This window comes from Lissotriton helveticus, chromosome 5_1 (genome assembly GCF_964261635.1).
Source record: "Lissotriton helveticus chromosome 5_1, aLisHel1.1, whole genome shotgun sequence".
NCBI classification, from domain to species: Eukaryota; Metazoa; Chordata; class Amphibia; order Caudata; family Salamandridae; genus Lissotriton; species Lissotriton helveticus.
In genome coordinates, this window is record NC_136065.1 from 2,081,691,974 (window position 1) to 2,081,836,152 (window position 144,179).

Consider the following 144,179-nt stretch of genomic DNA (forward strand, 5'->3'; position numbering starts at 1 on the left):
AGCCCCCCGCATACTGTGTGCACAGCTCAGACACTGTGTGAGACCCCCGCATACTGTGTGCACTGCCCAGACACTGTGTGAGACCCCCGCACACCATGTGCACAGCTCAGACACTGTGTGAGACGCCCACACACTGTGCGCACAGCTCAGACACTGTGTGAGACCCCCGCACACTGTGTGCACTGCCCAGACACTGTGTGAGTCCCCCCACTCCATGTGCACTGCTCAGAAACTGTGTGAGGCCTCTGGACTCCATGTGCACAGCTTAGACACTGTGTGAGACCCATGCACACCATGTGCACAGCTCAGACACTGTGTGAGACCCATGCACACCATGTGCACAGCTCAGACACTGTGTGAGACCCCCGCATACTGTGTGCACAGCTCAGACACTGTGTGAGACGCCCACACACTGTGTGCACTGCTCAGACACTGTGTGAAACCCCGCACACCATGTGCACTGCTCATACACTGTGTTAGACCCCGGACATCATGTACACAGCTCGGACACTGTGTGAGACCCCCGCACACTGTATGCACTGCTCAGACACTCTGAGGTTCTAGCTCACCATGTGCACTGCTCAGCTAATGCGTGAGCCCCCGAGCTCCATGTGCTCCGCTTAGACACTGTGTGAGACCTCTGGACTCCATGTGCTCTGCTCAGACACTGTGTGATACCCCTGGACTCCATATACAATGCTCAGACACTGTGTGAGACCCCCACACTCCATGTGCTCTGCTTAGAAGCTGTGTGAGACCCCTGGACTCCATTTGCTGTGCTCAGACACTGTGTGAGACCCCCACACTTCATGTGCACTGTGTATCAGTGCAATTGAGGGATCTAGCTGCTCACTCACACCTACAAATCTTTCCACAACACTGGTCCCCAATACCTCAACGAGAGAATCTCCTTCCACGTACCCAAGAGAAACATCCGATCCGCCGACCTCCCCGAAACCCCGCACATCCACAAAGTCAGAACAGGTGGAAGATCCTTCTCCTACATCGAGGTCAAGACCTGGAACAGGTTTGGTGATATCACTTTTAATCACCCGACAGCATTCTGAGCCATAGAAAAGTGTGGCCAGAACGCAGCTCTGGTAAAGTCTCAGCTTGGTGTTGGTGCTGGACCGAGAAGATCTGCATATATTGCTCAGCATCCTGAAGGCATTCCTGGCCTTGTTTAGTCAGCTCTGGGCGGGATATGTCAGATATTCAGATTCTCTTTGGCACCTCAGAGTGCTCTTCTCTGGAGGAATAGTTGGGGGTGTGATCAGGAGCCCTTCATTGACACAGCTGAGCAGAGCGCACTGTTCTCTTTGGGGCTCTGGGAGGGTTTTCATGTTTTATGGTCTTTTATGATAAATCTGAACAGAGGGGGCTATTTTCTGCATTCCTGAGCAGAAGGGGGTCTTCAGATCTTCCACAAAGCCTTTGATAACAGGGTGCAGTTGCTAGAACTAATGCAGGGTATTTGGGGGTATTCAGATAGTCTTTGTAAGGAAATGACTCTCTGCACTCACACAAGAGGGACTTCTCTTTTGCTCAAGTCAACAGGTTGTCATCAGGGTTATCAGGAAAAGAGAGAGACCAGTTGGCAAACCCTTTTTCCTGTGGGCTTGTAGCCCTCAGGTAGCAACACCTCTAGGGGAGCTACCAAGCTCCACGCACCAAGAGAAAGGTTCATCCATCTTGGGAGTGGGCAGAATAATGCACTCTGGGTTAGCTAGTTGCCATGTATTACAGGAAGTCATCATCAGACGGGTAGGGATCTGGTAGCCCATTGACTAGTAACCACTTCATCCCCTGAGGGCACTTTCCAGGCATAAATATTGCACCCAAAACTCAGGTCACATCTGGACTGGAGAGAGGATTGGAGAAGGACTGACCTGCTGTTACCTGTACCTGACAAGAGAGGCTGCACCAGCTGCTGGACTGCATCTCCTGATCCTTTGACTAGCAAAGTCATAACTGTGCCTGATTGCCTGGCTCATGGAAAAGTCACTCCAGAGTCACAAACAGAAGAGGTGGATCTAAGAGTAAGTTGGCTGACTTCATTTTACAACACCAGGGCCACAAAAGCTTAGGAAGCCCGCCCTGGCTACTCAGTAGACGCAATTGCCGGATAGCCACTCACCGCCGACGTGCTGCCAGGGAGACAAAGTCCCAATGCTGAAAAGTTGCAGCAGAGTCTGCTGGACCTGGGAGAGTTGTCGGAGTGCAGTTTGGTCACCCAAGACGGACACTAATCTTCACCAAAGGGAACCTCTGGTTTCACTTTGACCGCAGACCTATAGTCCAGTGGCAACTGGATTTTTGCTGGACCAAAGAGGATTTTGAAGGACATCTACCCCTGTGGCCAAAGACGCCACACCAAGACAGTGTCATAAGGCATAGCCCCAGGAATCCCCCTTTCAACCAGACACCATCCCCAGACTCTCACTGCATCTTCAGCATCCTGTATCCCCTTCATCAGGACCACTCCATTGAAGCATATGTTGGTTCGACCATTGAGCCTGTAACTGGGCAGGAGACATTTTTGGTGGCAACGTAAATGTCCTACAACTCCTTAGTGGGCCCCTCGACTTCCTCCCTGCTAGAGGTGGTTGCCCAATGCAGGCCAGAGTAGCCAAACACAACTTTATAAAAGTTATACGAAGTTTCCCACACTTTCCGCTTACCAATGTTTGTTATAATTTTGGGTACAAAGCAGTGATTTACGATTTACTTAAAAATCGATATCTCCGGGAACCCTCTTGTGGAGTTTGTTTGTTTTGGTGTCTAAAAATTCATAAAAATAAGATCTAATGTTATAAATGGGTGTTGGGTTTCTTTCATGGTGTGTGACATTCCTGTTCTGTTGTTTTGGTACTTCTAAATGCTGTACAAGTGTTCCTTTGTTTAAGATTTGCTCCTCAAAGCCACAGCTGCCCAGGGTTGAACTAGAGGTTTGACAAACAAGCCTAACTGGACCCAAAGGAGTATTATGAGTGTATTTTATGGTGAGATCTCCCAACCACACCATGTAATACACCATAATTCTCATCTATGATACCTCTAATTAGAGAATTAGCGCTAGGTGGGAGGTAAGGTCTGTCTTCTTTGACATGCCTGAGCAGAGGGTGCTGGTCTGTGCAGCTCTGTGAGGGTGTCTGTAGATCTTCTATGATAGCTCTGAATACACTGTGCAATTACATAGAGCTCTGGCGTGGACGGTGGTCATCAGGTCTTCTGGATAAATCTGAGTACAAAGTGCTGTCATCTAGAGCTGTGGGGCATGTTCCAGTCCTTCTTGATACCTCTGAAGGTGCTGTTTTGTGGAGCTGGGGATGTGTGGGGGTCTACTCTAGGCTTCCTCCAAAGCCTCAGAGTAGGACGAGCTACTTTATAAGTAGGGCTCCCGGTTGTATGGTATTTATTTTTTTGACATTTCCGTCTGTATTTATCCATATTTATTTTTTGCTAATTTTATCTGTATTTATCCATATTTATTTTGGGTTTTGTGGAAAAATTAGGCTGAGATTAGTATATTTCCACATTTATTTAACCAGTAAATATGCACTCATGCTTGAATGCCTTCTAGGTTTCAATGCTGTAAACACCTGCAGAAGATAAATTAATGCACTTTTAAGAAACAAATGCACCTTTCAGTATCAACATTGTCCATATCTACTGCTGTTAAAGCATCTTTACTAAAATTACTTTCTTTTTTTGCCTCTTTACCTATCAATCCACACAGCTATTGGCCTGGCAGTCATTGCAGACAGTATTTAGAATTACTCAAAAAGTAACCCAATTTCCGTTTTTATCCACATTTAAAAATAAATACAGACAAGAAAATAAATGTTTCTGTCTGTATTTATCTGTAAAAATCCGTAAAAACGGAAAACAGGGAACCTTATCTATAAGCTATTAGTGTAGAATGTGGGGGCTCTACAGGCGTTCTTTGACACCTCTGATCAGAGGGTGCTGTTCTCTTGGGATACTGGCAGGGTGTGGGGGTGTCTTGTGGGCTTTGTGATGCCTCTGAGTAGAGGGGACTATTCTCTGCTCTCTGGAAGGAAGTCTTCAGGTCTCTCAGGATACCTCTGAATAGACAGAGAGGTCTGTGGAGGTCTAGGGGGTATATGTGGGTATTCAGATATTCTTTGATACCTCTGAGTAGAGAGTGTTTTGCACTGAAACGTAGTAAAATTCACCAATATCCAGATCTCATCCACCCTTTCCCTTTCTGGCTTCCTCATCTATCGCCCTCCAGGAAGTCTTAGGTCTTTTTCTGACTCCCTACTAGAAGCCACCTTAACAGCTGCAGCCCGGGCCTCCAACTTTATGGTATTAGGAGACCTAAACCTGCATTTTGAGGATCTCAAGGACAGATCCGCCGTAGATTTAATTTCAAACTTTCAAACCTTTGAACTCGAGCTCTTAAACAAGGAAGCCACCCACAATAAAGGCCACCTGCTGGACCCGATCTTTTCTAACAACTCCCAGCTTGTACTGAAATCCCCGCTGCCCTTACCTTGGTCGGACCACTTCGCCGTGCCTTTTTTCTGGGAAATTTTTCCCGAAAAGGCCAAGGCTCCTCATCCTCGTATACTTCAAAGAGCCTGGCCGAGGCTTTCGGTGGAAAGCCTGAAAACTGCCCTTGAACAGTCCATTCCCGAAGTTGGATCCGATGTCCTACAAGCAGACACAAACTTCCATAACTGGCTCACGAACTCTCTGGACACGGTTCTGCCCCTCAAATCAATTATAAAAAAGAGTAGCACTTTTAAATCCCCCTGGTTCACGGCCGAACTAAGAGAGCTCAGAAAGGCCTGTAAAAAATCCGAACGCACATGGAGGAAAGATTGGGCACCTAGCAGCAAGACCTCCTATCAGGCAGCTCTGAGGCTCTATAAAGCCGCACGACAGAAATCAAAGGCAGATTTCTTTGAGGAGAAAATCAGACTGTCAGCCAACTCCTCCAGGGAAACGTATAAAATCGTTAACCAGCTTCTTAAAATTCCAGCCCCAATCACCACGCATAATGAGCCCGAAGCCAGGTGCGATCAACTAGCAGACTTCTTCGATGGAAAGATACAGAAAATTCTTGACAGCCTCCCTCAATCTCCCGCAACACCTTCTATCGAAGCCGTTTCCATCGCGTCTACTAGTCCTCAATTTAAAGCGTTTAGCGCTATAACCAGGGAAGACTTTTGCACCACTCTCTCGAACATAAAAAGTGGTTCCCCTTCCGACCCTGCCCCGATGCACATCCTCAAACAGATCCTGAGTACCATAGCCCCTATGGCCACAGAACTGCTAAACATTTCATTTACCACAGGCATTGTCCCCCCGAGCTGGAAACAGGCCAAAATCAAAGCGCTCTTAAAGAAACCGGGTTTAGACACCTCGGATTTGGCCAACTTTCGCCCTATCTCCCTGCTCCCGGGATTGGGCAAAGTGGCTGAAAAACTGGCGAATAGGCAGCTCTCTGGTTTTCTAGAGACTAATAGTCTATTGAGCAGCTCTCAAACAGGCTTTCGCCCAGGCCAGGGTACCGACACGGCCCTCGTAGCGGTGACAGAGGAGGCCAGATGCATCTTAGACTCAGGGGGATCAGCGGCTCTGATCCTCCTGGATCTAAGCGCTGCATTCGACACCGTGGACCATATAACCCTGATCAAACGTCTCACCAATTTGGGCATCACAGGATCTGCCCTCAAATGGCTGGAATCATTTCTGGAAAAACGATCTTTCAGGATATGGGAAAATGGTTCCATGTCTAAATCCACTCCTCTTCAGTGTGGGGTTCCTCAGGGCTCCTCCCTGAGCCCCACACTGTTTAATGTTTACATGGCCCCGTTAGAGGAGATAATTGCCCCCTTTGGGATCAAATCCATCAGCTACGCAGACGACACACAACTTGTCGTCTCGCTGGCACGCCAAGGGGGATGCCCAGATGATCTCTTTAAATGTCTAACTGCAGTCTCCGTGTGGATGACTGATTCTAAGCTCAAATTAAATGGAGCTAAGACAGAGATCATGCTTCTGGGTAGTCAAGCAACATCTTTGCCCGCTGAGCTTTGGCCCCCCTGCATGGGTGAACTCCCTCCACCCAAGGAAAAAATTAAAAGTCTTGGGGTTTGGTTTGAACCTCAATTAACGTTTAAGACCCATGCAGAGAAAGTTGCCGGAGGTTGCTTTGGCCTTCTCCGAGCAGTGCGGAAGGTACTCCCTCTTTTGCCTTTCCAATCAAGAAAGTTACTTATCCAGGGTCTAATCCTATCTAGATTGGATTATGGTAACGCCCTCTTCTTGGCTGCACCTCAGGCCTCCATTAATACTCTTCAGCGAGTACAGAACGCCGCAGCCCGGCTGCTCATGGGGGCATCAAGGCGGGCCTCAGCCAAACCTCTGTTAAGAGCCCTCCACTGGCTCCCAATTCAGGAGCGAATCTCCTTTAAATCACTCTGCATCGCTCACAAAACATTGCAAGGTAAAGGCCCTCCGGCCTTGAGAGACATGATTTGCCCCTATAAACCAGCCCGATCCCTGCGGTCCGAGGGAGAAAACCTGGCCACCACTCCTAGAGTGAGGAAAACACGTTCAGGAGGCCGCCGGTTCTCGTTGAATGCGGCAAAAAAATGGAATGCACTTCCTAGGGAGCTCCGGATGGAAGCCTCCTATCCGAAATTTAGAAAGGCACTTAAAACCTTCCTTTTCCCTAACACATCCTAGATCTTTCCCTTCCTGAGTTCTCTGCTATTATCATTATTGTTTATTATTTTATCAGCGCTGGGACGCTCGAGGGCAGCCATGCGCTTTATAAACCCAATTTCATTTCATTTCATATGAATTTGAACTGTAGAAGAAGGCGTATTTATAATTCAACAAAGCATATGGGACCAACCCAACCGAGAAAGTAACTAACTCCTTGAGCCTAAAGATGCCACATTCTAAATTGTACAAACGCATGACACAAAACAATCATCTGGCTTCATGGAGACACAGCTGAGAAAATATATAAATATACAGCTCAGATATAACATATGTTCCTTTATCTACTAAAGAAAAGTTAATACAAAAAAACAAAACTCAGATAGTATATCCAGGTACAAATTATAGCGGAATTATAAGAAAAGAATAGCTACAAATGAGAAACACACATGCACCAGAATATACTATGTAAGATAAAATACATTTCTACCACAGTCACAACATGTAGTCCTTGAACCACTTACGGATGAGTATAACGTGTTCGCACCTTCAAGCATGAAATACATGATTTTTCCTAGCACTGCTCTCATCATGGCACTTGACATGTATATTCTCACTGCATCTTCTTTTCACTTCCCTTATCTCCAGATGATTGCACCTTGTCACCTTTCCTAAATTCCATTTTTAAGCCACACCATGTTATTCATCAAGACTATTACTAATTTAGGCGTCGAACAGACAGGCATACATTTTTTTTTTATTTCAGTAATTTTTTATTGAAAATTAAGAGCATATTTACATGGTACTGGTAACGCCCAATACCACCTTCGCATTAACAAACTCACCCACACTTACCCGCTGCCTGCCATTCCTGCTTCAGGCCTTGCACCCCTGAATATACCGGGATTCTTAATTTCTTATTCTTTCCTTCATGTGAGCCTTACTCCCCGTGCTCACTCCTGCCTTACACAATCAACTGGGAGCCAGTTAACAACAAGGATATATTCCTTTCAGTAAAAGAAAAGGTGGTACGGGGTGAACATGCACTTTACAAATAGACGTTCTGTTATTATACTGTGTTAAAGTCTGTGGATGAAGGTTTTGTTACATAGAACCTTCAAATGACTAGTGCGCAGGGTTGTGGTGTTGTCATACCCTCTGTTAAACCCTTGGGCAGAAGATTTGCAGTTGACAACGCTTATCACGGGTCCCATGTTGTTTTGCCAACTCTAATTTAGTTAATATTTGTAATTTTGAGTCGGTGTGCCAGATGGGTTTCTCATGGGAAAACTGAAGCTCAATACAGTAGGCCTGAGTTGGTTATGGTGACGAGCCAATGATGAAGGCTAGAGGCTGGATTGGTTGAGTGGGAAGAGTCAACACTTTCATTGCACCCAGAGCAGCAGGAAGAATTATTTATTTCAGACCAATACTTGTGCCAGAAAGTGGCGACCGGAGCTCGTAGTAAGTAGACTTCAAATTAAATCCTAAGAGATGTGTGTTGTTGAAAGGAAGCACTAGCAGCATGTAGACTGTATATTAATTCCTAAAGGATGTGCGTTGTGTAAAGGAAGCCCTAGCATCATGTAGACTTTACACTGAATCCTAATGAACGTGTGTTTTGTAAAGGAATACCTAGCAGCACATGCACTGTACATAAAGAGCCAGCTGTACGACCATATTTAGAAGTCGCAAAACAGAAAATCAGGCCATTACGACCGCTAAAGTGGCTTCTGGCAAATGCTAACCCTATATTGCGAGTTGGTAACCTATTAAGACTCGCAAATCAGGCTTTGTGAGTCGCTATTGGGAAGCGGCGTGCCAAATACGTCTCTTCCTATTAGCAAATCGCAGGAGCATGTATGAAGTTTTGTGTCCGGAATGGTGTCGCAAGACATTCATACTACGCTGACTCAATGAAGGAGGTGGTAACCCATTTGCAAATGGCAAGGGATTCCCAAGGGACCCCTTACCCGTTGTCAATGTGGGTGCCAATGTTTTATAAGAGGAGGCAGTAATCCCACGGACCACTGCCTACATTTAAAAATGAAAAGGAAACTTTTAATTTTTCTTTTTTAAATGCATCCTATTTCCTTTAAGAAATGTGGGCTGCATTTAAAAAAACTGCTTTATTTAAAAAGCAATCACAGACATGGTGGTCTGCTGAACGCAGGAGGCCGCCATCCCTGGGAGTGCAGTTCATTCTGTATGGGTCACAAATTGAGGCCTTTCTCATGAAAATTGATGAGGCAGGTCATTTGCGCCCCCATTGGGAATCGCTAAATGTGTCTGAGACACATTAGTACATTTAATTTTGTGAGTCTCTAATTGTGAGCCACAAAACATTGCAATTAGTGACTCGCAAAATGAAATGGTTATACATCTCGCCCCTAATCGTAAGGGACGTACATTGTGTAAAGCAAGCCCTAGCAGCTTGTGCACTATACATTAAATACTAAGAGAATGAGGCTTTTTGGTGACTGATTGGGGGGGGTGGAACCCTACTCAAGCAGCAACCACAATCCTTGTCAGAGTGAGGCAATAGTAAAGCCCAAATTAACTTGTGCTCAAACCTCTAGTTGCTTGGTACAGAGCAGTCAGACTTAACTTAGAGGCAATGTATAAGGTATTTATGCAGCACTTCAAACAGTAATTAAGTGAAAACACAACAAAAGGAACAATGCACAGCAATTTTTGAAAAATAGTGTTGAATTTAATAAATAATTAAAGACTAAAACGACAAAAATCCAATCAGTCCATCACAAAGAGTCACTTTTGCAGTGGAGGGTGGCACGAGGAAGCATCGCAAATGGTCATCAATGTAGCATGAAGAGCAGGCCTGTTGTCATCGCGGGGAGTCGGACCAGAGCTTTGCAATGGAGTTCCCCCATGAACGGTCAATGATGTAGGACAAAGGGTCAGCTTGATGGAACTTTGTGTTGCTGGCGGTGCGAGCGACAATGTTTTGGCAGCAATGGGCCCATTCCTGTTCACAAAAGGCAAACAACATCAATTCAGATCTGCTGCGGTCCCACCAAGGGTAGAGAACCTGAGGCACAGCACTTGGGGTCCGTGGCTTGCTTCAGTTAGATCTGGGTGTTGGTTTAGATTGTTGGGTACCTGTCTTGTCCCTGTGGCTCTGAATAGGAGGCTAGCAGACTAGCCCTTGGAGTCACCCAGTGAGTCCTGGGCTCAGGTGCAGCTCCATTCCCTCTGCTTCAGGCAGGAGGGCAGCAAGGCAGCAGTCCAGCAAGGCAGTAGTCCAGTAGGATAGCAGTCCAGCAGAGTGGCAGTCCTTTCAGCATCACACTACGCAGTCCTTCATCCTGGCAGAGTCTCCACAGGAGAACTGTGCTGAAGAGTTGGTGTCTGAGGTTCGATATTAATACTAGGTACTTTCTTTGAAGTGAGGGAAGCTTCTAGAGGTTTCTCTTTGTAGAGCACATGCTTCCTGCCTCCTCTACCCTGGCTTCGGACTAACTAAAGGCGGTATGCAGCTCTTTGTTTGAAGGCAGGACACAGCCTATTCAAGTGTATTAGGGCTCCGTACAACTCCACCCTCCCATCCTGTCACTGATGGCCCACCCAGGCACAACTAAGCCCTCTATTAGGTGTAGTTGACTAGGAGGAATAAACCAAGCCCAACTGTCAGCTAAACCCAGTCATGTGACCCTAAGATAGACTGCAGGCACTAAATGGCTAAGGCAGGGAAATGGCAAGTTTCTAAATGTGGCATTTTCATAATTGTAATTTAAAATCCACATTTCCATAAGAGAGGATTTTTCATTACAATTCCAAAGACACAAACTGTGAACTGTTAACATGTTCCTATTTGGAAGTTAATGCTTATTAAATGTAATAAGGTAACTTCAATGTTCCTAAGGGAGATGTAGCCTTTCAGTTGTGAAAAACTAATTTAAGAGAGTTTCACTACCAGGATATGTAAACTTAAAAGTACACGTCCAACCTTTTTAAATACACTGTACCCTGCCCTTTGGTCTCTTCAGGACCTGTAATATGGGTGACATACATGTCTTAAAAAGTAGGGTTTGGACTTGGCAAAAGTTTATTTTTCCAGATCAAAACGGCAGTTTAAAACTACACACACAGGCTACAATGGCAGGCCTGAGAAATATTTAAAGGGCTACATAAGTGAGTGGCAGAATCAGTGCTACAGGCCCACTAGTAGCAGTAATTTACAGGCCCTGGCACAGGTAGTGCCTCTTTACTAGGGGATTACAAGTAAATTAAATATGCGATTTGGATATAACCCAATTCTACCATGCTATAGGGAGAGAGAACAAGCACGTTTGCATTGGTTAGCAGTGGCAAAGTGTGTAAAATCCTAAAACCAGCAAAAGCAAAGCCAGCAAAACAGAAGGATTGAAGGCAAAACGTTAAGAGGCAAACCCCTTCAAGGATGCCAGGTCTACCGGGCTCCCAAAGTAGACCCTTTAAATTGTTTAACTGAACTGAAGAACTTTTTTAAATTGCATGCAGCTTGTTAAAAATAAGCCTTAACTATGAAATTATGATTTTCTTAAATGTTTATAATGAAGAAATACAAATACAATTCTATTTGCATCTCTCAGCCTGGCTCTGATTCTCTCTGTACCCTCCTCCACCTATTCAACCATGCCATCAGACCCTTACCTCTACTCCCTCTCATGACTTCTGAACCATCAAACAATCCAACCACTGCTCTATTCCTCTCTCCACTCTTGTGTTATGTTACATGCAATCTCTCTAGGGAATTGTGAGTTTGAGTTTCTTGAAAACATGGGGGCTAGCCTCTAAATTTGGGTTGCCATGCTTTCCAGAGCATTGCCCTCTTCACCTTTGATTACTGAATCTTGCCAGGCAATTGTTGGCCATTGTAGAAAGCACTTCACATGGTGCGCCATATGTTCAGATTGTTGAGAAACAGTGCTTAGTTTGAGACTGTGGTGATGGAGCAAGGTGGAGAAACAACATTTTGTGTACCCCTTGCAAAGTCACACTTCAATAATTATAACATGAACTAATGGAATGTTGTGTGAAATTAATCAACCTAGAATAAAATTGCACCTACACAAGTACACGTGGGAATTAATTCTGCTTATGTTACAATTATAATTAACTAATTATGTGATTTTGTTGTGTCCTAAAACTAATAAGCAGCTTTGAGATAATGGAATGAGGCATAAATGTGCTTTTGTTTACATATTTTGTGGCAGAAACCAAAGGATAGGTGAGTATATTACGCCTAAATGTTGCTTATTTCGCTAGGTAACTACTAATAGGGAAAACCTTAGTAAGGGGGAGGTAAACATAATGGCTAGATTTCTAAAATTAACGTTCGTTTGTGTTTGTTTCTATGATAGTTCCCATTTTGACTCGTGAGGTCTACCAGAAAAATGGAGTCACTCGATTATTGTGGCCATAAGAGAAATACGTATGCGCAAATAAAGCCAAAAATGAATGCGAGCTGACTGTGACTGGACAGTGAGGTTCAAGGCCACCATGCCCTGAGAATACAGATGACTGCCAGCAATTGTGGATGACACTATTGTATAACGTGGGAAAATGTTAGAATCTATCAATTTGAGAACGCGACTAGGCCGGACGCTGCCTAAAACAATGACCCTTTTTAAAATTTAGCTGACGGAAGAAAAACAAATAATGTAATGATGAGGTGATGCTCATCTACCCCAAATTGTCCAATCAGAACTTGAATTTATGCTGAAAGTTACTCTTTTAAATAGATAGAGCGAGTGAAAAAGGTATAAAAAGTGCTGGTTTTAGTGAGAGAAAAACTTCTTTTCGTATTCCTCGAGAGATGCTGTCGGAATGCTGATTTATCCTGCGATGTAAGACTTTGAATAATTTTCTATTTCTTCTGAATGAGATCTGAACTTTAGGTGAGGTCATTAGTCAGGGAAGTTAGGGAGATAGGAGAAAATGAATTTGGGAACTATCTGTTTTTGCTAATACTTGTATTTCTGAAATCTAAATAAAATGTCTATTTCTGAATTTTCCTAAATAAATTAAATTAACTGTTTGAAATAAAATTCTTATTTTTCTCTTAAAATGTCGTTTTGAATAAAGAAATAAGTAAAGTGAATAAACCTTTAGACATATTAAATTTGCTTTTAATAAAAATGAGATAAATGGAGAATTAAGCTGGACTTGAGTTTTCCTACGCCTAATTTTTTACTAGCAGATTCGTCGACCACAGTGGCGGCGTGTCTAAATAAATGTTTTGTTAATGAAAACCATGGTAAAACTCGTTTAAACTGCGGGTGTAAATAGTATAAATATTCAGTTTTAGTTTAGACACTCCGCTATGACACAGCAGCTCTCCTTTGAATCTCACCGATCCATGAAGTAGGATGGAAGTGTTTTGTGAGTGACTCGCAGTGTTATGGGCCCCACTGACGAGTAGATGTATGATTTTGTACTTCAGGGAAAGGTGACATGGTATTAGAAATTATTTCCGGATTAGCGCTGCATCAGTGGTTTCTGGTGCTCGGCACCGGAACTTAATTTGTCAACACCAGCACTTATGACAGTCTGCCACATTGTAGCAATGTTTGTCTAATTTAGATATATTAGCACAACAACAGTTGTTTATTAATTAACTATACATAAAAAATGAGTAATACTTGCCACCCAAGCCATTCATATAGTGTGGGGGCCTGGAATAGTCTGAATTGTCACACTTTTAGGAGTGTGATGGTTAGTAGTTGTGTTGGTACTGTCATTTGCAATGCTGGCAAGGACAATGGGTGGTGCAAACTTCTGACGAGGGTCCTGGCACTTTTTCTTTTTCACCAATTAAGCACTGTTGAGAAGGCAGGGCCTAGCTGCAAATATAAGCTCACTAAGTGGGGAAGAGTTCTTGACTCCTGTTAGCCCACCTCTGACAGCCAATGCAGCTGTTCTAGGCCAGGGTATATGAAACATTGGGTAGAATTCCTCGTATTGGCGCTGCCTCCTGATGGTCTCATAGAGAGGCCAAGTACAAGTGGGGTCATTCAGGGGCACATACATCAACCTATTTACCGGTCACAAATGGGCCGATTCTCAGAATCGACCCCTTTGCGACCAGTAAATAGCCTTTTTGGGATTGCATCAACCCCAAAGTCATTTGTAAAGTAGGTAATTGCAAATTTTGCGATTACCTATTTTGCAAATCAAATTAGGTAATCGCAATTTGCAATTCCCTAAATGCAATGCAAGAAACATTCTTAGAATGCGACTTTGCATTAAGGAATCGCAAATTAGCATCAACTTTAAGTCAATGCTAATTTACAATTCCTTCGAAAAATGCACAAAAATGCAGTTTTCTAAGTGCCATGTGGCACACACACATGACCTTGGGTCATGTGTGTGCACCACATGTGCACACATGCCAATTTTGGGGGTGCATCAGGGTGGCCGTTTGGCCCCCTAGCACCCTGAAATTGTATTCACAATTTGCGATTACCTAAATGGTAATCACAATTTGCGAATGTTGTCTCATTCATTCCTGTGGCTGTCTGGGCCCATAGGAATGAATGGGAAGGCATTCCCTAACAGTGAATCACAATTTGCGATTCGCTATTAGGGCATGTGTAGGAATCGCAATTTATTTTGCGATTCCTACCTGCATAAGGATTTGCGAGTCCTTAATAATCGCTAATAAGCAATCGCAATCCTTTTGGTTGATGCATGTGCCCCTCAGTCTCTAGTGCTAATGGTAATCTGGGCCCTTATGGTATCTAAGCCTGTTTTAGTATTTGCCGCTATCAAGCTGAGCAGAAACTACACTTGCTTGCATTTTGCAACCTTGGTGGTAAGTGCCATTAAACAAATGTAAAACAACATACACTGACACATGCAAAACAGGTGGTTGTGTGTTTGAAACGTGTTAATCTGGCGCAGATGCACATATAATGAGAAGGGGGGTTACTGGACCCAGTTTGGGGTTTAAATTGACCCCGGGGAGTTACACTAATAATAAACAGTGATCTATGATTGGGTTACTTATTAGCACTGGAGACAGAGCCCTCTGTATTCATAATCCAGAGGCTGCTGCTTTTCAACCTGATTTTGCTCGTGGCTCAATTTTGCTTTCCAATCACATGCCACTGGATGCCTTCACATGATCTGAAATGTCCTATTGTGGCCTCCGTTGTTATCTACTGGGTCAAAGTAGAACATGAAACAAGCCTTACTCTGCCCTCTAGTGGAAAAGTGTGAAGTGCAGCAGACGTTCAAGAATTTAAGAAAACTCACAAATTCAATCAGGGAATTGTCAAGCGTGCTACTCACCCGTGAGGGTCTCAAGGCTCTGGGGGGTGGGTTGGGGTGTAAGCAGCTCTGGTAAGTCAAAGAGCCAGGTCTTGAGGGTCTTCCTGAAAATGTGCAGAGAGGGGACGCGTCTGATGTCGATCGGGAGCTCGTTCCGCATCTTGCCCCGATGTAGGAGAAGGCCCTGCCACGTGTTCTGGCTCTGTGGATGTGCGGGGTTACGGGCAGGGCGAGGTTGGCGGATCAGAGGTTCCTCCTGCGTACGTGGAAGGAGATTCTGTCATTGAGGTATTGGGGTCTGATGTTGTGGAGGCATTTGTAGGTGTGGGTGAGTGTCTGGAAGGTTACTCTCTTCTCTACGGGGAGCCAGTGGAGGTCTTGCAGGTGTTGGGTTATGTGTTCTTGTCGAGGGATGCTGAGGACAAGTCTGGCTGTGGTGTTCAGTATGGTCTGGAGTTTGCGGAGCAGAGACTTGTTGATTCCAGCATACAGGGAGTTTCCGTAGTCCAGTGTGCTGGTTATGAGTGTGTGGGTGACGGTCTTTCTTGATTGGGGGGGGGGAGGGGGACAGCATTTACAACGCTGCCATTACATTGCGTTCCTTTACAACGCGGTCGCTACAACGACCGCGTTGTTAGAACTGAGTGCCTGTACATCGCAAGTCATTAGATCGACTTGCTGTAGGGGAGGCTCTAACCTAAGGAATAGTATCATTTACTATTCCAACACCTTTCCTACTGTTGTACAGGCTGGAGTTATAATAGTAAATTATACTATTCCTAACTCCAGCGTGCCCCCTACAGCAAGTCGATCTAATGACTTGCGTTGTAAAGGTATCGCGTTCTAACAACATGGTTGTTGTAAAGAACCGCGTTGTAATGGAATGCAATGTAATAGCATGTGATGTAACATGCTATATTCATTTGGGGGGATCCATATGAAGGTCTTGGGAAGGATGCAGAGGGTGTTGAAGCAGGTGGAGGCAACGGCGTTGACCTGTCCGTTCATGGAGAGGGAGAGGAGTTGAGTACAATGCCGAAGTATCAGGTGTGGTCTGTGGGGATGGGCCGGCTGCCGAGGGTGGTTGGCCACCAAGTGTTGTCCCATGCAGTGGGGGAGGGTCTGAGGACGAAGACCTGTGACTTCTCCGAGTTGAGCTTCAGGCAGCTGCTGCTCATCCAGGAGGCAACGTCCTTCATTCCTTCCTGGAAGCTGCGTCTGGTGGTGACGGAATCTTTGGTGAGGGAGAGGATGAGCTGGGTGTCGTCTGCATAGGAGACTATGTTGAGCCCGTGCTGTCTGACGATGGAGGCAAGGGAGGCCATGTAGATGTTGAAGAGCGTAGCGCCGAGTGATGATCCTTGAGGTACTCCGCAGTTGATCCCTATGGATTCAGAAAGGAAGGGTGGCAGTCTGATTTTTTGGGTTCTTCCGATGAGGACGGACCAGAGCCAATCGAGGGCGGTTCCCAGTATGCCGGCATCGTGGAGTATGGAGGTGAGTCTGAGGTCGGAGACAGTGTCGAAGGCAGCGGGAGGTTGAGTAGGATCCGGGCCGCAGTGTGGCCATGGTCGAGGAGGGTGCGATGTCGTCTGTGGCGGCGAGTAGAGCGTTCTCGGTGCTGTGGATGCTGCGGAATCTGGATTGGGAGGGGTCGAGGATGGAGTTTTCTTCGATGAATTCTGTTAGTTGGGCTTTCTGGAGAGAACTTTTCCATTGAAATCATATTTAATTATGGCAGGCATAAGTCATGAATTAAAAAACAAGTTACAATACAGTAATGGAGCAATGATGATAGACACCTACATGCCAGCACCCCTGATCCAGGCCCACTATTTGGGACAATATTTGCCGCCCCCATGAAACACCACACCGATGGGTCACAGTTCATGTGATGCACTGTAGATTAGTTACCACAGCACTGGAATAATGCAGGCCTTTTGTAGGATTGCAACCTTTCCCAGAGAAAAATATCAACTATTTGTTCACGTTTTAAGATTCTTCAAAGGCCCGGACATGATTCTTAAATAAAACTGTACAGAAATCACCTGTGCTCATTTCTGACATGGCCTTTTGGTCTGTGTACCATTTGTGTGCTGCACATACCTGTGTAATTTAAACACATTCTAAATTGCTTTTGTCTTATATATACTGTTTAATGTATGCAGAGATGTTTTAAAGCATGGGCAGTGTTGGCAGTTGCCCAGGGCCACCACCTTCCAAGGGGCCCCTGCTAAAGTCAGCGGGCAGAAGAAATTACTGCCATAATAACGATGTGCGTAAAAAAAAGCTTCTTTTTAATATTTGAAATCACACCATGTTTAACAGAAAGTTAGGGCCGCATTTACTAAGGATTTGCGCCGGGAAAAACTCATGCAAAGTGATGCAAAGAAGCAGAAACTTGCAAAGGTGTTTACATTGCAGTACAAAGGCTATTTTGCATAGGAGAGGTGTACTTTTCTAGGCACGAATAGGGCTTTGTGCCATGTAAGCACCCATAGTTTTTTTTTACACAAACCCTGATCTACTAAAGCCAGACCAAGTTTTGCATCAAGAAATAACGCCTCGTTGTAGCAGATGCTAGCTTGGAAAAGGTTTTCATAGCAAACATGCAACACATTGCATTTGTGCTGGACTGTACAGCGCATACACATTGAGGCCGATTACGATATGGCCCGTAAAGTCTGCGACCAACCCTTTAGTGCCGCATTATAATGGGCCAGTCGGTTTCCTTTCCGAGCGCCTCATTATGATAGAGGCTGTCGGAAAGGAAACCTGCCGGTCATTTCGGATGGCTTCCGACAGGCTTGGGGAGTCCGTCCGCCAGTCGGAGACCAAGCCTGTAATCTCAAGGGAGGCTCTTTCCGCCCTTGAGATTATGATCACAGTTTTTGACATAGTTTTCATGCCGCTCTGTTCGATATGGAAACTGTTAGACCTGGCATCTTTGGCGTGGTTTCCCCTGTCTTTTTGGCCTCTACCTCCTGTATTTTTGATGCTGTGCTGGATTTCGTTTTTGCTGGTTTAGATGCTTTGGATACTCTGCCACTGCTGATCAGTGCCAGAGTGTAAGTGCTCCCTGTGTAAATTGTTATTATGATTGGATATACATGATTGGCATATTTGTATCACCAAGAAGTCTCTAGTAAAGTGCACTGGTTGTGCCAGGGCTGGTGATGACAAATGCTACTAGTGGGCCTGCAGCACTGATTGTGCCACCCGCACGAGTAGCCCTAAAATGGTGTCCCAGGCCTGCCACCGTAGTGCCTGTGTGCAGTCTGTGAACTGCCATGTCCTCCTAGTCAGTGTCCCCACTGACCAGGCCTAACCCTTCCCTTTTTGTGCACATTAGTCACCCCTATGGAAGGCCCAAGGTACCCCCCTGAGCAGGGTGCAGTGTATGTGAAAGGTAGAGCATGTACTGGTGCAAGTGACATGCTCTGGTAGTGAATTACAGCCATTTTCATTTTTCACTATTGTAAGGCTATCTTGCTCCATAGGCTAACATAGGGGATGCTGGCTACAGTGGCTACCAGCATTTCATCCCATAGGAACAAGATAGGACATAAGAGTCTAGTATCCCTGAACTCAGAATTCAATAACACATCTTTTAGGAAAGGTTGTTTTTGAATCCTGTGTTTGAGAACAGCACTTTTAGAAACTTGCTGTTCTCTTGTCTGACCTTCCTGTGTGCCTTGGCCTGTTTGTGTATTGACTGTCTGGTTTGAGAGTGACAGGGGCTGGGGATTCCCCAGGAGGCTGGCTAAGTCAGCCCTAGGCTGAATGACTGCATTTGCAACTTGAGTAGTGGGAGGAGATAGCACCTGGGCCTGAATAGGGCTGTGCCTGCCTTCCATAATGCTGGATCCACATCCTGCTGGGCGGTTGATGACCCTGCCCCTCACTCTGAAAGGAAAGGAGAAGCCATGAAAACAAAGTGCTCAAGAAACACTCAGAACTGGTTCAGACCGGGCTCAGGGCCCACTTGCACAAAGAGAACAAAGACCTTTAGGGGTATAAGTACAGGACCTCTGACAACAGAAAATTAGATCATCTGGAATCAAGAAGGAACCTCTGCCAAGGAGAAAGCTGAAACTGAAGAAGGAAGATTGTCCAGCTGTTGCTCTGCTGGATTGCCCTTGCTGTTGCTTTGCTGCCAAGGAGAGGGGAAGGACTTTGCTTTGTGCTGTGTCCCCTTGCTTGAAGGAATCTCCAAGGGCCCGAGAAGAGCTGGCTCCCTGTTCTGTAGTCCCAGGAACAAAAGGACTTCACCCCCAGCTTCCCCTGAGCTCTACTGAGAGAGTTCTGTCCTTCCTGGAGTGCTTGGCCCATGTGTGGTGCCTCTGGAAGTTGTACCTGTGCTGGGAAGCTGGAAACTAAGCTTCAGAGACTTTGCTACAGAAAAGTTATCGAATCGCTCGCTGCAATATTTACGAATTTGTCTAAGGATTGGATTTTGTATTTGAAGGGTACGCTTCCAGTACAAATCCTGTGCTAGAAAACACAAACATACCACTTTACAATGGTGCAAAGGTTGTGCACTAGCATTGGGGTAGTGAGCAGCAGCAGGTTATTTTTAATAATGTGACTCTGCACTGCTTTCTCCCCTATGCACAGCAACTTTCCATGTCATATCTCTCTCTCATTACTTCACCTCACCTCATCTCTCTTAACTTTGTATCAGCCTGCCTCTCGATTTCCACTTTCTATGTACCTTTATCCTTTCTGGCTCAGCTGTACATCACTGTTATCTACCTTGCATCTTTATCAATATACCCAAAATATCCCCCTGAACTTCATCTCTGCCTCCCTCTCATAACTTTGCTCCTCTATCACTCTCAATTCCCTCTCTCTCTTCCCCGTCCCTTTCTCTATACCTCGCTGCACATTTTCCATCTGACCTCCCTGTATTTCTTTACTTCACTTCTCAGATAAACTAATTTCTATCTTTACCTGACCTATCTCTCTCAATGTCTGTTACCTTCTCTTTCTACTTCTCTCACATCTCTCACTACCTTACCTCTCAGTACCCCCTTGCTCTCTCTTACTACCAAACCTCTCAATTTTTCTCACCATTAGTACCCTACCTGTTATGGTATGTTAAGTTATTGTGACTTATAGAGTGCTACAGCTGCCCCAGCAAAGGGGCGTCCCGGCGCTGGTACCAAATAAGACTGACATAAGCAGATAGAGCAGACACAGACTAAGGTGCAATTAAAAGATAGGTCTTAATGGCCTTCCTGAATTCTAAATAGTTGCTGATGCCACAAATCTGCACAGGGAGTGTGTTCCAGAGAGTGGCGGCTCTGTAACGGAAAGAGCGGCCATCAGCACAAACTCTTCGTGTCCGGGGAACCACCACCAAGTGCTGGCCCTGTGAATGAAGAAATCGTGAGGGAACATATGGCGAGAGGAGATTGACCAAAATACCTCCCCTCAACACCTCCTCTTTCTCTCATTCTGCCTCTGTTTCCTTTCATTCACCTCTCAGAATATCATGCAGGTTTCTGCCTGCTTCTGTTTCTCTACCTCTATTTCTCTATCTACTCCTTTGCTTCTCCCACTCTGTCTCTCTTTCATACACACAAACACATCTCTTCCTCTGGACCGCTTTCTCTATTTCAACAATTCCCCTTCACCTCAACTATCCCTCTCAACCTCTTTCTATCCAAATCTCTCTACCTCACCATCACTTCCTCTTTTTCTATCTGACAACTCTGTACCTCTGCATAATCCTCAGCTCTTTTTCTCTGTTTCATGTATGTCTCTCAACTTCTTCTTTGCACTATAAATTGTTGCCTACCTTCCACCTCTCTAGCTCTCTTCCCCACTGCTCTCTTTAACTGACACATTTTTCTATTCTTCTCATTTTTCTGTCTCTCTACCTTCATCTCTTTTTTTTCTCAAGTCTCTGTCTACGCTTACCTCTTGCTCCTTTTTCTTAACTCTAAATGTTCTTTTTCTACATGTAACATATGAATATGTCTTACTTTAATATTATGCACAAGTCAAATAAGCATTAAACAAATCCCCCTTAGTGTATTTTCCTGCAATGGGAGTAATTAGCTGGTTAGACACCGAATTCCACATAAAATGTTGTTGCAAGTAAAAAAAATCTAGATCCAAACGCAAAAAGAAATGGCTTTATGAATACTTGTTCAAGCTTTCTTTTGGTACTATTGGGCTGGTGGAGACCAGGCAGCTTGAGCTTTTGGCTGTTTCCTGTTCATCTCCTCATTGCACAGACCACTTTCCACATAGGAGGATCACAGTGATCCACTAAGGAAGGTAAGAGAAAGGAGGAAACACCCAGATTCAGCACAATCCTTCAAAGACTTTTAATGTGCCTCACCGTTTTTAGCTTCCGTTGTTTGGTCATGCCCACCCCGGAAGATGCTGCTCTCTATGAGGGGTTTGACAACAGCCCACTGGCAGTGCAGCGCTTATTTAATCTTGCTGCAGTGTTTTAGCAATGACTGCAAGGCACTACCCAGAAGGGCTCCTTTGTGGGTCGGGAGACCTAGGCCCTGCTGTTAGCCCGGAGCCTGTGTCAATGCACAGGGCCAAGAGGAGCATTTGGTGATTGCATTGTGACCAAAGTCAGTACAGTCCCTTCAACTGGAAAGTGTGTAACTACCTCCTGGCTTCACAATGTGGCACGCACTGCTCTGCAAATTTGTCATGCACCCATGTGCAAGCCATCAGACGCTGCAAGACTTCTCCCTCAGGGGTACTCAACCCAGTACATATCTCTTTTTTCTTTTCCTTTTTTATTTTAATGAAATTGGATTTGGCCACAAACAATTGATAAATACAATCTTCACTTATGCATGTAATCAATACAATGTAGATAGACAGAGGATCTAATAAACATACTAGGCACAGTTCAGTGATACGTACATAGATGGTTGCAAATATAATACAGAATGAATGCGGGAATGATAGACTCCATATCTGATTGAGATGCTTCTCCCTCTTATTGCCCTTAAACCTAAGGATGGAAGTCTCAGTTTCTTGTATCTGACAGAATCTAACAATAACGCAGATACGGCGATGCTACTGGACCATCTGGCAGCACAAGATCTAACCCAAATTATCTCTGAAGCAACACACATGGCCGGCCATACCTTGGTTGGCATCTTTACCAACAATCCTGATATCACTCTGGACAAAACTCTCCCTCTACCCTGGACAGATCATAAAGCCATACATTTTAAAGTACTAATGATGCAGTGTTACCGGCCCCACTTAAATAAACTGCTTCTTGTTAAAACCCGCCCATGGCACAGAATACAGAAGGAAGAATTAGAAGAGGCCCTGGACAGACACCCGCCTATGTAGGTTTCTGATAACAACCTGGCAGCTTATAAATTTGATGAATGGATTAAATCAGCAGTAAATCACTTGATCCCAGAAAAAATCATGGAAATGAGAAGCCAAGCGTCTGCCCAATGGTACAGTCCAGACCTTAAAAACATTAAGTCTAAATGTAAAAGAGATGGAGAATATAAAATGGCCTACAATCTATACCTAGAGGAATGTAAGGAAGCAATCAAAAAAGCTAAGACAGACAATAGGCAATAGGTGCCGCTAAGAACTCCTATAGGGAGTTTTTTAAGACAGTCTAGGCTCTATCTAAACGGCAGCGGGTCAATCAATTTACACCTGATCACAATTTCTGTAGTAATAAGATTGCTAACTTCTTTCAAGTCAAAGTAAAATCAATATATGAGGATCTCCTCAAAACAACGCCTGACGCAACTAAAAATAATAATCTAACCATCGACGTTAATCTAACCCATAATAAACTGACTAGTTTTCTGATTCTAACCATTGAGGAAGTGAATAACCTGCAACTTCTGACCAAGTCTGGATCTCCTAACGACCCGTGTCCCCCTGCCACTCTACATCTGGTATCTGGAAAGATCAGTGCTCATCTAGCCCCACTTCTAAATGAGGTAATCAACTCAGGGATCTTTCCATTGCCCTGGACGAGGGCATGCATCAGGCCCATTCTGAAAAAGTCTGCTCTGGACCCCACTGGGGTAAAGAACTACCGACCAATATCATGTTTGCCAGTACCGGCCAAAATTCAGTGAGTTAATCCTGTATCTTGACTCTAACAATATCTTAGATCCTACCCAACATGGCGTTAGACGACCATTCCACTGAGTCTGCCTTGATTATGGCTACAGAAGAAATTCGTAAGCAACTGGATGGGGAAAGGGGAGGGAGAATCATCTTTATCCTACTGGACCTATCAACAGCATTTGACACCGTGAATCATGCGGTGTTAGTGCGGCGGCTGGAGGCAATAGGAATTAAAGAGATGGCTCTATCCGTACTCCCCTTCTTCCTAATATCCAGAGAGCAGAGGGTACATTGGGACAGCCTCAAATCCGAGAAATCTTACAGATCCACAAGGTTCGGCTCTATCACCGACCATATTCAATATTTATCTCACCCCTCTAGCCAGTTTAATTCGAGAGCATGGTTTCACTTTGGTTTCATACACTGATGATACGCAGTTAGTTATATCTATTTCACAAAGTTGCTGAAGTCACAGCTGTCAGCTTTCACAACTGCCTGAAGAGTATCATGAGCTGGATGAATCAAAACTTCCTCAGGCTCAATACGGATAAAACTGAGGTCATGGAGTTTGGGAAGAGTCCACCCATATGGAACCAAGCATGGTGTCCAAGAGAGGCAGGAAACTGCCCTCCACTGGCTACCAATCTTCCTAGTAGCCCACTTATCAATCTTCTCCGGATGTGTGCTGGTTTTAGCCCTCTTATCAATCTTCTCTGGTGTGAGCTGGGATTAGCCCACTCATCAATCTCCTCCAGTATGTGTTGGTATTAGCCCACTTATCAATCTTCACATGATGTGTGCTGGTTTCAGCCCACTTATCAATCTTCTCCAGTGTGTGTTGGTACTAGCCCACTTAACAATCTTCCTAGTAGCCCACTTATCAATCTTCTCCGGATGTGTGCTGGTTTTAGCCCTCTTATCAATCTTCTCCGGTGTGTGCTGGTAGTAGTCCACTTATCAATCTTCTCTGGTGTGAGCTGGGATTAGCCCACTCATCAGTCTCCTCCAGTATGTGTTGGTATTAGCCCACTTATCAATCTTCACATGGTGTGTGCTGGTTTCAGCCCACTTATCAATCTTCTCCAGTGTGTGTTGGTACTAGCCCACTTAACAATCTGCCTAGGAGCCCACTTATCAATCTTCTCTGGATGTGTGCTGGGTTTAGCACACTTATCAATCTTCTCCGGTGTGTGCTGGTATTAGCCCACTTATCAATCTTCTCCGGTGTGTGCTGGTATTAGCCCACTTATCAATCTTCTCCGGTGTGTGCTGGTATTAGCCCACTTATCAATCTCCTGCAGTGTGTGTGTTGGTATTAACTCACTTATCAATCTTCCTAATATCCCACTTATCAATAAGCCACTTATTAATCTTCTCCGGCTGCAAAGAATGATGAGCTGTTGTGTTACAATTTACTGATGTGTGATCTGCTCATGACATGAGTAAATACAATCGATTCACTGTTTTATTTTAGTTTTTAATTGTATGACTATATTTTAAAGGTGAAACAAATTAGTTTTGATTCGACATCCAACATCGGTGAACCTGGATCTCGTGCTAGCTATCTAATTTCTGCCACATCCTAAGCACCAACCTATAATCTTTATCTGCCTTTTGTGCCCAGTGCAATGCTCTTTAGAGCCAACATATTCATTTTCTGCCTTCTTCCTTGTTGTTCTGAAGTTTTCTCTTGTCAACAATGTTTTCATTATTCCCTTTACTCGTTGGAGGATCTTCTTTTTAGGGCTGCCGGAATGTGGTTATGGGGGGCAGAGAGGTGGAGTGATTATTCATCGAGAGGGTTGCATTCACAAGTGGGTTTGAGAACTTCCATCATTATACTGACATTTTTTTCTTTTTCTGGAAGAGACAAGAGCAGAAAGTCATAGAGTGATTTGCAGGTTGTAGACTGTTTTGATCACAGCAAAAGTCTTATTTTCGCCTTCATTCTTTCTATTTTACCACTGCGTGTTCATCTTTCAGCACGTCTATTGTTTAACTTATATATGCTCTTTTTTTACTCCTTCTTTCTTCTTTTATGCTTGATCCCTGTATACCCCTACAGTGACTTTCTGTCTTACCTTGTTATCACTGTGTTTATTTATGTTATTGTATCACATGTAAGTTCCTCCATCATAGGGCTAGTAGGCCTTGGAGGTGTGTCTCGTTCATTTAGTGTGCTGTAAAAGGAACTTCCCCAGTTTTCCTTCTAGAAGACATTATAACTTGTGAGTTCTTAGCACTGATAGTTTTACTGGAAAGATATATTTGTATAGGTTATCCGATCATTTATCAACACATTATTAATTTTTACATAGTAATTTATTGATAGAGAAATTGCACCTTTCAGTTTTCCCATTGTAAATGCCTAACCCCATAGGATACCATTGCAATAGTTTATGAACACATAAATATTGCTAGGAATTTAATACAATATCATTCAAAGACTAGGAGAATGGTATTAATAAATCTAACAATATGCTGTTGTTGAATGTATCCTAAATCATACCAAAAATTAGTTATAAGACTTGCTTGTCTTTAAGTCAAAATGCTGCCTTTCTGGGGCCGTACAATGCATTGCCATTGTTTGCGGCCGGCGCACCATTTAAAAGGTGCGCTAAGCGCAAACAATGACAATGCGCCCTATTATGGTAAATATGCTGCCCCCAGGGCAGCCGTGAACTCCCGCTGCCCTGGGGCCAGCGCATTCATGTGAAAACACGGAGAGGTTGCTGGCAGCCGCTCCGTATTTTCACAGTGAAGGTGGCAACCGTCTCGCAAATTTAAAGAGGATTAGAGATCCCCTTGCAGGCGGGTGCAGTCAGTGACTGCACTCGAATGCAAGGGGATATCTGGGGGGTCCATAGGACCTCCTTTCTCCCCTCCAGAGGGCTACCCCAGAGGGCGCACTCACAGTGTCTAGAAGGTGGAGCACTGTGAGCGCATCTCCTGAGAGCTTCTTCGCTTCTGTGCCCGCGTCTGTAATATGGTGCGGGTGCAGAGGCAAAGGAATTCCCTCTTTTGCATAGGGCACACCCCTATGCAAATGAGGGAACGCCCCTGATGATAGCGCTGGCGCTTTAAGTGCCCCAGCGCTATCGGTATTACTGAAGAGGAAGCACAAGCATCTGCGCCCCCTTCTGTAATACCAAAGTGCTCCTGATTGGTCAGAGTTAACAGGATTAGCCAGGCTGCTTTGAAAAAGTGATAAGTGGCTCACCCAGGGAGAGGCTATCTGTTAGAGAGAGATCTGCCACAATGGAATGTCAGACCAGGGGGGAGGGTTGTAAAGAATGAGATTTCATAAGAGGAATAGGACAGAGAGGGATAGGACAGTCAGGGAATGCCAGGCACATCTACCCACCAGCCCTCTGACCCAGCCAGATGGGAGAGTTAAGGAAGGAATCTGCAGATGTTAGGGAGTGGGGGCTATGGAAATGAGCCATACTTAGAGTTGATTTAGTTAGCTCTTCATACTCTGCTGAGATTTCAGCCATGTTGTACTATCTGGAACTACAGCCCTGTGGAAGTAACTTGCTTCTAAAGGATTAAAGAGTGGACTCTCTGCAAGCTACTGGTTAACAGAGCTCACCTGCATCCGCACCACCAAGAGTCCACTGCCTGGAGTGTATCAAGTGGACATTTAAGGAATTTGCCCAGGTGCATTGTGGGAATTGTGGTGCCAAACTTTCAAGGATGATCTTGGATCTTCTAGAACCTTGGATTGTGTTTTGGACCCCTTGGACCCTCAAGAGGACCACAGTAAGAAGTTACTGAAGTTTGGAGCAACTTTGGAAAAAAGCTTAATAAGGTGACTGATTCAACCGTGAGGACCAAGCCGCCCACCTTCAACCATGACCTGGCCAGGATTCCAAGTTCATCCAGCTGAAAAGATTTGACCAGGATCTCCCTGAAAAGCAAGCCGGCGAATCCTCACCAATTCCGGCCTGGTGAACAGCAGGGAGGGCCTTCGGAAGTAAAAGCTTCAGAAAAATTTCTAAATCCGAAGGTAAATTTTGACCGGGGCCTCCCACCCAGTGTATCCACGCAGGGCTCCATCGTGGTCAGCCTGAAAGTTTGACTTTGTCCCGATCAAGCGTGATGCTATAGGTTTCTAGGTGCTAGAAAGTGTTTAATCTTTAAAAAATCATATCTCCGGTTCCCTACATTGGAGTTTTTGCATTTTGGTGTCATTTTAAAGATATAAACATGTTCTGTTTTTATAAATTGGCTTGCAGCCAAGCTACCATGGGTTGAGCATGGAAATAAATTATTGAGACCTAGACTGGGCCCTAGATCATGTTAGTGGCCTTAATGTCAGTGGTAGATGCATATTTACCACTACTAACAACCCACTTTCCAACAACGTGCGGCACACAGAGCATAGAAGACCCCTAGAAAATGTCCAGGGATCCCCAGGTGGGGTGTCTCAGATTGAGCCATTGACTCCCTCACTCTGAGTCTGACTGGTCCTAGGCACTTCCCTCAAACTGAGTCCAGGAGAGACAAAGAGTGCTTTGCACTGAGCATGAGGATGGTCTGTAAAGTGAGAACAGCAATCCCCCGGTCTCTACCTCACTCAGACATGACCTATCCACAGCTGTGGTGCAACCATTATTCTTTGCGTGTGCAAGGGCGGTCTGCCCGGTTAAAGTCCCCTGACTGACAGTGTAGAACTAAAGGTTGAGCAGACACAACATGTGACCTTAGCCCAAAGGTTGAGATGTCTGTCTCATGAGCCATCGGAGGGCCAAAGGTCGAGTTTTAACCCTTTCGCTGCGGCGGCAATTCCGCCGCAGCGCTAGGGGGGCGGGGGGGCCGAGCGGCGCTCGCATGCTCGTGACGGAGCCGCTCCATCACGAGCCGCGGTTGAGCTGTGCTCGTGACGGAGCGGTTCCGTCATGGCCCCGCCCGCTCAATGGAACCCGCCCCGCAGGTGCGAAATCAGCACCGCGCAGGCGCGGAGGCAGGGCCATGACGGAACCGCTCCGTCATGAGCACAGCTCAGCCGATGCTCATGACGGAGCGGTTCCGTCATGAGCATGGGAGGGGTTAAAACTTATTTGGTGGAAACTGCATCTGTACCTTGGGCTTCCAGGCACTTTGCCCTCTTGAAAGAACCACTGAACCTACAGATCTCGCAGAGTGAAGTGAGTCAGTACTGCTCGGTCACGCGAGAAGGTACCACTTCCAAATGAAAGAGACAGAAGACCTCACGTCTTTGAAATGAACAGCTTTTTTTGCAGAGGGGCAGGAGGGGATAACGCAGAGACAAGTTGGGAACCTTTAAAAGCAGAGACCAAATAAAGATGGGGGTGCTCTTGTTTATGCTGTCCCTAAAGATGCATGCTGACGTTTCCTCCATGGCCAGTAGTTCTTCATCTTAAGAGTCACTCGGGCAACACAGCAGGTTTGAACGAGACGTCCACGTCCAAAGGCTGCCCCGGGGCTCGTCACAGCACGTGGGAGGGCCTGTGTTCTCCTGACAGGTGTCACCTAACAGAGTTTTTCACAAATCGTTCTAGGCAGCTTGGAAGAAGAGCCCTGAGTGTGTTCATTCTAATCCCAGTGGAAATAATTCCTTTCAGAGGCCCATGGACATCACTTCGCCACACACTGAAGCTGGTCTAGTCTCTGTAGGTCTGGCGTTAACCGACATCTTTTGATTTTAGTAAACTTACATATATTATTTACTTACTTATCAGGGCATTTAACCATCCCTCATTTTGTTGCAGCTTGTTATTGTGTCATTCACATGTTGCTTCTTTCCACCACAACATAAGTACAGAGCTAAGGGTCCGCTGACTTCATCCATTGGCTACCTTCCCTATGAGTGAAGACATCCCTTTCTTTCACAAGGTGCACATCCGCACACAAAGTAGTTCTCTTCAGTGCCAGGGACTACTATCGCAATGCCCCTTTCATAAGACAAAAAATATTTTGCTACTCGCCAATGTATGAAATTGTTTAATTTTGGTGATGAACGGTATTCCCCAACAAAAATAGTTTTTACACTAGGCTTGACAAACAAAACCAAAAGGCTAGAAGATAGTGCCCGGTGTATTGTCTTTGCCAATGCTTATTTTTGTTCTGCACTTGGGAATGTAAGTGACAGGACACACAAACACATTCTTTCTCTCCCTTTATCTACCTGTCTCTCCCTTTCTCTCTCTCTCTTTCTCTCTCCTTTTTGTTTAGTTCATACTTCACACCTGTGGATGGCACTCATTTTGGGAACCAGAGACAGAATAGCAGAAAAGGGGGGAAAAAGGAGGAAGAGAAAAGGTAGAAAAATGGAGACAAAAGAACAAAGCATGGATGAAAAAGAACCTGCAGGAGTAAGATAAAGGGATGGGGTATGTAGGGTTGTGGAAGAAAACAGCAGGAAGTGTAATCGAGGTCAGACAGCCTTGTTATAATTTTTTTTCTTCTAGGTATTCCTAGAAAAATATTAGGCCCGGCTCTTTTTTTTCTTCTTCGTAATAAACACTGGCTGCACTCACATCCTACTCCATACACAGACCCTAGCTCAGCAGGAATGCTTTAGTAGGAGCCATGCCTGCAGTAGTGTAACAGAGATCATCATCTCTCACTGGGTATGAGGGATTTCAGCAACTGCATCTGAGGTGCCCCTTCAACTACCTCCCGCAGCGGCGCAGAGTGGTGCACACTCTATACCCCCATCCATCTTTCCATACCTTTCTGGAGCTCGCAGATTCTGTCTCTGACGACAACAGTAGACTCCAGTCACCAGCAGGATGAGGAGCAGCACCTCCAGGCCCTTGGCGATACCCCACACCATGAACCCACTGATGGGTGTGGCTGCGGCACCTGTGATGAAAAGTCGCAGGGAGTCAGATATCACCATAGCAACCAGGAGGCTGATCCACTGTGTATAAAGTTTAAGTACAGCACACAGTGGGGTAAAGTTGGAGGTTTAATAATCAACAAAGACATTCTAGGTTCTATGGAACATAGAACCGTCATTGATGAATACGATGAAGGAGAATACCACACATCTCCCTTCTAACATTGAAGAGAGTGTGAAACATACATTTACAGAATACAGAGGAAAAACAACTAGTTAATATAATCTTTCAAATAAGATGGTATGGTTGTTTTCCGTCCACTTCGTCTAGGATCTGGACAAAACAAACTATGAGAGTCTTCAAGTTGATCTTTCTTCTCCAAATCCATTTCCAGATTAGATTTAAGAATTGCAACATGACTCAGATTCCAAATTCTTCCATCTTCCAATTTGACAGCATTTTAAAAACAGTTTATTACACGAAAGGGTTTTGTGAATTTTGATCATGACAAAGTACCCACAGGAGCTTTGACTCTAACAATGTCACCTACTCTTGCAGCAATATGCTTAACCCTTTTTCTTTCATCATATCTTTTCTTGTTTTTTTAAGTTGTAATCTTTCTTCTCTCTCTCTCCAAACTCCCACCCTGTTATCCTTGATACCTTTACTCCAAGACATCCAACCTGGGCACAACTTGGTGTTGGGAGTCCTACCTTTACACAACTCAAAAGGACACTTCTGAGTAGAGGTGTGAGGGGGAGCATTGGCTTCTGGATGATAAATCGAGCATTTTGTATGAAAGATCCCACATGTCTTTTTTTTAAAAACTTTTTTTATTGTTTTGCATCAACGGGGTAGATTAAACACATTATACAACAAGATATAGACAATAAACAAAAAGCAAAAACAGTTACAGGAGAAAAAAAAAGATAAAAAGGAGAAACAATTTTATGACATAATTAGACCCCATATTTTGTCCACTTTTTGCTTAGCCTGTGTACCCCTAGTATTTGCCAGAGCATATTCCATATTATATATTTCTTTAACAAGGCTCCACCACTCAAAAACCTTTGGTGGATTTTGTTGAATCCATGCTCTGGCAATAGTCAATCGTGCGCAAGCAACTAAGATATTTAATAAATCACAAAATACAGTATTTACCCCTGAGATACCTACAAATACATCTCTTAGTGAAAACGTGATAGGAATACCAAGTTTCGTAGAAATAATTTTAGTTACTCCATTCCAAAATTCGCCAAGATTTGGGCACCCAAAAAACATATGAATAATATCAGCTCCCTGCAAGTCACATTTAGGACAGTTTGTACGATCGCTGAAATTATTATTATTCGATGCCCATTTAAGAATCCGATCTGGTGTATGATATAAATGACATATTGTTTTAAATAACTGTAACTTAAGATTTGAGGATTGAACCGCAAGATTAAGACTGTTAAAAGAAGAAGTAATAAAGTCTGGTGTTATTTCCGTTGTAAGCTTATTAGTCCATTTTTCAGCCAGTTTATGTATATCATTGATATTATATCCTGAGAATAATTTATACCCTCTACTAATCATTGCTTTATCCTCTTCCTTATATATACAGTTCCATACTTCAGATTCAGTCAGACTAGTAAGTTCTATCTTCTTCAGAAGATAATCCCTGATTTGATAGTATTTAAATCTTGCCCCTTCTTGTAATTTATAGCAGATTTTCAATCTTTCAAACGAAAGTAATCCCCTATGATCATACAAATCTCCAAGTAAATTAATGCCAGAATTAGAAAATACACCACCTATCATATCTTGAAATATTTCCGGGAGACCAGGATTAGACCATAGTGGAGTTTTATCATGAAACATAGATATCTTACTCTTAGTAAGAATGGAACGCCAGATATAAGTGGTATCCCGCACCGTCTTGAACTTAACACGTTTGAAGTAATTGGGGTCGTTCAGTCTATAAAAAACATAGTTGCATTTGTTCCCAACAGAAATTTATGAAAATACAAACATTTGTCAGGGATCAACAGGCTGCGAAAACGAGTTATAAAGGAGGACCAATAATAATATTTAATATCTGGAAGACCCAATCCACCTTGATCATAAGGAGCTTTAAGAAGAGAAATAGCTCGTCGTGCTTTTTTATAGCCCCAAATAAAACTGCTAATAATACCCTCTAATCTACTAAAATAAGAATTGTTTACCCTTAAAGGAATAGAACGAAAAAGATAAAGATACTTAGGTAATATTTTCATTTTAACTAAGTTAATCCGGCCAATAATACTAAGTGGGAGTTTATGCCATTTCTTAAATACTACAGCAGTTTCCTTCAATAGTGGTTCATAATTTATTGCCACAATTTCATCTATATTTGACGAGATTTTTACCCCTAAGTAAGTTGCTACCACACATATACCTGTCATCGGTGATGGTAATTGATGGTTCAGAATAACTTGAGTCTTACTAGTATTCAAGCGATACCCGGATACTAAACCATATTTCCCCGCTTCCACCAAGATACCTGCCATAGTTTCAGGTATATTCGTAGAAAAGACAGCAATGTCATCCGCATATACTGTTATATCCAAAGAGTTCAAACCATTTACAAAGGGCTTAATCAGAGCTTGTTTTTGAAGAGCAATTAAAAAAGGTTCCATACCTAAAGCAAATAATAAGGGTGAAAGAGGGCACCCCTGTCGTGTCCCTCTTCCAATCATAAAAGTAGCAGAGTATTTGCCCATATAAGAAACTTTACCCAACGGCAAATCAAGAAATCTTCCATTTGTCTTGAACAAAATTGAGGACCATTATCTGACAAGTGAGTTTTAGGAAAACCTTCTCTTCTGAAGACATTACGTAAAAAAGAAATTACACATGTTGAAGTCACTTCAGGTGACCTCCACCCATCTGGAGTACAGATCAATCAAAAGTATCATATAAGGTATAGAATGTTTACCAGAAAGTAGCCCAATGATATCTATTGCAATATCTTTCCAGGGACTATTGGGTCATTTTTGACAGACCATAGGTAAAGTCCGAGGAGTAAGACTTTTATCACTGACTTTACATTGTAAGCACTCTCTGACCTCACGCTCAATTTCCAAATCCATCCCAGGCCACCAGAAATTAGCTCTCAACCTTTCTTTGGTTTTCACAATCCCTAAATGACTCTGATGAGCTTCCTCAATTAATTCTTTCCTTAGAGACAAAGGAGGAGTAACATTGTACCTCTTAACAAGATCCCATTGTCCAGACAGCTCATCTGAAATCATTCACCAAGTTTTTGATAATGATCTATCACACATGTTATTTGATTGTAGCATGCTCATTACCTTCATTAACTCACAATCACTTTGTACTTCTTCTTTCCATTCTTTTTCATTTATAATACCAGAAGTTATCACACAAACACATACTTCATCTTCTAAATTATCTTTCCAAATCTGTTCCACTTCTACATCACATACCAAACGGGACAGACAATCTGCTGTTACATTTTCTACCCCTGGAAGGTGCTCAACAACAAAGTTAAAATCCTGTCGGCCAGTCACCCAACGCCTTATCCTTAAAGAAATAAATTCAAGACCCTTTTTCGAAAAAAATTCTTTAAGAGGTTTATGTTTTGAACATAGTTTAAAATGAGTTTCCCAAATAAAATTGCAAAACTTATTAAGTGCCCAGTAGATGGCTTCTTTTTCAATTACAGAGTAATTTAACTCTGCACCTCTTAAAATTCTTGATGCACAAGCAATAAGTTTCTCCTTACCATCTCTTCTTTGTTTCAAAATCGCTCCTAAACCTTTCGAGCTAGCATCTGTAACTACCATAGTTTCAATATCTGGAATAAAGTCCTGTAATTTAGGAGCATCTTTTAAATGTTCCTTTAATTCTACAAACTCTTTTTGACATTCTTGAGACCAAACAAACTCTTTATTTTTACCAAGCAATTGTCTCATACTGTTAGATTTACTTGGCAAATCGTTTCTGAACTTTCCATAAAACTCAACCATTCCAAGGAATGAGACAACTTCCTCTATTGTCTTAGGAGGTGCCAATTTAAGAATGGTATCTACCAATTCCTTCTTAGGAACAACACCCATCGGTGTGATGCAATGACCGAAATAGTTGACCTCTTGTACTGAAAATTTGCATTTCTCAAATTTCAAAGTGAGACCAGCACTTTCAAGTTTCTTTAAGACCACCCTCACTCTGATATCATGTTCCTCCTGAGTCAAACCAAATATTAATAGGTCATCTTGATAACATTCGACCCCTTTGATAACTTTTAAGATAGAGGACATCACTCTCTGAAAAACTGAGGCAGCACTCACCAATCCAAATGGCATTCTTTTATACGTGAACGCTCCCATAGGAGTGATGAATGCCATCAAATCCTGTGAGTTCTGAGTCAGCTCAATCTGGTGGTACCTGAATGAGATCCAGTGTTGTGAAAAATCTAGCACTACTTAATGTAGACGTGATTTCATCAATATTGGGAAGTGAAATGAAATTAAATGAAAAGGAGATTTGTTAAGCGCTACAGCTGCCCTGAGGCGTCCAGGCGCTAAGACTAAAAAAGTGCCTTTAAAAGCAAACAGGGGGGTTCTGATTACTGGAACAGAAAGGTTTTAAGCTGTTAACGAAAACTAGACAGATTGGGATTTGTTCTAAGGTGTAGAGGAAGAGTGTTCCACAGCTTTGATACATTATAAGAGAAGGAAGGGCCTCCAGCTCTGGCTCTCTAAATTCTAGGGATCTTGGCCAGAGATGCAGACGATGAGCGGAGCACTTTATTGGGCAGATAAAGGGAGATCAAAGAGTGATTGATTTCTGGGCCCAATTTCCAGAAGGCTTGGTGAGCAATACACAGAGAATTGAACTCCACCCTTTCCCTGATGGGCAACCAATGCAGCGCTCTAACCAGGCCTTTATTGAGGTTCTACGTGGGACTCCAAGTAGTACTCGAGCTGTGCAGTTTTGGGTGCGTTGAAGTTTTTGCAGGCTATACTCTGGCACCCCAAGTTACAGGGCATTGTTGAAGTCCAGGCGAGATTGAACGAGGCCCTGTATGACTATCTGCTTGGCCTCAGACGGAAGAAGGGGAAGGATTTTTTTTATCACCCTAAGGAGGCCAAAGCAGGTGGCCGCCACCTTGGTAGCCTGTGTGTTGAAGGTCAATGACTTATCTAGCCATACCCCCAGACTTTTGATGTTATCTCTGGAGGCAGGGGCTGCACCCATGCTCATAGGCCACAGCAGCTCCAAGGTGGAGGGGGCTGCCGAGCCCAAGAGCATGAGCTCGGTCTTATCGTCATTGAGCTTCAAACAGGACCTCACCATCCAGCTCTTAACCTCTTCCAAGCACACTGCTAAATTGGGCAGTGATTGGAGACCACTCTTCTGCACAAGGGAAACCACTAGCTGGGTGTCATCCGCATAGGAAATGATGTTAATACCATGCGGACGAACAATCCCAGCCAGCAGTCTCATATATGCATTGAAGAGCGTAGGGCTCAGTGAAGAACCCTGAGGGACCCCACACCCCAGAGGCCTGCTTGACGAGACGGATGTGCCATCAAAGACCTGAAAGGTTCTATCAGTTAGAAAAGACTTGAACCAAACCAGGGCTTCTCCGGACACACCCAGGTCGGCGAGACGGTTCACAAGAATTTTGTGATTTACCGTATCAAAAGCGGCACTCAGATCGAGGAGGATCACTGCCACTGATCCTCCCCGATCCAAGATCCGCCTCGCCTCCTCTGTCACAGCTAGCAGGGCGGTCTCCGTCCCATGTTTAGGGCGGAAGCCCATCTGGTAAACATCGAGAAGATGGTTATCCTCGAGAAACTGCGTTAAGATGGTATTAATGTGTTTCTCGAGGATCTTGGTTGCCCATGGAAGCAAGGAGATCGGGCGATAGTTGCTGGGATTAGCCAGGTCAAGGGCAGGTTTTTTCAACAGGGCCCGTACCATGTCATGCTTCCAAGCCAAGGGTACCATCCCACTCAAGATGGAGGAGTTCAGCAACTCCATGAGTGTTGGGAGGATGGCTTTGCTGGCCGAGACCAGCGGGCCTGGGGGAGCAGGATCGCACGGAGAGCCAGATCTTATTTGGTGTGCTAAAAACTCTAGTGTTTCCAGATTCAACAGAGGGAAATGGTCTAGTTTATTTTGAGAAGGAGTTTCTGTGTCCAAGACCAGGTCGGGGCTTTGGGTAGGTAGTTCAATAACTGGGTCCGGAAGGGAGAGATATATTGTGCTGACTTTGTGAAAGAAAAAATCAACCAACTCATTGCATCTAAAAAGTGAATTGCGATTGTCTGCCACATACGAGGGGGGCTTTATCAGAGATTTTACTATTCGATATATTTCTTTGGGCTTAGATTTGGCCAATGTTATCTTCTCATTATAATGGGCTGCTTGTGTAGTTTTTATGGCGGATTTATAGGTCCTAATGGCTTCCATATAGATAGCTTTGTCGGTGGAGTCATAGGTCATACGCCATTTCCTCTCCAATCTTTTACAGATACGTTTTTTGTCCCTAAGTTCTTCTGTATACCACGGTGCAGATTTATTCTGTCTCTTCGACCCAGATAGGTGAAGAGGAAGAATCAAGTCTAAAGAGGTGGTGATCCAGTTGTTATATTCGTTATTATTCACAGATGGATCATGAGAGAATGATGATCTGGTGGTACTAAGGGCATTCGTCCAATTATCTACATGAAGTTTGGACCAATTACGGATTTTACGGGATGTGAAAGTGGAAGGTAAAGATTTGTATGTGGTCCAAGTAAAGGGAATCAAAAAGTGATCCGTCCACGGTAGGCAGCTTAGAGTGCCCACTCTAAGATGTTCGCAATTGCTGAAGATCGGATCTAGAAGATGACCTTTAGCATGCGTTGGAGAAGGAACAAGTTGCTCTAATTGAATAGTAGCTAAGCTCGCCATAATCTCTGTAGCCATGGTGTCTGACATATTATCGAAATGGACATTAAAGTCTCCAAGTAGTGTAAAGTTTGAGGGAGAGGTGGCCAGTTCCGCAGCCACCGACGGAAGGGATATTTGAAATTGTCTGTTGGGTCCGGGGGGAAGATAGATAAGGATACCTGTAAAACTGATATTAGGGGAGAATTCAATCATGAAGGGCAGACTTTCACAATCAGCAACCGCCTCCGTCAAACAACGACAGACATAACTATCTTTATAAATGATAGTAGGCCCTCCACCTTTACCCTGAGGTCGATCTAGCCGGACTATTTGGTAGCCGGGTGTAAGGGCTTGCACCAGGTCCGGCTGAGAGTCTTGGGTCAACCAGGTTTCGGTCAAGAAGACTGCATCCGGTGTATGTTCATCTAGTATCAAGGATATTTCTACACTGTGTTTAGGGAGAGACCTGCAGTTAAGGAGAAGCATGGAGTAAACCTTTGCTTCTGACTTGGCAGTTGTACGGATCAGCTCCGTCTTACAATGCAGGCAGAGCCAGGGCATCTCCAAGGGATGTGTAAGATGACAACAGCTAGGTGACATAGGTGGACGAAGCTGATGTAGGACGTCCGAGCTATATAACCTCCTATCTCCCACCAAATGGCCAGGGGGGGTGGCCCCTGGTCCCGTTCGGGCTCGGACGGGCTTGCCTTTGGCGCTCCTTTGGCGCGCCCACTGCGCCCGCTGCGCCGCCCGCTGCGTGGACGGGAAGACATGTGATTATTAAACAGTGTTGAGGAGGGTGGGAGGCGTCCTGCAGCCAGACTGCAACCCCTCGTCCTCTCAAGATGGCGGCTGTGAGCCCCTGTCCCGGTCCCTCCAAGTCAGCACCTAATCGGCTGCACAGGGGATCCGGGTACAGGGTGTGAGAGCTCCACGACTGTTTTAAAAGTACACCACAAGTAAGTAGTCTACTTGTAGCAAGCGGCGCAAAATAATAAGCAAATACACTCGATAATTTTTAAAAACAGGGAAAGCAGATAGAGCCCCCGGCTTCCGCCTCAGGGGTTGAGCAGACACAATATTAGTCAGCGCGCTGCGGGTTTCAGCTGGTTTAAATAACCCGGGAGGGCGGGAGACGTCCTGCAGCTAGACTGCAACCCCTCGTCCTCTCAAGATGGCGGCTGTGAGCCCCTGTCCCGGTCCCTCCAAGTCAGCGCCTAATCGGCTGCACAGGGGATCCGGGTACAGGGTGTGAGAGCTCCACGACTGTTTTAAAAGTACACCACAAGAAAGTAGTCTACTTGTAGCAAGCGGCGCAAAATAATAAGCAAATACACTCGATAATTTTTCAAAACAGGGAAAGCAGATAGAGCCTCCGGCTTCCGGCTCAGGGGTTGAGCAGACACAATATTAGTCAACGAGCTGCGGGTTTCAGCTGGTTTAAATTACCCGGGAGGGCGGGAGGCGTCCTGGAGCTAGACTGCAACCCCTCGTCCTCTCAAGATGGCGGCTGTGAGCCCCTGTCCCGGTCCCTCCAAGTCAGCGCCTAATCGGCTGCACAGGGGATCCGGGTACAGGGTGTGAGAGCTCCACAACTGTTTTAAAAGTACACCACAAGTAAGTAGTCTACTTCTAGCAAGCGGCGCAAAATAATAAGCAAACACACTCGATAATTTTTAAAAACAGGGAAAGCAGATAGAGCCCCCGGCTTCCGCCTCAGGGGTTGAGCAGACACAATATTAGTATATAAAGTGAATAAACTATATCACCATTAGGTTTGTTGGCAACAACTACTGGTGCCAACCACTCAGAGGCTTCCACAGGAGTGATAGTTCCTTGTTTAAGAAGCTTATCTAATTCTTGTATTACCTTTTCCTGTAATGCAATGGGAATTCTCCTTACTTTGGCTATTGATGGTACAGCTCCATTTTTCAACTTGATACAATTTTTGTACCCTATTAAACATCCCAACTCATCCTTAAACAATTGTGGAAAATTCTTTACAAAATCATTAGTGCTGGTTTCAACTCCTTGAATTTGAACTTGAGGTTCTGCATTAGGATTAAGCGTAACCCCCAACAAAGTTGATGCGGCCACCCAAGTAAACCATCACCCTTTTTTGACACATGAACTTTTCCCAAAATCAACTTGTTTTCCATTTCAATGGTTGCATTAAAATAGCCCAACATGTTTATAAGGGTTGATCACCATAACCCCCTGGATTTACATCCATTTTATGTAAGCGATTTTTTCTTGAAACCACTTGCATAAAAATTCCTTATCAATAATGGTAAGATGAGAGCATGAATCAAATTTCATTTCAAGATCAATTCCATCCACTCCGACTTTACCGGTGGGATGATTGTTATACTTAGCCTCATTAACTCAAATTATTACTTCTTTTACACTTTTGTTCTGAAATCTTTTTTGCTTGGACCTGCAAAATCATAAAAAATGACCTTTTTTTACCACAACCATGACAAATCACATTCAAAGCAGGACAATTTTTATAACTGGCTTTGTGGCCAAATCTCCCATAACAAATACATTCAAATGAATTACTTGAGACATCTTCCTTTAGTATTTCTTTTGTGGGTGTCTTTTCATTTTTTACAAGAAAAACCTCTTTTTGTACTTCTTCTACAGATGGTTGTATTTTATTTTTCTCACTCTTCAATTCAGTAACACATTTCAACATGTGTTCAACTCTTTTCGCTATGGAAATAACCTCTTCTGATGGGGGTTCATCTTTGAGCCACAATTCCTCTAGAATTTTATCCTCCCTACACTTCAAAACAAATTGATCTCTTATTCATTCTTCAGTCAACGCCCCAAACTTACATCTTGAAGCCAATTTTCTAAAACTAGTTACATAATCTTCAACTGTCTCCTCTTTTCTTTGCTCCCTTAGCCCAAAATGATATCTTTTTATTATAGTGCTCGTTCTTGGTAAATAATGCCTGTCTAATTGTAAAATACAGATGTCATATTCTTTGTTCCTCTGCCGATAATTCTGGTAAATGTTCTAACACCTCCTGTCCTTCACCACCTAGACAGTGTAAAAGTAGTGAATGCTTCCTTTCGGCACTCAAGTTAGTCCCACAAACTCTTGCATAGTGCGCAAATATTTTCTTCCACCTGTTCCATTTAACAACTGGTTCGCATGGACTGGTTAAAAAAAATAAAGGAGCTGGTACATTCTGCATGACCTTTCTTAAAAGAAATCAATTAAGACACAGAAAATAAAAATAATTGAAAACGGAAAACCAATTAAAATTAAAATAAATTTACATTTATCAGAGATGTGATGAATGTATATATTTGAGATTTGAGATTTTTAAACCACTTGCATTCATTTATTCTTTACCTAAACCTTTAATGATTTTGCTAACTCATTAGTCACAATTAGCATAAGCAATTCAACTTTTATACAATGTTTCATTCTTCTCCATATGCATTAAATCATGCATATTAGAACACAGAAAAATGTTGATGTGCACATCACTGAGTCAATTTTAGAAGGGAGATGTGTGGTGTTCAAATTTGGCTGCGCAACTTCTTTACAGATATCTACACATTACACTTCATGTAATAATTCCTAACTCTGTTCGCGTGCCGAATCTTGCTCGTGCCGATCGCGCGTGGAACTACGTAGTTTCACTGCCTTTAAACATGCGCTCGAGCCTTTAATAAGCCGCTCTATTTCCTTGCGCTGACCGCGTGCCAAACTTCCAACATATGAATAATTTTAAATTCTGCGCAGAAACTTCAAACCTTTGATTAATGAATCCGCTTGATAACAGTTACAGGCCGATTGCGTGCCGAGGCTTAACTCAGCGCTGCCTTTAAATCATGCGCCTGTGAGTTCAACTTGCTGCTCCAGTAATCACTGTACATGTAACTGTGCATAAAAATAAACTTTCAATACCTTTACGGGTCCGATCCACCCGCACACCTTATGCTGGAAGAGCTAAAACATAAGCTCCTTTCCGAAAATACTTCCTTGCACCAACCACCATTCACCGCAGCTTCCTTTCAAATTGTGTAGTTTAAATTTGATGTGGAGGTGTTGAAATATCAAATTTCCCAAACACCCCATCCTCGTCGTCAGTATTAAGTTTAAGTACACCACACAGAACACACGTAGTGGGTTAAAGTTGGAGGTTTAGTAATCAACAAAGACATTCTAGGTTCTATGGAACATAGAACCCTCATCGATGAATACCATGAAGGAGAACACCACACTGTGTGTATCATATAGCATCTGCAGCTGACCCTTTGGACACCTCACAGTTAACATATGGATTTGGAAACCTTATTGGGGTCAACCAAGATATGGATTGAAGGGGAACTCCCAACCCAGCTCTGCTTCTGAAATTCTGAGGCACACAAAATTGCAAATTTTCAAAACTCTTAATGATCCACATATTGAACACTTCCAGTATTTGCTCTCCCTTTGCCTTGCACATCTTCATGGGCTTAAAAAATTGCCAAAGCTGAAGGGTCAGGAGTCAGTAGCAATTAGTCTTGGAAATCAGGTGACCCGTCCTCAACCTGGACACGTCATCGGTGGCTGGCACTGGATTCGTCACGCCTAGAGATAGTTCAGTGCACACTACAAGGTCTAGACCAAACAATATCCTGAAGGGGCGAAGACGACTGAACAAGTAGTTGAATATTTGTGGTGATTCTGAATCTTTTAGTTCCTGTAACCTGTGTATTGGCGGGGAGTAAGACTTGGAAAAACATGTTGTTTGCTTGCCCAAATGCGACTGTCGTTGAAGCAAGAAAAAAGTTTATACAACCAATCCGCACAAAATGTAAAATTAATTCAGCTCAGAACTTGATCTCGCTTTGTAAGGTTCTGCCAAATGAATTTGTATGTTACAATTTATTTACATTTTTAAAATCTTTTTTAACTTTGTACTAGAATGAAAACTTTTATTATCTTATTGCCAAATGTTATGCATTATGTATTAAATATTTGTTGTTTTCAGTTGAGAACTAAATCAAATAAACTTAAACTTGTACTTGAAACTTGAATCTTTTAGTGTGATTATTTCAAAGTGTGTACCTGGTGTTACTTTAATAACAAAGGTTGTAAAGTCACTGATCTAAAGATGGATGTAATGAAATATCAGAGTCTACATCTGAGTCACAGAAAAGGGCAGGAGCTGAGATAGTTTAAGGCAGTTCCTGTAAGGAATGTTTCTGCTCCTTGTGGACCCCTAAACCTTTCCTGTGCCCTGATGTGTGGACTCTGCTGAGGTCTTGAGGTCCCACCCCTGCTTCAGCCCTCATGTGCTCCTGTGCAGGTGGGTAAAACCTTTCCTTATGTGCACTGATCACTGTGGCCGACTCCAGGTCTGACCGAATGCTCTGTGCACGACAAATGTGTTTTTATACTAAGGACACAGTTGTGATCTCTGTGCAGAATAGCCTCATGAATGTCCACAGCAGTTGGATGCCTACAGGCATGTGCGTGAAACAGGATCTCTTCCAGTGACATGGCTCAATCCTTTTAAACTTTAAAGTGATTGACACTGAAACGCATTGATATGGGAAACAGCCTTTACAACACAGGCTAAGCCACATGTGCCGTTCCCCCGCAAGCGCAACCAGGCTTGCCTTAACCATGCACATGCCTTGGCATACATGTGTCTAGATGCTGGAATGGGAGGCCCCATGAACAGAAAGGATTGGGAGGGGCTGGGTTTTGGTGAGGGTAGTTTTTAAGGGTTGGGGGTATTTTTCAGGGCTCAGGGTCGTGGTAGTTTTTAGGGCTGGGGGGGACAGGATAGTTTTAAGGGCTCGGGCGGGTCGGGTAGTTTTTAGGTCTTGGACGTGAACTTTACCACACATATCCCTTTACCAGTCTTGCTTTTACCACGAAATTGCGTGTTAAAGGCATGCATGGTAAATGGAAGCATGGTAAAGGCATGCGTGGTAAAGGAATACGTGGTTTAGGAATGCGTTGTCAGACGCATTCGTGGCGAGGGCAGCATTGTAGAGGCACGTGTGGTTTGGTCTTGCGTGCCTCAATCCTACAACCAATTGATATTATTTTTGCAAGATTGTGATTCTAGATCATTTTATTATTGTTTCAAAATATTACTTAAAATCCAAACAGAGTATATGTATATGTGCTGCACTGGCGTCTGATGAAACAATAAACACATTATAAAACGTGCTGGCTTGTCATCTTGGGGTAATTCACACCCTAAGAGTTGACCCGGGAAGGACACTACGTGCGAATTAAGCTGCTAATGACCCTTTACTTACTACTGAAAGTAAGTCACAGCCAGCAGGAGCGCCCGCCCCCATCTTGTCCTCAACACATGGAATCTTTGTGACGAGCAGGAAAGATTGGAACAAAAATACTGAGTGACAATTAGAAATGTTTGACATTCAAATTTTAGTGATGATACACACAAAAGAGGCCTGAGGAGGTTTAAAGACCGACAGGGGGCGACTCCCCTCGTAACAAATATGGCAACACACACAAGCACTCCTGGATCTGAATGGAAACGGCAAAGTGGCAGCTCATCCTCGGCGCACGCACTCGAGGTGGCTTCCAAACCCTTTGGAAGCCACCTCGAGTGCGTGCACTGAGGATGAGCCATTAGTTCCCCCGACAATATGGGGACGACGCTGATCAACAGATCCTTATAACTGGTTCAGTAACCAACTGGCTGGCTGTATCCTTTTATTCCACCTACCAAATTTGGTATTGTGGCGCAATTCACTTTTACACATCACTTAGTCCTGAAGAAAGCCACGTTACCTCAGCGAAGGGCATTTAGGCTGAAACATGTCGACCGTCGAGAGACCATGACAAGTTGAATCTTACTGCCATAGCCCACACCTTATTAATCCTGACCCCTAGACGCCCCATTAAAGTTTGTCTTTAGCATTCCAGGGAGTTAGTTTTAACTTCCTCACTATCCTCACATACTCCCTCCACGCCCGGCTCCTCTGAAGGTTTTAGAATACCTCACAATTACCTTGAAAAACATCCCTGAGCTCCTCCCTCTCAGTGAGGGGGTTGTAGCCCGCACTGCGACTAGGTTCACAGTGCGAGGAGGTTCCCGATGATGAAGCATGCCATCCACGGGTGGGTGAGGGAAACCGCAAAGGGACTCCCCCGCATTCGCCGTTTCCATACAGACCCAGGGGTGCTTGTTTGTGTTGCCACATTAAAATTATAGTGCCAGTGCCAACTTTTCACTGTTACACATGAAAGCACCATTTCCTGCAAAGTATGTTTAGTTAGAGATTTTTTCAGGGAGAATTATTTTGTGAGAGAGGTCGTACTCGAAGCAGGTTTTGTGAACTCTTTGACTACTTGTTAAGCCTCTATTAACTTTATGAAGTTCTTCAAGGTGGGCAAATTTTTTTCAGTTCTCGGTAGCTGGCAGAAGCAAGCTAGGAATGGATGCAGCCACTCTCTTAGCTCGTTCTTCTTGAAATGAGATTTGAAGGACATAAATGTAAATATCTCTAGAATTTTGCTGAGGGCACTCTACTATAAAAGGATATTTATTTTGTTTACAGGTATCTTCTGCTCTTTAGGCTTATAACATATAGCAGCAGGAGCCCAGTATTTATCTTTGTAGTGCCTTGCTAAGGTACACTGGGGCAGATTTAGAAGCCCCCTGCACCACCAGTAAGTCCCTTTTCGTGACGTACCGGTGGCGCAGGGGGCCCCTCCATATTTACAAGGAGAGGAAAAGCCACCCTGCGTGGCTTTAACTGTCCTTGTAAATACGGCTGTTTCACACGCAGCACTTTGCGTTGAAGGGGCGTTCCATGGGTGTTGCTGTGGGTGTTCCCACGCAACACGCACGAAATAAGACACATCTCCAGATTTCCGAGAAATCGTAAATCTGGAGATGCGTCAGAATGCTATGCCACCCTGGAGGCGGCGTAGTGAGGCACAACGAGGAGAAATGTTTTCATTTCTCCTCATTTTTTCCTCTTTCAATGCGTGCTGCATTCTACAGCACGCATTGAAAGACGAAAATGTCTGTAGTGATTGTTTTTGTGCCAGAAGGTGCCCCTTCCTGCACAAAAACAATCTCCCAACGACGCAGGCATCCTTGCACCATGGTGCAAGGGTGTCTGCGCCGGCGCATGGCTGCAGTTTGTGCGCCAGTCAGGGGGAAGCACAGAGATGTAACATATTCTTGTAAATATGTCGCATCCCTGTGCTTCGGAAGTGCTGCAGCGTGGTTCAGCCAAAGGGCTTGCGGTGCCACGCTGCGGCACTTCATCGTAGATCTGCCCCACTGAGCTTTGTAGCACTTCTAGAACATGGACGCACTTTCTGATACTTGAGTGAGGGCCTGTTTCCTATGCCAGAGGCAGTCAGGGGCTGAACTGAGCCCCCTATCACTGGAGCCTGCCCTGGTGGGTGCTTTGTGGCTGTGCTGCAACTGGATTCCCCAAGGACACATTACCATCAACAGAAGATGCTGGCTGCCTGCATCAAGGTGAGGCCTTGGATGCTCTGTAGGGCTCTTCTGTCAACGCCAAACCCTAAAACAAACCCAGACTCCCACAAAACCCATGTCTGGAGCTGGGTGCGGCCTGCGTCATGTACTCACTGATGGATTCCCCCAGCACCAACTCTCTTCAGTGGCTACAATTAACTAGTCATGAAATTCCCAGCTCTCCAACCCATTCCAGGCCTCTGTCTCTCCTTTCAAGACACTCTCATACCCAGCTGTCTCTCAAGGCGGGCCTCTGTCTCTCCTTTCAAGACACTCTCATATCCAGCTGTCTCTCAAGGCGGGCCTCTGTCTCTCCTTTAAAGACACTCTCATACCCAGCTGTCTCTCAAGGCGGGCCTCTGTCTCTCCTTTCAAGACACTCTCATACCCAGCTGTCTCTCAAGGCGGGCCTCTGTCTCTCCTCTCAAGACACTCTCATACCCAGCTGTCTCTCAAGGCGGGCCTCTGTCTCTCCTCTCAAGACACTCTCATACCCAGCTGTCTCTCAAGGCGGGCCTCTGTCTCTCCTTTCAAGACACTCTCATACCCAGCTGTCTCTCAAGGCGGGCCTCTGTCTCTCCTCTCAAGACACTCTCATACCCAGCTGTCTCTCAAGGCGGGCCTCTGTCTCTCCTCTCAAGACACTCTCATACCCGGCTGTCTCTCAAGGCGGGCCTCTGTCTCTCCTTTCAAGACACTCTCATACCCAGCTGTCACTCAAGGCGGGCCTCTGTCTTTCCTTTCAAGACACTCTCATACCCAGCTGTCTCTCAAGGCGGGCCTCTGTCTTTCCTTTCAAGACACTCTCATAACCAGCTGTCTCTCAAGGCAGGCTTCTATCTTTCCTTTCAAGACACTCACATACCCAGCTGTCTCTCAAGGCGGCCTCTGTCTCTCCTTCCAAGACACTCTCATACCCAGCTGTCTCTCAAGGCGGGCCTCTGTCTTTCCTTTCAAGACACTCTCATACCCACCTGTCTCTCAAGGCGGGCCTCTGTCTTTCCTTTCAAGACACTCTCATACCCAGCTGTCTCTCAAGGCGGGCCTCTGTCTCTCCTTTCAAGACACTCTCATACCCAGCTGTCTCTCAAGGCGGGCCTCTGTCTTTCCTTTCAAGACACTCACATACCCAGCTGTCTCTCAAGGCGGGCCTCTGTCTCTCCTTCCAAGACACTCTCATACCCAGCTGTCTCTCAAGGCGGGCCTCTGTCTCTCCTTTCAAGACACTCTCATACCCAGCTGTCTCTCAAGGCGGGCCTCTGTCTTTCCTTTCAAGACACTCTCATACCCAGCTGTCTCTCAAGGCGGGCCTCTGTCTTTCCTTTCAAGACACTCTCATACCCAGCTGTCTCTCAAGGCGGGCCTCTGTCTTTCCTTTCAAGACACTCTCATAACCAGCTGTCTCTCAAGGCGGGCCTCTGTCTCTCCTTTCAAGACACTCTCATACCCAGCTGTCTCTCAAGGCGGGCCTCTGTCTTTCCTTTCAAGACACTCTCATAACCAGCTGTCTCTCAAGGCGGGCCTCTGTCTCTCCTTTCAAGACACTCTCATAACCAGCTGTCTCTCAAGGCGGGCCTCTGTCTCTCCTTTCAAGACACTCTCATACCCAGCTGTCTCTCAAGGCGGGCCTCTGTCTCTCCTTTCAAGACACTCTCATACCCAGCTGTCTCTCAAGGCGGGCCTCTGTCTCTCCTTTCAAGACACTCTCATACCCAGCTGTCTCTCAAGGCGGGCCTCTGTCTCTCCTTTCAAGACACTCTCATACCCAGCTGTCTCTCAAGGCGGGCCTCTGTCTCTCCTCTCAAGACACTCTCATACCCAGCTGTCTCTCAAGGCGGGCCTCTGTCTCTCCTTTCATGACACTCTCATACCCAGCTGTCTCTCAAGGCGGGCCTCTCTTTCCTTTCAAGACACTCTCATACCCAGCTGTCTCTCAAGACGGGCCTCTGTCTCTCCTTTCAAGACACTCTCATACCCAGCTGTCTCTCAAGGCGGGCCTCTGTCTTTCCTTTCAAGACACTCTCATAACCAGCTGTCTCTCAAGGCGGGCCTCTGTCTTTCCTTTCAAGACACTCTCATTCCCAGCTGTCTCTCAAGGCGGGCCTCTGTCTCTCCTTTCAAGACACTCTCATACCCAGCTGTCTCTCAAGGCGGGCCTCTGTCTTTCCTTTCAAGACACTCTCATACCCAGCTGTCTCTCAAGGCGGGCCTCTGTCTCTCCTTTCAAGACACTCTCATACCCAGCTGTCTCTCAAGGCGGGCCTCTGTCTCTCCTTTCAAGACACTCTCATACCCAGCTGTCTCTCAAGGCGGGCCTCTGTCTCTCCTTTCAAGACACTCTCATACCCAGCTGTCTCTCAAGGCGGGCCTCTGTCTCTCCTTTCAAGACACTCTCATACCCAGCTGTCTCTCAAGGCGGCCTCTGTCTCTCCTTTCAAGACACTCTCATACCCAGCTGTCTCTCAAGGCGGCCTCTATCTCTCCTTTCAAGACACTCTCATACCCAGCTGTCTCTCAAGGTGGGCCTCTGTCCCTCCTTTCAAGACATTCTCATTCCCAGCTGTCTCTCAAGGTGGGCCTCTGTCTCTCCTTTCAAGACACTCTCATACCCAGCTGTCTCTCAAGGCGGCCTCTGTCTTTCCATTCAAGACACTCTCATACCCAGCTGTCTCTCAAGGCAGGCCTCTGTCTTTCCGTTCAAGACACTCTCATACCCAGCTGTCTCTCAAGACGGGCCTCTGTCTCTCCTTTCAAGACACTCTCATACCCGGCTGTCTCTCAAGGCGGGCCTCTGTCTCTCCTTTCAAGACACTCTCATATCCAGCTGTCTCTCAAAGCTGGCCTCTACCTTTCCTTTCAAGACACTCACATACCCAACTGTCTCTCAAAGCGGGCCTCTACCTTTCCTTTCAAGACACTCTCATACCCAGCTGTCTCTCAAGGCGGGCATCTGTCTTTCCTTTCAGGACACTCTCATACCCAGCAGTCTCTCAAGGCGGGCCTCTGTCTTTCCATTCAAGACACTCTCATACCCAGCTGTCTCTAAAGGCGGGCCTCTGTCTTTCCTTTCAAGACACTCCCCTACCCACCTGTCTCTCAAGGCGGGCCTCTATCTTTCCTTTCAATACAGTCTCATACCCAGCAGTCTCTCAAGGCGGGCCTCTGTCTTACCTTTCAAGACACTTTCATACCCAGCAGTCTCTCAAGGCGGGCCTCTGTCTTACCTTTCAAGACACTCTAATACCCAGCTGTCTCTCAAGGCGGGCCTCTGTCTTACCTTTCAGGACACTCTCATACCCAGCAGTCTCTCAAGGCGGGCCCCTGTCTTACCTTTCAGGACACTCTCATACCCAGCAGTCTCTCAAGGCGGGCCTCTGTCTTACCTTTCAAGACACTCTAATACCCAGCCATCCCTCAAGGCGGGCCTATATCTTTCCTTTCAAGACACTCTCATACCCAGCTGTCTCTCGAGGCAGGCCTTGAGAGACAGCTCGACCAGCTTCCAGACAATACCATCTTCATCAAAGAAGTGAAGGGGTCTAACAACCAACTTTTGCTATCTTCGCAGGACCACCTCCTTCTCGGGCACTTTAGTCTCCACTGGAATAACAAAGAAGAGATTTCATTGAACAAATTGACCCCCTTCTTTATAAAAACTGGATTAAAGCAATACAGTTGTCCCTGGAACCTGTTCACAGTAAGGGGGCAATCCTACCGGCTGGTACTGCACAACCAATAGAGCTGCTTGTTACTGCACAACCAATAGAGCCGCTTGTTACTGTCAGGTAATGTGGAAATTGATCTAGTTCTTTATACGGAATGGCTCACAACCATATTGGCGGATCTCGTGCCCGAGAAAGCTGCTAAACCCGGAAACAAACGTCCTTCCGCTCCTTGGTTTACTTCTCAGCTTAGACAAGCCCGTCAAAATTGCAAGAGAGCAGAAAGAACCTGGAGGAAAGACTACAATCCTCTTGAGAAAGAAAAGTTTAAAAACTTAACTAGATCCTATCACAAGATGATCTGGAGTGGGAAAAAATCCTATCTTGAACGTCGGATAGACAAATCTGATAATTCCTGTAAGGAGATTTTTAAAATTGTTAAGGATTTCACTTCTCCATCTCTAGGCATCTCTGCTCAGTCTCACTCAGAACCTTGGCTGAATGAACTGGCACATTATTTTATAGACAAAATAACATCTATCCAAGCCTCACTTGCTACTCATTCTAATCAGCCTCAGGTTGCTGATCCTGATGCCTTCCCCTCCGAAAAACCCACCCTCTGGGAATTCCCACAGCTAGGTCTCGCTGCCTCATTAGAACATCTGACATGCTTGAAATCGGGCTCTCCGTTAGATCTCTGCCCGGTCTCTTGTCTCAACAAAATAGCCCCTGTGCTAAATGGCCCCATTAATTCCATTCTGAATTCCTCACTGTCTTCTGGCATAGTCCCTCAGTCTTGGAAGAGCGCTCTCATTCTGCCACTAACTCTTGATCCCATCATACACGTCAACTATAGGCCTATCTCTCTCCTCCCCGCTCTGGCGAAGGTAGCGGAAAGACATGTGCACCGATCTATCTCTGACTTCATAGAGAATAACAACTTGTTGCACACTACTCAATCTGGGTTTCGTGCGAATTACAGCACAGAGACCGCGTTACTTGAAGTCACCACCGCCATCAGAGAGGTTTTAGATTCTGGAGGAAGGGCCATGTTGGTCATGTTAGACTTGTCGGCGGCGTTCGACACCGTTCCCCATGATACCCTCCTAACTCGACTCTGGGACTGTGGTCTTAGGGGGACGGTGTGGAACTGGCTTAAATCATTTCTAGCCAGCCGTCGACAAACGATCTGGGCGCCACCCCACTCCGCAGCTATGGCAACCCTGGAAGTGGGGGTCCCTCAGGGGTCTATTCTTAGTCCCCTGCTTTTTAACATCTTTATGGCCCCCCTTGCAGAGGTTGCGGAGTCGTTCGGCGCTCAGATCGTGTCTTATGCTGACGACACCCAGCTCTTGTTTACTTATAACAAGAACGTGGTGTTTGATGGGAACCGTATCAGAGGCTGCTTAGAAGCAGTCTTTGATTGGTTCAAAAGACACGGCTTGAAATGCAACTCCGTTAAATCGGAGCTGCTCTTTTTTGGATGTGTCTCTGAGCCAAACTGGAAAAGTTGGTGGCCACATGATTTGTTTCCCCCTGCTAAAGCAAGTACCAAGGCTAAAAACCTTGGTATCATTGTTGACAATGAGTTGACCTTTGGCCCTCACATAGCCTGTCTTTCGGGGAAATGTTTTGGAATCCTGCGGATGCTCAGGAAATTTCTCCCCTTGATTTCTGTGAACCATCGAAGTGTCATTGTCCAAGCACTTGTCGGGTCGCGATTGGACTATGCAAATGCCCTCTATTTAGGTCTCCCTAAATATCTCGTAAGGAGACTGCAGGTAGTCCAAAATTCAGCTGCCAGGGCTATTTATGGACTCCCTAGACGAGCTAGTGCCGCTAACTTGTTGAAAGAACTGCACTGGCTCCCTATAGCCAAGAGGGTTCTCTTTAAAAGTCTGACGCTAACCTACAAGGCCCTTCATGATTCCGGTCCTAGGTACATTAGAAAGCGTCTTGCTCTTTACAAACCGAGCAGAGCTCTGCGATCTGCCTCCTTGTCTAAAATGGTCGTTCCATCCATCAAACGAACCAGACAAGGGGGGCGCTCTTTTCACTATCTGGCCCCGCGCGCCTGGAATGAACTTCCTATTGTTCTCAGACAGGCCCCAAGTCTGATGTCTTTTAGAAAGGCATTAAAAACCTGGCTTTTTACTAGTTAGTCTTGATGTTCCTTATTTGCAGTTATGTTGCCTTTCCATTAAAGGACTTCTTCGCCAAAGCGCCGGGACACTCCTACAGGAGTAGCCGTTGCGCTATAGAAGAACCCAATTAACATAACATAACATAACCAATAGAGCCGCTTGTTACTGCACAACCAATAGAGCCGCTTGTTACTGCTCAACCAATAGAGCCGCTTGTTACTGCACAACCAATAGAGCCGCTTGTTACTGCTCAACCAATAGAGCCGCTTGTTACTGCTCAACCAATAGAGCCGCTTGTTACTGCTCAACCAATAGAGCCGCTTGTTACTGCACAACCAATAGAGCCGCTTGTTACTGCTCAACCAATAGAGCCGCTTGTTACTGCTCAACCAATAGAGCCGCTTGTTACTGCTCAACCAATAGAGCTGCTTTTTACTGCACAACCAATAGAGCCGCTTGTTACTGCTCAACCAATAGAGCTGCTTGTTACTGCACAACCAATAGAGCCGCTTGTTACTGCACAACCAATAGAGCCGCTTGTTACTGCTCAACCAATAGAGCCCATTGTTACTGCACAACCAATTGAGCCGCTTGTTACTTCTCAACCAATAGAGCTGCTTGTTACTGCACAACCAATAGAGCCACTTTTTACTGCACAACCAATTGAGCCGCTTGTTACGAACAGAGCCAACCGTAGTTGATTCCAAGGAAGTCGATCAATCTGACCTCTTTGCTAACTGATCCCGACGGGAACTCGCACACTCACCTGAGGAAAATTGAATTTTGCCCTGTTATGTGTCCCTACGTGTTCCCCAACATGTAATATATGTGCATGAGTAGTCTGCATTTTCCCTCCATGGCCAAATACAAAGACGCATTTACAGTTGCGTCCAACGTTAGTATGTCAGTTATCCAGTCCTCCTGAAAGCAACGTGAATTAGGCTTTTAGGCCTATGTTGCCAACGTCTTTACATTGTGCACGTTAAATCATCGAGTTGCACCCGTTTCTAGGGCTCTGCAGGGCCCGGACACGAGATCCAGGCCTCAAGCCTCCTGAATCACTCCGAGAGATGCAGCCCCGCCCGCATCCCTGACCCTTCACTTACTTCCTGCCAAGCAGCGCGGTGCCCGGCTCGGCCTGGCCTGCCTGCCAAGAATATATTATGCCTACAGTTATCTGTTCAGCTCCCCGGCTTCACATTCCTATCTAACGAACAGCATAAACATATCCATCTACAGTCTAGTCTTTCTGTCTCCATGCAAGTGATTTCCTGAATTAGTATCCATAGAAGATCCATAGTTCACGCAATACATGAAGAAATATATGCATACACTAGCCTTTAGTGACAAGCAGCCTTTGCCCTGATGACTTTTAGAATCAAGCAACATGTACTCCAAACACAAGATATCAGATACGCTATAGGTACAGGTCGTTCTGACATCCCAGACTTCAGTCTCCTCTTCTAGTGCTAGAAGTCAGCCCCAGCTCTCCCCCGTTACACGTCATGACTCGTTTTGTGCGCACCAGTAGGTTAAAGGTTCCAGCTGCCCATGAAGCCCACTCCATGTGTCCACCCACTTATGACACTTCTGTGACGTCTACATCACACACCTCCATGTACGCCCTGTGCACGCCTTCTTTTCACGCCCATATGTTCTTATCTTCTTCTTTTTACTTGTTACGCCTACTGTATTCAATGCAACTGTACTGTTTTACTATATATACTGTATGATGTTAATGAAATGTTGAGATCGAGGTCGAGACTGTCCCTTCCTGAACCTTAGCAGGTGATGGAACCCGATGTCCATTGGCTCGAGCCACTTAATTAAAGCCCGTATGACTCAGATACCACGGACTCTGCTTCTCATTCATTGAGCTATCCTTTTACCTTTAATGCATAGAAAAATAGTACCGGTAATTTATTTATTTACCACATAATGGCGCCCGAATAGGGACGAGCCCCTTCCCCACGCGCCGGCGATGTAACGCAGGCCCCCTGACCCCTTCTACAGCCGTGACGGACCCCTACTGTGCACCTGCAGGTTTTTCTGCTAAACTCCCTCAGGCCCACGGAGGAGACGGAGACTGCGGTCCAGCATCCAGACGAGGCGGTGAGGAAGGCGGAGAGTCCCGACCAGAGCCCAAGCCGAGAAAGCAAGGTCCGAGGTATCCGGAGGCCCACCTGTTTCCGAAGCCCGAAGCGCATGCGTAGTGCGTAGCAGTAACCAGACGTCGTAGCAGTCGAGTCGAGTTTTCGAGGCCTTCAGTTTTGCTTCCCGGTGAGTACCGTTGCTGGGAACGTATCTAGACGGGTTCATTAATTTGTGCCCGGTCCAGACGGGTTTGGGTACACAGATCCGGTCCGACGTGTTCACCTAGGTGGATACGGTATGACGTGTCTCTTTATGAGACCGGTATGTTCTGTACTGTTTTAGCAGTGCATCCAGTAATTCTGTTTTCTAGTATTTTCTCTCGAGATTTCCAGTATTATGTTTTCAATGTACTAGGTAGTATCTGTTCGAACTGTTTTTTTATGTGTTTTGATGTCGTGGTATGAATGATTTGTTTTGCTATTCATTACTGTGTTCATTGTGTATTGTGTTCAGGTTCGAGTACGTTCAAATATGCCGCTGTTTTCAAAGTTACGTCAGATAGGAACCAGAAAAGGGATACTCGAAGAATCAGTTCCTGTCCCTCCTAGGGACAGTCCCGGACATTTCATGTATCATAAACATGGCTTAGATGCCATACTGTACTTAGACTTATGGGTAGACTATACCAAGGATCTGGAAGAGAAATATAGATGGCCTGTATCAGGAACCTGGGATGCTGAGTGCATCATGAGAGTAGAGGAAGCATTATGGAAAAAGAAAGCCAGACAATCCCAGAAAGATGCCATAGAATTGTCGCGCAAAGAATCGCATAAAAGAACAGAAAAAGAAATCAGAAAAGCAGAACTAAGTAGAGAATCATCAGAAAAAGCCCAAGAAAGGGAAATACTAGAAGAAGGTGAACGAGTTAGAGCAGAACAGTCCGACAGACAAAGAAATGCCCTTATTAAAGGCATGTATCCCCTTCTCGCCGAGGGTCTGCCTAAGGCGACCCCGGAAGCACCCTGTAATTTTCCGCCACCATTGATCCCGACTAAGCTACGTCATAAACCGACCGCAGCTGAAATTTTCCTTTCTTCCTATTTAGACGACACTGTCCCAGAATATACAAATCCGCGTCCTCCCCCGCCTGCTCAACCTCAAGACCCTGTTAATAACGCAATTACTGTTCCTCCAGCCACTGGTCCTGGGAATCCTTTTAATCAGCCAGTAACCCAGGCCCAACCCACATTACGTATGCCTACTTTGCCAGTTACATTACCAGCGACCACACATCCAGTATATGTTGATGATTCTAGTTCAGGAGGAGCAGGGGGAGGTATCCCTATCACCCCGCCTCAAGTAAAACGAATGACGCTAAGAGACATAGCATTACAGCGTACGCCAAAAGTGGCTACATACGCAGCCCTCAAACAGTACATTACCGATTGTAGATATGATCCAGTGCCAGGCGAAGATCACATGATATTATATTCCGTGCGTCTACGACGAGTTGCAAGCTATTTGACTATCATACCAGAAATGGGGGAACATCTAGACAGAATATATCATTTCATCCGAACAGGGGAAGGACCAGAAAGTATTCACGAGGCTATGGCACACAGGAAAGTCGAGACTCAAAATATGCTCTTGCAGTTTTTGATAAATTGTTTAATAAGAGAACAAGACCAGCCTGGTAAAGATGAAGACGAGATGAAAGTCCTGACAAGATGGAGTGACAACATAGCAGACGGAAAACACAGTAAACAAAATTGTATAGAAACTATGTATAGAAAGATTCGTAAAGAAATTCTAGGCATACACGAAAGGGAGAAAGCAACAAGACAACCCGAGAAAGAGAATGATACTTCAGACGAAGATGCAGACACAGACAGCCCAGACAGAATAGCGTACGTAGGTAGGACGAGACCTTCTGACAGATCCACACGCCTAGAATGTAAGAAAACTTTTCTTCCTCCCGTACCAGAACAGTGTTCTCTTGAACATTTATTCCAAGCTACCGATAGAATCCTGAGACAACGTATAGGTTACAGTGAGCTTAGTACCATGCATGAACAGGAACTAGCCCGATCAGCAGTCCAATGGACTAGTGATTCTAGCGCATTTAGAGACGAAGTAGTGGCCCATACGTTTCTGAATCTTTCTCCAGACGAACAGCGACTGGTGGGTATGTACATGATCCAGCACCTCATTACCCTGTATGAAAGTCAGCATTCTGATCCAGGTCCCCTATATAATGTATTGGACGAGTTACTCCTAAACCGATGGAAAGGTCTAGGTACCGATTTTATTAATGTCATTTTAGAACAACGTCACAAATACAGAACGTTTCTGACTCCACATTTCGTTCCTGTTCCACCCCCAGTAAGGAAGACATTTTACATAGATAGACAGAATCCTTTGCGAGAAGTGCATCCTGTTAAGGGAACGGGAGGTGCGCTCGAACGAGTATTTGTTTACACCCCTTTAACGAAAATAGAACTACTAGAAATGAAAAAGTTAGTACCCTGTCACGATAAAGATCCAGCAGGGTTTCACCGTGAATTAAAAGACATGCTCCGTATGGGAGAATACACGTATCCCGATATCATTAAAATGTTAAAGGTCCTGTTGCCTGAGGGCATATATGAAAAACTTAAAGAAAAAGAATGGGAGGTGGGAGAGAAAAAGATTGACTGGGCAGAATTAGAGAACGAAGATAATACACGAGTTCCTGGTACCGGTCTCGGGGAAAAAGCCAAAGCATTGCCCGAATTGTTAATACAAGTCTTGCCAAGATTACTAAGCACAAAAAAGGAAGACTGGGATGCCATCTCAGCCTGTAAACAGAAACAAGACGAAGACACTAGTGATTTTTATTCCAGATTTGAAAAATGTTTCATTATTAATAGCGGCTTGAAAACAAGTAGTGAGTCGTATCCACATCTTTTTGTTACCAAATTAGTAGAGAATTCTTTACCACAAGTTAAAAATCGAGTATTGAAAGTCGAGAGTACTTGGCAAGCTAATACCCCGTCCCAAATGTTACAAATGTTACAGTACCACCAGAACCGAATCAGAGAAGAGCAGGAACACGAAAAGAGACGTATGAAAGATACGAAAATGAAAGTACTAGTTGCACAGTCTGTTCCGATAGATAGTCAGAAGAGGGGTACGACTCAGACCAGTCATTCTGCAGCTCCCGTTAAAGGGACATGCAATTACTGTAAACAGCCAGGTCACTATATAAACAAATGTGCAGTTCTGAAACACAACATAGCTACTGGTAAGACGAAAGAGAGACCGCGTCCTCCTAGACAGGAACATGTTCCGCAGAACACGCAACCACCGCAGAACGCACAACAGTCAGTTACAGTACCGCAGCCCATAGCTGCCACACAACACGTTACACAGCAGATGTACCAGTACGCACAGTCAGATTATCCGGAATATCAGCAGTATTCATGAAACAGCCTAGAGAGGGAGGTTGGCTTGCCTCTCATCGAGGTTCCTGTAGATCAAGAGGGTCCCTATGTACACAGTCAAGTATTAGGGAAAGACAGAAAATTTCTGATTGATACAGGGGCAAGTAGGACTACCATCAGTCATGACGAGGTTCCAGGGGCTCCTCTCTCAGGCTCAAGAAATGTTTCCCTGGGATTTTCAGGAAAGCCTATTGTTAATGAAATATCGAAACCAGTTTCCCTAGAAGTTGGTCCATTGTCCCGAACTACAGACTTGTTACTTACGAAATCATGTCCAGAAAACTTACTTGGTATTAAAACATTGAAAGAATTAGGAGCAGTGATTTGTTGTTCTCCGGAAGGAGTGAGATTGTTTTTACGTGATTTTAAAGGACATTATGTGTTAAGAGATTTTGATCCAAGATTACTGAATGTACCACAGCATTTATGGGCGCAAGGTCCAACTGATGTAGGTTATATGCACATTACACCATATCGTGTCACTCTGAAACAAGGAGTTGTACTACCTCGAATCCGACAATACAAGTTGCCACCTGAGGCTGTAGCAGCCTTATCAAAAATTATCGACGAGCTCATTGCTCAAGGAGTGGTTATAGAAACTGACTCCAATGTATGTAATTCTCCAATCATTCCGATTCTTAAACGTACTGACCCAAATGCACCTCCAGTTTATCGACTAGTGATTGACCTTCGAGAACTTAATAAATGTATCATACCCCAGTACCCAGTGGTTCCAGATATCTCTTCCCTATTGACTGCCATTGATTCCGAAGCAGCGTTCTTTACTGTTATCGATCTTAAGAACACCTTCTTTAGTGTCCCCATCCATCCAGACAGCCAGTTCCTTTTCGGATTCTGTTTAAATGGAAGAAGCTATAAATTTACACGTGCACCTCAAGGGTTCACAGAAAGTCCTAGTATTTACAGTCAAGCACTGAAACGACAACTAGACAGTATTCACATGCCAACTGACACTGCCCTGCTCCAGTACGTTGATGATATATTGATCACAGCCCGTACAGAACGTGATTGCGAACGTGCATCACTGACAGTCTTGTATTTTCTGGCAGAAATGGGGCACAAGGTGTCCCCTTCGAAACTGCAATTCTGTGTCCAGCAAGTGGTTTACCTTGGACACTTGCTGTCCAAGTGGGGTAGACAGTTGACACCAGACTGTATCCAGTTAATTGCACATCTTCCACAGCCCAAGACACAGAAGGAGGTACGAGCTTTTATCGGCCTCACTTCTTATTGCAGACAATGGATCCCTCAGTACGCATATCTAGCCAAGCCACTGATACAATTGACAACACAGGAGGCAGCGACATCGACTGTCCTCCCTTGGACCCAGGAACATACACTTGTTTTCAATGAATTAAAGAAAGCTTTATGTCAAGCACCTGTTTTAGCGACACCAAACTACAGTAAACCTTTTACACTTTTTGTCACTGAACGTGATGGTACAGCATTATCTGTTCTCACACAAGATCAAGCAGGACAACACAAGCCTTGTGCTTATTTTTCTAGCACATTAGATCCAGTCGCCCAGGCTTTGCCTGCGTGCCTCAAATCAGTTGCAGCCACAGCTTTAGCTATCAGACAAAGTGATTCCATAGTGTTAGGACACTCCCTGACAGTACAAGTTCCACACTCCGTGGAAGTTCTTTTAAACCGTACACAGACTCAGCACTTGACTATAGCACGATTGACAGGATATGAACTGACACTGTTTCAGCCACACATAGAAATCAGACGCTGCAGCATATTAAATCCTGCTACACTGTTACCCTCGAGTACCTCAAACCCTGCAATGCATGACTGTGTGGAAGTTATTAACACCATGATAAAGCCAAGACAAGACTTGACGGACATTGCATTACCTGACCCAGACCTGACACTTTACGTGGATGGTTCATGTATGAGAACAAGTACAGGAGAGTTAGTAGCCGCATATGCAGTGACTACTGAAACTGAAGTTATAGAAACACATCGTATTGACACCCTGTCTGCCCAAGCAGCAGAGCTCATTGCTCTCACCCAAGCCTGCATACGAGCCAAGAACCTGAAAGTAAACATATATACAGATTCACGTTATGCATTCGGAGTCGTTCACGACTTTGGAGTCCTCTGGCAAGAAAGAGGTTTTATGACCTCTCATGGAGCCAAGATTCAGCATGGCCCCCTCATTCAAGCTCTGTTAGAAGCAATACATTTACCTACAGCTATAGCCATTATGAAGTGCAAAGCACATACGAAAGTCACTGACACCATTTCCCAGGGTAATGACCTGGCAGATCGAACAGCCAAGCTTACAGCTCAGACTCCAGACATTCCAGCTGACACGACAAAGACAGACGTTTCAGTTCTGACGACTTGCATGACAGTTAAAGATCCTACACAAGACATACTAGACATACAGACACATGCTACTCCAGACGAAATCAAGAAAGGGTCTGAACAAGGAGGGTCCAGACAGATCAGGGATGGTTGACGAAGGGAAAAGCCACATGGTTTCTCCCCGACTCTATGGTTCAAGTCATCATTAATTCAGCACACAGTCCAGCACACTTAGGAGAAAAAGCCATGTTAGACAGCATCCAGAACCTCTGGTTTAACAAGCATTTACGAGCAGCAGCGAAGCAGAAAGTGCGTACCTGCATGATTTGTTGTCAGTTCAACCCAGGTAAAGGTGTTCCCGTGGAACAAGGTGGATTTCATCCTCCTGACCATCCTTTTGAAGTCCTCCAGATGGATTATATCCAGATGGACCGATGTCGAGGATTCAAGTATGTCCTCGTAGTTGTCTGCGCTTTGTCCAGATGGACAGAAGCATATCCAGTCCCAGATTATATTGCCGCGACCACTGCCAAGCAGTTGGTTCGTGAGTTCTTCCCTCGATATGGTTTGCCCCGTGTCGTGTATTCAGATAACGGACAGCCATTCTCGTCCGAACTCATGAAACAGGTATCACTTCTGTTAGGGTACCAGTGGAAATTCCACTGCGTACGACACCCCGAGGCAGCTGGCCTCGTCGAGCGACATAATCAAACTCTGAAAACACGATTAGCGAAGGTTTGTGCCGAAAAAGGTGTAGATTGGATGGTAGCCCTGCCGGTTGTCCTCTTCTATATGCGAATGGTCGCTCACTCCAGATCTGGTTTGTCACCCTATGAAGTCGTTTTCGGTCGTCCCCCAAACATGTGGGGTACACCTATGCCTCGTAAAATCACCGATGTTGACAGTAACATGCTGACAGATTACCTAGCTTCCTTGATGTCTGCACTACTCTCTTGTCGTTCACAGGTCGCGGCTGCCTTCCCGGACAACACCCAGGTGAAACCGCACGAGGTCGTTCCTGGTGATCTAGTATTTGTTCGGAACTTTGATCGCTCAAGCCCTCTGGAGCCCCGCTGGAAGGAGCCAAAACTCGTTCTGATGACCACAAGGACCGCCGTAAAGCTAGAAGGAAGAAAAGGCTGGCTCCATTCCAGTCACATCAAGTGTTTCCATGGACTGCGTCCAAAGACTTTTTTCAAGGACTGCCCCGATACTGACTCTAAACTTCCCCTGTTAGAGAAAACTCCGCAGCAGGAGTATAAACTTAAATTAAGGTCTAGTAAGTCAGACAGCGTTTAATTGTTTAAGTCCCCCTCGGGTGAAGCGGTTAGACAGGTTTCTGACATGTATAAGATAGACCCACCTAGTGAGAGAGATAGACGAAACTTCAAGAAAATGAAATATTGTAAAAGTCTCCGAAGTAGATGCATCGTTACGTTATTGTTTATGTTTTTTCTGAGTCTTACGATCACATGTATAAGTTGTTTATTACACGTATTCTTTCCTCCTCTTGGTTCACATGTACACTTTTCCTCTAATGATACTGTAGAGCACACATTCAGTGAACTACCCCCTCACGAGTTATCCTATCGACTTGCAATGCGCAACAATACTTTTATTCGTATGTTACACTATTCGCACCAGACCAGCAATGCCACTAATTGCTGGGTATGTGGTCGACTCCCCCCTTTCCAGACAGCGAAGGGAGCTCTGCCACTCTTTCCTTATCCGTTTTCACACAATGGTTCGTGTGGAGCATGGTTTACATTGACGTCATCTTTAGACGATAAATCCCTTCTGAATACAGTTATGAATCAAACCTGTTTCCCAGACAAGGACGGTCTTTCCCATAGGACAGGGTTAGATCTAGAGAATGAAGTATATGATCTAGGTAATTTTTCTTCCAACCTCATGGTTTTGAATGTTCAGTCCGAGGCTAATCCAGACTTGCCTTCTATAACAGTTCTACCAGTGAAAGGCGAATTATGTGTTAGAAAGAATGGTTCAGTACATCTAGGACACAGTGATTGTACTACTGTGGTCGAGTACAGTGACAGTGGGAAATCTACTTTCAAGGCTTCACGTCATTCGTATTTTCTATGTGGTCAGACCGCTTATGTACGTTTGCCCCTAGATTGGGATGGAACATGTTACATTGCATTCCTACTGCCACCAGTTTTCCTGGCCCCATCCGATTATCACCGAAATACACATCTAGTACACGTCAGACATAGAAGGGAAATTGAGTCCCCAATTGTCGATCAGACTGAAACTGCATTAGAACAGTATACGGATTTCAATAAAGGCTTCTTTTTCTTCATAGGCCCCGTCCAGAATAGTAAATTAATACGTAGGTTAACCAGAACCCTTGAAGCAGTAGTGAATGAGACTACTTCCGCCCTAGGTAACTTAACAGAAGAGCAGTCTGCTATGAGATTTGTTGTTCTTCAGAACCGCCTTGTTCTTGACGTCATACTGGCCGATAGGGGCGGAGCTTGTAGAGTCATCGGATCTAGTTGTTGCGTTTTCATTCCTAATAACGCACCGTCTGTGTATTCAGCAATAACTAGACTTCATAAAATAGCACATCAGCTACACCAGAATCCAGGCACCTGGACTTGGTCCGGCTGGCTCTGGAGTGTAATATCTGCCTGGGGATGGAAAGTACTGTCATTCCTGGGAGTAGTAGTAATGATCATATTCAGTTGTTGTCTCTGTTTACAATGTGGCCCAGCGATTTGCGGCTTGTGCGCTACATCTTGTATCCCACGTCCAAAGTCCCATTCCCAAAGGATAAAAGACGAGCAAATGATGCTGTATGAACAGATAGATGGTTTCATGAATATTGATGTTTCCTGAAGGGAACGTAGGGAACAAGGAGGGAATGAGGAAAATTGAATTTTGCCCTGTTATGTGTCCCTACGTGTTCCCCAACATGTAATATATGTGCATGAGTAGTCTGCATTTTCCCTCCATGGCCAAATACAAAGACGCATTTACAGTTGCGTCCAACGTTAGTATGTCAGTTATCCAGTCCTCCGGAAAGCAACGTGAATTAGGCTTTTAGGCCTATGTTGCCAACGTCTTTACATTGTGCACGTTAAATCATCGAGTTGCACCCGTTTCTAGGGCTCTGCAGGGCCCGGACACGAGATCCAGGCCTCAAGCCTCCTGAATCACTCCGAGAGATGCAGCCCCGCCCGCATCCCTGACCCTTCACTTACTTCCTGCCAAGCAGCGCGGTGCCCGGCTCGGCCTGGCCTGCCTGCCAAGAATATATTATGCCTACAGTTATCTGTTCAGCTCCCCGGCTTCACATTCCTAGCTAACGAACAGCATAAACATATCCATCTACAGTCTAGTCTTTCTGTCTCCATGCAAGTGATTTCCTGAATTAGTATCCATAGAAGATCCATAGTTCACGCAATACATGAAGAAATATATGCATACACTAGCCTTTAGTGACAAGCAGCCTTTGCCCTGATGACTTTTAGAATCAAGCAACATGTACTCCAAACACAAGATATCAGATACGCTATAGGTACAGGTCGTTCTGACATCCCAGACTTCAGTCTCCTCTTCTAGTGCTAGAAGTCAGCCCCAGCTCTCCCCCGTTACACGTCATGACTCGTTTTGTGCGCACCAGTAGGTTAAAGGTTCCAGCTGCCCATGAAGCCCCCTCCATGTGTCCACCCACTTATGACACTTCTGTGACGTCTACATCACACACCTCCGTGTACGCCCTGTGCACGCCTTCTTTTCACACCCATATGTTCTTATCTTCTTCTTTTTACTTGTTACGCCTACTGTATTCAATGCAACTGTACTGTTTTACTATATATACTGTATGATGTTAATGAAATGTTGAGATCGAGGTCGAGACTGTCCCTTCCTGAACCTTAGCAGGTGATGGAACCCGATGTCCATTGGCTCGAGCCACTTAATTAAAGCCCGTATGACTCAGATACCACGGACTCTGCTTCTCATTCATTGAGCTATCCTTTTACCTTTAATGCATAGAAAAATAGTACCGGTAATTTATTTATTTACCACATTTATTCACCCTCTACACTCAACTCAAACCCAAAAATGAATTTGCCAATAACACAAAAATTTTCATTTGGAAATCCTAAAATCTGCAATTTTTGTTTTACAACCTCCAAAGCAAGAGCAGGAAACTGCACCAATTCCTGTACCAAAACTCAAGAAATCACTTCCACACTAGTTGAATATTGCATCTCCACCATTCTGAAAATGATGCACACTCTAGCTCCCTTGTCTAGAACACGGGCTAAAAAAAGCAAAAAAAGTTGGTTTACTCCTCTAAGATCAGAAAGGAAAAACATGGAAATGTCCATCCTTCACCTCACAAAGACTTTAAAACAATGAAGAAGGAATTAGAAATCTAGCCTACTCAATGCTAAAGCTGCAGTCTTCAAAAATCTGAGTCATCTGGCCAGCAGACTCTGCCACACTAACATCATAAGCCACTGATACTGTGACATCTTCTGTTACACCTGATGAGAACGTGAAGAACTGTGAAACCTCTAAACAAAGAGGCATATTTACAATGCCCCTGCGGCACATTTACGTCACCGGAGGGTCACTTTTGTGATGCTCCAGGGGCGCAATGTGCTAGCCCGTATTTAAAGGCCACGCAAAGGCACCCTATATGGCTTTTCATGGCCTTGTAAATAGGGAGTAAGGCAATGCCATACTCTGCGTGGAAGCGGCGTTCCTTGGGTGTTGGTATGGGTGATCCCACATAACACCAAAGGGGGCATATTTACAATATTTTGGCGTAGAGTCTTGCCATAAGCCTTCTAGATGCGCTGTCCTATGTCAAAAGAAATGGGCAGGAACACCAACAGCAACACCCATGGAACACCCCTCACAAGCAGAGTAAGGTATTTCAATACACGTTAAAAATGATTATTTCTTGCCACCTAAACCATTCTTTTAGCTTTGCGGGCCTGGAATAATCTGAATTGTCACACTTCTAGGAGTGTGACAGTTAGTAGATGTGTTAGTAGAGTCACTGGCAGTGATGTCCAGGGCAATGGCATTGGGTGGTGCAAGCTGCAATCAGTGGCGAAGCTAGCCCTATCAGCGGCCGTGGCGGTGGTCTCTGTGTTTGCCGCCTGCAGCGGGATCAGTGAAGAGCGGGGGGTGCTGGAGAGTATTTTGTACATTAAGGAGCGGTGGTGCTGTTACCACCCGAGATGGCAGGTGATAAGGGGTGAGAAGCCGCACCCAAAACTCGTGCCGCCCGGGGTGGACCACCCCCCCTACCTTCACCACTTGCTGCAGTCGCCTCCTGATGATGGCCTGGCCCTTATTATGTTACAAACTAAGTGCTGCAGATAAGGAACTAACTATTGGACAACTATGAGTTTAGGGTCGACCTGGACATAGGACTGAAACTACAATGCTCAATGTTATTGGTGCTATCTACCGGGCAATGGACAAGGGGAAGTGTTCGATACTCATGTCCGTGACTTACTACCGAATACACCATCGATCTGATTTGGTGTTGGCGACCATCTTAGAGTGGTGCAAGTCTTATCTACAAGACACAGCCAAAGGGTAAAATGAACCAAAGCTGCACAAACCACATGACCACTCCTTTTGGAGACCCCCAAGGATCTATGGTGGTTCCCCTCCTCAAAAATGTATATGTGAATCTCTAGGGCACAACTTTCCAAACTTTTCATGTTGGTGACACACTTTTTTGTGAAATAAATTCAGGGACACAGTAACGCGAGGAAGCACAGCGAGTGAGCCCAAACCAACTAGGGTGGGTTTGGGCCTCACACCCCACACACACACCACACCCCACACACACCCCACACACAAACCCACACACACCACCCCACAGACTCACCACCCCACACACACACCCCACACACACACCCCACAAACACACACAACCCCCCACACACACAACCCCATACACCCCACACACACCCCACACACACACACCCCACACACACACCTCACACACACACCCCACACCCCCCCCACACACACACACCCACACACCCCACACACACCCCCCACACACAGACACACCCCACACACACCCACACACACACAGCCCACACCCCCCCACACACACACCGCACCCCCCCCACACACACACCCCACACACACACACACCCTACTCCCCCCACACACACACACCCCACACACACAACCACACAGCCCCACACACACACACAACTCCACACACATCGAAAAATCCAAGTGTCCGTCTGTAACACAACTGGTGCTCATGTAAAGCGCTCTGATACCTTTGGCTCTAGTTTGCTCAACAAAAAAAGTTAGGCAAAATCTGGTAAAGCGTAAAGGATGTTTTCTACCATTATTTATCAACGTAATTGCTTTCTTAGAATTACTCCTTGAGGACCCCCCTTTCTCCCTCCCCCCATCATACTTATGCAGATGTCATTTAAAGCGCAGCCTCTTTTAGGCAATCTTTTATTCCCTGCAGTCCATCAGGTGTTAAAACATCTGAAATAGCAAGCAAGGATGAAACCACGGCATGAAAAAGTCTGTCAGACCCGCTAGCAGACGCACAACACCCATTGACATTAAAGGGCCTCGGCCCCCCCCCTGTCGTTTGTGGCAGCCCGGGACCGCTCACAGCCGCACCCGAGCACTTCACAAGTCTTTAAAGACCTTGTGCATGTTAATAGGGCTTTGTTGTTGTTTCACCTCTTCTAAGAGCCCCTGCAGCCCGACTCTGCCGATTGCCGGCAGACGTCATCTCATTCTCATCGCGCGACACATCTACATATGGGTCGCGACATAGTAATGTGTCGCGCCACACAGTTAGGAAAGCTGTGCTCTAGGGGGCTTACTACAAGCGTTCTGGGCTTATCGCACCAGTAGCAAGACGATACCCGGAAGAACATAGAGATGAAGATTAACTCATCAATTTAAGACATCATGGACAACCAACCTAAAGTACAAGAATGGATGAACATAACATATGGGAGCCAACTGACCTTAACTCCGCACAGACACAATGGGTCACATTGAGTTATATGATCGCTAAAAGGAACATTGCACAACAGCGGGGATCAGAACAGCCTCCCACCCTTGAGACCTGGAAGAGTAACTTAGATTGGAACATGTTCCGGGAAAAAACTGTTTTTATGGCAAGGGGCCGCCCTCAAAAGTGGGCTTCAATATGGGCACCTTGGAATCATTATAGAGGAGAAATTTGTGTGCCACCCAGGAATGCTGTTTTTGATGTACCCCCATCCCCATAAATCACTGCCATGTATGTACTTTTGGTCCTGAACCCCCTGTGGGAAAGATGCTGAATGTGTCATGATTCTTCTGTACTGTATTTTTCACGGATACTTTGTTTTAATAAAAAGAATTGTTATTAAAACGTATTTGCACAATTAAAAAATAAATTAAAAAATGGATGAACAAGCTCCAATCACCGGTGAACCAAATCAAAAGAGAATTCATCATTATTAGTCATGATCCGAAGAGCCACGTCACCACAAAATGGCAGACAGACTCTGCCCTAAAACTGCCCACTACGCCAGATCTAGCGGCTTGTAGCAGGATGAAAATTAAAGCTCAAACTTCCACAAATGGCTCCACAACTGGAAGAACTCCTAAAACCAATGAAGAGATTCACACCACCAAAGGATCTGTAAAATCAAGGGCACAAAATCTCTCAGGTTACACCTGAAAAGATCAACTCAAATGGATACCCTGACAAGCCCGAGGCATCTTCAGATCAGACTGAGCCATCTTCAAAGCTCTGGCGTTTAACAGACTCACAAACTGGTAAAGCAGCTCCCATTCACAGAACAACCTCCAATCTCTCACGCTCTTTCTCAGGGTTTGCTCCGCTCTCCATATGTAATAATATTCTGAGATAGTCTAAACATTCATGTGATATATTAGTGTCTTAGACGAGGGCATTGTGAACCGAAATGCATCATACCTTTGTATACATAATTGTATGTACAGTACCGTATACACTGAAATGTGAAAGTTCTGTGGTTTGGCTCAATTTAGAACATATTTAATGTCTGCGTCATATGCCTATTATTTTCCACATTGAAGATGTTTTCTTTTATGCAAGTCTGGGGCCTTCTAACGTAGACCATTACGGGATGCAGTTCAGAATACCTGTTTAATCTGTATTAGTTTTCATGTGCCTACTTCAGGAAAATAAAGCGCTCAAAAGCAAACTTCTTCAGCCTCCAGCTCGACCAAGCAAAAAACAGACCAAGAAAACTGTTTGAGCTAATCAGAACACAAGCCAAGGAACAACCCCAACCTATCAGCTCCTTTGACAAAGCGCCCTCTTGTGAAGACTTCGCAGCTTTCTTTACACACAAAACTGACAACATAAAGAGTGATCTCAGCATTGACGCAAGCCACTACAACACTCCCAACTGCATAACACCCACTGAACTAAAAAACAATGCTACGTGGTCATCCTTTGACACCTACTCTGAAGAAGAAATAGGCAAACTGCTCAGCACCTTGAAACCGTCCAATCACCTCACGGATCCCCTCCCTGCCAACGCTGTCAAAGACTTCACCCCATGGCTCCTTCCACTGTGGACTAAAATTATCAACAGCTCGCTACAGCAAGGATACATCCCTGACTCCCTCAAAGTTGGACAAGTCACACCTTTACTAAAGAAACCTTCTGCCGACCCATCCGACCTAAACAACTACCGTCCCATTACCAATATTCCCACTCTCGCCAAACTATTGGAAAAATGTGCACAACTGCAGCTGACTAAACACATTGAGCAGTTTGATCTCCTCACAGCTCATCAATCAGGCTTCCGAGCAGGACACAGTACTGAAAGTGCTATGACCCACATAATTGATGACGCGCTACAAATGCTAGATCAAAATGATACCTGCCTCCTCATCCTTCTTGATCTCTCATCAGCATTCGACACCGTTAAACATGAGAACTTACTCGAACTTTTGAACACAAGAATGGGTCTATCTGGGACTGTTCTCAAGTGGTTCACCTCCTTCCTACACAACAGGTCGCAGAAATTCAAGAGTAACAACCTAATGTCCTCGCCAATACCTGTTACGTTAGGTGTCCCTCAAGGATCCTCCCTTTCACCAACTTTGTTCAACCTAGTAATGGAACCCCTCACCACCTTGCTACAAGCATCCAATGTACTTTTTCACATGTACGCAGATGACACCCAATTATATCTCAAACTACAATCTCCCAATGACATTTTACTCCTGAACTCAACAATCAGAAGCACCCAATCCTGGCTCGCCAATAACCATCTCAAACTCAATGCCCTGAAAACAGAGTTCCTTTTGATCTCACCTCCCGCGAAGATCTCTACCTCCCAAACGTGGCTTAAACAGCTAACTGCACTCAATGTCCTACCCACCATCGTGGACTCAGCAAAATCTCTGGGCATAACTCTCGACTCCAATCTCAACATGCAGCATCATATCAGCAAGGCTACCAAAGGTGCGAACTTCCAAATCAATACACTAAGGAAACTGAAACCCTTCCTACCAGCCAAAGACTTCCAAACTGCGGTACAAGCACTAGTAATCCCGCGAATTGAATACGGCAGCATCGCCCTCTGCAGTCTCCCACTAACCACTACTGCACCCCTAAGAGCCTCTCTAAACGCTGCAGCAAGACTCATCACTGGGTCAAAAAAACACTTGCATATCACCCCTGACTTGAAAGCCCTGAACTGGCTGCCTTTTGAAGCCAGAATACATCTGAAAATTGCCTGCATGACACACAAGGCTGTACACCTGCGCTCTCCCGGATACCTCACTCAGAAGCTGTCAATCTCTGGCGGCTCTAGATACACTAGAGGCACAAGCAATCTGCTGCTAAAACCTCGAAGATTCAGGAAGGAAAAAACGTATAAGCGCTCTTTCTCAGGAATGGCACCCAGGATCTGGAACTCACTCCCTCCTGAAACAAGGCTCATCTCCTCAATCACACTTTTTAAGAAAGAAGTAAAAGCTCTTCTCATGGCCAAATATACTTGAGCTTTCAACTTGAAACTATAAAGGATCGGCACCGATCTATATTACCCAGCTCGATCCCGATGACTTTGTGTTTTTTCCTGTATTATTCTGCTAGATCCCTACGAATATGTGTTTTACCTTTATTATTGTTTCCACCTACTATTATGACTATGTACTTGCATTATTGATTCACCTGTACTATTATGTTCCCTCACGTATTCTTTCTTTTGTTCGGTATTCCCTGCTCTGTAAAGCGCTCTGATATCTGCAAAGATCTTGTTCGCGCTATATAAAACTTTCAAAATAAATAAATAAATAAACATAGATTATGGACCCATCCGTCACCTCTTTGTTATTTCCATGTAGATATTACTGCACTGAATACATTCCATGTTTCAATCTGACAGGAGAATGGTGGAATTTGGTTCCCTCGTTTTCCAACTATGCAAAACTGCATAAAGCGCTACAACACCCCATGAGATATTATTTGTGCTATAGAAAAACAATGTATGAATAAATTAGCAGGACCTGCGAGCCAGACTCACCCCTCGTGCTGTGTCCCCCTGTAGGCGCAGGGGCGTCTTGTTCCTCCGCCACCTGCAGACAGAGCTCGACCAGCACCTTTCCCTCCTCATCAAGGCAGCTCCAGAGGCCGCGGTGCTCCGGACCCAGAGTCGGGATGGCTAGCACTCCATTTCTTAAGATTCCAAAGCTCGAGGTGCTCCGGACCGCCTGCCCATCCCGCAGCCACGTGACGGGGGGTTGGCTCTCGCAGCACAAGAGTCTCATGTGCTTTCCAAGTTGATCGACGCCTTGGGCGGGTGCAGGGTCACAACCTGTGGCAGAAAAGAAGTCAGTGATGTCCTCTCACTGACTGTGCACTGTACATTCCCGCCTCCCTGTCACAGATGCAGCTGTCTCTTTCCGGACCCTCCTCTCTCTCTTCACAGCCCTTGACGTACACAGCCCTCTCTTAAAATGAGACTCTATCATATTTCACAGTCTCACATGCACAGCTGTCTCTTTGTGTCTCTCCATCCTTCAAACACTCTTGATAATGCTGACTCTCTCTGGACCCTCTCACACTGCCTTCACAGACACCCACACGTACAGCTGTCTTTCTGCAAGGCATTCGAGGCTCTCACAGACCTTCACATAGTCACCTGTATTGTGCTCCATTTCTCCTCTCACACTCTCAGCTTTCACTCACCGTGGAGCGCTACCCATCTCCGCACACAGATTCTCACATACACAACTCTCTGTGGGGAGGCCTCCATAACACCACTCACAGGTCGTCGAATATAGAGGTTTCTCTTCACTAACCATGTATATCACCTCTCACAGACTCTAACACACCCAGATCACTCACTCTGGGGCTGTTTCCCTTCACAGGCTCTCACATTGCAAACTGTCTCTCAAGGAGGGCATCTATAACTCTCCACTCACAGACTCTCTCTCACACACCCAACACAACCTCAACATCATCTCCTACGCTGATGACACTCAACTGATCCTCTCACTCACCAAAGACCCGAACACCGCCAAAACCAACCTACATGAAGGAATGAAAGAAGTAGCCGAGTGGATGAAGCTCAGTCGTCTGAAACTGAACTCAGACAAAACAGAAGTCCTTATCTTAGGCACCTCCCCCTCCGCCTGGGATGACTCCTGGTGGCCAGAGGCCCTTGGAAAAGCACCCATCCAGACGGACCACGCACGGAACCTGGGCGTCATCCTAGACTCCTCACTCTCGATGAACAGACAAGTCAACGCCGTTTCATCATCCTGCTTCAATATTCTTCGCATGCTCAAAAAAACATTTCGCTGGATCCCCACCGAAACTAGAAAAACGGTTACCCACGCACTGGTCACGAGCCGCCTGGACTACGGTAACACCCTATACGCCGGTACCACCGCAAAACTTCAGAAAAAACTCCAACGCATCCAGAACGCATCAGCCAGACTCATACTAGACATCCCGCGTAAAGACCACATCTCTAGTCACCTGAAAAACCTCCACTGGCTCCCCGTCAATAAGAGGATAACTTTCCGCCTCCTAACCCACGCACACAAAGCACTTTACGAACTTGGACCCGAATGCCTCAACACACGACTTTCCTTCTACACCCCCTCCCGCCAGCTACTCTCCTCCAACCAAGCCCTGGCTGCTGTACCTCGCATCAACAAAACCACATTGGGAGGACGATCCTTCTCCTACCTGGCAGCCAAAACTTGGAACTCACTTCCCACTCACCTCCGCCTCACTCAGAACCACCTATCATTCAGAAAGCAACTTAAAACCTGGATATTGGACAAATAATTCCCCACCCTTCCTCAAGCGCCTTGAGACCCTCTGGGTATGTAGCGCGCTATATAAATTACTTGACTTGACCCAGGGGTCTCTCAATATATATAAATAGAGATATGCGCCTTCAACTTTCTATAGACTTGCCTTATTATACAGCAATGGCATCTGGCAATGTTTGGAATTTGTCTCCACCGCAAGCACTCTTGGCTGGCAAAGGAGAGCCTGTATTAATAATAATAATAATAATAAAAACATTTATTAAGCGCATGGTTACACAGAAAAACAGTGCGTCCCCGCGCTGTAAATGCATTCCATCCGAACCCCAGAGCAGGCCCCCATAACAGGAGGGAAAGAACAAGAGGCACCAATACAACTAGGCCTTGGGGAACAGATGTGTCTTTAATTTCAGCCTAAAGCGCGATTCCGAAGGATCCATCCGAAGTTCAATTGGAAGTTCATTCCAATATTTGCTTGCTAGGAACCAAAAGGACCGTCCTCCCATCCGTGCTCTTCGGATACGAGGGACCACCATCTGCATGCTGCCCATGGATCTCAACAGGATATATGACGTTAAAACGCATGTTTTTACAACGCATACCGTTACAACGGGACTTTTACAACGCCAATACTATTACCACGCATGTATTTACAACGCATTTTTTTACAACGCAGGTACCTTTACAACGCATACCATTACAACGTAAGTATTGGTAAGTATATATTTTTTTTTTAATTGTATATTATTTAAAATTAATATAATGTAATGTAATTGTATTTAATTTAATTTAATTTAATTTAATTTCATTTAATTAATTTAATTTAAATTTAATTTTATTTTATTTTTACCCTGTACCCCTTTATCCAAAAACCCAAAACTGACCCTGAACCCTAAAAATACCCCTTTACCCAAAAACCCAAAACTGACCCTGAACCCTAAAAATACCCCTTTACCCAAAAACCCAAAACTGACCCTAAACCCTAAAAATACCCCTTTACCCAAAAACCCAAAACTGACCCTAAACCCTAAAAATACCCCTTTACCCAAAAACTGAAAACTGACCCTAAACCCTAAAAATACCCCTTTAACCAAAAACTGAAAACTGACCCTGAACCCTAAAAATACCCCTTTACCCAAAAACTGAAAACTGACCCTGAACCCTAAAAATACCCCTTTACCCAAAAACTGAAAACTGACCCTGAACCCTAAAAATACCCCTTTACCAAAAAACTGAAAACTGACCCTGAACCCTAAAAATACCCCTTTACCCAAAAACTGAAAACTGACCCTGAACCCTAAAAATACCCCTTTACCCAAAAACTGAAAACTGACCCTGAACCCTAAAAATACCCCTTTACCCAAAAACCCAAAACTGACCCTGAACCCTAAAAATACCCCATTACCCAAAAACCCATAACTGACCCTGAACCCTAAAAATACCCCTTTACCCAAAAACCTAAAACTGACCCTGAACCCTAAAAATACCCCTTTACCCAAAAACCCAAAACTGACCCTAAACCCTAAAAATACCCCTTTACCCAAAAACCCAAAACTGACCCTAAACCCTAAAAATACCCCTTTAAAAAAAACCTAACATATAACATTTTAAATATAATTATATACTTACCAATACTTACGTTGTAATGGTATGCGTTGTAAAAGTACCTGCGTTGTAAAAACATGCGTTGTAAATAAATGCGTGGTAATGGTATTTGCGTTGTAAAAGTTCCGTTGTAATGGTAGTGCGTTGTAAAAAATGCGTTGTAATGTGTGTTTACCATCTCAACAACCGTTTGGGACGATATATGGTCATCATACTCTGGAGGTAGATAGGGCCACGGCCATGTGCGATGCGGTGGGTAATGCACAAGGTTTTAAACCGAATGAGTTCCTGCATGGGAAGCCAGTGCAAGATTTGAAGAGCACGCTTCCCAGATGACTTCCTAGGTAGTTTCAAAACCAACCTAGCCGCCGCATTCTGGACACATTGGAGTTGGTTCAGGCCCCTTTTACTAAGGCCACAGAGCAATGAGTTCCCATAATCGAGATGAGGAGTGACTAAGGCATGCACTAGGGTATTCCTCGCTTTGATGGGGAGAAGATCTAAGATCTTACGGAGGACCTTTAGTGTGCCGTAGCATTTCCCGGCTACAATCCCCATGTGTTGAGAGTAAGAGAGGTTAGAATCTAGAAGTACACCCAGATTTTTCACCGTATCTGATGGAATGGGCATAGTACTCAAATCAGCTGGCCACCAGGCTGAAGTCCAGACGGAAGGAGCCGGACCGATTACCAAAAGTTCCGTCTTATTACCATTGAGGCGAAGACAGTTATTCTTCATCCAGCCAGCCAGTGCCACAAGACAGGAAGAGAAGTTCTCTGCTGCCACAACTGGGTTATGAGATAGAGTGATCACCAGTTGGGTATCGTCCGCATACGAGACAATATCCACCCCATAAGATTCCACCATCCTAGCAAGGGGCTCCATATAGAGATTAAACAGTGTGGGGCTCAAAATGGAGCCCTGCGGAAGCCCTTGTCTAAGAGACCTGGGTTTGGATTTATACGGGGGCAGTGGACTTGGAATTTCCTATCAGCTAAAAAAGAGCCCATCCATTCATAGGCTTGGCCGGCTATCCCCATCTCACTCAAGCGTGCAAGGAGCCCCGAGTGCGATACGGTGTCAAAAGCCGCACTCAAGTCCAGTAATATCAGAGCGGCAGTATGACCATCATCGACTTTGCGGCGAAGCAGTTCTGTGGAGAAAAGGAGGGCCGTCTCAGTAGAGTGCTTTGCCCTGAAACCCGATTGGGAGGAATGAAAAAGATGGTTGCCTTCCACAAAGCCAACCAATTGATTATTAACCAATTTCTCCACTACCTTGGTGCAAAAAGGCAGGAGGGAGATAGGACGAAGATTATCTAACTGAGTCATACTCAGGTTGGCCTTTTTTTTAATGGGAACCACCTGGGCCAGCTTCCACTCCTCAGGCACCCGACTTTCTTGAAATGACAGAGTGGCCAAATTGCCTATGTGGCAACTCAGAAGAGGTAGATGGCTCCTGAGGATCTTAACAGGGGCAACATCCATTGGAGAGCCAGAGTGGATATCCGAAATTATTTTTATCAGCTCCTCCCGCGGAGGAACCTTAAATTCCTCGAGAGCACTATTTTTCATGGGTCCATAGCAGGTCATCCTAACCGGGGTAACTACTGTAGGACTCTGCTGAAAAGATTCATAGATCTTCTCCACTTTACTCATAAAGTGGTCAGCTATGTTTTCACAAATCTCGATGGAAGGAGGGTCTTCGGTCATAGTCGCCGTAAGAGATGTTAACTCCTTATAAATTAAAAAGAGCTCTTTGGATGAATTATCCGAATTTTCAATCCTCTCTTTAATGTGATCCCTTTTCGCCTTTCTAATCAGGCTATGGTACGCCCTCGGGCTACTCCTATAGGATTCTGAGAGCAGAATCATAATCTTTCCGCCACCTGCGTTCTAGGACCTTACATTTGGCTTTAGCTGCACACAGCTCCTCATTGTACCAAGGGGCTGACCTAGATCCGCGTGCAGGGGCTTTTTGAGTCCAAGGGGCCACCTTATCCAGGGCCTTAGTTACCCAATCCTCATAATCCTTCCAAGCTCCCATAAGAGTCTTGCTAAACGGAGGGATTTCCAGGTTTAAGGCAGAATCAAATGTCTCGTGGCTGAATTTCCTCCAATTCCTGCGTCTAGGTGGAGGTGGACGCTTAGCTTTTTCCCCTCTGATCAAGCCCAGCGCACTAAATGGAATGAGGTAATGGTCAGACCATAAAATCCTGATAGGGGGGAATACTTTAATATCATCCCAGTTAGAGAAAATGGGATCAAGAAGATGTCCCGCTTGATGAGTTGGCCTTCCATCAGATAGTCTAAGCATCAGGGCTTTCAGGGAGGTAATTACGGATTGTGCCTCAGTACAGTTAGCATCCTCAAATTGTAGGTTAAGATCACCTATTATGAGGAATTTACTATACCGAAGAGCTGGCTGAGTCACCGTTTCAAGGAGGCTATCCGTAAACTGTAAGGACTCCCCGGGAGGGCGATAAATAAGATAGCCCTTAATGGTACACTCCGGGGAGACTTTGATGGAGAAAAGACCCGCTTCGCAGTTACTAATCGATACTTGTTTCAAGGAGCACTCAAGGTCAATTTTATGAACAATAGCTATACCCCCCCCCTTTTTGAATTCCCCTGTCAATTCTTTGAAGGCCATATAGAGATGGGAGGGCCACCGGAATTTCAGGGGCAGCGGCCTCATCCAACCAGGTTTCCGTAAGGAATAGCAAGTCAGGTTGATAGTCAGTAAGAAAGTCATGGATGTTCAAACAGTGTTTTTTAAAAGAACGGCAATTCAGTAGGTACATAGAGAGTTGATCTGTCCCCTTTAACATCTCCGAATCAGTGGTGGGGAGAAAGTGACAACCTCTACACCTTTGGGGCATACAATCAGGCAGCATACCATGTGTACACTCTGCTTTAGGTATGGGACGAAAAAGAGCTAGTTCTTCACTAGAGTATCGCAACACTCTTGCCCGTTCTGTGGAGGCAGACACAGGGGTCCTGGCCCCTGGCCACGTCAGGTCGCGGACGGGCGCAGACGGGCGCAGATGGGCGCAGACGGGCTTGCCTTGTGCGCGCCTTCGGCGTGTCCGCTGCGCGGTCGCTGACCCATCTTCCTAAAAAAGGGGTAGGTTTGCAAGAACTAGAGCGCTAACCCGAGCGCTGGAGATGCAGGAAGTGGTGGGTTCCTCACCCTCCGCTCAAACGCCCACAATGGACGCGGCGGAACGGGGCGGGATCAGAGAGCAGGTAGGGTTTTAGCAAAAGAATTGTAGTGCGAGCAAAAGAGCAGTTACAAACAAATTACAATGATTTTTAAAAAGAACAGTTCAGTCAAGCATCAAATATTTAAAAAACACGCGCCAGGTCGCACCGCGCTTCTCCCCTTAACACCCCCGTACTGAGGCTATCCCCAGAGTTCGCTCACGGAGATGACTGTCCCTGCCACTGACAGCCAGCATCCACTGAGCAGCGTCGACCTCTACCTCCCTAAGTAAGTATAGGTTAGTATGGAATGAGTGGAAAGAGCATTTTGCAAATTACATGTCCCTTTTCTGCTGATGAAGAATTAACACCGGTTTAAATGATTTTGTTTTTGCTACATTTATTGGGGGCAGGTGGGTTGAAAATTTGCCACCGCATACAAAAAAAAATCAGACAAGATGACCAAGGAAATGTGTTTGAACATGCGCTTGAGGACCTAGACAGGTACTTAAGTCCCACTGTATGTGTATCAGTCGATCGATACAAATTGTTTCAAAGGAAGCAAGAGAAGGAAGAGTCGGTGGAGGATTAAGTAGCTGCTTTAAAAACATGGCATTAACATGGGAGGGAGGACTGCTTACACGAAGGACAACATTGGGTGGATGCTGTGCGCTAGGAGAGTAAATTGGGATCCAGAAGTGGTGAAAGGACGCATTGATAAAGCCAAACAAGTATATAAGGAGTATTACGATAACAAACACAGTTGCAAACCAATAAAGTTGCATGTTGGAGATATTGTAAGGGTTAAGAGAACTGGAGTTTTAAGAAGGGGACAGAACAGTTTTCCAAGGCCACATAAGGTAACTCAATTGTTTTGCACTGCTGCTTTGTTGAGTAATGTTAAGGTTCGTCATTTCAGAGCTTTGTCGGTGTGTGACAAAAGTGTGGATAATGAAGAAAGAAAAGTTCAGAAAGGATGTGATTGGTGGATGGAAGTGGAGGAGAAGGATATGATAAGGGATAACATCACGGATGAAGGGAGAGGAAGCATGGATGTTACAGCAGGTTTGAAGTTTTCAGAGCTGGGACAGATTGTAGAGTGGGTAGGTTCAGGAGAGTTGTGAAGAGACCCACAAGGTTGGAAGATTATGTTTGTGAATAGATGTTGTTATTCACATGCGTTACCACCGTTTTTTTTATTGCTTTTGTTTGTTTTATTTTGTGCGTTGTATAAAAAGGAGGGATGTGTTACTTTACACATTTTAGAATAGAACTGCATGCAACTTCCTTATTAGAATTTTAGACCTGTATGCAACTCATTTGTTATTTCCTTCTTTGTGTATCAATATTTTTATTGTGGAACCATACGTATTTTATTCTTGGTTATATATATAAAAGAGGGGGGTGTGTGATGACATACCTTCTCCTTTAGACACAGGAGCACGTGGGTGCACGCAGGTAGAATCTGTGAATGTGGGGGTTGTATGACCTGGGAGGCGAAGACGGTTACTGGGGAAGCTGTTGGAGGCACAAGCACCTGCTGCTCTCACCGTGCCAGCATTGTACAATAAATACTTTAACTCGTTGACCGCAGCGCGAATTCCGCCGCGGTGCGGGTGATTTATGACGGGCCATGGTTAGAACGGCCCCCGGCGGTCCTCTGCACAGGCCCACAGTCACGTCGGACGGCTGGGGCCGTTCGACGCACGGAAAGGGTTAAATACCATCCTGTGGAGATCGTCCTTACGAGACATCTCTCCTCTACCACACTGAGATGTCTCTCTTTCTCTCTCCCCGTCTCTCCTCTCCAGTGGCGGCTCCTCCGCTAAGGCGGCGTAGCGTCGCCCCACTGCCCAAAAGTAAAGGTAAAATGATAATAACGTGTCGTTATTATAATTTTATTTTTCAATATTGAAGTTTGTGGCTCTCGGGGTGGGGAGCAGGGAGGGGAGTGGTTTTTACTCCTAAAGTGCACATTACCGCTTGTCCGGCCCTCTTGAGCCAGCCAAACAGTCCTGCATCTTCCCTACCAGGCTTGCTTCACACAGCCTGTTGAGGAACATGGAAAGGCTCCCATTCCTTGTTCGAGCAGTGAACCACTGCGCCCAGGCTGCATTGAAGTGTTGTGATTGGCTTAGAGGAGCCTGGAAACCTGGGTGCTTCCTGCTGCCGTCAGAGACAGGAAGAAGGAATAGAACTGAGGAGAGATGGCGGCCAGCCGGCCTAGGTGTGTGTTTCTTTCCCACCCACCCCTGCCCCACCACTCCCGTCTGGTAGTAGCTCCTCTGCCACACACACATTTTTTTCACTCTGTTCCCCTCCATCTCTCCTCTCCCAGACACAGATGTCTGTCTTGATCTCTCCCCGTCGATCCTCTCCCTTGCACAGATGTCTCTCGCTCTCTTCCCCTCATGTATCCTCTCCCACTTACACGTCTCTCTTTCTCTCTCGATCTCTCCCCCGTCTATCCTCTCCTGTACATGTCTCTTCCTCTAGATCTCTCCTCTCGCATACACTGATATCTCTCTTTCTCTCCTTCCCTCATTCACTCCTCTGAGAGCGCAGATGCCTCTTTCTCTCTTGACCTTTCCGCTATCTCCCCTCAACCACACACAGATGTCTCTCGCTCTCTCTCCCGCTGGGACACAGTCTCTTTTGGCGTTCCTTCCCAGTGAAGCCCTCACCGTGACTGACGGACAGGTGGACGCTGCTGGACTTGTTGTCTTCGCCGACGCAGTAGAAAGTTCCAGAATCACTCACTCTCAGATTCTGCAGCGTTAATTCTCGTTTGTTCTCCGGGACCTCGAGGCGGCCACGGAAGGGGTCTGCGCCGTCCTCCCACCATGGGTGGACAGATGGGCTGTAAATTACCACCTCCGTGGACCCGGTAGTGACGCAGCCGGGGTAGCGGGGCTTCCATCTCCACTCTCGCACCGGGTCCTCGCTTTCCGGGGGGCAGGTGATCTTCACAACATGGCCGGCTCTAGCATCCACCCTAGACTCTGAAAGAGACAAACAGTAAAAAAAAAAGACAAAGGGTTTGCCCAAATGACCCCACAGAACCTGGGCTGCAAATACTGGAAAAACAGAGTGGATTGCGATTATTTAAACCGCAATAAACAATTAATTATCACTGAGTATTCAATTTTTTAACAACAAACATTGCTCATATATATATATATAAATCAATCAATCATTTGTAAAGCGCACTACATACCAGCGAGGGTCTCAAGGCGCTGGGGGTAGCGGGGTAGTGCTACTGATCGAACAGCCAGGTCTTGAGTATCCTCCTGAAGGTCAGCAGGTCTTGGGTCTGTCGTAGGCTCAGTGGGAGGGTGTTCCATGTCTTGGCGGCGAGGTGGGAGAAGGATCTCCCACCGGTAGTTGTTCTTCGGATGCGTGGGACGGTGGCGAGTGAGAGGTTGGCGGAGCGTAGCTGGCGGTTGGGGGTGTAGAAGGAGAGCTGTCTGTTGAGGTAGGCTGGGCCGGTCTTGTGGAGTGCCTTGTGTGCATGGGTGAGGAGCTTGAAGGATATCCTCTTATTGACGGGGAGCCAATGCAGGTTTCTCAGGTGGAGGGTGATGTGGCCGTGGTGTGGTACGTCGAGGATCAGTCGTGCCGAGGCGTTTTGGATGCATTGTAGTCGTTGGATGAGCTTGGCCGGGTCGGGGTTTCCACGTAGAGGGCGTTTCCGTAGTCAAGTCTGCCTCTGACCTGGGCCTGGGTGACTGTCTTTCTTGTATCTGTCGGGATCCATCTGTAGATCTTGCAGAGCATGCAGAGGGTGTTGAAGCAGGAGGAGGAGACGGCGTTGACTTGCTTGGTCATTGAGAGCATTGAGTCGAGGATGATTCCCAGGTTGCATGCATGGTCAGTGGGTGTCGGGGCTGCCCCCAGTGCCGTCGGCCACCAGTAGCCGTTCCAGGCTGAAGGGTTGGAGCCGAGGATGATGACCTCCGTCTTGTCCGAGTTCAGCTACAGACGGCTGGTCTTCATCCAGTCGGCGACAGCCTTCATTCCTTCGTGGAGTTTGGCTTTGGTGGTGATGGGGTCCTTGGTGAGGGAGAGGATCAGCAGAGTGTCGTCGGCGTAGGAGAGTATGTTGAGGTCGTGCTGTCAGGCTACGTGTGCGAGCGGGGCCATGTGCATGTTGAACAGCGTCGGGCTGAGGGAGGATCCCTGGGGTACGCCGCAGATGATCTTGGAGGCTTTGGAACGGAATAGGGGAGCGAGAGAGAGAGACAGAGAGCAATTCTATATTCATCCAAAAAAAAAGTAGTGATTGTAGATATCTGACGAAGGGGATTAAGGAAATATTAAAATTCACACTGAAGAAAGTTCTTGTGTGTTGCATAGTAGACACCTATCCACCAAGGGCAGAAACATATGAAGTCAGTCAGTTCCTTGTTACTTACTTGCTATTTTTGGAAAACTGAGGTTGTTATCCAGGCTCTTCCAGCGCTCAGTCAACCTGAAGGTAGGCGTAATGTCCTCAGGGAGTCATGGGCCGACACCCTTCGATTCCTCCTAATGTAGTCTAAAAGCATTCCCCCTCACTGGACTCCTTTCACAGCAGCCGAAACGTTTCGGCCAAAAACTAAAGGCCTCCTCAGAACTAAGGAAGACAGGGGTACTTGAACCAGTAATTAAAATAAGTGTCAACGCCTTATCCTAAGTATCACCCAAGTACACCAGGCCTATTCATCATGCGGTCTACAATCTGTGGATAGTCAGAGACTTAAATTGCCAAAGCAAAATAAAAATATATAGTAAATCAAAATTGCCCACCCAGGGCTTGGTCAGGATAGCCAGGCCATGCATGGGAGACCCACCTTAAACATATTTTGGGCCCAGTCCACTTTCAATCAGGACCTATAGTATGTGTAGGGTGCACTGCCCCGGCCTACGCTGCGATGCACTTTATAAATGGTTGCGTCAGGTACAGATCAGGGCAGTGCGTTATATCGTTAGTGTGCTGTTTAGGGTGCAGCTGAAACTTGAGGTGATCTGCAGTCCGTTTACCACCCGAGGGTACCCCTTTGAGGCCTCAGTCTCTCTCTGCACCCAACTACAGGGGGATTTTCCCCACCCTTTCAAATACAGGCCGCATTGCCACCTGCGTAAAGGAATGGGGACTAGGACACTTGTAACTACGTTACTATAAGTTCTCTAGATAACCCTCATAAACGTTATGTTTCTTGTTGTGCGGTTTATGTTGATTCTCCGCCCCACATAAACGTTTTGGCATTTATCAGTGGGTGATCTAATGTGCTACATGCCAGCCTCAAGCCTGAGGCAAACTCTGGAGTAGCGTAGTAGTGTCCAGAGATGTGTGTAGGTACCACCACAAGAGAAGGTTATTTATTTTAAAAAACAAATCACCATCCAAGCAACTATTTTAATTTTAGACGGATGTGAATCGTTATTAAAAGAAACAAAAATGGGTATACTCTTGGATCAAGTGACTGGATCCTCGCATATCACTTAAAAACAAACAGTCAACATGTTTCAGGTCCCTATTGCCCAGCCGGGTCTATGGAGCATTCGTCAGGACAAACAATTAAAAATTTTATACTCACACTTTTTGTGTAGTATTCAGGGGTCTTAAATTTTACCCACCGTAGTTATATTGCAAGGTTCAATTTGACCTGTAATAGGAATCAGATATATAACATTTTAAAATGTACCTATACATGTACACACTTTTCTGTAATGGCACTCATTTGGTGGATCACTATTCACAATTATTCTAATAGATAAGTTTTTCTATCTGTGACACTTGTTATTCACAATTCTAGCATTATAAATGGACTATTATGGCGAATCACTATAAAGAATCCCCAAGTAAGATCAAAAGGGGCGCAATGTTCACTAAAAGTATCGGACTGAAGTTAATGTCCATGGTTTCATTTGGTGGTTGAAAAAATATACCCCCCACAATGGTCGCGATATACTGAGACAACACCAAGAATCCAAAGATCGGTATTATATTACAATGTAAGCTTTCACAAGACGTTTCCTCAAATGCAAACATACAACTCTCATGTTCAAAAAATATGCATTATGTAGGTTTATCGAGATATAGTTCAAATTTGCGTTAGGGACCCTGCAGATTTAGATAGAGCAGCATTTAATTACTGATACCACATTTAATGGATTTACAGCGTTTACCTTGTTGGTAGGCAATGTACGCGTCCTCGAGGGAATTTGGACCGAAGAGTCCCAGGCTAAAGACAGGGGTTACAAAACGTTACCGTTAGTCAGGTTTTTGTTCTTTATAGTGCAATGTTGATTCTGACCGCATTCACGCGTCTCACCAGCAGCATGTGGCGAATTCCGCGTCTGGTGCTGGCTCTGCCCCCGGACGCGGAAACGTCATCAACAAACTGCCTTTCTAGCACCATGGTCATGGTGATAGAAAGAGGACAGCATTAGAGGGGAAATGGGACACTGCGTTGACGTTTTCAAAAGGACAGATGGCGGTAGCGTATTTTACTAAACACATAACCACATCTAAGTTCAAATCGCCATACTAGTAACCTCGAAATCATGATCACCTTTTACATTCAATTATTGTGTTGTGATACGAAGTGATGGCAAATCATCAACACATTAATACACTAGCAGCCCGCCCCGGGCAGAAGGGGGCTGGGGACAGCATTTGAAGCCTCTGTGCACCCCCCACTCTCCACCCCCCGAACTTTGCCCAGACCGCATCCCTCCCGCCTCCCTCCCCGACATTGGCCATGCCGCCTCCCGCCTCCCGCCTTGAGCCTTCAGTCTTGAGCCTCCCGCCCGCCGCCCGCCGCCCGCCGCCCGCCCCGACATTGGCCATACCGCCTCGCGCCTTGCGCCATGAGCCTCCCGCCCGCCTCCCGCCTCCCGCCTTCCGCCTGCATTTGCCTTACCGCCACTCCTCGCCGCAAGTCCACTCTTCGCCGCAAGTCCACTCCTCGCCGCAAGTCCACTCCTCGCCGCAAGTCACCGCTCCTCCCCGCATATCGTCATTACGTTATGTGTCGGTTGCGATCAGCGCTACGTCGCGGCCGGCGCTGTAGATTGGCGCTGTGGTTCCCGAGTTTACCTGGCCAAAAGGTGCAAGTTCTCTCTTTATAATAGTAGTATAGATTAATTATTTAAAAAAATTAAAAGCCATTGTTATTTGTAATATCAATACATTTAAGTCACGTAAATACAAAACATGTTGCATTACAAATGCTATAGGTGTCACATTTGCAAAAGATAAAAGTATTGGCATTGGAAATGACAAAGCTATTAATTTCGCTATTTTCAAAACCAACACATAAATAAAGAAATTGTCATTTACAAGACCAATAGCTCAAACTTTCCTAATGCGAGACCTATTGCATTGCAAATGCTTGTTTGTTTAAAAGATGACATTTTATTTTCCACCCACGGGTTGTTTCTTGCAGTGCATTATGGCATCTTGAGGTCACCTAAACGCGCTGGGAGTTCTGGGGTTAGTTTTCATGGTAGAGTGCTTCTTCCGTATGGGAGGGTGCTAGTGCCCTGCTCTCCACAAGCGGCCTAAGCAGCATATTGCTTGTGAGTCTTGAAACAGACGCTTTAATTAAGCACCAGGCTCGGGCTATGTAGGAAATGCCTCGGGCCATTTCTCAGGTCTTTTCGTGAAGCTCAGCAGGTATGACGAGGGTGCTGTGTTGCTAAAACAAAGCATATCCTTGCTGTTCCGATAAATCATTCTTTAAATATAAGCATGTCCGCCGTGATGCGGTTCTTCTGTTTGCAAGTACTACATACTATGTGGGCTGTAGCAGGGATTAGCCCGACGGACTCTTTAAAAAAAAAAAACGTTCTAGAGGAGGCAAGCACTGAAATATTCTAGTAGATACCATTTTCGAAATCTTTACCCCACCTCTTGTGCATTTTTTTACACCCCTCATCACAGCTGCTATTGTGCTTTCACTCCTCATCTTTGTTTTTTCTCTTCGCTGTTCACTTTACCGCCAACTCTCGACTATTTCTCTTACAAAGTTCTCCTTTCCTCCTTATCTCTTCTCCTTCACCCTCACCCCCTTCATCCGATTCTTCTTTCAACACTCACAAGCCTTTGTACCTCTCTGCCGTTTTACCCCTTGCACTCTTCCGTTCCTCTTTATCTCTCCTGCTTTTTGCTTTCACTTATTTCGAACACCTTTTGCCCCTCCTTCCTTTTTGCGTCTCTTAACTTCATTTTAATCTTTTCTTCCTTCTTCTACTCTTCCCCTCCTCCTTTCCCAAATCACTTTCTCCCTTTCTTTCATCTTCCCTGCACCCTGCAGCCCCTTAACCTTTACCCCATATTTCTCGCCACCCTGTTCGCTCCTCTTCTGCCTCCCCCCTCCCCCTCCCTGTATCCTGGAAATCACCAAATTGAGGGACGATTTCTAGCCTCTCATGCTAGAGGAAGAGGAGGCTAAGGGGCTGGGCAGCCCCCGCTGCCCCCTCAGTAGTATTAGCTGCATCCCCACCCTCACCTCCAATCAGGCGCGCAGCACCCATTGGACTGAAAGGGCTATGAAAGATCTATGCACAAGTTTCTCCTTAATTTTGTTTAGGATGGCTTGTTCGTTCTGGTCTAATGTGGTGTGCAGGTCTCTCTCGAAAAGCAGACCCAAGTATTTGATGGCTTTCTGTTGCCAGGTCAGTCCAGAGGACCCCAGCATCGTCTTGTTGGTGTGGATATTTAGTGGTTTGCACTCCGATTTTTCCCTGTTCAACTTATATCCTGATACCTGGGCGTACTGATCTATAGTGTACATTAGGGCCGCGATGGATCTTTCTGGGTCTTCTGTTACAATGAGGACATCGTCAGCATATGCTGCTAACTTGAAGGTCTCTCCCTCTATGGGTATCCCTTTTATGTCTGGGTTCGCTCGTATCATGCTCAGAAGGGGCTCTATGGCCAGTAGGAAGAGGGCTGGTGAGAGCGGGCATCCCTGCCTCGTTCCTCGTTTAAGATTTAAGAGTTCTGACGTGCCTCCGTTCACTACTACGCGCGCTTTGGGTTAGTTATATAGGGCCATTACCATCTTCCTAAAGTTGTGGCCTAAGCAAAATTTTTTCATGCATTGGTCTAGGTACGGCCATGATACCCTGTCGAATGCCTTTTCTGCATCCAGGGCGATCATGACCGCCGCATTGTTGCTTTTGGCTGCGTGGTTGATTATGTGGCAGAGTAGTCTTGTGTTATCGTGCGACATCCTGTTCTTCAGATACCCCACTTGAGCGCAATGTATGAGGGATGGTAGGTATGAGTTGAGTCTGGTTGCTAGTATCTTGGCGTATATCTTACAATCCACATTTATGAGTGAGATTGGCCTGTAGTTTTTGGGGTGTTGTGTGTCTTTGCCTTCTTTAGGGATTACGATGATGTTGGCCTCTGCCATCGATTGAGTCATCCGCCCCTTGAGTACACAGCTTGTGAATACCGATGTCATTGTTGGCCTGAGTGTGGCGATAAAGTGTTTGTAGAACTTGGCTGTGAAACCGTCAGGGCCTGGGGCCTTGTTATCCTTTAAGCTTTTGGCTGCTTTTTCTATCTCCTCGCTTGTTATTTCAGTGTCCAGCCTCTCTCTTTGGGTTTCCGTCAGCTCTGGTGTCGTGATGCGATCTAGCAGGTCCTTGCCCCCATCTGCACTTAGTGTTTCATCCTCCCTGTACAGCTGCGCATAGAAGTCCTTGAAAGTGTCAAGTATCCCTTTGTTCGTCGTATGTGATTTGTTTGCCCTGTCTCTGACAGCTGCTATTGTTCACTACATGGTGGGGGAGGATAGAAACCATCAAAATGATGGTCACCCCAATGGTTAACTACTTGCTCAGCATGCTACCGCTAACCAATACAACTGACTTCCTCAAAAAACTAGACAAGCTAATCAACACATTCCTCTGGAGAGGGAAGAAACCCAGATTCAGCCTTCAAAAGCTCAGACTGCCCAAGACACTAGGAGGCCTCAACCTGACACATTTTCAGCTATTCCAAACAGCATGCATAGCAAAACAGGGCCTGGACTGGCTAACGCCAAAGAATAACTACACCCCTGCCTGGCTCTCTCTGGAAAGGAGAATTTTAGGCGGGATGGAACCCGTGGCCTTACTCACGGCAACGAAACACCCCGCAATAAAACAAAACCCAATACTAAGGAACACAAGGCGAGCCCTACTAAGAATAGATAAGCTACTAGACACCAGCATCAGGCAGACGCAGCTAGAATCCCTCTGGCACAACCATAAAATAAAATACAGGAACAACACACTAGACATGCCCACTTGGTACAGACACGGCATAACCACAGTAAGCCAGCTACAGCATAAAGGAACTCAAGCCACCTTCGACACACTCAAGGAACAACACAAGTTTGAACGCGCAGAACTTTATAACTTCCTAAAGATAAGAGTAGCAATCACCAAAGCAAACATAACTGAGCACACACCCTCAATACTGCAATATGCCACGAGCCTAAACATAACAGGACACCAAGTAGCACACATGTACAAAGCCCTGTGCCCCAAGACCTCTAAACTTAACAACAGAATCACAGCCCATTGGGGAACAGTGGCAGGGAGGGAACTAACTGACAAGGAGAACGCCGACCTCTGGTCATCCACATCAAGAAGAAAGGTGACAACAACACTAGATCAGACAAAATTCTGGCTGGTACACAAGGCCTACTGGACCCCAACCAGACTAGCGGCCAAGGGTATTAGAGAAAACTACTCCTGCTGGAACTGTAACAATCAGAAAGGGGACCTGGCACACCTCCTCTTTCACTGCATCAAGGTCATGAAATTTTGGGACTCGGTTAACACACTGGTAAACGATGTCACAGGGGCCACCCTAGCACTTGACTTCCACCATCTAGCACTGGGGTACACCGACCCCTCCATAAGATCCAAAACGGACAGAGACCTGATTGACCTCCTGCTCACAGCCGCGGTCAAGACGGTTTTAACCAACTGGAAAGACACAGCAAAAGCCACCTTCAAAGCCTGGTTTAACTGGGTCATTTTCCTGCGGGGGGCTGACAACATAACATCCAACAACCTACCGAACGCAGGGAAGAAAAGTGAAATGTGGCTCTCGCTGGACAACTACCTGTCCTCACACAAACCACCCTGATCGCCAGACAGACAACAGGGAAACAAGCCTCAAGCAAGATGAGACACCACTGAATAGACTACTAAGATCGCCTACTCTGTTTAACTAGCCGGGCCTCTCTACTCTCTACTCTCTCTGCTCTCTTTCTCTATACCTCTCTCTCTACGCCACCGGGGGAACGGAAAGACAATTGGACAATTCAGCAAAGGGGAAGGGGTAATGCCAAGAGAAACTGAAGAAGAAGTGAGAATAAAGTGAACAAACGGCTGCAAATCACTACCTAAACCACCCCCCCCCCCCCGGGGCCCCTCTCCCTTGTCTCAGTTATCTCCCATGTATATCCTGTATATCCTCTGCACCATGTAAATATAATTTTCAATAAAAATCTACTGAAATAAAAAAAAAAGAAAGATCTATGCACAAGGAAGGGACTGACATCGCGAGCCGGCGGAACTACAAAAATGGCCGCTGTGATGTCATTTTGTAGTTCCGCGGGCCGTTTTTTCACCGATGGTCAGTGTTGCCAGCTCCAAGGGCAGTGAGCTATAAAATACGAATAAACAGACTCTCGCTAGTAAGAGCGATAGTTTCCTTGCAGGCATCAGCCATTACCTTATAAAAACGGGGCAGATATAAAACGAAGAAAAAGTAGTCCCCTTTGCTGAAACAATATTAAAACGCCCAGGTTCTTTCCCGATGTCATCACGCAGACGTCGCGGCCGGCGCTACTTGCAAGGGACTACTTTATTTTTATTCCTAATTTTTTAAACAACGTATATTTTTTATTTTTATATAGCCTATGTCCTTCTGCTTGCCCTGAGGTTTTCAAAGATGTCTTGGGTGTTTGGATTGGTGGTGTACTTTTCGAGTTTACCTGGCTCAAATGACACAGTTCTCTCTTTATAATAGTATATATAGATAAATATGAACATGAATTGTAAATTAAAGCAGAATGCCAGGGAACTCAGGTGACAATATCTCATCATCATTGATGCAGATGTGGTTATAAAATCTCGGTGATTCTAAGCAAACTTTTTTAATCTCTCTTTGGGTTATGCATAAAGATAATGAGTATTCTCATAATACGTAGTTCTTTATATTCAAAATTTAATTTACCTTATTTATCAAGGACAAGATGTTCAAGGTTCATTGTGCAAAATGGTGCCACAGAACATAATCATTAAGACCATATTGGTAAGTCTTAAGTCTGTCCACCCATCTTTGTTCCTTCTCAAATAGAACTTGTTCAGCATTACCTGTCTTGTCTCTTAACATTTCAATTACTGTCCATTTTAAATCTTCTGCTCTATGGCCAGTTTCAACAAAATGGGTACAGAGTTTGGTGTTGTTTTTCTTCAGCTTTATGTTGCTCTTATGTTCCCCAATTCTCAGCTTTACTTTTCTGCAGGTCATTCCTATGTATCGTTTACCACAGGGGCATGTTATCATATAAATAACATGCGTCGAGTTGCAGTTTGTATGCTCCCTTTGAGTCCAGAGCAATGTCTCTGTCAGTTGTAAAGTTTTTGTTGTAGTTGGTAAATGGCAATCAAGACACGTTCCACAAGGGTGGTGTCCTGTCACGATAGCCATCTCAGTATTCCTTATTTGCCCACTTGTAATTTGTTTCTTCGGACGTGTGTGGACAAGAAAATCTTTCAGGTTTCGTGTTCTCCGGTTCGCCAATCTGGGTTTCGGCCATTTCAGGTTTCCTGATGTCAGTATCCGCCAATTCCTGTTCACTATTTTTTGTACTGTGTAGGTTGCTGGGCAATATGTTGTGACACATGTTACCAGATCTCGAACAGGTTCCTTTGTAATAGTTTCGAGTAAGCATATTCTCGGTTGGTTTTTAGCTCTTTTCTGGCATTTTGAGATATTAGCTTGTTTGTAATCACGACTTTGCAGCTTCATGCTCAATTCTTGTGCTTGTTTTCTGTAGTCATTGTCTTGGCTGCAGTTTCGTTTTAACCTTAAAAATTGACTATAGGGTAAATTATCCCTCAAAGATTTGGGATGAAAGCTCTTATAAGATAACAAGCTGTTCTTTGCTGTAGGTTTCGTAAATGTTTTTGTTTCAATCTGTCCATTTTTTACAAAAATCGTTAAATCCAGAAAATCGATACTAGTACTGTCCGATGTAAATGTGAATTTGAGACATTCGTCTCTAGTATTCAACCAGTCGATAAATAGATTTAGATCTTTCTCATTCTTCCAAATCATCAGGATATCGTCTATATAACGCTTCCAGTATAAAATACTGGAAGCGAAAGGATTGGTATCGGCAAACACATTGGAAGATTCAAAATGGCTGACATACAGGCCTGCTACTGAAGGGGCGAAAGCACTTCCCATGGAAGTTTCATGACTCTGTAAAAACAGGCTTCCATCAAATTCAAAGTAGTTCTCGGTCAACGCCAACCAGCAACACTCTAGGACAAAGTGGCGTGGTGTTCTGTGATTCCACTCTTCCATGAATAATGTACCCTCGAGCATTTGTAATGTCTCTTTCTGTGGTAGACTAGTATATAATGATTCTACATCTAATCCGACCAATAACATGGTCGTTTGGTCAAAAGGCATCTCTAACACTTGATTCAGAAGATCTCGGGTGTCCTTTAGATAGGTCGGCGTTTTTTGGACCAAAGGTTTCAAAAACTGGTCAGTGAACTGTGATAAAGGCTCTAATATTGAGCCTATGCCTGATACTATCGGGTAACCTGGTGGTGGGGACCTATTTTTATGTGTCTTCGGTAAGGAGTAGAAGAAAGGGATCTTGGGTTCTTTTGTGATTAGATAATCTGCCTCTTTCTTAGATATCCATGCATTTGTTTCTGCCTCATAAACCATCATGGCAATGGAGTTCTGCAGTCTCGGTGTTGGATCTGAAACAATTCGTTTATAGAACTTGTCATCCGCAAGAAGGGCTAGGTATTGTTGTTGGTACCCTTCTTTTCCTAGAATCACTATACCTCCACCTTTATCCGCGGGCTTGATCACTATGTTGTCATTATTCCGCAGTTCATCCAGTGCTTTGCGTTCATTCTTTGTTAGATTTTGGAAAGTTTGGTTGCTTCTGATATTCATTTCGTCTATGCCTTTCATGATGGCTTGTTCGAAGGTTTGGATTTCTACAGGGACCAAAGTGTTGGGAGGATTGAATGTAGACTTCCTCCTCAAGTTAGTATCTCCTTCCTCAGTCCTTTGTACAGTTCCTGTGAAATATGCTTTCAATTTCAAGGTTCGACAAAATTCAGATAACTCACATTTAAGTCTGAAAGTATCTAGAGTTGGGGTGGGCACAAATCCGAGCCCTTTGTTTAAGACTTTTGATTGGTCTTCCGAAATAACTAAATCTGTTAGGTTTATAATCAATGACTGTTCTTGCTTGTCCCTGGTTTTTCGTTGGTCATGCTGCGTGTTAACATGTTTCTCTGTTGATCTTGCCAGGTCAAAGTTTTGCGTCGCCCCCTTTGTTGTTGGTCTCTTGCTAAAAAAGGCTGTTGATTGGGGTTTATTAACAAACCCCAATCAACAGCCTTCGGTTTTAGACCAGCCCACGGAACGAGACAGCACTGGTGACCGTTATGGATGAGCTTCGGAGGCCGGCAGACAGGGGCCAGGCAGCAGTGTTGATTCTGCTGGACCTGTCTGCCGCCTTCGACACGGTCAACCATAACATCTTGTTGAGGCGGTTGAGTGAGGTGGGAGTTACGGGACTGGCCCTTAGATGGTTTCACTCCTTTCTCTCAGGGAGACAACAAGCAGTATCCCTTCCTCCTTACCAATCTGCCTTCACTCCCGTCCCACATGGGGTCCCTCAGGGCTCGGCCATCAGCCCCATTCTTTTTAATGTCTATTTGAGACCCCTGCTGAAGATCATCAAGCGCTATAACATCAAAGTCATCAATTACGCTGATGATACGCAACTCATTCTCTCCCTGGAGGGAGAGCAGTCCATCTCAGCAGAAGGGTTTCATAGATGTTTAGGAGATATGACACAATGGCTGAAGGAGAATTCCTTACAATTTAACATTGCTAAAACTGAACTGATGCACTTCGAAACGCATAAGAACAGGGAAGGGCCGCCCACGAATCTGTGGCCCCCAGAGTTCCCCAACCCCGGCCAGCCGGTAAAAATAGTTCGCAACCTAGGGGTCACATTTGATTGTAACCTCTCCTTGGAGGTGCATGTGGGGAAAGTGGTGAGCTGTTGTCTGGGGATTATGCTCTCTTTGAGGAAGATCTTTCCCCTCTTACCACATCAAGCCCGTGCCCTGATTGCACGTAGTACCATACTTAGTCGGGTAGACTATTGTAACGCTCTACTCCTTGGGTCCCCTAAATTCCTGCTAGACAGGCTACAGCGGGTACAATCTGCAGCGGCTAAATTGGTATTAGGCTGGTCAAGGCGGACCTCGGCCTCTGGAGCACTCACGGAGTTGCACTGGCTGCCCGTGACACAGAGAATTAAATTTAAATCTCTGTGTCTAGTATTTAAAGCCTTGCATGGAAAAGGCCCAACTTCTTTTCAGCAAATGTTTGAGTGGTACGTTCCGGGCAGAGAGCTCCGCTCTTCGAGAGGAATGTTAATAAAAGTACCACGCTTCAACAAAGTTAGGGCAGGGGGCAGAACATTTGGGGTGGCTGCAGCCAGGCTGTGGAACACTTTACCTCTTGAACTGCGGCAAAACAAGGAGCTGCTTGTGTTCAGAAAGAACCTTAAAACCTGGCTATTCCCTAAGAACTAGGCCTGCGCATTGATCCCCTCCTGTGTTGATATGGTCTCGGAGTTACTAGCGCCAAGATGCCTGTTAGGTGGTAGTGTGCTTTAGAAATTGTATAAATAAATAAATAAATAAATTTGTGCCCACCCCAACTCTAGATACTTTCAGAGTTAAATGTGAGTTATCTGAATTTTGTCGAACCTTGAAATTGAAAGCGTATTTCACAGGAACTGTACAAAGGACTGAGGAAGGAGATACTAACTTGAGGAGGAAGTCTACATTCAATCCTCCCAACACTTTGGTCCCTGTAGAAATCCAAACCTTCGAACAAGCCATCATGAAAGGCATAGACGAAATGAATATCAGAAGCAACCAAACTTTCCAAAATCTAACAAAGAATGAACGCAAAGCACTGGATGAACTGCGGAATAATGACAACATAGTGATCAAGCCCGCGGATAAGGGTGGAGGCATAGTGATTCTAGGAAAAGAAGGGTACCAACAACAATGCCTAGCCCTTCTTGCGGATGACAAGTTCTATAAACGAATTGTTTCAGATCCAACACCGAGACTGCAGAACTCCATTGCCATGATGGTTTATGAGGCAGAAACAAATGCATGGATATCTAAGAAAGAGGCAGATTATCTAATCACAAAAGAACCCAAGATCCCTTTCTTCTACTCCTTACCGAAGACACATAAAAATAGGTCCCCACCACCAGGACGCCCGATAGTATCAGGCATAGGCTCAATATTTGAGCCTTTATCACAGTTCGCTGACCAGTTTTTGAAACCTTTGGTCCAAAAAACGCCGACCTATCTAAAGGACACCCGAGATCTTCTGAATCAAGTGTTAGAGATGCCTTTTGACCAAATGACCATCTTATTGGTCGGATTAGATGTAGAATCATTATATACTAGTCTACCACAGAAAGAGACATTACAAATGCTCGAGGATACATTATTCATGGAAGAGTGGAATCACAGAACACCACGCCACTTTGTCCTAGAGTGTTGCTGGTTGGCGTTGACCGAGAACTACTTTGAATTTGATGGAAGCCTGTTTTTACAGAGTCATGGAACTTCCATGGGAAGTGCTTTCGCCCCTTCAGTAGCAGGCCTGTATGTCAGCCATTTTGAATCTTCCAATGTGTTTGCCGACACCATCCTTTCGCTTCCAGTATTTTATACTGGAAGCGTTATATAGACGATATCCTGATGATTTGGAAGAATGAGAAAGATCTAAATCTATTTATCGACTGGTTGAATACTAGAGACGAATGTCTCAAATTCACATTTACATCGGACAGTACTAGTATCGATTTTCTGGATTTAACGATTTTTGTAAAAAATGGACAGATTGAAACAAAAACATTTACGAAACCTACAGCAAAGAACAGCTAGTTACCTTATAAGAGCTTTCATCCCAAATCTTTGAGGGATAATTTACCCTATAGTCAATTTTTAAGGTTAAAAAGAAACTGCAGCCAAGACAATGACTACAGAAAACAAGCACAAGAATTGAGCATGAAGCTGCAAAGTCGTGATTACAAACAAGCTACTATCTCAAAATGCCAGAAAAGAGCAAAAAACCAACCGAGAATATGCTTACTCGAAACTATTACAAAGGAACCTGTTCGAGATCTGGTAACATGTGTCACGACATATTGCCCAGCAACCTACACAGTACAAAAAATAGTGAACAGGAATTGGCGGATACTGACATCAGGAAACCTGAAATGGCCGAAACCCAGATTCGCGAACCGGAGAACACGAAACCTGAAAGATTTTCTTGTCCACACACGTCCGAAGAAACAAATTACAAGTGGACAAATAAGGAATACTGAGATGGCTATCGTGAAAGGACACCACCCTTGTGGAAAGTGTCTTGTTTGCAATTTAACAACTACAACAAAAACTTTACAACTGACAGAGACATTGCTCTGGACTCAAAGGGAGCATACGAACTGCAACTCGACGCATGTTATTTATATAATAACATGCCCCTGTGGTAAACGATACATAGGAATGACCTGCAGAAAAGTAAAGCTGAGAATTGGGGAACATAAGAGCAACATACAGCTGAAGAAAAACAACACCAAACTCTGTACCCATTTTGTTGAAACTGGCCATAGAGCAGAAGATTTAAAATGGACAGTAATTGAAATGTTAAGAGACAAGACAGGTAATGCTGAACAAGTTCTATTTGAGAAGGAACAAAGATGGGTGGACAGACTTAAGACTTACCAATATGGTCTTAATGATAATGTTCCGTTGCACCATTTTGCACAATGAACCTTGAACATCTTGTCCTTGATAAATAAGGTAAATGAAATTTTCAATATACAGAACTACGTATTATGAGAATACTCATTATCTTTATGCATAACCCAAAGAGAGATTTAAAAAGTTTGCTTAGAATCATCGAGATTTTATAACCACATCTGCATCAATGATGATGAGATATTGTCACCTGAGTTACCTGGCATTCTGCTTTAATTTACAATTTATGTTCATATTTATGTATTAATGTTTTGATGATTTGCCATCACTTCGTATCACAACACAATAATTGAATGTAAAAGGTGATCATGATTTCGAGGTTACTAGTATGGCGATTTGAACTTAGATGTGGTTATGTGTTTAGTAAAATACGCTACTGCCATCTGTCCTTTTGAAAACGTCAACGCAGTGTCCCATTTCCCCTCTAACGCTGTCCTCTTTCTATCACCATGACCATGGTGCTAGAAAGGCAGTTTGTTGATGACGTTTCCGCGTCCGGGGGCATAGCCAGCACCAGACGCGGAATTCGCCACTTCTGCGGGTGAGACGTGTGAATGCGGTCAGAATCAACATTGCGCTATAAAGAACAAAAACCTGACTAACGGTAACGTTTTGTAACCCCTGTCTTTAGCCTGGGACTCTTTGGTCCAAATTCCCTCGAGGACGCGTACATTGCCTACCAACAAGGTAAACGCTGTAAATCCATTAAATGTGGTATCAGTAATTAAATGCTGCTCTATCTAAATCTGCAGGGTCCCTAACGCAAATTTGAACTATATCTTGATAAACCTACATAATGCATATTTTTTGAACATGAGAGTTGTATGTTTGCATTTGAGGAAACGTCTTGTGAAAGCTTACATTGTAATATAATACCGATCTTTGGATTCTTGGTGTTGTCTCAGTATATCGCGACCATTGTGGGGGGTATATTTTTTCAACCACCAAATGAAACCATGGACATTAACTTCAGTCCGATACTTTTAGTGAACATTGCGCCCCTTTTGATCCCACTTGGGGATTCTTCATAGTGATTCGCCATAATAGTCCATTCATAATGCTAGAATTGTGAATAACAAGTGTCACAGATAGAAAAACCTATCTATTAGAATAATTGTGAATAGTGAGCCACCAAATGAGTGCCATTACAGAAAAGTGTGTACATGTATAGGTACATTTTAAAATGTTATATATCTGATTCCTATTACAGGTCAAATTGAACCTTGCAATATAACTACGGTGGGTAAAATTTAAGACCCCTGAATACTACACAAAAAGTGTGAGTATAAATTTTTTTAATTGTTTGTCCTGACGAATGCTCCATAGACCCGGCTGGGCAATAGGGAGCTGAAACATGTTGACTGTTTGTTTTTAAGTGATATGCGAGGATCCAGTCACTTGATCCAAGAGTATACCCATTTTTGTTTCTTTTAATAACGATTCACATCCGTCTAAAATTAAAATAGTTGCTTGGATGGTGATTTGTTTTTTAAAATAAATAACCTTCTCCTGTGGTGGTACCTACACACATCTCTGGACACTACTACGCTACTCCAGAGTTTGCCTCAGGCTTGAGGCTGGCTTGCCGCGATTCCACGCATCCAAAGATCCACCATGGGAGGAAGATCTTTCTCCTACTTAGCGGCCAAAACGTGGAATTCTCTCCCCACCCACCTCCGCCTTACACAGAACCACCTATCCTTCAGAAAACAACTCAAAACTTGGATATTTGATAAATAACGTACCCCCCCTCCCTCAAGCGCCTTGAGACCCTCTGGGTGAGTAGTGCGCTATACAAATTCCAACTTGACACTAGCACACTAGATCACCCAATGATAAATGCCAAAACGTTTATGTGGGGCGGAGAATCAACATAAACTGCACAAGAAACATAACGTTTATGAGGGTTATCTAGAGAACTTATAGTAACGTAGTTACAAGTGTCCTAGTCTAATTTTGATATGCACACCATTTAAAATAATCAAGTCTCAAACAATATCCGGGTCAACAATGATGACATTTCCGGTAAAAAAATAAACATTGTCGGTGCACTAATGAATACATGCGAATACTCTGGCGGCTATCATGGAGTGGTTTTATAACTGCGTGCACCAATCACTAATCACTGCACTTCAATTCATGTTTACGTCAAAGAATCATGCAGGAAAATAAAAATAGAAAATTAATTAGAAAACATAATTAATTAAGCCCTGGATGGGCGATACCTGTGAGAATATTTACAGTGTACGTTCTAATCCATAAAATCCCAACACAATTCTATATACAGTATCAAGGTTATTTTTGCTATCTCTCAATACCCAAAATATATCCACATTGAATCATGATTTCAATTGTTTGCACAATGACTATTAGAAACAAACCAAAAATTACATGGATCGTATCAGTTAGAACAGATCCAAAATATCTTAACTCTATCTCCTGTTCATGTAATTTGACTTATCTTGAATTCATCTACCACAGTTATAAAATGGGTAATATTCAAACTGCACTGTGCAAAACTAATCAGTGTGAGAGAATGGTGATCCAGTTCATTACAATCACCTGTTAATCATGTCTATGGATAAAGAATTTGATTCTGAGAAATGAGTAGTGTTCTAAAGTAAATAAGATATTTCACTAGAATCTACGAGAAAGTTATTATTGAATTGGGTAAGGGAGCCGGGCAGAAAGATGCTTTACTGAGGTTTAAATTGTGAGGTCAGCCTAAATGGATATCTAACTCTTCTTCAATGTTTAGACCTATAGGAGTTCTGGTTTGAAGCTCCATAATGAACCTCAATTCCAGTCTACGTAATCGAATTTCTCTGTCACCTCCTCGTTCTTGGATCGGGACGTGATCCAAACAAAAGAACCTGAGTAAGTTACTATTAATCTGATGTTCCCTGGCAAAATGCCTTGCAACCGGATAGTTTGGGTCATTGTGTTCTATTTCCCTGGCGTGTTCTAATATTCTGCGCTTTGTGGGGTGTATGGGGCACCCGATGTATAATAGATGACATGGGCACTCTAAACAGTACACACAGAATGGTGTGGTACATGTTAAAAATGTAGTAATCTTTTTACGTTCAGCTAAGCCAGGTACTTGATATGTTGTGACCTTTGTACTGTTTTTACAGGCTTTGCACCGATTACATGGGAAAAACCCGGTAAGGTTTCCCAATCTCGGTGTACACAAGATTGAATCAAAGTGACTTTGGACCAGAAGATCTTTTAAGGAACAACTGCTTTTATATGTAGTTCTTGGGTGATCTGATATATCATTCCCAATCACACTATCAGACTTCAAAATATGCCAGTTGCGTGAGTGGATATGTTGGATTTTCTCTGAGTCCCTTAAGAATGTTGTGATAAATGAAGGGTGCTCTGATCTTTTGTAGTTAATTTCACTTTGTCTGTCTGAAGACATGATCTGGGGATTTTGATAACCTTTTCCAAATTACCTTGTAAAATTTGATCGGAATATCCCCTCACTCTGAACCTGTCGATTGACTCATGTGCTGCCACTAGAAAATCTTCATCTCTTGAGCAGTTTCTCTTGAGTCGTAGTAATTCTCCATACGGAATACTGTTCTTTAGAGGTTTAGGATGGTGGCTGTCAGCTTCTAAAATGGAGTTCCCTGCAGTTATCTTACGGAGCAGTGAGGTACATATTTTGCCTTCCCTGATGAAAACTTTGAGGTCTAAGAAATCAACTTCTGTGTCACTTATATGGCCACTGAAATGCAGATTAACTGAATTGATGTTTAGATGTGCTATGTATGCTTCAGCATCTGTCTTAGAGCCTTTCCAGAAAATGAAAAGGTCATCGCTATATCGGTGCCAGACAATAATCGAGGAGACCCAATGGTGATTCTCATCGGCCCAGGCGACCTGCTTCTCCCACCAGCCTAGGAACAAGTTTGCGTAGCTGGGGGCGAAGCAGATCCCCATCGCCGTTCCTTTGATCTGTCTGTAGTATTGCCTTTGAAAAAGAAAAATATTATTGGTGAGGCAGAAGTTCAGAAATTCAATGAGCATGGTGTTATGTAATGCATATTTTAGAGAACAACTTTTCAGAAAGTATTGCACTGCTTCTACTCCATCCTGATGGGATATGCATGTGTATAAACCTGTGACATCTAACACAATCATTAACATGTCAGGTTCCCAACTGATATGTGAAATTGTCTTTATAAAGTCTGTAGTGTCGCGGATATATGATGACAGTGTTTTGATGAAATCAATTAAAAAAAGTCCAAATACTGCGACATTCCTTCTGTAAGACTGCCTTTGGATGAGATTATGGGTCTGCCTGGAGGTGCTGATGCATTTTTATGAATTTTAGGCAAATGATAGAAAGTTGGGGTGACTGGTTGTTGGCAGATCAAAAATGTATGTTCATTGGTATCAAGCATGCCTTGGGCGACCCATTTATTCAATAGCTCATGGTATTCAATTATGCTTTTGTTATACTCATCTTTAGTAATTTTATGATAGCATGGGGTATCTCTCAGTTGACGCAGGGCTTTAGTGCAATAATATTCTCTTGTCATTAGGACAACATTTCCTCCTTTATCAGAAGGCTTGCATACTAGATTGGAGTTGGTTCTCAATTTTTCCAATTCCACTTGTTGTTCTTTTGTTAGATTGCCTTTCTTGTAGTTAGATTTAGTTGTAGCCATTGTTCACAATTTCAGAAGAACATTCTTGACTGCTTCCTCAAAAGTATCAATGGCGTCGTATGGCATGTTGGGTAAGAATACTGAGCGTGGTTGGAAGTCGGTTTTAGCTCTTATCTGTGTGATCCCAAAATTTTCTGCCGCTGACGCCACGCTGATTGATTGTTCTTGTGAGTCTCGGGATTGTTGACTCAAGTCATCCCCAACTAGATTAACCATTGGTGTCACATTACTTGGAATATTCACATTCGTGCCCGATGTATTCCTGATTTTATGGAATTTAAGGAGCTTCAATTTACGTGTGAAAAGAAACAGATCAATTCTAGTCTAAGTAAATTCAAAATTATGAGAAGGACAAAACGTCAGTCCCTTTTTGAGTACGATTTCTTCATTTTTAGTTAGTTTATGTGATGTTAGATTAATGATTGTAAGATCTTCTGTGATTGTTATCTCCTGCTGCCCCTCTTGCTGCGCGTCTGCGAGGCTATTCCTTGATACTCTTCTGTTGAAGCCCCCTCTTCGCACCTGTCTTGTCTTTTTTCTGGCGGCTTGCCTCTGGGTCCCCTCTGCCATGTCTTTTGCATGATTTGAAATTCCTCTCGAAAATGGGACTTTGTAGGAAGCTGATCTCTTGGTGCTGATCTCTCATCCCCAGATTGTTCAGTGTCTGTGGTAACATCAGATTCTGAAGTTGCTGCTGCCTCCTGAACTAAAGCGCTCTTCTTGTTGGCTGTGTTTCTGAGTGCTCTTTGTGGTGCGTCAAATTTACGTGCACATTTTAAGATGCGTCCTTGTTGGTAATCACGAGCAACTCTTTGAAATTTTGCTTGTTTTAGGTTTCTTATTTTATCTTCATAAGCAAGTAGGCGTCTCTTCATGCCTTCGCGCAAGTCATCTCGCGCTTTCGAATCAGGGTCCTGCGCAGTCAGTTCCTCCAGCGCCCACTCATCAAATAATAAAGGATCTGTATTTTCATACGCAGGCACCGTGTATATCTGGAGCCCACGTGGGATACGCTGCACTTTGTGGTAGCTTTGAAGCGAGGTTGCTTCCCACAATTTACGAATTTTGCGCTGAAACAGTCTCTCTAATTGTATAAATGAAGTTTTCAATGTCCCCTTCGTAGTGGTTGTCACTCTGCTCGTAGAACTAGTTTGTATAGGATCAGTTTTGAATATGTCGGCCGCCGCTTCACGGCGTGCTTCATCTGAGTACATTCTGTAAGTTGATTTTAATTTTGTCTCAACGTCACGTGCGTGTTCTCAGATATTATGCTACTCCTTCCCTAATGCTCCAGCCGTTATATGCTATTGTCCACTGTGTGTTATAATCGATGGAAAATTCCAGTGAGTTAGAACAGCACAAGAGAAAACAAAGCGAGGACATGTGCGCCCTCTGACTCACCCGTCCACTCTGTCGTCCCTGCTGTCTCAGGATCTCGATAATCCGTATCCAATGATGGCGGTGCTAAGGTGATGTCGGTTCAGCTCAATTCCATCAGTAATCGCCGGGTAGCACTGAGGAGCTGGTGCGCATCTTATGATTGTAGCCAAACGGCCAGACGAATTTCCCATGACAAACATTCCTCTCTTATATATATATATTGTTAGCTTTCCCTTAATATCGGCTCCCTCGTGCACGGCGGCTGAAGAAGCGCCCAGCGAGCGTTGAGCACTAATCTAAACCAGCTTACATTATTATTTCGCCAGCATGAGATGATTACGCGTTTTTTAAAAATTGTATGAATTGTTTTTAAAATTTAAACGCTGTCACAAATCACTTGCTGCACATTACCTGTTTATTGTAAGGCACACGGCGAGTCTCACTACTCCACCACCAAAAGTTTGGCTGTGTGGAGGGGACTAGCGCCACTAAAAGGAAGTACTGCACACCCACTTCCGTTTTCACAACACTAGCGGCAGGTCAGCACTCTAGTGCCTCGTCTACCCCGGCCATAAAAGCCAATGCTCCCAGTCAAGCGCAGCGGACGTGCGCAGTGGGCGCGATGTCTGCGTGCCGGAGTCGCGCCAGAGTCATGCCCGTCTGCGCCCGTCCGCGCCGGGACCGCCGGACCACGGACCCGTTACCCTGATGTACCCCACATCAATCCTTTACACATATACACATACTCTAGGGATCAGCTACTTTCCATCAGGCAACCTCTACATCTCCCCCACTCCTGTCCCACTCTCCTCAATCCCAATACCATATGTGGGCCGATTAACTGTAACACCAGCATTCCCCACCCACCTACTCCCGCTCATAACACTATTTTAGCCGCTCTCCTCAATACCCGTTCCCTTCCTAGACACAAATGGGACATTTTAGAGCTCATATCGTCCAAATCCTTAGATCTATTATTTTTAACAGAAACATGGGCAGACCTATCATCGGGACCAGACTTTACGGCTGCTCTACCCTTAGGGTATTGTGTAAGTAGATTGGACAGAAAAGGACAGAAGGGTGGCGGAATAGCCATAGTACATAGAGAAGAATTCCGCCTCCATACCACACCCCTTTCCCTCAAAGAATGCGAAGCCATGGCCTTTAGTTGCACCTTGTCTAAAATACAATCATTCGCTGGGACACTAGTGTATCGTCCCCCTGGTCCACGTACTAAATTTCTTGCCAACTTCCATTCCATCCTGGAAAACTCTATAGGATCGACGCATTACACCAATTTGGGTGACTTAAACTTTCACTTAGAGATAACAAATGACACAGATTCTACTACTATTCTAAATGATTGCCTAGCGGCCGGCCTCCATCAATTAGTTGTAGCCCCTACCCACATTGCAGGACATACTTTGGATGCGATATTCACGAACAATAACGACATCACGGTCTCCAGAGTAGAACCTCTTACATGGACTGATCACTCGGTGGTGTACTTTAACATTAAACTGAACCCTACGACTGTAGTACCAACTAAACCACCACCCCATACGACATCAAGGAACTGGAAAAACCTTAACACCCCTGACTTTTCCACAATGTTAACGGAATTACTGCAAAACACCTACTCTGATCCCGACATAGCATCCAACAACTATCTTACACACCTCACCCAGGCATGCAATACTTTCGCCCCCCTCAAAACTTCCAATAGAAATCGTCACACTCCATCAGCTCCTTGGTTCTCAGAGGATCTCCGTAGGCAAAAACAACACTGCCGAAACCTAGAAAGGAGATGGCGCAAGCATTATTACCCATCTGACAAACTAACTTATAAATCAGCCTTAACCAATTACAAACAACTAATCTTCACCCAGAAGACCAACTATTTTGTGTCACAAATCAACTCCGCACAAAACTCCACTAAACAATTGTTTAAGGTAGTGAACCAGCTTTCCAATCCCCCGGTACCCCCGGAGGATACATCTCAACAACTCTGTGACTCCCTTGCCAAGTTTTTTACAGACAAGGTTATGTCAATCTTTAGCACTTTTTCCCCTTCCACTCATTCTGGTGCACTAACATCTCTGCCTGATCCTTCAAACATCTCAGTTACATTTTCTCATTTTCAAGAAACCTCCCAAGAGTGCATCCAACACCTTATAACCAAAATCAAATCCGGCTCCCCCACTGACCCATGTCCACCTTCAATCCTTAATTCGATCGCACACATTATTACACCAGCAATTGCCAACATCTGTAACACCATGTTCAGTACAGGAATATACCCATCAGTATGGAAACAAGCAGTCATACGCCCACTTCTTAAAAAGCCTAACCTAGACCCTGGAGATCCAGCTAGCTACAGGCCTGCCTACCCTTTCCATCTAAGATATTTGAGAGTCTCATGAACACGCAACTCTCCAACTTCATTGAAACCAACGACCTTTTAGATGACACACAGTTTGGTTTCAGACAGGCACATGGCACCGAAACAGCACTCATCAAAGCGGCTGATGAGATTAGGTCTACTATGGACAAAGGGGGAGCGGCGGTCCTGATATTATTGGACTTGTCCGCAGCCTTCGACACGGTCGACCACACCACCTTGGTCGACCGTGTCTCTGCCTTGGGGATTACACACAAAGCAAAAAACCTCATCTCTTCATTCCTAGAGAACCGATCCCTAACAGTCAAACTAGGACAATTTTGTTCGCCTACATTTTCACTCCCATGCGTCGTCCCTCAAGGATCCTCGCTAAGTCTGACACTGTTTAATATATACGTGTCGGACTTGGCGAGGGTAATCAAAGCCCACAACATCAGCCTTACAACATACGCCAACGACACACAGCTCGTCTTATCTATCGATCAAGATGGTGCTGATGTGGCCGCTAACTTTCAATCAGGCATGTTAGCAATAAGCGACTGGATGGCGGCCAATTGCTTAAAGTTGAATTCCTCCAAGACAGAGATAATGGTTTTCGGCAAACTGGAACCCATCTGGTCTCCCGTTTGGTGGCCTGACAAGCTAGGTCCCCCCCCTACCCCGGTCACCAAGGTGCGGAACTTAGGGGTAATATTTGATGACAAACTGCTATTCACCCACCATGCGAACAATGTGGTGTCCACTTCATTTTTTACGTTACGTAAAATAAAAAAGCTACTACCCTATATCCCCAGTACCCATGCAAAAACACTCATCACCTCTCTGATTTTCTCACGTATAGATTATTGCAACGCTCTTTTTCTGAATGCACAGGCCAAAATCACTAACAAACTTCAGCTAGTGCAGAATGCGGCAGCCAGAGTCCTTCTGAAGATTCCCAAATTTCAATCCATCTCCTCCCACCTGCAAAACCTTCATTGGCTTTCCATCAAGAACCGCACCAGATTTAAGTCCCTCTGCATAGCATACAAAGCAATCAATAACATAGGTCCTGCTTTTCTCAGAGAGGCCTTTAAACCCAAAAACAAACCCTAGAACCCTGCGCTCCTCTTCCTCTCATTGTGTTAACATTCCTCGCACCCGAAGAGTTAACTGGGGAGACAGATGCTTTGTCATAGCCACCGCCAAACTTTGAAACTCTCTCCCCACCTACATCAAAATCAGCCCCACCCTCATGACCTTCAGGAGACAGCTGAAAACGTGGCTCTTCACCCAGTAAATGGCCCTTTCTGTTCAACCACTTTCTGTCTGACTATTTTTGATCTATAGCGCCGAGACACCCACGGGTAGTTGCGCGCTTTAAAAGTCGCATAAATAAATAAATAAAATAAATAAATAAATAAATATATATATATACATATATATATATATATATATATATATATGTATATCTTCAACGCCACTTCACTTTTATACTCAACGAGAGTTCCACGGCACAGAGAGAGAAGTCCACAGGTATATTTACAATAAACTGCTTTATTTAATACACCATTAGTGCTGAGCGTGGACGGTTAACGCGTTTCGGCTACTGCCTTCAACTGGACCACAGAGTCCTGCTGTCTAGAACCTCTATTTAAAGTGACATTGTGCATTGGATCCCTTGATTGTTTCCATTAAAAAATAGACTAGACTGTTGACCCTCATCATTATTACCTTTACTGGCTATTTATGGCTGCCATTTTCTTACTTTATTCCTTAAGTTCCTTATGGTAAAGTACCCTTACTCAAAGGTAGTCAAGAGCAGTGTTTTCCTGAGCTTTTTTGTTATTGTTAGAGTAAACTTATCATTAAAAAGATAGGATAATTATAAATTGAATTCAATTTAAATTTAAAAGACCAGTGCATCCCAAAAATATTTAGACAGTAACAGTTATTCAAAAAAACTAATCTGTAAAGTACATTATAGTTAATTAATTTACCGTCTTGAAAGAACATGATTTACTAAAGTGCGATGTACAGAAATACAATTATATATGTTTGTTGAGAAAGTCCATTGCTGTTTAAAGTATTGTTGTTAAAGTTAAGGTCCAGAACTAGCAGCTTTTGAATTTTTAAAAGTGCTCAGTGTAATATATATAATCATGTTACAGTTTGTTTTTAACTTCTTGTTTCTAAAGTAGAATTTTTTAAATATTATCATTAAAGAATTTTTTGAATCAATGGATTGATAACATCATTCAACAAACAAAGATTTCATCGCATTTATCATTCTTCTGCATCAGGTCAATGTTCTCCTTTACCCATCTTTAACTGACAAGACAATCACAATTACCACTTAACAATTCATATTCTTCTTATATTCTCTCAAATTTTGTATTCCGGTTATGTCCTTCCTGTGTCAGGGCACCATTTCTTTCTTTTCTTTTTTTGCTCTTTTCCTCTTCGTACTTCTTATTTTCTTTTTTGTTCTACTCCATTTCATTATAGATGTACATGCAAATCCGCATCCAGATTGTGACCAAACAGGGTTTCCGTCCCAATGGCTAAAGTCAGTCTCAATTCTGTTTTTCTCTATTCGAGGGTTCTGTCCCCTCCTCTTTCTTTTTGCTTCACCAATTTTGCCCCAAAGTATTTTAGTAGTTGATTGTCTCCCGAATGTTTTTCTACAGAATGTTTGGTCATGGGATACAATAGGTCTCCATTCTTTATGGCCCTGAGGTGCTGGAGTATTTGTAATTTCAGTTTATTGATGGTGTTGCTGACATATTGTTTCTTACACGGACATTCCATAATGTATATCACTTATTTATATTCACATGTGATATGATCGATTATTTGTTCCAACTTCCCATTCTGTAGTCGATATGTCTGTGTGTTCTGGCCATGTTCACTGGCTCTACATTTGGAGCACTTCCAAAATCCAGGTGTTGTGAGCCACAATGTTATTGCCGTTTTTTCACTCTCCAGGTGGCTATGTGTTAAAAGATCTTCTCGGGAGGCTGTCTTTCTGTACGTGATTTTCTGTGTTACTGTTAGCTTCCTTTTCAATGTTTCATCAAGCATAAGGGTACTCCAGTGCTTCTCTATGATGGTTCTTAGGTTTTTATTCTCAACATTGAAGTCCATGATTATTCGTGTTGTGTTATCTTCTTCATGGTTCTCATTTCCTTCCAATACTTCTGATCTTGTTTTCAGTTTTACTTTCGTTTTGGCACTTTCAATTACTCCAGGCAGATAACCTCTCTCCAAGAATCATGCAATCATTTAATCTAAATTCTGATCAATATCTACTGTTTCAGAACAGTTTCTTTTGGCACGAAGCATTTTGCCATATGGTATGCTCCACTTTAGATATTGTGGATGGCCACTGTTTGCATGGAGAATGCTGTTGGTGGCAGTTTGTTTTCTATGCATCCTTGTGCATATTCTCTGATCTTTACTGAATACTTCCATGTCCAGAAATGTAACCTGTGCTTTACTGCATGTGGATGGGAAAGATAAGTTATAGTTGTTACTGTTTAGTGTCTGGGTAAAGGTTTCAAGATCCAATGACTCTCCTTCCCATGTTACAAAAAGGTAATCAATAAACCTTGTCCAGATTTTGATGTTAGACTTATGCTTGCTTCTCAGTATCTCAGATTCCCATACCGCCATCAGGAGGTTCGCGTATGTGGGCCCGAAAGATGTCCCCATTGCTGTACCTCGTTTTTGGATAAATACAACTCCATTGAAAAGAAAGACATTGTGTGTTAAGCAGTAGTTCAACATTTCCATGATCATTCCTGTATGTTCTAGGAAACTTAATGATCTGGTCTTTAGGAACTCCTTGACTGCTGCTAATCCATCTTTATGAAGAATAGATGTATACAACAAGTTTACATCTATGGTGACCATAGTCAGATGTTCATTCCATATCATGTGTTGTATTTTTTTGAGGAAGTCTGTTGTATCATTTAAGTATGAGGGAAGTGATATGACATATTCCATGAGGAAGACATCTATATAGTGAGAAGTTTTCTCAAGGAGTGATCTTATTGAACTAACTATTGGTCTCCCCGGCGGAGTATTGAGTGACTTATGCACCTTTGGTAAGAAGTAGATGGTAGCTATTACCGGATGGTCAATTTTAAGGTAAATGTATTCTTCAAAGTCAATCAATCCCTTTTCCTTCCATTTTTGTAGTTGCATATGATATTCTTTGGTCCATAACTCAATTGGATTTGTTTCTAGTTGTTCATAATGATCTTGGTTCCAGAGTTGTCTATTGGCCTTTGCTAACTATTTATCTAGATCTGCACAACAATGTTTCCGCCCTTATCGGGGGCCTTTATGATGATTTTCTTGTTTTCTCTTCTAGGGCCTTTTGTTCTCCTGGTGTTAGATTCCATGATCTTCTCGTATTTTTCTTTGTTCTTGATAATTTGTTAATTTCTTCTACTACGACTTCATGAAAGAGGTCCACCCTCTTCCCTGGCGGGAGTTGTGGACAGAATTTAAATTCAGCTTTCAGTCCACTTTCTCCGCCTTTGCATGTGATGATGCCTTCATTTTGCCATATTTGTATGCCATGCCATCTTCTATTTCCTATATATATATATATATATATATATATATATATATATATATATATATATATATATATATATGTGTATATATATATATATATATATATATATATATATATAGAGAGAGAGAGAGAGAGATATAGGAGAACTGAAAATTTTCAGAAATGAAGCATGTAAAATATCTGAAATTGTACTACTTTATTAAATATGGTTTTCTAGATTTAGGCTTTGTTTGCATCCGAGGAGTTACATAGAACCCAAACAGACAGTAGTACTTTTATAAAATCTTCACAGAACTATACTGCCACGTTCAGAGTAGTGGCCAGAAAAATGTTCATGTTTCGACGGTATCACTAACTTTAAGTGCACATTATGGGCCACTTACCCATTGGTAAATAATAGCGTGAATCAGCAACCGCTGCAAACCTAAGGTATAAATAGTTGTATTCTTAGGACAAGGATAGGCCATATATAGTCATGAGCAAGTATGGTGAGGTGTGGCGCAGCAGTCAGAGTGGCTGACTCCAGAGGGCGGGGCTCCCCCGGTCGGCAGCTCGGCATCATGTGACTCTGGGCTATAGCTCACTAAGGGCCCTATTACGATGTTGGGCAGAGTTTCCTCCTCACGACATCATCCCGGTCATGGGACCAACCGACACCCAGTCGGCAGTCCCGACCGACTAATTAGTATGTGACCGAACACTGTACAGTGTCATTCCTATACTGTATAATGGGAGCATGTATTCCGGTCGGAATGCATGCTCTCATTGTAAAACAGGATGTGCGGTTCACCCCTGATCCCTGCACCTCTGGCACCTCTGCCCCTCGGCTGAGACTTGGTAAACACCACTGTAGTGAAATCACTTGAATCACACCTCGAGCCACAGGCAAGAATTGCATGAAACTGATTCAAAGTTTCACCCATTCATCATCATCATCACCAACCAACTTTATTTTGCACTTCACAAAATGCATAAAAGTACACATAAAGGTACATTAAAATTAAGCTTGCAGTAGGTTCAAGATTAGGGGCAGTACCAAGTCCACAATAATACCCTTTACATAAAAAATTGGATCAGAAAATACATACATAACTATAAAAAAGACAAATATGTCAATAAAAGAAGTGATCTCAAAGCGCTGTAGGTGGGGGGCTAAAAGCTTTACGTATTCTCATGGCGGCCAGTAAAAAGGAGGCCAATGCATAACAGACCAATGGGGGTATCTAATGAGTAAAATAAAGAAAGAGCTGAGCCACAGTATTTGTTGAAAATTTTCTTAAGAGTCGAACAATAAAATCCTTCCTCTCAGCTATGTAGAATGAACAAAAAATGAGGAGATTCGAAGTTGATTGGGTTGTCTTATTGTCACCCATTCACTAAAACTGGGCGACGCGAGGACTACCTCCCGGGTGCTACACACGACCAACGGCCGACGCAGCACCGCCCACTGTGTAGGACGCAAGCATTCCTCCACGGTAAATGGGCTAATATTTTAGCAGGCGCCAGCTTGACCTGCTGTCTTCGGCAATGCTTTTCTGTCGTTTTGCCTGCTCCAGAGAAAGCGAACATGACCTAGTGCCCCCAGGGCACAAGCAGGGGCTCACTTGAGTGCTTTCAGGTGGTTGTGCTCCATCTGTTCTTTTTGTTTATCAGCATGCCCGCTTGCTCCTCATTGCCGTCCTTCCCCCGCAGAAAAATGCACTTCCCAGCATCAAGGTCATCAGTGTACCATGGGGGCTGTGTAATATTCGTGTTTTGGTATTAGCCGTTTGAAAGCACCCAGTACCACTGATACTGCAGATGTTGAAGATCTACAAGTAGTCTGTATTACAATGATGCACATTGCACTGACATTGCCAGCCATGGTTCTTCTAGGTGTTTATTTATTTATTTCAGTTGAGTTCAAAGCTTTATTCGAATTGAATTTACAATTCATAAAAGTATACAGATAAAATCACAATTAAAATTCCATCTTTTTCACTCAAGCTTTAAGCAACACTATAAAAGGTTAAAAGAGAAATATAAAACAATACAATCGAGTCACAAACATATTAATTATTTATAATAAATTGGCTATTGCTATTCCATAGTTATGGTCCTTCTCACTCTTAAGATTGTGTTCAAATAGGAGCTCACTGTGCTAATAGTAAGGCAATTGTCTAAAGTCCTTAATCTATTGTAGGCATCTCTGGCTTTTCTTAAACCCCAGGCTAATAGGAGAGGTTTCAAAATTTGTCGCCTGGGATGGCTGTATAAAGTACAAAAAAGAATGCAATGAATATTTGATTGATGTGATTTATCCTCACAAGGACAGCGTCTTTTTTCTCTCGCCCAATCATTACATATCGGTAATGTTACAAGTCTGTAAAAGGTTTCCAGGCGGAAGTACGTCAGGAGCCTACGATGATGCAGGGGTTGTTCTAATACAAGATACAGCTGAATGCCCCTTTGAGAGGTCACCTCATCGTGGCTCATGACGGTTATTTTAGTTCTTTCACCCTTCCATCTTTGTAATTCCAAATGTTCTAAAAGGGTCTTTTTCAGCGTGGATCCTGAGAGCTGTTCCAGTGAGGCCGGATTGGAGAAATATTCAGGATGACCAATCTCACTGACAAAATTCTTGATGTACCTAAACCATTTAATGTTTTTTGCCCCATCACAGGCTAAACAGTCCTCTATGATGGATCTATTCAGTTCTGTAGCTGGGTTAGACCAGACATTATGCCAAAGTAAAACAGGGGCTAATTTTATAATGTCTGTGATATGAAGGAGGGAAACTTCAGCGTGTAGCACATATATGGCGGTACTCTTTGGTGTGGCTGTTAGGAATCGCAGAAACCTGTTCTCGATTCGCTGTATTGCATCTACTTGCTGCCAACCCCAGATACCCGCCCCATAAGTACCAGTGGCCACACATTTAGATTTGAATATTTGGAGAAGCTCCCTGAGTGGCCTAGTCCCTATTTTGTTTGCAAAATTCACAAGAGCGCCAGTTGCTCTATTGAATGCTATGGCCCTTGCATTCACAGCAGACTTCCACGTGCCCCGCCTATCAAAATGCATGCCTAGATAGCAAAAAATATCGGCTAGCTCCACCCGCCTATCGTCTAAAATAATTGGACATGGTGTTCTTTGTTTTTTTGGACCACATGACATGGTAAATGTCTTAGAGACATTTACACGTAGGCCCCTGAGCTTTATAAAATTTGAGAAGCTCTGTACTGCTTTTTGGAGGCCCACCTTTGTCTGCGAGAGGATAGCCGCATCGTCGGCATACAGGAGGATGGGGTGGGTTTGCCTTTGATTACAGGATAATCATGATACTGTTGTGCTAAGCAAGAACCCACCCCGTTGATATAGAGGTTAAACAGCAAAGGTGCTAGCATGCACCCCTGCCTTACCCCTCTACTGATCTTAAAAGGCTCTGTACATTCCCCACTCCTGCCGTATCTTACGCGTGCACCTGCCCCAGCGTAGAGTTCTCTAATGTAGACAATTATTTGGCTATCCAATCCAATGTCCCTTAGAGTTTGCCAGAGATTATCATGCAGGACGCAGTCAAATGCAGAGCTGAGGTCCACAAATGTCACGTATAGGTTTTTCTTTTTTGCATGTATGTATTTGGAAACAATTAGGGAAAGATTTAACCCTTGCTCGATTGTCCCCCGTCCTCCCCTAAAACCATACTGGAAGGGAGATAACACTTCCTGACCTTCCAGCCAATCCTGAATACGAGCAAGAATGACCCTACCTGCCATCTTCATAAAACCATCTAACAATGAGATGGGCCGATAGCAGGCAGGATCACTCCTGTCTCCCTTTTTATAGATCGGGACCAAGATTGCCTCCTGCCATGTCGAAATAAAACCTCTTTTGTTTAAACAGTTTAAGACTCTAGTGAGTAAAGGGGCCCACAGGTCCGGGAGCATTTTAAACACATCAATAGGGACACAATCGGGTCCTGGTGCCTTAGAAGCTGAGCTTTCCCTTAGAGCCTTATAGACCTCTTCCAGTTCAAACTGAATATCTAAGGGGAACAGAGGGTCTGCTCCCTCAGCGACTATTGATGATTGGGGGGGGGGGGCGCTGGTGAAGCTGACATGCCATAAAGGGCTTGGAAGTGGAGCACCCACTCCTGGGCCGTGATAGCATTGTCTATGCGTGGGCCCTGGTCATCTTGATAGAAGGGAGCATTCACACCCTTCCAAAAGGCTACAGTGTCCTTTTGGACGGAGGCTGCGTGAAGCGCTGCCCAAGCTTCAGATTTTATATCTTTCTTCCTTCTGGCTAGGGTGACACAATAGTTTTGCCTTGCCATTTGTACCTGCGGTCTATCTATTGGTGTAATGTGCAGAGCTTGTTTAAGTTCCCTCAGTGCCCTAGTGCAATTTGGGTCAAACCACCCAGGAGTTCTCTTAACTACATTGCACGGGTTTTTTGGTCAAAAGCTGTTTAATTGAAGAGCAGATTTTTTTAAAGGAATCCAAGACGAGCTCTTCATCCTCTTCTAGGGGATGTATGACGTTACAACGCATACTTTTACAACGCCTACCTTTACAACGCATTTTTTACATCGCAACATCCATTACATTGCACACCATTACAACGCATACCATTACAACGAATACTTTAAAACTACCTTTACAACGCATTCCACTACAAAGCTTTACACTACATTGAATATAAGGTAAGTGTTGGATAGTGTAGGGGTTAAAATTACTATTCTAACTCCAGGGGGTGCAACAGTAGGGTAAGTGTTGGATAGTGTAGGGGTTAAAATTACTATTCTAACTCCAGGGGGTGCAACAGTAGGGTAAGTGTTGGATGGTAAGTTATGCGTTGTAATGGTATGCGTTGTAATGACTGCGTTGTAATGGTATGCGTTGTAGTGGTGTGCGTTGTAGTGTCATGCGTTGTAATGACTGCGTTGTAAATGCATGCGTTGTAATGGATTTTGCGTTGTAAAAGTTTCGTTGTAATGGTAGTGCGTTGTAAAAATTGCGTTGTAAACGTTGTATACCTCTTCTAGGGTCAGGCACGTATTAATTTCCTTTAGGGAGCTAATTATTAAGTTTTTTAGAAAAGTAGCTGGAATTACCTTCTCCCATTTAATACAGAATCCATTTTGCTGACCAAGAATGGGATTAAAGTCATAGTTACAGTGAGTGTTGTGGGATTGCACTTCCCGGTTTAATTTAAAGTTAACTAAGATAGGGTAATGATCACTTATACCACTGGCAAGTGTCTCCCAATTAGTGACCAGTGGAACATAACGGGACGAGAATAAAGTAAAATCAATTATTGTTTTTGCCCCTCTTGCGTTGAAAGTGGGGGTGAATAATTTAGGCAGGGAGCAGGCCTCATTAATAAATGCCAGGGAATGATCTGCTAGTAGATTATTAAGCATATCCCCTAGTTTTGTGTGGGCAAAATGGCTAGACGCCCCCTGGTTTTCATCTTCCCAACCACACACTCCATGTAAGCTCATCGGACATAATGGGCAATTGAAATCCCCTACCCACAAAAGAGCCATGTCCCTCGGGCAACTATCCTCGATGTTCTTAAGGGTACCTGACAATTCCTTAATGACGGTTTCCAGGTGTGTCATGGGGATATTGTTATAGAAATTAACAATAGCAAAAAAAATTTAAAAGCCCCATGTTACCACTAGTATTTGATAATAAACACTATCCAAAAAGCTCTTAAGGACAGTGGGGCCAGTGTGAATCGACAAATATATAGACAACCCTCCCTTATGTCTACCCCTTTTGCTAGGGACTGCCGAAGTAAAAAAGGTTTTAAATCCTAACAAATGGGATTGCTCGATAGCCCATGTTTCCTGAAGGGCTATGATGGAGTGGGTCATAGTTATTGATTGCCAGGCCGCGTCATTGATTTTTGAGGCGAGGCCCGCTGTATTCCATGAGATTATGCTACCGGGAGTTTCAGTGTTAGTTAACCATGTTAAATTAGTAGATGTTAGAGAAACCAACTCCGATGGAACACTGGGAGTTATCACTGGGGTGTTAACCAAATGGGGGGATGATGGTATTTCTTCCCCTAATACTTGTGTTTGAAGCTGAGGGACTATCTCCTTGTAAGATTCCTGTGTACGTATAATTTGTACAGGTACCAAAGTTTGTTCTTGGGAGTTTAAATTAGCTTTTATATCTTTATTCTCGCCAGTCGGAGACATGTTAATAGAGAACCCCGTCCGTCATTCGCAGTCATCAAGACCTGAAATGGGTTCGAATCTGTTAGCGACTTCCAACAGATGTGAATGGCAATAAGTGATCCATTCTCCTGTTTTCTCGCAAATGGTCCATATTCCTAATACCATTACTATGTCCCCTGTAAGGTACAGTGTCCCACCCAAATACATTTTTAGCTGATGTTGAAGATCTACAAGTAGTCTGTATTACAATGATGCACATTGCACTGACATGGCCAGCCGTGGTTCTTCTAGGTGTTTATTTATTTATTTATTTAACACGATTTTATATAGCGCAAACTTACTTTACCCAAAGTGTCAGAGCGCTTTACAAAAGGACCAGTTACACTACATAAGGACTTCGGAGTACACGAGTTACATAAAAGATACAGACAGAACAACTCTAAATTTGCAAAAGAACAGCAGTAAGTACATACGTCTCCTACAGATACTAGAGGTCAAAGTTGCATATATACAAGTTGAAGATTCACTCAAGGAGAAGATACAAACAGAAAAACTCTAAAATTACATAAGAAGGGTTGTAAGTAAATACGGCTACTAAAGATACTAGTGGTTAGAATTACAAATATACAAGTTGCACATCACTCAAGATTACATTTTAAAAAGCGTTTAGGGTTAGACTATTATATATTACAAATTTGACCAAGTCTTTTAGTGCTCACCTTGAATCATGGTTAATCATTAAAATATAGATTTCCATCAGTGAACTCACAGTTGGCCTGATTTTATGAACTATGAGCCAGGTTTAAAAGTAATCGCCTTCTAGGCTCATAGTTGATTCGGATTGGCTTGGACGCTGGGCAAATACTGGCCTCATCGTTCGACACACATTGGTCCGATTCACGTAATGCATACTTCCTTGTTTCATTTTCCTTGAAGTGTCCTGAGAATGTACAAAGCCCTATCGTAATTTTATTTATTTTTTCTGTAACTCTGTGGAGGGGAAATGACAATAAGAAAAAGTGGAAAAGAATATTGTGGATAATGTGTCTCCGTTTGTTTGCACTGGAGACCAGAAGATCTTTTTTCTTCTCATTGTCAATAGCTGAAAACAAATATTAACTTTTACTTTTTAAAAGAACAGATATTGTTTGTAAATAATAAGTCTGTGCGTGCCTTATACATCAATGCATTTATAGCTAAGTTTTATTGCCCCATCTGCAATCAATAATTGTGTGCTAACTACCCTATCAGCTAGTTACGTTCCCGAGCAGTGGGCGAGGGTCCACAAAAAGGATCTGGGGTAATTGACAACAGTTATTGTAGATCCATAATATTAGATATAGCCAGCAAAGGGAGCATTCTGATTGGCAGTTCCAGTGTTCCCCGCAGGATGCTAATTGAATACCAGATTTTTATATGAATGTGTCTAATCGTTAGATTAGCTACCTGGGCTATATAACAAAACCCTTTGCCCAATTGTTTGGATTCAGAAAGAGTGAATGTTGTTTGGCATCGAAACAAATGACTTTCCCATTGGTTTGTCCTTTTCTGTGTGCTGTCAGTGCTAAAAGAACTTCCCACTACAATACTATAAATAATCCTAGATACTGTAAATAATCTATTATTTTTGCGTCCTGTAGTCGAGGCGATTCACTACCTACAACTTTCACAATTTGTAAAATGATTAAACTAACTGAGAGAAATGATTCCACTCAATAGAACATCTATTTATGAGAAACCATGACCTAGTCTTGCATGATTGTATGGGAAATAAACAACTGAAAATCTGATGAATAATAAGCAGGTAATGCTAAACTATAATAACTTTAACACATTCAAGAGTTTAGAACTATTTTACAGACTGACAAGTTTTATTAAAATGTTTGACTAACCTTTAACCGGATGCAGAATTAAATTGTAGCAGCTCAAACGACCAGTGTTTTCACTTAATCCACTGCTATCTTTAACGTATTAAATCATCTATGATGCGCTTAATGATGTCCCAAATTCACAAGTGACTAAACATGCACTTCCTGTTTTTGCTAGATCCTATAGATATGGCTGGTTTTTGTTCATCATTTTTTAATGTATTTTTATTTGTTATTTTGTAGATAAAAACAAAACGTGCATACACAGCTTGTGTCCACCGACCACAGTCACTATAACAGCATTCACATAGTTGTACAAGCTCATATATTTTGAATGCATCCCCATCATCCTAATATAATATTCTCAAATTGCCTGCACTTAGTCTTGGAATCAATCGTCCTTAGTTAACTGTATCCAATTTTAATTATGTCATATTTTTTTCGTAAGAGTTAAACATCCAAGGTACAAATTTGGGAAAGTATTTTTTAAAATCTTTTACGTATTACCTCCAATTGTACGTGTTGAACATATGTAGTCTGTGGCACTTCCACTTATGATGGGTACATTTCTTGTCATGATACATAGCTGCGTATTCCTTCTTATGCCAGATCTTGGAGCCTAAAACAGCCTGTCTGGAATCTGCCATATTAGGCATTTGAGAACTAAGCTATTTTTAACATGAGATACAACATGTATTCCTGAATCGGGCTGCATGACCCAGTGTGTAGCTATTGTATAGCTCTTCAATTCCTAACGGCCCAGCACCCAGGCTAATGTGCTGCATGCCTAATCACTTATAAGGTCCCAAAGGCGAGACCTACTGGCCATGCCAATGCTTGTTTATATTGGTGAGGGCTATCAATGTGCTTATTCGGTGCCCCTATGGCTGTTGCATATACTAGTCCTGCTTCAAGCTCTATAGTATGCCCTAGATTTTGTTTTTCAGAATCTGGTCATTCTATGGCTTCGTTGAGTTGATCCCTCTGGGGTAACTTGCATGAAAACAATAATAAGACCCCCAATTTTAAATGTTGTGTCCCGAACCGCTGCTAACCCTGCTTTGTGTGCATTTTCACAAGGGATACCAGAAACTATTTTATGCAGTTTGGTAAATGTCCAGCCAATGGCAGCCTTTATGGGGAGGCTATAGACTGTTTAGGCAGCCCTCACTATGGGGTAGAGGCTGAGACGTTTTAAGGCACGGGCAATTGCCAAGTGCCCCAACCTTCTTGGCGGCCCTCCGGAAAGTGAACTTTCTCTCTATCTCACATCTGTCTATTTCTCTATCTCAACCTTTAACATATTATTCAATATTGTTTGGCATCATAGGGCATGAATTAGCAAAAAACGGGAAATAAAATGCAACCCTGTTCCCATCGGGGGCCCCTAAACCCAAGTTTTGCCCGGTGCCCCCAAAATCTTGGCTGTCTCTAGGACCTCAACAGAGAAAAAGAGCCGCCACCAGAGAAAAAGAGAAACCAACACATATTTTCATGTTCAAATATTGCAAAAGAAGAGGTTACGAAGACAAGTGAGAGGTCAAAAAGCGGGGTGTCCCAAGAGGTGTACCTGCAGAAGTTGTGGCCCTTGAAACCGTCAGGAACACCCCGATGAAAAGCAGGAGCGGGCCCATGGCCAACCCAGGGTCCTCGCTGAACGCCGCCGCTTCAGGGCACTACTGACCACTCACATCAGCGAGCCTGAGAGTGAAAGAGGAACAAGGCCAGTCAGGGGAAGCGAAGGCCTGCGGTGGCCAGAAATAGACCAGCCCACTGGTGAGGAAGTCAGTGGGTTTGCAGAAACCTCCAGCACAACACTGCTTGTTTGGAGGAGGTTGAGATCATACAGAGATGGTTCTGTTTTTTAGGGTGGCTCCATTAAAATATCTGAAGTGAATGTGAAATGAGAGAACAATGGGGGATGTAGAAAGGTGCGGCGCAGGGGTAGTCTCTGTCTAATATTGAGTTTTACGTTATTTAGAGCACACTTCTTCACCAGGGGACTTTGTAGCACTATCCAAAGTAGAACAGAGCAATAATTTCTCCTGCAGCACAGGGACAGCTAGACTTAATTACAGAAGAGCCTGGTTTAAAGCCTAGTCTTAAAAAGCATTGGCAAAGCCAATGAGTTTTTACCTTTGGGATCTATTAGCTTTGCTATACACTCATAGTCCGGCTTCCGAGCCAATCACAGCACCGAGACCGCCCTCATCGCAGCCACCGACGACATCCGAACCCTGCTCGACAACGGGGAAACAGCGGCCCTCATCCTCCTGGACCTCTCCGCAGCATTCGATACTGTCTGCCACTGCACCCTAGTACAACGCCTCAGCAACGTCGGAATCTGAACTCAGACAAGACGGAAGTCCTCATCCTTTGATCATCACCATCTGCCTGGGACGACTCCTGGTGGCCCCCGGCCCTAGGCAGCGCACCCAAACCAACGGACCACGCACGCAACCTGGGCTTCATCCTGGACTCCTCCCTGTCAATGACCAGACAAGTCAACGCCGTCTCGTCTTCATGTTTCAACATCCTACGCATGCTCCGAAAGATCTTACGATGGATCCCCACCGAAACCAGGAAGACGGTCACCCAGGCACTTATCACTAGCTGACTGGACTACGGAAACACCCTCTACACCGGAACCACAGCAAGACTGCAGAAAAGACTCCAATGCATCCAGAACTCCTCCGCACGACTCATCCTGGACATCCCCCGACTCAGCCACATCTCCGGACACCTGAAAGACCTGCACTGGCTCCCCGTCAGCAAAAGAATCATGTTCCGCCTCCTCACCCACGCACACAAAGCCCTCCACGACCGAGGCCCCAGGTACCTCAACAACCGCCTGACCTTCTACACTCCCACCTGCCAACTACGATCGACCAGCCACACCCTCGCCGTCGTTCCACACATCCGAAGAGCCACCATGGGAGGAAGATCCTTCTCCTACCTGGCAGCCAAGACCTGGAACTCCCTCCCCATCCACCTCCGTCTTACCCAAGACCACCTCTCCTTCAGGAAGCAACTCAAGACCTGGCTGTTCGAGCAGTAGCGGACCCCCCACGCCCCAAGCTCCTTGAGACCCTCCGGGTGAGTAGCGCGCTATACAAATTTCCTGATTGATTGATTGATTGATTGATTGATAGAGAATTTGAATAAAAACAGTCTGATGTGGCTTGACATGTGCAGGCCTATAAAGTACCACAGCCCTTTTTTCTCCTTTGTAGTTACGAATCCTAGTTGGAGCAAAAAAGAAGAAACACAGGCAAACAAGCTTTTTTAAAGCAAGTGGGGGAAGCAATGGGGTTGGAAGCAACACGGGGCAGGGTGGAGGAAGCAACACATGTGGTGGTAGAGACACAAGGGCAGGGGAGAGGCGGAAGTAACATGGGGCGCTGGTATGGGGAGGCACTATGCAAAGAGTGAGTTGGGTAGAAGCGGGCAACACACAGAAATAGCAACGTTGAGAGCTGGGGGAAGCACCTGGGAAAATGAGAAATCTTGAGCTGGCAGGGTTGAAACACACAGGCGAGGAAGCAACTGTGGGTGGGGAAGTAAATTAGAGCAATCTCAACTTGGAGGGTGGCAGGGAGAAGCACACGGACAGTAACACAGAATGCAGGGGGAGAGAAGTACACAAGAAAGAGAGACCTGGAAAACACATGCACTCCCATGAAGTGCTTAATCCAAAAGAAAAACAATCATTGGAAGCATAGAAGATTAAAAGAGATGGTAAAGAGGCAATGCTCTATTGGAGGGACCAACAGAAGACTGATAAGCTGCGGCACGAATAAGAAGCAGGCAAACGAGAGACAGGAAAGCCAACCAGTAGTAAGCAGTGGGCAGGCTCCAAGCTCTGTGTGTTCTTGGTAAGCCCACAATCTGTCTCACAACAGACCGCACATGCGCTGTCTATTAGAAGAGACCTAGAAAGGGCCTTCTTGTTTGTGATAGTCAAGTGCTATCCGGTTCCATAGACTAGAGAGGAGAAATGAGAATACCTCTTCCATTCTAGGTTTATTAATTCTGGATACTTGGACATGGTTTTTCTTCTGGATTGTAATTAATGTGTCTAGGCCACGTCTGGATTTGTAAGTGAAAGAAACCATCTTAATTATTATCTGCCTGCTTATAGCGAGTTAATGCATATTGCACAGATAATGGCAGGTAATGAGTCAGTGGCAAGTACGTGATGCAGTGGAAATTGCATTTTATTTGTAGGGGTGCCTCATAATTACACATATAGATCGCACCTGCATAGAATCTTTTGTTATATTAACATAGAGAGTAGAATTTTTAAATGTGATAAAATGATACATGAGGTATTTTAGGCCATTGAAAAGTAACATGGAATTAATGTAACTCTTAGTAACATGAACGTGAAGAACTCGCGTTATGCAACTGACAATTATACATGTGCTAGATGTGCTTATTAGTCCTGTCATTTCATATGTAGGTAAATGGATGAGGTTGGAAGTGCCTTAACGTTATGCAAATTTGTAAGGCTCACTCAATGCTTTCTTATGTTAGTTGAATTTTGGAATTTTGTAGGCCTGAAATGTAGTTCCTTAGAAACTCTCGCTTTAGAACTAATAATTTGAATATCATGTGTGCTGTGGAATTTGTTCTTTCTCGTGTTTTGTGTTGCAGGTGAAAGAAGCGCTCTTGTTAGCTAGAATAAGGTCTTGGTTCTATTAATTAGGCAAGGAGAGAAGAAGTTACAATCATGTGGCTTGAGTCGGTAAAAGAAGGTCATTGTGCTTCACACATGAGAAGGCCTGGGAACCACAAACAAAATGTATCAAGGAAAGAACTCCATTGTCCCGTGGAAAATCACTTTCAGGCTCATACCCAGAGCAGAGAGCGTGACTCGCAATAGATTCTGGGAATGTTACCTATGAATAATGTGTTGTTGGGAGTAGGGAATGTGCCCGACTTCTCTTTTGCCTTCAGAGAAAGAGCATCCTAAAACGAGTTCTGTCTCTGTAGCTACATGGCCCATTGATCATGGAGAGATTTCCTAGGAAGACTCCACAGGCAGACACCTTTTATCTTTCTTTCTGAAAATGTTTAAGTAGGAATATCACCTTAGTGTTAGAGTGGGGATAGATTTGATGCTTTTCACTTACCAACCTTCAATGCAAGGAAACTTGGACTCATGGTTTCTGATCTTTTGCATCTTACTTCTTGAACTATTTGTATTACGTATGTTACATCGTCTAAACTGGATACGCAGATTTGGCTTCAAGCTGATTCCGATGTTTTTTTTTTTTTCAAGTTTGAGTTTATGGAAAACCATAGGAAAAAAGAACAGCAGTATAATAAGTATAATAAATCTCAGTTAACATAGAAATTATTAAAAGAATAAAGAAATACAATGGTTACAATAAACATGCTATATGCAGGAGGGGAATAATAAAAGAAAAAGGAGGGAGGAAGGGGGAAACAATATATTATGTCACTACAAAGATTGAAGAAAAACAAGATATGAAATGAAACAGTGTAGGCACATTAATACTTAGGAATTAAATATTACAATATAAATAGATAGGCATGAACAATAACATCTTAACATTTTAAGAAAAAGACAGGACCAAACTGTTTGCCAGAACTGAAAGGCAGTCAAATAGCATGTGTTTTAAGTCAGCAATAGAACAGGAACAGGTCCTGCAGGTAGATTGAGTATTAGTGAGAAAGATGCCAATGTTGCAGGGGAAAGTAATAGACGTTGATAAACAAAATAAAGGGTTTGAGTGGTACTAGCAGCTCTTGATGTCTTGCGGATCTTAAGCCACAAATTATCCCAGATGAAGGCTGGCCAGCATTGTGTTAAATCCTTCACCCATGCCAACTCAGTCTTTTACTTGTGTCTTTCTGAAGGTAATAATAAACATTTGTAAATAGAAGATGCAGAGGGGTAAGTATCTAATAAGGGAAAAAGTATAGAGCATGCTATAGGAAGATTGGGGGTAGCTGGAAGCATGAGGAGATATATATTAAGAGAGGGAAGTAGAAGATTATATTGAGATTTGAAAGAATTAGGAAGAGAAAATTTAGTTTGAAGGTCTGTAAAGGATAAGGGATAATTATTAGTCCAGAGTTGAGAAATCCAAAGCAAACCCTTGGATCTCCGAGATTTCCAGAAAACGGTACGATTTTTGATACATAATAATTTATTGTGCCAAATGGGCTGTTGAGAGAGAAGTAATAGAAGGATAAGAAGATGGTAGAAGAGGAGCTAGAAGTTCACGAGTATGAGAAATAAAGGACGAACGTAAGGAGGAGATATTATTAGGGAAGGCGAGGGTTTCCTGAAAATCAAAAGGGGAGGCGAAAACTGTTTCTATAGATATCCATACTGGGGGATGTGTAGAGATGTGTAGAGGGATCAGAGGAAAGCCAACGGGAAGCTTGTTTTAGGGAAAAGGCATAGTGATAAGATTTGAAGTCAGCGAATTTAAGTCCTCCATTAGGGTTGTCTTTTTTTAGAGAGGATAAGGCTATTCGAGGAGGCTTGCCCTTCCAAGAAACTTCATTAAAAGTTAATCCATTTTCTTAAAGATGTGTACAGGAATCATAGAGAGAATGTATAGAATCACAGAGGTTAGCATCTTCTTAATCGAATCCAATGGTCTCCACCAAGAGAGAAAAAGAGGATGCCAAAGTGTAATAGTGTCATTTAACGTTTTGACAATGTGGTAAAAATTACATTTTAAACTTTCCGAGATAGTCAAGGAGGACCATATTCCTAAGTATTTTAACTTAGAAGGTTGCCAGGAAAATCCAGTATGGATAAAATAATGCTTAAGACATAAAACATTGAGAGGCAGTAGCCTGATAACTGAGAAAAAATATCAACCTGATGGAGAAAATGACCTAGTTGGAAACCAGAGATATGAGCGTCCTGCCTAATTTTAGTTAAAAAAGGACATCCTTGTCGTACCCCTCTAGAGCGAAAATAGACGCTCTTGTGCCCGAATATAGTAAGGCAATTAAGGAGATCAGTTTGGGAGGAAAACCTATCCATTTTATGGTTTACATCTTTTATTGACTTTCAAGACAAATGACATAACAAAGAGCATGACCCCCAGCTCCCAAACTTATCTTAGTACAGACAACAAGTGTCCTAGGTAGCTGTGATATTGTAGGATCTGCTTGGAGCAGTTCTAGTGAAGCCGGTTCAACGGCGCTACAAGAGGTAAATAACTGAAAAAGCCCAACAATCCCGAGTTGTGTATCTAGGTGTGAATCTATTTCATCTAAAATATGGGACAGTATGACTGAATTTTGCTGCAACCCCACAGAAGATGTTCAAGTGTGCCCACCTCCCCACACTCCCTCCAACATAGGGCGCTCTGGAGGGGATCAAACTGTTGAAGGCGCTCTGGGGTGTAGTACCAGTAGGTCACTACTTTAGTCAGTGTCTCGGTAAGGCCTGTATGACATGCTGAATGCCTGGCTCTATAATAAATACTATCCCATTCCCTATGAGTGAGGGTGTGGCCTAAGTCTCCCTCCCAGCGCACTCTCCCCGCATTATATGTGTGCACCGTGGTGAGAAGGAGGTGTTTGTAGAGATCTGAAATGAGCTTCTTGTCTCCAGAGCGAGTGATAAGTATCTTCTCGTATGTGGTTAGTAACCTCTGAGCCCCGGACCAAACTTGTGGTTGAAGAGCCCAATGTCTTAATTGTAGATAGGACAGCCTCTCTACTTCCGGGATACCATAATCCGTCCGGATACGTGTAAATGGGATAATTCCTTCTAAGTCAAATAAGTGACCCAATGCTCTACATGGGGAAGAACGCCAGTGTGTGAAGGCCTTGGCAACAGTACCCGGGTGGAATTCGGGGTTATTAAAGAGTGGCGTGAGTGGGGAGGGGAACGACGTCAATTCGTGGCTGATGGCAGTGCGATCCCACGCTTTCATCATGGTGCCCGTAATAAAAGACGTATAGAGATTAGGTGGCCGGAGCACTCTATTTAGGAAGGGGACACCCTGTAAGGGCATGCCAGTGACTGCTTGATCCTGGAATAGCCAATGCTTCTCGGATTCAAGACAGTTCCATTCCACTAGATAGCGGAGTTGGGAGGCATAAAAGTAGAGCTGCAGGTCAGGGACCCCTACGCCTCCCTGTTCCAGGGGCAGGACAGCTATGGTATGCTTAAACCTGGGCTTGCGGCCCTGCCAGATGAAATGCGCCAAGTCTGATTGGGTTTGTTGAATCCAGCCTGCAGGGGGACGCAAGGGAAGGGTCTGGAAAAGATAAAGGATCTGTAGGAGTATAGTCATCTGGGTGGCTGCTATTCTGCCCAGTAGGATGTAAAAACTACCAAAACTGGCAGAGAACGCTACTCACTGTGCATGTATAGTCCGGCTGGACTCTATAAATCAAATCAAAACAAGTTATTCAATAAATCATATGCATTCAACAGTTTTTTATCCAGGGATAAATCTGTTATTCATTTATATGTATATCCTCATATGTTACATCATTTGTACATACTGATTTATCACATTTCATTCAATTGACAATAAATGAATCAATTATTAAATCAATTACATCATGGAACCAATATGATTGATAATTGACATTGAGATGCAGTTTTTCATCGTAAAACAATGTAATTATAATAATGATTTTCTTGGCAATGCCCGATGCATTTCGGGACAGTGATGTCCCTTCTTCAGGGGCAATCTGTAAAAGCAAAAACGACTGTTCAAAATTTACAGTAAGGTATGCTTACAAATCAAACAAAGACTTATACATTTAAAATAATGACAAGAACATGGGTGGGTCATAACATGATGCAGCTTCGAAAAGAACACTGATGTCATAGTAACGCAAGCATGTTGTCACGGTTGTTCCTCCTCGGGATCAGGGTGATGCTGAAAGGGGTCCACCTCCTGATTTCCCTCTGACTAGTACAACTCACAGAGCACAAAGGTAATCAAGCGAGGGAAAGGTAAGGGAAGGGACAGGAACGGAAGGGATAGCTGAAATGACAAAAGGAGAGCATTAAAACATATATCCTAACTACTCTCGTTTCATTCTCGCTAATGAACCTCTACCTACCACATGAATCAGGAGGTGAGCCTTTCCTCTCTTTTTCACTTCTTCTCTATATCTATTTACATTTGCTTCCTATAAACAAACCAAGAATTACTGTTTGTTCACATACATACAGAATGGTACTAACACAAATGAACACACAGATAACGCACCCTTAATTTCTTTCCCTTGAAATTATAACAGGACTCTCTCCAGTAACCCGGAAGCTCGCACTTCTCTGTAGGGAATTAAATGTCATTCCAGGGCTCTGAAGCTGAAGGATTCAGGTTAGTATTTAGAATCATACCAGTTCATCCAGAAGAGTACAATACAAAAAAAACAGTATTCCTAGCTGGGCCCAACTTAACGGAACACATAAATAGAGTTCTGAACAGGAACAAGTCCAACCTCATCCGAGGCTTACCAGCTTGAAAACTTAACTCCCATTAGCGCAAACCCTTCTGCCTTTCCAATGAAAACAGTACTCTGGAACTCCCCAATGCAAAACGTACTGCTTTCTGAAGTAGCCAAACAGACTTCAATCGGCAAGGCACTGCTTGTGTGGGATTCTAATGTTTCCCCCACTCGATATCCAAAGGACCACACTTGCTCACTGCGGCAGCAAGCGATGGAATTCACTTTCCAAAAACGTGTCCAGCCGGCAAAACACGCAACACAAAACCCTTCCTTGCTGCAGCCGCTAGCAAGAAGGGTGAAAGAGCGAAGTCGTATACTATTAATCCTCCACTTAATCAGTCTCCAAACAACACGTGTCTCAGCCGAGAACACTCTTTTCCTTTCCCTGCTGCAGCCGCTAGCTGGAAAGAACTGTAAACAAAGTTCGTAGGTCAACAATAAATCTTCACGGCAATTCTCTCGGGTACATAGACTAGAAACCACGGACTCATGTTCCTTTACTCCAGGATTCTGAATGAGCAGCTCCTCTCCACGGAACCATTACGAAAACTAGCCAAGTTCAGAATTCAAAATCACATACAGCGCGCCCCGGTGGTGTGCTGTGGTATATACCCTGAACTCCTCCCACTAAGATTGCATTCTGGGAGATGTAGTTAGGTAGGCGCCCTGTGCCAGATCATGACACATGTTACATATGTGCTGAAGTGTTCGAATGGCAACACCGCATGGTACCACAAAATGATAAAAAATGTGAACCAAAACACCAAAACAGTGTTACTTATAGTGCTGGAAAAAGATATAAGTGATGTTAATCAGTACCCCGACTACACCAAGAAATTGAAAGGAAAATGAGAGAAATCGATGTGAAGTTACCTGGCTGAAACAACGTCTCACCAGCTATAAAAACAGTCAAAAATGTTTTATTTTTTCTAGTGATTATCTATTAACATGAACCTCTAATACATGCCATCATTGATCCCAACGAAGCCGCCTACCTGGTAATTATCAAAGCTGACCCCTGTACACCAATCACTGGTCAAATAGGGGTGCCAATAAAAAGTAGTTTGCTGAAACGAAAATGGTGTATACCATTTAGTAACGCCAAACGTAGGGGTTTACACCAAACAAACTTAATGGATCATGACGCTCCTACCACTTACCGGCGAAGGAAACGCCGAGCAGACAACACAATGCTCCTCGGGTTGCAACTCAATACTGTCCCTTGGTTACTTGCTAGACAAATCTGCAAAAACGGATAAATGTTGTTTCCACTTGACAACTATGAGCTTGTATAATAACGATGTTCTAACTCAAACTAATATTCCTACTCACCACTGTAACATTGTTCAATGCAGTCTAGTGCTGGGGGGGGGCGGAGCTAGAAACAGGAACAGGAGGAGCCGGGACTGGCTAGTGGACAGTCAGAGTAGGGACAGGAACTGAGCAAGAAGAGAATAATAAAGCTCCCATATAAAATAGATATCGTGTCTGTCATTATTGCCCTAAAGACACGACAACTGGCGACGAGGATGGGATGTGCAGTCTGCCATCCCTGAACCCTGAAAAGAAGCGTCCTGTCATTGGGCATCACGAGGAGAAAAGTTGTCCGTGAGACACGTGTGCCCCGACGAAGCCGCCGCCTGCAGCTAAAGGTCAGCAGTAATTGCCCCGCTCTGCGATGCATCGATCGCGTGGAGCTCTGCGTGATTAGTGTGGTCGAGCGCTGCATGAAATTTAAACTGAGCGCTAGTTCGCGCCAAAAAGGGAAAAAAAACGGGAGTGCATCCCAGGTGCCCAACGAGCTGTATGCCGTAAAAGAGGAAGTCGGGAGCCCAACCCGATCCTGCCGTGTCACTCTGAGGAGGGGAGAGCGTGTGAAGAAGCGTGGCAACCCAGGAGAAGCGTGTAAGGAAAACGCCGGCACCGCTGAAATCGGAGCTCACCCCCGATGCGTGAGAAACGGCACGCTCACAATGGAACAGGTCGGGAGCATATCCCGAGCCTACCTGGATGGTTGTAGTGGCCAAGGAGCGTGGGAAGTGCAGAGGAAACCCTGTTGCCCGTGGAAGTAGCTGTCGGTGAGTGCCAGATGAAGCTAAGTGAGTCGGAAGAATGAATGCAGCCAAACCTCGTGGGAAATGAGAGTTTCTGTTTGGCGGCCATCTTAAAGTCAGGCAGTGTCAGGCATTAAGAAATAAGCATTGATGCATGCAAAACAAGCATTGGCAAAACAAGAAACAAGCAAACAAGCATTGATAGATGCAAACAAGCATTGGTAAATGCAAAACAAGCATTGGCAAAAGCAAGTAGCAAGTGAACAAGTGTTGGCAGAGACCAAACAAACATTGGCGAAGACAAGCACACGCAAATAGAAGTGGTGCAAGAAAGCAAGCACTGGCCGATATAAGAAGTGTGATGACACAAGCCTAAGCAGATACAAGAAACATAATCAAACAAACATAAGCAAACGCAGGAGGTGCAAGAGACCAGGCACAAGCTAATGCAAGAAACAGATAAAGACAACGGTGAGCACAAACCGAAGAGTGCAGAATTGCAGAAGACCCCGCACAGGGCAGTCCTGCAGAAAACCCGAAGAGGGCAGTCCTACAGGAGACCCGAAGAGGGCAGAATTGCAGAAGACCCTGAAGAGGGCAGTCCTGCAGTAGACCCCGAAGAGGGCAGAACGCAGAAGACCCTGAAGAGGGCAGTCCTGCAGAAGACCCCAAAGAGGGTAGAATTACAGAAGACCCAGAAGAAGACAATACCAGAATCAAGCGAAGATTGCACTGAATGTAAACAAGCAAGAGTACAAGTAACATGAAGTGAAAGGAGTAAAGAGCCAGCAAACACAGCAAACACTGGCAAGTGCAAGGGATGCACTGAAAACAAGCACCAGCCCGCATAAACCTTGAATGCGACAAACGCAAGCAAACACAAGAGTGGATTAACAAACCAGCATTGGTAAAGACAAGAAGAGAAACACAACAAGCATTGATCAATGTAAGTGAACAAAAGGAACAAGCAGTGGCAAATCGAACAGCTACAGTAAACAAACATTGGCAAGTGCCAGACTATATCAGTGAACAAGTCTTGACGGATGCAAGCAAACAAGCACTGGCGAGTGCAAAAGATAAATAGACACAAAAGCATGCAAGCACAAATGATATAAATAAGCACAAGTAAAGGCAACGGTGACATACAGAAAGCACGAGCAAATGCAAGAGGCTGAACAAGTAAACAAGCACATGCAAAGAAAAGGGTGAAAACACGAGCAAACACCGGAGCCAACACAAGCAACCACGAGTAAATGCGGGAAGCGCAAAATGTAAACAAGCACAAATAACGAACAAAGACGACCTGAACACAATCAATAACTGATACGAGCAACAAGAAGTGTGATGAATCGAAGTGACTGTAGCAACAAGCGCAAGCCAAGGTAACGATAAACACAGCAAGCACAAGCCAGTACAAATCAGTAGAAGAAGCGAAGAAACAAATGATCCAGAAGCAGGAGTAAACAAACATCAAAGAAGCCTTCTCTCATCAACCAAGTGGCTGGACAACCTGCGCTAGTCTGGACAAAACACAAGAAGAAGATGTCAACGTTGCCACATATAGTTGCGACAGCCCCACGGACTACCTGCAGTTAGCACGCAACACCAAAGAAAGCGGGAATTCGCAGAGACACGAGTCGCGCATGGTGCAGCTGAATGGTGACCAGTTGACCTCAGGAGATCCAAGCTTAACTCACTGAAGCATACCGAGACAGTCGTTCCAGGGGCGGACAACATACAATAGTCAACCGGGAGCGGCAAATCTTACCAAAATCTAAGGAAACGACCAAACAAAGACTATCAGCCGAGGAGGGTCGGCAAAAGAAGATAGGAAGCAAAGGGAACAGTCCTGTGAAGAAGACAGGAAGCAAAGGGAACAGTCCTGTGACATTGTCATGCCACCACATTCCACCATCATGTTGGTGAGAGAAGAAACACGTACATCTAACCCCTGCATTGGAGTGCCACCCCCAGTGACACGGACCGGCAACCAGAATTTGGGTCCCAAATGGAACCGGTGGTTAGAATCACTGGATGCATTTCTTGACATAACTGGAGAGCGAAGAGATGGCAAACGTCTACTACTACTACTTCAACTGGTGGGTCACGAAGGCCGACGCCTAATCAGAACCTTTTCAGCAAAGGATACAGGGACATATAGAAAACTCAAAAAGACGATACGTGCTCATTTCACCACAAAGGAAGATGTAGATCATGAACGCATCGTCTTCAATGCAGCATGGCGGGAACCAGGGGAATCATTACCAAACTTCATAATGAGGTTACAAAAGTTGGTACGATACTGTCAATTCAATACACTCACAAATGAGGAAGCGATTCGTCTCCGGGCAATTGAGAGCTGTTCAAAACCAGACGCACAGAGCAAGATACTTCAAAGGCAATTCTCGCTAAAGGAAATCATCAGGAGGGCTGAAGCTGGAGAGCGAACCAAAGCGAGAGAATTGTCAAGAGAATTGCATGTCGATGCAAGAGAGGAAGATAAGCGAAAGGAGACATCCCTCATGGCAGAGCATAAAATCCAAGAGGCAACCGAAACCAGAAAGAGGGAGGGCGAAGACAGACTAGAGACAATACAGCAGGAGAGACAAAGTGACATGAAATACTTTGAGTCAACAACGCGAAGACAAAAGACGGGGATGATCCAGGATCATGACAGCCCCACCGACATAACCTCAGGGAGTCATTCAACCTCAAGGAGTCACTCAACAAATGGTACAAACTATACTGAAGAAGAGTCAAGTGGGACAGATCACACGGATGGAACCGATGACAGCCTGCTCAACAAGTATGAAGGAAAGACAAGCTACAGAACACCAGACCAGTCACGTCAACTCTGGGAGCCGATACACAAACACACCCGAGCAACCTGCGGTTCACCAATTTTCATAGACGAGTCAGAAGAAGTATATAGCCGAGGAAAACACCACTCCCAGGATACAGACACCAGGGCCCCCAACAAGCGAGAAGAAGAAAGAAACCTCATAAGACTGGGTGATTCACTCAAACACCAGACAATGATAGGCAAGCACACTCAGGACAACCGTGACAATGAGGGAACTGAGAAGAGACAAGTAACAGCAGACGAGAGGGGCAGTGACAAAAGGCCTTGGGATCGAACAAAAGAAATAAACGCTTGGTTGTCAGACAATCTTTCCACTGAAACAGCATGGAAGACATGTCTAGAGACATACCCCAAGAAATGTCCCAAAGACAGTTCTGACTCTAAAAGCAGTTTGTCACAGTCTACCAGTTCAAAAAGTGTATCAGTCAAAACACACTTGAAAGAAGGGTCCCGAAGGAAATCAGCAAGGGACTTCCCTGATTCAGAAGACATGTCAGTACGATCACTCGGATCAACGGAATCAAGTTCACGAAAACCCCCATGGCATCGATCACCTGAACGGACATTGGACTCAGAGAATGTTCTACCCGTCCAAAGCAACACATCTCACGCCGATGGCTCGGAACATTTGATCACCCCGTCAAGCAACTTGTCCTGTCCGTTGCAGTCATATCCGGACCTGAGGAGGGTACCGTCTCCCCTGACGGGGTTTGCGAGGTTGACTCCAAGGGTTTTCAGAAGAAAGACAACCATATGGGACACTATACACTGGCGTTGGAAAAGACTGTCTCATCACTCCGTCAAGAAGACAAGGTGTGTTGGCAAAGATGGATCCGCATCACGAAGACAAGAGGAGACGAGAACGGAACTTGCTTACGCCCCAATACTCAAAGAGTTCAACATTTACAAACGCGAGTGGGAGCAGATAGGACAAATAGAGCCCGCAAATGAGTCCCAAACCAAACCAGGACACTCAGTTCAGATAATGTCTTATCAGGCAATGCCCTATCGTCCAATACGCAGGGCCGTGAACATGAGAGCATTGATGCCCCTGACCGAATGGGTAAAAGAAGTGAAACCACAAGCGGATGCCTAGGACAACAAGTGTCACAATGGAGAACAGACTGCCACTACCGCGCTGAGATATCAGTAGTCAGACAGCAAAAAGAAACCATGACAACTGTGGAATCTGAGAACAAGCAGTTCACGCACAATGTCTCACATTTTCAAGAATGCGCTCCTGTGGTCAAAGATGTTTGTGTTGAGACAACCGAAAGATCGACCAAAGACAGGCCCATCACTGATTCGACCTTACTGATGCTTGAAGACCGGACTGAATCTGAGCTCATGCATGGAGACACATTCCTGTGGCCCAAACAGACTGTCTGCCGACTCATGGGCTGAGTGGAAAATTACGAACTTGGTAGAAGTCAATTTCATTTTGTTAAGAAAGGGGGAGATGTAACATTGTTCAATGCAGTCTAGTGCTTGGGGGGCGGAGCTAGAAACAGGAACAGGAGGAGCCGGGACTGGCTAGTGGACAGTTAGAGTAGGGACAGGAACCAAGCAAGAAGAGAATAATAAAGCTCCCATATAAAATAGATATCGTGTCTGTCATTATTGCCCTAAAGACACGACAACCACTATTTCCAAAATAATGCTGCGCGAAAAATCATCCACCTCCAGAAATGCTGTGAGCAATCAAGTAGACGCGGTCCAACGCACGACTCGCCACTAATAACGTCGTGGGAAGAAAATAGAAAGAGGACTGAGGGCCTGAGAGAGGACGTCATGGTAAAAGGGAACCGTATCCAAGTTCAAATGCCGCTAAAATTAAAGCTTTGGTATCAAGAAGACCGAACCTACACTATAGTATTCTCGTAAACGGGAATCCTGCTAACTGTTCTTAAAATAAAAATGAAAATGAAACAATGTTCTGTCGGTAGTGATACAACTAGAAAAAATAAAATAAAAGAAAGACCACACAACATTAATGGCGGTCGCCATCTTAGAGAAGCTCTGGAGGTAGTGATATACTAAATGTGCATACAATGTATGCGATTAGAGTTGTAATACTTGTATTAAAAAAAATCTTCCACACAAAACTACAATACAGAAACCGGTTGGTCACTGATCCTTAATCCGCGGGGAGAAATTATTGTCAATCAAATACAGAGTGGCAACAATAGGCCCTCATTCTAAAGCAAGTAAAAAACTAACTAGAACATGCATGTGATATGATAATATGTCAAAGATGACCTGCTCTAAAATTTCTATGGTACAGTCCTCAGTATAAAGAAAAGGAAATAGACGGTTATAACCAAATAGAAGAAGCTCAAACCACCCAGTGCTTATGAAAGTAAAGAAAGTGCAAAAAAGAGCCATTCAAGTTTTCACGATGTGCACCACAGTGCAATGCTTACAATGCTATGCATCACAATGGCAACCTTATATGGTGTGATATAGAAGTGAACCATAGTTTCACTAAAACCCACAGTTACAAAATGACATGTTCATTTCCAATGTCATATTCCTACTGTAATACAACAGTTGTTGATCACTGCTGCCTCAACAATACATCTGTTACACATAATGTACTCCAAAGTTACATAGAAGAATGGGGAAACACCCATCACAACGAAAGTACTGCATCGCAATGCTATTGCATCGGGAGAGGTGTGGCGCCGCGGCCAGGGCGACTGATGCTGGAATCTGAGGATCAGGGTTTCGCTTCGATCCCCGGCTCCGGCGGCAGGTTACCCCAGCACCATGTGACTCTGGGCAATAGCTCGCTTATTCTTCCCGACGGCCCCCAGCGCCTAGAGACCCTTACGGGTGATTGTGCGCTTTACAAATGTGGATTATTATTATTATTATTGCAACACGGCTATTACATCGCGGAGGGCTTCAGAACGCATGCCATCGAGACGTGTGCTGCAACGTCGCATCGACATGTACATCGCTAGTGATGACAACGTGTGTGAATCAATAACGATTTAGGATTTAGAACCTGTCCCACTTAAGCCTTGAACTCGTTACTATGTGAAAAACCACAGCATTGTAAACACCTGCAAAATACAAAACACAAGCTTGCAAAATGTATTACTATGTGAAACATGAAAGACCACAAAAGGGGAGAGGATGCATGGGTGGATGGTTTGGGTGGGTGGGTGCATGGATGCATGAATGATGGGTGGGTGGATGCATGGATGGGTGCATGGGTGGATGCGTGGAAGGGTGGGTGCATGGATGCATGAATCATGGGTGGGTCGATGGATGGGTGGGTGGGTGCAGGATGCATGAATCATCGGTGGGTGGCTGGATGGGTGGCTGGATGGGTGCATGGGTGGATGCATGGGTGGATGGTGGATGGATGACCAAAATTGTGGATGGATGCATAATGGGTGGTGCATGATGGGTGGATGGATGCGTGGATGGATGGATGGCGATAACTGGTGATGGATGGGTGGATGGATGGATGCATGTATGACCAAAATAGTGGATGGATGCATGATGGGTGGTGCATGATGGATGGGTGGATGGATGGGTGGATGGATGCATGGATGACCCAAATTGTGGATGGATGGATGCATGATGGATGCATGATGGGTGGATGGGGGATGGATAGGTGGATGCTCAGCTTGTTAACTATGTAAGACAGCATTCAGCCCAAGCTGTGGTAGAGACTGTGTATTCCCTCACTGCTCCCAGTGCTTGCTTCATGTGATGCACTTCATTCAGCCCCTAGGTCTTGGGTAGGTATCTTAACAGGGCTAACTAAGCCTTGCACATTTTCCAGCTTCTGAATTAGAGTGTCTCTCAGTCTGGTGACTGTAACGTTTGATATTTATATCACTATCATGCAGCAAAAGTTTGGTAGGGAGTACTAGATTGATGCAGTTATTATCATATGTCATGGAAGTGCATTCTGAACCTATTACTTTAAGTGTAACAGACACTACTAATAAAGCAAAGGATGGGAAACAAAGTACTCCAAATCCGTGTTGTATAAATGGTTCTAGACAAAGAGGAATTCAGTGAAAAATAGGGAGGTACATTGACAGAACCTCTGTGCGACTTGCAGAATTAATATAAATTGTATATGACCGAATATTACTTCTTATTTATTTATTTTATTCATACATATTTGTAAGGCACACCGAATAATTAAATAGCTTCTCAATGCACAAGAGGAATTAGAGAAGCGATCAGTGGAATGGGGCAGCAAAATTAGAACCGGTTTGATTGCGAGGAGGTTGCTGCTGGCTTCACCGGTTTGTAGGGAGGTTGTACCATGGCTGGGCCCAGCTACTGCGAAGTGCCTGTCTCGATTTGCATTTGGATTTGGGAGTGCAGGGGCAGGTGAGTTAATTGGATCGCAAGGGTCTGGATGGCACATCATTTTGTATGTAGTCTTGTATGTGGTGGGCGCTGAGCCATTTAGACATTTGGAAGCCTAAAGGCGATCCAATGTTTCACAGGGAACAGTGACATTTTCTGTGAGTGTGAGTGACCTGTTGGGTTTTCTTGCGGACATAGGCGAAAAATAATCTGGTGTTCCGTGCTTTTTGGAGGCCCTTGTCTTGATAGTACTGCAGCCCATAGTAAAGTGAGTTATTATAGTATGGTGTGAGTTTACTAGAGAGTGCGCTAGCAGGGAGGGAACTTTTCTGAAATAGACTCAGCTGTTAATGAAAACAGTCAGAAAGTCATTTACACTGGGCCAGGGATGCCTAATTTACAGCTACATTTGAGGCATTTACCTAAGGGGGGGGGTCATTATTGTTTTCAGAGAAATGGAGGAGAGGGATGATAAAAATTATAAAAGGGCAAGGTTTAAAGTGACTAACGGAACTTTTTTATGCTGCGTGACAGTGACAGATGCTTCACAGATTACAGATGCTACAAACATCACATAGACGGAATGTTTTAATTATTAGCTATTACATAGATGATACAAATGATGAAAGGCCAATGTTTAAATTGACAGTGATAGATGCTTCACAGATTACAGATGACAGATGCTTGGTAAGTCACTTCAACGTGCAAAGAGCTGGTCACGTCGAGGGAAGTGACTTCAACGTGTATTTTTAAATAGTAAATATATAGACGATAAAATTGATAAAATAGCAATGTTTAATTTTGACATTATATTACATAGAAGATAAAAATGATAAAAGGACAATGTTTAATTTTGACATTATAGCTTTACTGCACATAATTTAACAACTTACATAATCTGAAACATTGCCCCTTTCAGAACCATTGTCCTTTTTCCATGGTCACAATACTTACGACCCATCCATCCATCCAACATTCATCCAACCACCCTTTCACCCATCCATCCATCCAACATTCATCCAACCACCCTTTCACCTACCCACCCACCCACCCATCCACCATTCAACCACCCTTCTCCCCATCCGTCCACCATTCATCCAACCACCCTTTCACCCACCCATCCACCATTCATCCAACCACACTTTCACCCATCCATCCACCATTCATCCAACCACACTTTCACCCATCCATCCACCATTCATCCAACCGCCCTTTCACCCATCCATCCACCATTCATCCAACCGCCCTTTCACCCATCCATCCACCATTCATCCAACCACACTTTCACCCATCCATCCACCATTCATCCAACCACACTTTCACCCATCCATCCACCATTCATCCAACCGCCCTTTCACCCATCCGTCCACCATTCATCCAACCACCCTTTCACCCACCCATCCACCATTCATCCAACCACACTTTCACCCATCCATCCACCATTCATCCAACCACACTTTCACCCAACAAAATGCTCTGCAAATGTGATTTACAAAACATAAAGCGCCTCATGTACCTGTTGTGCAAACAAATATGTAAACGGTTTTGCATTGAGAAAGGCATTGTATGGAGACATAAATAGATTGAGTGTATGCACGTCGAGATCGTTAAAAACAATATCCGATTTCTCAATGTGCAAATATTTCAGCCAGACAGTTTAGAGTCAGCACTACATCAGTTTTTAAATTGTTGCTATATCTAGAATATGTGTACAAGTGGGCATGGGTGATGTCTCTATAAGGGAAGTACTCAGTTAATTTAAAATGTGGCCAAAATGCATTGGTAATCGTGATCTAGTTTCTTGAACTACCGTTAAACAGCTGATCTAATTCAAGTGTATTTTCTTCTCAAGCACCTCTTGGTAAAGACTATTGCAAACAGTAATCAACGTTTTAATAATACTTAAAAAATGTACAGATTTCCATGTTCCTACACCCAAAAAAACACTTAACCTTCATACAACAATAAACACGTTTTAATTGTAATACCGGACTAATGTTTTAAAATACTCTATTAGTGATCATATTGTGGCGATTTATTCTTACAAGACCCAAGCCTAAATCCCCACGATTGCAAAGATCACGGCCCAGGGAGTTAATAAACTCAGAACAAAAAATACGATGTAACAGGAGGTGATTTTGTGAACTACATTGTCATGACACAAAACAGCCAAGACACTACAATCGTGGTAACAGCATGCGCAGAAAATGCATGCGATGTAATGCCTTTTAAGATGTTGCATCAGCGTGGTAATTGCTTGCGTTGTTCCCGTTCCCGATGTATCATCATACATCCAGAAGAATGATTTATAATAAGCTGAATGTATGACATGGTGTTAACATGACAATCCTTATAAAAATGTGTGTACTCCAGTACACCAGATAATGTTTACAGAAAACAACTCATGTCAAAACGATCATTAAAACCACTCGGCTGCATGGTGCCCAAAGTTTGTATCCAATGCAGTTCACGTTGTAACAGTACCCTGTTTACATCCATTCCTGGTCTACTCTGGATTTGTTCAATTACTTGGACCCTGAGTTGAGAAATAGAATGTTTAGCTTCCTCCCAGTGGATGGCTAAACTAGATGTTTTGTTCCTAGTGCGAATCCTGCTCTTGTCTTCCGTTATCCTGACTCTCAGTTTGCGTGATGTTTTGCCAATGTAGGCTTTACCACATGGGCATTTTATACAGTAAATTATGTTAACAGAATTGCAATGACTGGTGTGTCTTAGTTTGATTTTTTGACCTGACAAAGGGTGTGTCAAAGTATCTCCAACCGTTACATTATTGCAATGAGTGCAACTATTGCATCGCTTGGTTCCTGAGTGTTCCTTCTGCGTGTCACTATGTAGGGCGTTAGACAAGAGTGTTCGTAGATTTCTGCCCTTAGTGTATGCAAAAAGTGGTCTGTCCGAAAATATACCATTGAAATCCTTCTCATGTTGAAGTAAGTCCCATCGTCTGGATATTATGTTTTTAACTGAATGTGAAACGGTGGAATATCTCGATACAAAAACCATTCGGGTTTTAGATTCTGTTGCTTGTTTTTGCAACAATTGGTCTCAGGTTTTTTCTAATGCCTTCTTCCGACACTGCTCAATAATCTGGGTTGCATAACCCCTTTCCTGAAATTTCTGAGCTTGCTCTTCCAATTTGATATCACTCTCAAGGGGGTCAGAACAAATTCTCCGTACCCTTATGAACTGGGAATAAGGTAAATTCCGTATGAGACCTTTAGGGTGAAAACTGGAATACTGCAAAGTGCTATTCCAGTCAGTTGGTTTGGAATAGACTGTAGTCCGAGATTGATTATTGGGTAACTTCTGTATCTGTACATCCAAAAAGTGTATGGTTTCCTGCTGAATGTTGTATGTCAATCGTATATGCGGATTTAAGTTGTTCAATTCATCTATCATTGCCACTAGGGATTGTTCAGATGACTTCCGTATCAGAAAAATGTCATCGATGAACCTGCAGTAAATCAAAATGTTGTCCCACCATTCTGAATTCGAAATGATGTTGTCTGATTCATACTGCGCCATGTAAATATTAGCGTACGTGGGAGCCCCCCAAAAACCCATGGAGGTCCCAGTGAGTTGTGTATAAAAATGTTGCTGCCATTCAAAATAGCTATTCTGCAGGCAGAATTGTAGTAACTGCAGTAGAAACACTTTTTCGAAGGTGATATTAGGAGATTGTAATAACGCCCACTCTACTGCTTCAAAGCCTGCAGCATGAGGAATTGGCGTATAAAGCGCTGTGATGTCAATAGTACATAGGAAGATGGGTGTGTCTGCTTCAACTATGATATTGGATAGTTTATGCAAAAAATTAGTGGTATCCTTAAGATACGTCTGCCAGTTCTGAACAAACATTTGCAAGTAGAAATCCAGGAATTTACCGATTGGGTCAGAAATAGAACCGCAGCCCGAGACTATAGGCCTAAACGGCGGATTGTTAGCGTCTTTATGCATCTTGGGTATCAAGTATAATCTTGGCCGATGCGGGTTGTTAAAAAAGCCAAAGTTTGATCTTTAATCCATTCATTATTCAGCGCCTCAAGTAGTAATTGATGTAGCATGTCTTGTAATTGTGTTGTAGGATCATAAATCAACAACATGTATGTACTGGAGTCATCAACATGTTCATTAACCTTCATTTGATAGTATGCCATGTCCTAACGACAAGAGCACCGCCCTTGTCTGCCGGTTGCATCATTAATGACGCATCATTTGCAAGTGCTTTGATTGTCCTCCTTTCATAGTTAGTTAAGTTGTCATGTTTCTTTCTCAAAAAAGGTAACTGTTCAATATCTTTATAGACTAGTGCTTTAAATGTGTCCAACATCTTAAGGGATACTGGGGGTACAAATGTACTCGTTGGTCTAAAAAGTTGCTCAGAATGTGATGGTTGTTGGGGAATCTCAGGAACCTCATTAGTGAAAAAGTGACGTAACTTCAAGAGTCTCATGAACCTGAAGACCTCTGCTTGAACGTGTAACAAGGTTGTAGTACTTGTTGGGACAAAGGACATGCCCCTAGATAAAGCTGATACCTGTTGAGAGTCTACATTTTTAGAGGAAATGTTCATAACTAGGTTACTGTCCTGCTGCTGCGTAAACTTTTTCCTGTTTTGTTCTTGTCCTCGCCTGGTTTTTATACTGTTACTATCGTGCTTGATTGCTGGCTCGTTCCTGGGTTGTCTAGCTCTGGAACCTGGGCCAAAAAAGACACCGTTGATGTAGTTTGGTTCATTTCTATTGTTCTAGTGGAGGGACCAGCTAATTGTTTGTCCATGATAACCTGAGCCGAGGTAAGATTGATGGTTATATCTCTATCTGATACTACACTCTCATCTGATGAGCTCGGGCCGATTTTGATTTGTGATTGTCGAATCGTCTTTTGGAATAAATTTCAGCCCATGTATAAACTTCATTGAGTTTATAATCAATCGTATCTCGTTTATACTTTCTGAGTTTGCCTTCTTGAAGTTCTTTTTCATAATTCTCAAGTTTTTGGTTGAGGACTTCCAATTGTAGTTTCCATGCTTTAGTTTCTAGTCTAATTTCCAACTCACTTTTCAACGTAAAAATCTCCTCTTCCAGTTCTCGAATTGTTTTGATAATTCTTTGATGATCAATAAGACCAGGTCGAGGGAACACTTATTAAAGATAGCGTACCACTTATCCAAAAAGATGGAGTTTAAATGAAACCGGAATAATAGTGGTTTGATAGCTAACCGCAGGCCGCGGGGTATTCGTTTGGCTTTATGGTACTGCACAAGAGTGGATGCATGTAACTTCTGATTAAGTTGTCGGCGTGTGATGAATTCCAATTGTCGCAGTTGTTGAGTGATCGACCCGCCATGGGTGTCAGCAGTTTTTACCTCCTGAATTAATGCATAGATGTCACTTGCCTCATCTGTCGTGTATGCTTTAATATTGGCTCGATTATTAGTGATATTAGTTATTGAATCAAAAGACATTTTGCTGTGTGGGTGCTGCTCCATATTGACAGTCTTAGTAGAGTGATGAAAGGGGTTGGAAGCGCACACCTGCTAATCTAGCTTATCGGTTGAACCCAAAAATTAAAGAATTATATAAAACAATGGTGCCGCAGCGTGGCACTTGCTGTCTATCAAGTGCAATGAAACAGTAGGATGTAAAAACTACCAAAACTGGCAGAGAACGCTACGCACTGTGCATGTATAGTCCGGCTGGACTCTATAAATCAAATCAAAACAAGTTATTCAATAAATCGTACGCATTGAACAGTTTTTTATCCAGGGATAAATCTGTTATTCATTTATGTGTATATCCTCATATGTTACATCATTTGTACATACTGATTTATCACATTTCATTCAATTGACAATAAATGAATCAATTATTAAATCCATCCCATCATGGAACCAATATGATTGATAATTGACATTGAGATGCAGTTTTTCTTCGTAAAACAATGTAATTATAATAATGATTTTCTTGGCAATGCCCGATGCATTTCGGGACAGTGATGTCCCCTCTTCAGGGGCAATCTGTAAAAGCAAAAACGACTGTTCAAAATTTACAGTAAGGTATGCGTACAAATCAAACAAAGACTTATACATTTAAAATAATGACAAGAACATGGGCGGGTCATAATATGATGCAGCTTCGAAAAGAACACTGATGTCATAGTAAAGCAAGCAAGTTACGTATGTGCTGAAGTGTTCGAATGGCAACACCCCATGGTACCACGAAATGATAAAAAATGTGAAAACTGGTGAAGGCGCTCTGGGGTGTAGTACCAGTAGGTCACTACTTTAGTCAGTGTCTCGGTAAGGCCTGCATGATATGCTGAATGCCTGGCTCTATAATAAATACTATCCCATTCCCTATGAGTGAGGGTGCGGCCTAAGTCTCCCTTCCAGCGCACTCTCCCCGCATTATATGTGTGCACCGTGGGGAGAAGGAGGTGTTTGTAGAGATCTGAAATGAGCTTCTTGTCTCCAGAGTGAGTGATAAGCCACTTCTCGTATGTGGTTAGTAACCTCTGAGCCCCGGACCTACTTGTGGTTGAAGAGCCCAATGTCTTAATTGTAGATAGGACAGCCTCTCTACTTCCGGGATACCATAATCCGTCCGGATACGTGTAAATGGGATAATTCCTTCTAAGTCAAATCAGTGACCCAATGCTCTACATGGGGAAGAACGCCAGTATGTGAAGGCCTTGGCAACAGTACCAGGGTGGAATTCGGGGTTATTAAAGAGTGGCGTGAGTGGGGAGGGAACGACGTCAATTCGTGGCTGATGGCAGTGCGATCCCACGCTTTCATCGTGGTGTCCATAATGAAAGAGGCATAGAGATTAGGTGGTCGGAGCGCTCTATTTAGGAAGGGGACACCCTGTAAGGGCATGCCAGCGACTGCTTGATCCTGGAATAGCCAATGCTTCTCGGATTCAAGACGGTTCCATTCCACTAGCTAGCGGAGTTGGGAGGCATAAAAGTAGAGTTGCAGGTCAGGGGCCCCTACGCCTCCCTGTTCCGGGGGCAGGACAGCTATGGCATGCTTAAACCTGGGCTTGCGGCCTTGCCAGATGAAACACGCCAAGTCTGATTGGGTTTGTTGCATCCAGCTGCAGGGGGACGCATGGGAAGGGTCTGGAAAAGATAAAGGATCTGTGAGAGTATAGTCATCTTGGTGGCTGCTATTCTGCCCAGCCAGGAGAGGGTATGGTGCTTCCAGCGATCAAGCTCTTGTCGGATATGAGTGCAAAGCTTTCCATAGTTGGCGGCAACCGTGGCGGGGATGGTGGGCCCCAGCTGTACTCCCAGATATGGGATGGTGGAAATGGACCATTGTATTGGATGTTCGTCGCGGATGTGAGCCAGGGTGTCTGGAGCGAGGGAGATGTCAAGGGCAGTGGATTTCTCCATATTTATCTTGAACCCGGAGGCCTGCGCAAAGCTGTGTAGTTCAACAAAAGGAGCCCGCAGGGTCTGAATCGGGTTAGAAAGGGAGAGCAGAATATCGTCTGAATATAGACTAATGGTGTGAGTGTCGCTGCCAAATTTAATTCCCAGCAATGAGAGAATGATGCCGGATTCACCGCGCCAGTGGCTCCATATAGAGCGCGAAAAGGAGGGGGGAGAGGGGGCATCCCTGTCGTGTGCCTCTGCTTATGGGAAAACAGGACAATGTCTGGCCATTCACACGGACTGTCGCCTTGGGTAGGCGGTAGCAGTTAAGTATTCATGTGCGCATCTTGTTCCCAAAGCCAAGGCCTTCTTCGCGTCGAGGGACAGAAGCATATACTCCCCTTGAGTACGAGAAGCCTTCTCAATAAGGTGTAGTACCCTTTTAGTGTTATCGCTGGTCTGTCTCTGAAATATGAACCCTGCCTGATCCGGTTCAATGAGCTGTGGCATGTAGGGCATGAGACGAGATGCCAAGATACTAGTGTATAGCTTTATGTCAATGTTTAGGAGGGAGATGGGTCTATAGGCGCCACAGAGTGTCTTATCTTTCCCAGGCTTGGGGATGACCACTAAGGAGGCCTCTAGCATTTCGCCGGGGATGGCTCCAGTCTCAGCAAAGGTATTAAAAAGATGCTGTAGAAAGGGGGCAATTTGGCCACATACAGTTTTATAAAAGGCTGCCGAGTAGCTGTCGGGTCCCGGGGATTTGCTGAGTTTGTGGCGGGAGATGGCCGCGATCACTTCCTCCCTCCCTATGTCCCTATCTAGAAACTCCGCCTGTGCTTGGGAGAGTGGGAGAATCTGTGCGGCCTCCAGGTAGTCTAGACCGTGGGGGGCGTCGAGGGAATCGCCCGAATATAAATCCGCGTAGAAGTCTCGAAAAACTTCTGCTATGTCAGCGTCCTCTGATTTAAGCTCTCCCCCAGTATCCCGGATAGCTTGTACGCCTTGGCGTAAACGCGCTTCCCGCAGTTTGTGGGCCAGTAGGCGGCCACATTTATTGCCCCCCGTATAGTAAGAGTGGCGGAGATTAAGAGCCAAATATTCGGCCGCGTCCTGTTCTAGCGCCGCCAGTTCTTTCCTTTCTATACAAAGCTGGCGCCAGGACCGGGCGGCTCCCGTGCGTTGGTGCATTTGTTCTAACTCAGCTACCCGCTGCGTAAGTTCGTCTCTCTTTTTGCTGTGTTCCACATTGTTGTATGCAGAAATAGCGATAAATTCCCCTCATAGGACAGCTGTGAGGGCAGACCGCTGCTTCACCAAGGATGTGTCAGGATTAGCGTTAAGAGTCAGAAAATTGGTGATGGCTGTCTTGATTTGAGTGACCGTTGACGCATGATGCAGCAGTGTATCGCTCATGCACCAGTGTCGCTGTGGCTGCTGGATAGGTGGGAAATGAAAGGTGGCCATGATTGGTGAGTGGTCCGAGAGTGATGCAGTGAGGATTTCAGTGTCCGATGCTAACGCTCGTAAGTGGGTAGAGCTGAGGAGATAGTCCAACCTAGGGTATGTTTTATGTGCCCCTGAGTAGTACGTAAAGGCCCGACTATGCGGGTGGAAGTGACGCCACATATCCGAGAGCCCAAGATTGCGAAGCCGATCCAGGTCGGATTGGGAGAGAGGTCCGACTTGCGTCGTGCACTGACATGAGCGGTCATTGACGTTATCGAAGACCATGTTTATGTCCCCTCCTAATAACAAATGTCGTTCAGAATTGGCTGTCGCCTCTGTTAGCGCCTTATGGAAAAATCGCCCCTGACCCTCGTTGGGGCCGTAAATGGAACCCACAATAAGAGGAATCTCGGCTACTTGGAACCGGTATGTGAGTAAGCGGCCTTTAATCTCCACTTCCTTCTGGAGGACCTTACCTTGAAAAGAGCGAGAGACAAGTATAGCAACCCCAGACGATTTATTAGAATTAGAAGAAAATAGTTGTGTGGGAAATGCCCGGGACCTTAATCTATGGTGGTCTTTGAGGATAACATGGGTCTCTTGTAAAAGGCAGATATCAGCTTCCGAGTGTTCCAGATAATGGAGGACTGCCCTGCTTTTAATCGGGTTGTTGAGACCACGGACATTGAGGGTGAGAACTTTAAGTGCTTTCGGGGGCATGTGAAGTGTGGAAGGGGAGCCGGCTGTGACAAGGTCCGAGAGGACCGCTCATGGCTTCCTGGTGACAAAGGAAGGAACTAGGTGTAGTAGAGCTGCTGACTGATACCTGAAAGGGGATGGAAGGTGGACGAGGGGAACAAGACCCAAAGAAAACCCCCACAAAACCCCTGCTAAAGATAAAACCCACCCCCACACCCCAAAAACAACATGAGCAAGAACTGTCTGACAAAAGAGTCCGTCGTCCCAGGACGACTGGAGGATCATCCAGTTGGGGTCCATGGTGTGATCTACGGGAAGGGAAGTTCTCCCCCCGCCCCCACCCAGAACCAGCAAGAATGCATTGAATGAATCAGGAAACATAGAGGGTCCAAGCCCCTCATTGGTCCTCAGAGCCCTATCCTGCGAGGGCCTCAGTAGCTGCCGCCAGTGCTTCTTGTTGGCTGCGGGCAATCTCCGAGGCGGGCGGTCTTTGGGGGCGCCGTCTCCTGCCCTGGCGTTGCCAGCCAGATGGAGAGAATTCTGG

At 44.4% G+C, this 144,179-nt stretch overlaps 1 protein-coding gene across 1 annotated transcript; it reads right to left on the reverse strand.

The window, feature by feature from the left end:
* Nucleotides 1–21,750: 21,750 nt before the first annotated feature.
* LOC144756330 (T-cell surface glycoprotein CD4-like) lies at nt 21,751–117,044 on the reverse strand. The gene is made up of 5 exons (XM_078646044.1): nt 116,919–117,044; nt 78,831–79,148; nt 69,580–69,870; nt 29,766–29,898; nt 21,751–24,927 (listed from the first exon to the last, which is right to left on the reverse strand). The coding sequence occupies exons 1-5, from the start codon at nt 116,980–116,982 to the stop codon at nt 24,876–24,878; spliced, it is 858 nt and encodes a 285-aa protein (XP_078502170.1). The 5' UTR covers nt 116,983–117,044; the 3' UTR covers nt 21,751–24,875.
* Nucleotides 117,045–144,179: the final 27,135 nt, after the last annotated feature.

Bases quoted from the DNA above. Each gene is read 5' to 3' on its own strand.
- LOC144756330 (XM_078646044.1), bottom strand. From the start codon at position 116,982: ATGGGCCCGCTCCTGCTTTTCATCGGGGTGTTCCTGACGGTTTCAAGG. The intron at 69,871-78,830 runs GTGAGGGCTTCA...TTTCTGCCACAG, and splicing joins CCACCTGTCCGTCAGTCACG to GTTGTGACCCTGCACCCGCC. The intron at 29,899-69,579 runs GTGAGTCTGGCT...TTTTCATCACAG, and splicing joins AGGGGGACACAGCACGAGGG to GTGCCGCAGCCACACCCATC.